At 51.1% G+C, this 126,312-nt stretch overlaps 2 protein-coding genes and 1 long non-coding RNA gene across 14 annotated transcripts; 2 read left to right on the top strand and 1 right to left on the bottom strand.

The window, feature by feature from the left end:
* The first annotated feature begins 10,165 nt into the window (after positions 1–10,165).
* LOC120530082 (OTU domain-containing protein 1) lies at positions 10,166–11,926 on the top strand. The gene has a single exon (XM_039754239.1). The coding sequence runs from the start codon at positions 10,305–10,307 to the stop codon at positions 11,313–11,315; it is 1,011 nt and encodes a 336-aa protein (XP_039610173.1). The 5' UTR covers positions 10,166–10,304; the 3' UTR covers positions 11,316–11,926.
* An 8,230-nt stretch (positions 11,927–20,156) lies between these two features.
* On the bottom strand, positions 20,157–30,979 carry LOC120529949. Its single transcript, XR_005633822.1, has 3 exons — positions 30,054–30,979; positions 21,270–21,397; positions 20,157–20,301 (listed from the first exon to the last, which is right to left on the bottom strand). It is a non-coding gene; the product is annotated as an uncharacterized LOC120529949 (long non-coding RNA).
* An 18,061-nt stretch (positions 30,980–49,040) lies between these two features.
* Positions 49,041–114,719, top strand: nebl (nebulette). Of its 12 annotated transcripts, XM_039754227.1 has the most exons (33): positions 79,440–80,267; positions 81,096–81,159; positions 85,185–85,256; positions 88,183–88,287; positions 88,578–88,688; positions 90,026–90,136; positions 91,653–91,763; positions 92,134–92,244; positions 92,966–93,073; positions 94,157–94,267; positions 95,137–95,238; positions 95,775–95,879; positions 96,315–96,428; positions 97,313–97,417; positions 98,409–98,513; positions 98,599–98,706; positions 99,543–99,653; positions 100,179–100,286; positions 100,816–100,926; positions 101,595–101,705; positions 101,916–102,020; positions 102,095–102,199; positions 102,882–102,986; positions 103,601–103,693; positions 105,357–105,449; positions 106,479–106,571; positions 107,385–107,477; positions 108,291–108,395; positions 108,680–108,851; positions 108,939–109,031; positions 109,401–109,538; positions 109,991–110,109; positions 112,057–114,719. In XM_039754227.1, the coding sequence occupies exons 3-33, from the start codon at positions 85,230–85,232 to the stop codon at positions 112,231–112,233; spliced, it is 3,366 nt and encodes a 1,121-aa protein (XP_039610161.1). In that variant the 5' UTR covers positions 79,440–80,267; positions 81,096–81,159; positions 85,185–85,229; the 3' UTR covers positions 112,234–114,719. The 12 variants fall into 12 exon arrangements, with proteins under 12 accessions (XP_039610172.1, XP_039610169.1, XP_039610171.1 ...); XM_039754226.1 differs by lacking the exons at positions 79,440–80,267; positions 81,096–81,159 and adding an exon at positions 84,992–85,097; XM_039754230.1 differs by lacking the exons at positions 79,440–80,267; positions 81,096–81,159; positions 91,653–91,763 and adding an exon at positions 84,992–85,097.
* Positions 114,720–126,312: the final 11,593 nt, after the last annotated feature.

The raw sequence follows: 126,312 nt of genomic DNA, 5'->3' as shown, positions 1-126,312 counted from the left end.
CTGTCCAGCTCCATGCCTACAATAGAGCCTGCTTTCCTTACACAGTTTGTCCAGGCGTGAGGCGTCCCTCTTCTTTATGCTGCCTCCCAGCACACCACCGTGTAGAAGAGGCTCACCACAACTGTCTGATAGAACATCTGCAGCATCTTATTGCAGATGTTGAAGGACGCCAGTCTTCTGATGAAGTATAGTCGGCTCTGTCCTCTCTTGCAGTATTGGCAGTCCAGTCCAATTTATCATCCAGCTGCACTCCCAGGTATTTATAGGTCTGCACCCTCTGCACAGTCACCTCTGACCTCCTAAAATCCACCACCAGCTCCTTGGTTTTGCTGGTGTTCAGTTGTAGGTGGTTTGAGTCGCACCATTTAACAAAGTCCTTGATTAGGTTCCTATACTCCTCCTCCTGCCCACTCCTGATGCAGCCCACCATAGCAGTGTCATCAGTGAACTTTGCACATGGCAGGACTCTGAGTTTTATTGGAAGTCCGATGTATGTTGGCTGAACAGGACTGGAGAAAGTCCAGTCCCCGCGGCGCCTCCTGTATTGCTGACCACAATGTCAGACCTGCAGTTCCTGAGGTGCACATATTGAGGTCTGTCTGTCAGATAGTCCACGATCCATGGCACCAGGTGTGAATCTACTCTCATTTCAATCAGCTTGTCCCTGAGGAGCAGAGGTTGGATGGTGTTGAAGGCGCTAGAGAAGTCCAGAAACATAATTCTTACAGCACCACTGCCTCTGTCCGAGTGGAGAGGGATCGTGTAACATATAGATCAGGGTCCCCAACTCTGGTCCTGGAGGGCCGCAGTGGCTGCAGGGTTTTCATTCTAATCTTTTTCTTAATTAGTGACCTGTTTTGCTGCTAATTAACTTCTCTTCCTTTCATTTTAATTGACTTGTTTTTAAGATTTGTTCCTCTGATTTGCTTCATTTCTTTCCTTAAAAGGCACCCGAATGTGAAGTGAGGGGACCAACAGAAGACCAACTAAGTCAGGGCCTCAAACTCCAACCAATTTCACTCCAACCAGCTACTTAAACAGGCGCTGATTCTTGTCGTCTATTAAACCCGTTCTTCAATTCCATGGCTTGTTGCTGCTCTCATTGTTTCAATAGCAGACATTTCTGAAATGGTTGATTTTCTCTTTTCTAAGAGCTCCGTTAAAACATTTTGTGGATCTGAGCAGATTGACATTCCAGAGACCTTGACCTTTCTTTATTTTCAGATATTGTATGACGGACATCAGTTGTTTTGGCTCAGTTTGTATCTCATTATTGTTTGGCTGCTAATTTAGGAAAAAGAAACAATTAAGGGGTCAGAGTCTTCAAGAGCAAGTCAAATAAAATTACTTCAAAAGAAGTTAATTAGCAGCAAAACAGGTCACTAATTAAGAAAAGGGTTGGAATGAAAACCCTGCAGCCACTGCGGCCCTCCAGGACCGGAGTTGGAGACCCTGATATAGATGATGGCATCCTCCGCTCACACCTTCTCATGGCATGCGAACTGCAGAGGATCAAGGGCGTGGAGGACCTTTGGCCTCAGGTGGTGAAGCAGTACCTTTTTGTGCTAAACGGTTCACATTTAAATGCCTACTTTAGAGCCATGCAGTGAGTGACCACCTTGTTAAAGTTAAGTAACTAAAAGATCAGGGAAGTAAGGCTGCCCTGTTTGTGTTCATTTGAATCGTCCGTGCAGTCCTGACAAGCCACGAAGAGGCTCATTCATTTTGTCGTTAAGCCTATGAGGAGCGTCTTTAGTAACAAGAGTGGCATCTAGTGGCCAATGTCAGTACTGCACGATGCTGTCTATTCTGCTCAGCGTGTAACTTGAGTGTTGAAAGCAGTTTTACAGTATTTATTGTGACATATGTGGTGATATATTATTAGGTTCGTGGTTTAGTTATAGATCATAACTCTTTAATAAACAGCGCTTGCAGGCATTTCCTTTAATACAAGCTGTTCAAGTCAAACACTCCCGACCTCTAATCAGCATCAGCGTCTGCACAAAACACACCGAGGCATCCCTGATCATATCGTACGTGTTCATTAACAGACCTGACTAATCGACTATCATTATAGGGTTAGACCAGGGGTGTCCAACTCCAGTCCTGGGGTGCCGCAGTGCAGGCTGCAGGCTTTCATTCTTACCATCTCCTTAATCAGTGAGCTGTTTTTGCTGCTGATTCACTTGTTTTGCCGTCGTTTGAATTGACTTGACCAGCTAACCTGAAAAGAGAAAAAGGTGAGGGTCTCGGTCACGTTGGTCTGCTCAGGTCACCCAAACGGTGGTCTTAGAAAAAATGGGAAATTAGTCGCCTGCTGTGTGGCAGAACGAGAGCAGCGACACGTCATGATATTCAATAACGGCTTTAATTAACAGCAAGAACTGGCTTCTCATTAAGAAACTGACTGGAGTTTGAAATCCCAGTTAAGCTGGTCATCTCTTGGCTCATTTCATGACTCATTTCTGTTTGGCTGCCATTTAATGAAGAAACAAATCAGAGGACTGAATCCTTAAAAACGGAGTTATTAAGATGGAGGGAGGCGCTCAGAGTAGAGCCGCTGCTCCTCCGCATCGAGAGGAGTCAGATGAGGTGGCTTGGGCATCTGATCAGGATGCCTCCTGGACGCCTCCCCTGGTGAGGTGTTCCGGCACGTCCAACCGGGAGGAGGCCCCGGGAAGACCCAGGACACGCTGGAGGGACTATGTCTCCCGGCTGGCCTGGGAACGCCTTGGGATTCTCCCGGAAGAGCTGGAAGAAGTGGCCGGGAGAAGGAAGTCTGGGCCTCTCTGCTCAAGCTGCTGCCCACGACCCGACCTTGGATAAGCGGAAAAGGATGGATGGAGGGAAAAAGAAGTTAATTAGCAGTGAAAACTGACTAGGAAAAGGGTTAGGATGAAAAGCTGCAGCCACTGCGGCCCACCAGGACCGGCGCTGGACACCCCCGGTTACTCTTACAACTTCATCTTAAAGTCTTGAACTGAAGTCCACGCTCCACGTCTTCTAATCGATTCGCCGCTGCGAACGCACAGCCCGCCAAGGCCCTTCGGCCGTCCCATCTCAGTCAGCGTCGCTCGGCCCCACCGTCGTTTGTGTTTCTAGGTGTGTGAAGTGTGTGATCTGTAAAGTTTGTGTGACTTGTAAAGTGTGTTTAATGTGAAGCAGCAACAGCAGCTGCTCAGCTCGCACTCGGCGGAGGGCGCCCCACAAAAAAAAATCCCGGCCTGCGCCTGATTTGCTGCATTGGGCTTCTTCCCTCGCGACCCTCAACAGGACTAACGAGGTTCATAAAAGGAACTGATGAGACCCCCGTTCATGTAAAAGTCATTCCCTTATCTCTTTTCTTTTTGATGTTCCCGAACGGCACAGCCAGACCTGAGTCGCGCTAGTGTGGGAGGAGCTCGTGACGTCAACCGGCGTGTGCGTGCGCTGTTGACAACATGCTGGTGCGCGTGCACGCGAATCTCGTAGTCCTCCGTTGAGGCGCGCGCGAGGTGTCGAGCGGAATGTGAAGACTTCGTGGCTGTCATCGCGTTTACAATTCCGATGAGTAGCACATGGTCGGCGTGCCCAGTCACATCCCAAATAAACTGTGAGAACATCGGGTGACGTCACACATGTCAACCGCTTCTGAATAAGTAAACAAGCTGGCACGAGAGCGGTGCCCGTGGGCGAGGCGGCTGAAAGTGAACTGTTAAACTGGCCGGCTGAGTAAACCGCACGAGAACACCAGTAGCCATTTCTTGGAAGTCTTTCTGTGCTTTACCTCCCGCCGGTCATTCTGAATATCTGCGAAGCACTCTGAGTGTGGGAAGGGCGCTGCAGAAGTGAAATATTATTATTATTATTATTATCAACAGGGGGAGCCAACCCTTAAATACCAAACGCAGCCAACGCTGAATGTGTAGGACGGAAACCCTGCAGTTGTCTATCATTTGGAGCAAACCTGCGCTTCAGTCACCCTAATGATTGAGTCCCCCACTATCACTACCCCTCTCTTTCTTTGTAGTCGTTTATTAGGCGGCCCGTTGGGGTCCTCATGCCTGCCTACCACCTTAGAATCATCAGAGACACCGTCCAGCTCTTTGAGGACCTGAAAACAATTTGACACTTCTAGTTCTGGGGACACCTTGTGACCGTGACCCACCTATCTGTACCAGTCTGGTGTGGGAACTCCTCCCATGCCACCTTAGGGGTGCACACTCTCTTCTATGAAGGACATCTGTGGCCGGCCCACCAGTTCTCTACTAGTTCAGTGACCCCGAGCTCGAGGTGCTGATCAGCTGGCATCTCCTGCAGACGGAGCCCTCATAGAAGACTGCAGGCACCTCGCGTTGCGCTGACCTCGTTATTAAGATTGGACTTTCGGTTACTTAAACTGCCTCGAGTTTTATGCTGATGATACGCAGCCGTTCTTCTTGTTCCCTCCAGAGGACCACACAGTATCAGCTGCAATCTCGGTATGTCTCCCTGACATTGCACCCTGGATGAAGTGTCACAAGAATGGACAGGTGACACAAAAAAGGATGGAAAGATAAAAGAAAGAAAAATGCATTGTACTATCAAGAAGGAAACATATTGAACATGAAAGGCGCTATATTAAAGAAGAATCAAAAACAAATTGATTGTAGTGCTGAATAGGATATATTTAACATTAAAGGCGCTATATAAATAAAAGAAAGAAAGAAAGAGGTGAAGCCCAAGTTGAAGATTCCACTTCAGAACTTCGGGGGGCTTCAGCTCACTGACCTCAAGCACTTATTGGACTTCAACAAGTGATGGACCCCCTGAACGAGCTCCGAAGGGCTGTGGCCCCCTCCAGTATCAGACCTGAATGCCTTGACGAGTGCCATGAAAATCCCAAAAAGAAAAAAGAAGGAAAGTGAAAACTCTGGAAAAGTGGGAATGTTCTTCAGAAGGCAAATCTCACAGTCCTGTTCTGCAAAGTAAGACAAGAAAAACAATCAGCAAATGAAGCAATGAGATCAATCAGAGGGGAAACTGGGGGAACAGACCCCTGCCACCACCCCAGGACTGGCACAGGAAAGCGCCGCCACCGCGTTGCCCCCACTTTCACAGCCCAGCCGCAGGACTGTCCTTTCATGAATGACTGGTGGGCGCTCGTCACTGAGTCATTCAGTACACACTCCGCTGAGCGCACAGCCTATAAAAAGCCCCCACAACAAGGCGAGCCCAAATTAGCGCTGATCTCATGGAGGCCGACGGGGACGTCCTGCGCTCAGCCGAGTCCTTGGGCCAAATTAACCCTAACTGCGCCAGCCATGGCTGCCCACATTGCTGGTTTCCTTTCTCCTTCTGATCTCAGCTCCCTTTACAAATGTAACCTGAGTTAGGTGTCACCAGGCACAGCAGCGGTGAGTGTGTCACTGTGCTCTGAGGGTCTCGGGGATCTTAACGGACATACCGATGGACATCAGAAGTCGGACAAGTGAGAGAAGACCATTCTGTCCATCAAGCCCATTTGTAACCTGAGGCAGTGAAATGGCCAATGCTCTCCATTTGTCTTATTGCAAAAAAAGTGGCTGACCTCCATCAGTAACTGGGACAACTAAGGAGGGGCTGAGGGATCTGGACATTGTAGACGGAGAAGAGCTGCTGAAATCAAACTGATCACCAGGACCAGATCAGGTTTAACAAAGAGGACTTGAGGAGTGCAGGGAGAAAACCGGGACTTGAGTCTTCAGAAAGTCCCTGCACATCGTGGGGGAAACGGAAAATAAAAGGCGACCCACAGTCCAGTCTACTTAGATAGATAGATAGATAGATAGATAGATAGATAGATAGATAGATATGAAAGGCACTATATGATAGATAGATAGATAGATAGATAGATGAAAGGCACTATATAATAGATAGATAGATAGATAGATAGATAGATATGAAAGGCACTATATAATAGATAGATAGATAGATAGATGTGAAAGGCACTATATGATAGATAGATAGATAGATATGAAAGGCACTATATAATAGATAGATAGATAGATAGGAAAGGCACTATATGATAGATAGATAGATAGATAGATAGATATGAAAGGCACTATATGATAGATAGATAGATAGATATGAAAGGCACTATATGATAGATAGATAGATAGATAGATGTGAAAGGCACTATATAATAGATAGATAGATAGATAGATAGATAGATAGATAGATAGATAGATATGAAAGGCACTATATGATAGATAGATAGATAGATAGATAGATATGAAAGGCACTATATGATAGATAGATAGATATGAAAGGCACTATATAATAGATAGATAGGAAAGGCACTATATAATAGATAGATAGATAGATAGATAGATAGATAGATGTGAAAGGCACTATATAATAGATAGATAGATAGATAGATAGGCACTATATAATAGATAGATAGATAGATAGATAGATAGATAGATAGGCACTATATAATAGATAGATAGATAGATACTTCATTAATCCCAGGGGAAGTTCCCATATTCCAGCAGCAGCATACTGATAAAGAACAATATTAAATTAATGAGTGAACTTAACGTACATCTCAGAGAAATGAAAGGAAGGAGAAGATCAGGCAGCGCACGTCCAGGGCAGGCGTGGTGAGCCCGGGTCACACCTGGCAAGTCTGCCAGCGATTTTCAGTTGTAGGCAGGTGGCGCTGTGCCACCGTCAAGTCAATCACCTGACGTGACATAATGACACCAACTAGTCTGCCACTGGCTAGGACAGAATTAAACTGGTTTGGGTGTCTCGTTAGTTTGAGGGGTGGGCTGCGTACGCAGGACAGCCGACAACCAAAGGAACCGATGGACGCTCATCCAGAAGTCCAATGCACAGAATGTGGCGATGAGGAAGACGAGCCACTCGTGTGTTGTGAGCTTCACTAGCAGAAGAAAAGCTTGTCTGTCTGAGGCTTTGTGCTAAAACTGAATGGCATAAAAGATAAAAGGGCCGAGACCACCACTGTACAAAGGGGGCAGCACGCTGTTGGCTGTCAGGAAATGGGCGGGCACAATTGCACTGGAAGACTGGCGCACGGTTGGTCAACATGACATGGGCTATTGAGATCTTCAGTTACATACAGATGGCACAGCAACTCAGACTGGCAAATCTGACATACCCCATGACAAAAAGTCACATACTGTGACATTGGCTTCAGTGCACGGTCAGCGTGGGCTCAGACGAGGGGGTCGAGTTTGATTAACATGCTGGAATTGTGGTGCCTACGATATCTCAACTTTCAGAAAGCATTCCGTAAGGTTGGGCACCAAACTTAAAGAGGTGGCACTTTCGGGGTGTAGGTGGGTACGGAGTTGACTGAGACACAGGAGGCAGAGGGTGATGGTGTGAGGAACCTCACCAGAATTGGGTGACATTAAGAGTGGTGACCAGCAGGGGGTAGCGCAGGGCCCTCTGCGATTCTTGATAAATGTATGAACGAGCCGCCAAAGACATGAAGTACAATAAAAGTTTCATATCTGCCACCTCTCGCCCAACGTATGCCCTCGGTGTCTTTCCCGTGTGTCTCAGCCTCTCGTCAAGCCCTCTTCTCAGACTCGGTCACTTCGAGGCCCATTGTTCGCCTCCTGTCCACTTTTGGTAGACGGACCCTCTTTACCTGCTGTGAAAATGTCATTTGTCATTACTGTGAGGAGAGTCTGGTGGCACCTCACTAGTATCTTTTATTCCCTGTTGAAATTCTCCTTTATATCTCTGTTTTTGTTGGCACCCTTAACATATCCTGTCAGCATCCCTACCACTGAGCTGCCAGTGCCAACCTGCCCATTCAGACTGCTTGGTAGGACCGGACACGCACACACACACAGACAGTAGAGTTGTATTATGTGTTACCAGCAGGGGGCAGGCAGGCAGTTGGCTGAGGTCCCCAGGACTGTCACAGTGTCACCCTTTGTCTTTGCTCCTCCACAGTTTGCCAGTAACTGAATGGCTGGTTTCCATTTCTGCTGGTCAGACCCCACTTTGTGTTTTAACACCCCTGCGTCTTCAGGGGTCCTCATTGTGTATTTGGTGTTTCGTGTTTGTTCTCAACTCTCTGCGCCTAAACTCGGTGAAGAGCGCTAGACAGACCTGCTGTACGTGGAGTTGTGCAGCCAGACTGATCATAAAAGAGTCGGCAGATGATACCACGCCAGGTGGGCGGACGGGCACATCATCTCAGTTCTTACAGCAGACACGCTTGGGCAGATTTGTGCCAAATCAAAAGTAACGTAAGTCAATATGCAGGTCACTTGTGAGGGGGGCCAGGGGGCAGTGGACTGGTCATTAGTCACATTCAGGCAGCGGGCAGAAGCAATCAAGATGGCCAACAGAATTTGTCACACGTGTACTGTATATCAGAGGACCACCCTTCAGGCTCATCGGAGATAAGCGACGCCAGCCCAGGGCGAGACGGGGCGCCGTCACTAACAACATCGGACCTCCAGTGGTGAGAAGCCGCCTGACTCCGCCCCTTCTGGTCAGAGCCCTCTAAAAGCTCAGGTGCCCCCAGAGAGAGACTCCTGGTCATGACCCGCTCTACCGAGTTATTAGACCCCAGAAGCAGAGACGGCTGCCTCTCGTTTCCGTTGTGTGCCCGAGTTTTTCTTTTATAATAATTCAGGGGCAGCCCGACACTTCCAGTCGTCCCAAATTGTGAGGTCAAGTGGCAGCCCTGAGGACATCTTGGAGGACATCCTTAGGTTTAATGACACACCACCGTAGTGAGGTGGCACCTGCAGGCCTGTGTGCAGATTTAGTCTCCACATTACAAAGAGACAAAGCAGCACAAGAGGGGGTCCGGAGGAGAGCAGCCCTGCAGATTCAGGGGTTCAGAGGCGACAGGACTGAAGTGAGCTAATATGGCGGATCCCAGCTCAGATGTTAACATTCACTTCAGCTGCCTTTTGTATAGCGCCTTTCACCGAGCGCTGCAGTGATCAAACAGGCATAAAGATCACATGACCTGCACAGAAGACAGGCACTGCACTCCGACTGGGCAAAGCATGGCAGAGGCTGGTGGACCTCAGAAGGCTGTTGGTCATCCCAAGAGAGACCATAACAACCGACCAGATGTCACTACGGGGTCTGCAGTGGGTCCTCGTGATAGAAGAGGGCATGAAAGAAAACATCTCAAGTACCAGAGTGGGCAGCAGAGTGCCAAGACGCTGGCTGGAAGGCCAGGGTGTACCCCATAGAGGTGGGTTTGCTGGGGCTTTGTTAGCAAGGCAGTAGTTGAGCTGCTCGATGGCATCGGCACGATGGGGACAAACCTACAGAGAGCCGTGACGGAGCCGGGAGAGAAGGCACTGAGAGACGTGGCTTTGGAGGATGTGCCCTGTGAGGGCAACTGCAGGTGGGGATGGGGAGGTGACCCCGATACACCACTGCCCCCCAAAGAAGATGTACTGCAGTACCAGGCAAACCATCTGTGAATGACAGCCATCAGCTGATGACCCGGGGCACCAACGGAGGGACGACAGGCAGAAATGCCAAAGCAGGAGCCAACATCTCACTTGCCCAACGGTCTGAAGATAACAGTAATGCCCACTGCCAGCCTGGTATCATTTCAGCTTCTGAGTTTTAATAAAACACCAAACCTCTGTGGTGCCACCTTCTCACTTTGTCAGGATGGGTACTGACTGTTGACTGAAAATGGCACATTTCTCAATTTCAAGTGACTCAATTTCAAGTGACAGTGGGCAGACATTCTGGATTCGCGGCACGTGGCCTTTTTATTAAATAAGCTGCGATCTGCCAGCTGCTGGGGTTCAAATCATAGGAAGGCTTGCTGGTGGGCCTGTGGCAGTTGCCAGCCCGACTGGTTCCCAGTTTCATCAGCGCTTTCTGGCGACTGGAAGGCCTAAGAAATGTGTGAGTTTTGATTTTCTGCTTTGGGGGGCCCGGGCAGATTAAACCCCAGTACGGGTGTTAAACACCTCATAGCCCGCCCGCCCCCTTTCTTTCATTATTGACTGGACTTTCTTTATTATTTCTTTATTTTGCTCGATTGCAGCTAAACGCCGCGCTCCTCCTTCGTAGTTTTCTTTATCGCGCTCCCCATAAGCGACCCTCTCGTTTATCGCGCTCAGCCCTCCGCAGCCTCTGACGATCTCAGATTCCAGAAAGCTCGAGAACACAAACATGACGTCACGCGACGTGCCAGCCGTGCGCGCCATTCCTACGTCGTGACGGCGCGGCCCGCATTTTTGAGCTGCGATGGCCGCCGCTGCTATTTTTGCCGTCTCGGCTCATCGCGCGCTCGTCCCTGGGCTATAAATGGGCCGCGGGTGCCGACGAAGAACATGCAGCTGTATAGCAGCGCACTGACACATTTTCCTGGATCTTACCAGCTGTCCATTCCGATAAGCTCCGCTGGAGAATCGTCGCCTCGGCTCAGCATGCCCGCCTTCTCCGCCTACGACGCCGTGTCGAGCAAGCCCGCCTGCTACACCTCGACGGCGCACATCTTGATCAGCAGGCCGGCGGGACTTCACCCGGCTGAGGAGGCCTGCCGCAGGAGCTCGGCTGTCATCGGCCCGGAGAGCGCGGACACCGGCTGGATCGACACGCTCTTTAACCAGAACAGGGCCGAAGCGGAAAGAGGGCGCGGCGCGGACGGAGCTGCCGAGGCGGAGCCGCGAGGGTCTCGGGGCGAGAGTGACGGCGAGGCCTTTGCCACACGCACCCTGCGCACTTTCAAGGAGGAGGAAGACGAAGTCGGCGTCAGCGACAAGATCGCGCAGTACCTGGCCGAGGTGGAGAGGCAGGACAAGTACCTCCAGGGCCGCGGCCGCTACAGGTTCCACATCATCCCGGACGGCAACTGCCTGTACAGGGCGGTCAGCATGGCGGCGTACGGACATCAGGGTGCTCACGAGGAGCTGCGCGAGCAGACGGTGCACCACATCGCCGACCACCTGGAGCAGTTCAGCCCGGTCCTCGAGGGCGACGTGGGCGAGTTCCTGATCAACGCCGCGCAGGACGGAGCCTGGGCCGGCTACCCCGAGCTGCTCGCCATGAGCCAGATGCTGAACGTCACCGTCCTGCTGAGCACCGGGGGCAGCCTGGACAGCCCCACCGTGTCCACCATGGCGCACTACCTGGGCGAGGAGGACGCCGGCCGGCCCTGCGTCTGGCTCAGCTGGCTCAGTAACGGACACTACGACGCCGTCTTCGACCGGCCGCTGCCCAACCCCGAGTACGAGAACTGGTGCAGGCAGACGCGGCTGCAGAGACAGCGGGACGAGGAGCTGGCACGGAGCATGGCGCAGTCCCTGTCGCGGATGTACATCGAGCAGAACGGCGGCGCCTGAGGACTCCCCTGCCTTCGCCGCCGCTTCACTTTGCACTTTAGGACCCGCGGCCAGCCGGGAGTGTTCGTGTGTGTTTGTGTGTCTGGAGCGTGGACTGCGTGTGCTGCCGGAGAGCCGGATTTTCTACTTGGAGCTCAAGGAAGGTTTCCTTAAACTCGGCGTTTTGTTCTTTTTCTTTGTTTTTTGTACTTTGCTGCATTTATCGGCGTGAATTGGATTTGTTGGAAGGAGCGAATGCTGCCGTTTGGACCCCCCGGCCACGTCTTATAACGCACGCGGTGACTCTCCGGAGCTCTTCAGGCCCCCCACCCCACCCCACTCGGCTCGTTTTCGGGGATCGCAAGTCCTTCACGTTTCGGGCCATTTTCTGTGGCAGCTTTCCAGGTTGGTGTGCGGCGCCTTTTGTACCCACTTGTGTGTCCTTTGTGTTTCTTTTCTTATTTCTGTTTAAAATGCTCTTCTTTGACTTTGACATTTTCTATCTGAGGGAACAATGTTGGTGTGCCAAGGTGGAGGGCATCCGCTTTGTGGGGTTCGCTCGAATGTGACCGACTCGCGTCCTGTAATGTCCTCCAAATAAATGACATGCTGACGAAGTGACGGAGTTCTGGGTTCATGTGTCGTGTCATTTGTCACCTGCCGCAAAGAAAGACGTGGTGCCACCTTGATGGTCACCTCGCCTCCTCTGCCAATTTCTGGGACACGGGGTGAGGTGACGCGATTCTTGGGGACTCGTCATTGACGGAAGCTGCAGCCAGTAAAGCTCACCAGTGGATAAAGCGAATCCCAGTAAGAGAAACTCGGAGTGACGGAGCCGATTGTCCTTCATCCTGCCAGTCGGGGTCCTTTGGAAGACACGAGAACGGAGACCCCTTAAACTGCTGGGACGGTGGGCATGAAGTGGGCTTTACTCAGCAGTGCTCTCACATCTCACCTGAAGGGGCCGGCGTCGCCACGTTGTAATCTCTTTAGTTTGCCACTCAAAGGGGGCATTGGGCTTGGCAGAGCACAAGAAAGTTAAACGCTGGCTTTTTAAAAATCTCCTTAGAAAATCCACGGCTGGCAGCCTTAAAGCCCCCCGTATGGGGTGTTTAAAAGTGAACTGGGACCCCCAAGGGTTTGCTTCTTAAATGCTGCATTGAGTTCCCGTTTGGTGACGTCGCCAGTGGTCCTGCTGGGATTGGCACCAGCTGCCCTGCCATGGACAGGCGGGTGGATGCCATCTGACTTTATTTGAGCAAAGACCCCCATTAAGATTGTGACCCGAGAGCAGGCGTGCGAAGGTCCCTAGAGATACGATGTGTTTAATGTCACCATGAAGTGTCACTTGGAGCCAACCGCTAGGTGCCTTTCTGTCATCGTGAGAACTTCAGATGAGACGCCCAAAGGGGACATTAACGTTGGGGACGTCTGGGTGACAGTGCTGCACCCCCCTAACGTTAATGGTGGCATGTGTAGGTGGGGTTGGCTGGTCTTTGTGTCACCAAAAGCTCTAAAAGCGGAAACCCTTCTACAGTAGACGCTGAGGTGGGCACCCAAACTAAAGAAGGGCATGCTGGGACTGTTGGCATCAGGTGCCAGTAGCACGTCACTGTTAGGGGGTGTCACCCTTCAGAATATGTCACTGGTGGGGCTGTGATGCACTTGGAGGGGGTTGTGGTGGTCCTGCAGGAGTGGCTCGTACAGGGTGTCCCTGTCATGTGACTACAGAGATGGCACCGCTTCAAGCCGCGCCTGGCAGAGGGCACAGGAGTGAAGATGCTGTGAGGTCGCGTCTCTGCAGATGTGCTCGTCTTTACGTCTGTGGTGGGCTCTGCCGGTGCCGTCCGCTGGTGACTTCGCTGGCACTTGTCATTTCGTGCTGGAGTTGCCTTGGTGCTCAAGTTGTGTTGAGACGTTCAGAAAGTGCCAGGTTACCCAGCAGGTGCCCCACAGGCCAAGCGTCCTCTCTGAGTCGGGGTCTCTACTCCTCCAGACTGGAGTGGTGGGTGAAGTTATCAGGTGGACCACAAGAAGAGACCCCTTCAGAGGTCACTGGCGTGAGTTCAAGTGGCACCACAGCAGAACCTAATGCCCCGGTGTGTCAAGTGGGGCATCTCGCCGCCCGCGATTTGCTGCAGTGAGATGGCGGTCGTCGCCAGTCGTGACTGTCAGATGGCGCTGGCCGCTATGGTGACCTCGGCTTGACCTCCTGCTACTGGTGGGCGCTGTGCTCTGAGGGGACGTCTTGAGGTGCGGCAGCTTTACCTGCCAACCCTCGTCGGTTGTTCAGCACGTGCCGGTGAGACCCCTGACTGGGCTGTAGTCACATGACACCCCTAAAGGGGTCTGCTGGGCCTTTTCCTAATCTCGTGAAGTCACGCCAGTGATGCCCCTTTAACTGTGACAGACCCCAGCCTCGAGGAGGAAACGTCGAGAAGAGCGAGACCCCCGTCCAGGTAGGTGGGGGCTCGATGGGCCCCTCAGAAATCCAACCCAACAGGTCAGGTGACTCCTCCTCCTCCTCAGTGACCGCTCTGACGGCCGCCGTATATAGCGCCTTTGTTAGTTTCATGGTCTGGTGGTTCAGTCACAGCACCGGCGAGGGGTCACACGTCATACGCCAAGGACCCCCTGGGCAGACCCTCGGTGCCGCGCCTTTCTCGTCATGCGTTTCCGGTCTCCCAGTCTGCTATATGGCGCCTTTTTAAGCAGTTTGGGCTGGCAGTGCTGAGGTGACGTGGTGGCAGGTGGCCTGTCACATAGAGTGTGAGTCTGACATTTTCACAGCAGGTTATTCATTATGGCAGCCTGGCATCTGTGCCAGCCCTGTGGTTTATTTTCTTGTGTGCTTTGGCACCATTTTGCCCGTTTCTGATTTAAATTCTTCTTTGGAGGCAGAGCCTTTCACAGTGGCATCATCGGCCATGCCAGGGCCTGCGCCCACACACACACACACACCCCTTCACTTAGGTGCCAGTTGGTATGGTGGGCAGTGCTCTTGGACTCACTTGCACTCATGCTTGTTTATCTCCCTGGCATGAATGGGCATCTTGCCTGAGATGGCATGGTAGAGAAATGTCTGCATGTAGTGTTGGTCAAGAATTCTGAGCGAGGCTGGCAAAAGGAAAATGGCGGCAGCAACTCGAGTGACTGTGGGTTGGTGGTGACTCCCAGTGTGTGACTTGTAAAGTTGAGAGGCTTGAATGAATGAGTGACATGATGCCAGTGTGCCAGGGTACAGGTACGGCAGACGTTTGTGATTTTTCTCTCCTTGTGAGGGTCCCAGGTGGCATTGCCAGGCCTTTGGGATGGGAGGAGAGGTGCCAGCTGTAGGGTGACTGGCACAGGACCCTGGGTACCCCTGGGCCAGCTGAGCGTTCAGTTTCTGCCCTGTGGTCTCAAGCAGCACTTTGACAGCCCCGGGGGTCTCATCTCAGGCGGGTCGGCCCCTTATGAGTTTCACACCAAATGAATGCATTGAAACGCTTTGCCAGTGTGCCGCTGCCCCTCCATATGTCGGCCATGGTGGCCTTTGGTGGCCCATTGTCACACTCGATGATGTTTAAGGTCTGCCCGAGTCTGCTGTGCTTCACTTGCTTGTTCTTTTGGTCGAAGGCTGCGGGCAGACGGGTTGGCATTCGGGTGCTCGTCTTATAATGGACGGGAAGTGCGGTGCAGTCTACAGTCTGGTGGGCCGCGGTGGTCTTAATGAAGCTGCCTGACTTTTACATTCAGATTCTGACCAAACGGCGGTGGTCACCTGCAGGCCTCACGGTGTGGCACAAGGCAGCCCTGAAGGGTGTTCAAGACCACCAGTAAGAGGGCATAGACGCCACGCAGTCGGGACCCCCAGCGCGCCCTGTGTGTCGTCATGTCCGTGATCAGCTGCTTATTAAATGTTTCTAAAGTGGTCCAATTCAGCAGGATTGTACCCTGACGCCATGCGGCCCACCCTGCAACGACAGCGGCAGCCCCAGGCCTGAGGAGCCGGAGAGAAGCCCCCATGGTTTTCACGGATGCTTTGGTAAGTCTGAGTGTCATAAACTGTCACAGGTAAGAGTGCCAGTCCTCCACAGTGCCAATGCCCACCATGAAGCGAGGGGAAGTTTAGCAGTGCAGCTCCTTGAGCCGGGGGGGTTTTGGGTGGGGGGGTCCAACTACAAGGGTGGGACGTCAACAGAGAGGAAGCCATCGCCTCTGCGCCTGGGTGAACGGTAAGGTGACCGCACGTTGGGATCTTCAAAGTGGCACCTTTGGGAAAGCGGACCTTCTAGCTCGGGCCAGTCCTAGCTGAAGACCACCACCCTGAGAGCTCCTTGGTGCCCACGTGGACCAAGTGGCATCAGAGCTCGGCACTGGGCCTTCTCCATTCATGGAACTCAATGACAAGTAGCACAGTAAAGGTAAGAAGAGACCACCGCTGCCGCATTTCACGAGAGCAGGACCACCCTCAAGTGTCAGCCTGGGCGCAGGGTGGCAGACGTTTTTGGTGTGCCATGGCTGGAGACCCGGCTGGCTAAAGCTCTGCTCATTTGAGTGGCAGCCAGTGAAGAGACGCCGGCACCGGAGTGATGGGTCTTGCCATCTTTGTGCCAGTCAGAAGCCGAGGGGCTGTGTCTTGGAGCAGCTGGAGCTGGCACAGGGGGGATTGGCAAACACCCAAGTAGACAGAATTGCAGGAGCCAAGACCCCAATAAAAAAAAAAGTACAGACCACCATCTGGATGCCCTCTGGAGCTGAAAGAAGGTGCCTTTGACCACCCAGCAATCCCAAGAGCTGTGCCAAAGACGGCACTGAGGTTTCTGACGTGGGCACCCGTATGCTGGCACAAGTTCTGAAGTGTTTGTTACGCTGCTGATAGACTTTTTGGGGGTGCAGCTGTGCCAACTTCACTTGATGAGGTGGTCTTCATGAGGCTATTGTGACATATAAAGTTGCCTCCATCTGACAGAGTGCCAGTGTGTGGGCACCGGTGCCCTGCAGTGACCCTGAAGTGGATAGCTAATGTGCAGGTTTACAAGGTCCTTATTGTCACGGGCAGAGACCACTGGACTTCTTTGGTGTGCTAATCGTCACTCTGCGGTGACACTCGAGGGCGGGCATCAGAGCTATGTGACCCCCCTCACTGACCTAAACACCTGAGCCGGAGGTGAAGGCCTGGCTGGTGACGTCGCCCCCTGGTGCCCAAGCTCGGTTGTGGGCTCACTGCTCAATCCCACCACAGACTTCCTTGCCTGGCACAGTCATTAATAGGATGTCCCCACTCTGAAAGTGAGGTGCTTGTCGTCATCGTTACCTTAGAATGTCACCGTTTTACGGTCTCTTGAAGTCCCTAATGGGGCATCATGAATACTCGATGAGGTCACACAAATGTGATGAAGGCGTTGGCATCCGAGTTTACAGGACATGTGACATTCAGCCAGGTGAGTGATGACAGCAGTGACACACACACATTAAAGCCACACAAGCACACCAATGACACGAGAAGTGTACCCTGATGGCACCCTGCCCGCTTCACCAGCTTATGTGCCCTGGCACTGGTGTTTGCACATTTGTGCTCCAAACTCCCCTCTTCATGTCTCCCCGAGGCCCAGCATGGCACCATTGTGACTCACGTCACTGTTGTCTCCTGATGCCATTTGAGTGACTGGCGTGGTCCTGTCGCTGCCGCCTGATGTCTCCTGGTCCCTGTGTGCTGTCACCTTTTTTGTGGTTACAGAGCCCACGCTTGGCGTGATGCCCATGGCGGGTGACATGAAGTGGCTTCTCCAGAGGTCTTCCTCTCATCTTCACCCTCGTTTTGCCCCCGTGACCTGGTAATGGACTCCAGGTGGTGACTCGGCCTTTTGTCAGGTGCCATCGGCAGTCTCTCGGCTTCGGGTTTCACTGTCTCTTCAAAATGGCTTCATAAATAATAAAGGAGAGCCGAGCTGCTCAGTCAGCCTGCTGTGCGATGGCCTCCGGCAGCCACCAAGTGCCACCCAGCCTTGGTGACATTGAGTGAGTAGTGTCACTGCCAGCCTCAAGTGACACAGTGGTGTTACAGCTGGCACTTCGACACACACGGGTGGGCATCTGCTGCTCTGTAACTTTAGCGCTCGTCGGCCACTACTGGGGGTACCCTGATGGCTTCTGTCCAAGAGGTGGCACATGAGGTGTCCAAGCTTCGCATTTGGCCATTGCCCTCCGCATGCAATTGTTGGCAGTTGTCTTTCTCTTTAAAGTGAGTGAAGTGACTTGTTTAGTCTTACCCTCTGCCACTTCTACCCGCTACCCATCTGGCACTGGCTCTGCTGGCACACCGTTTTCATTGCCCATTTCCTGGTCTTTTGCACTGTCCAGTAATGGCCTCAGTTGTGCCTCATTGCCAGTGACTGACCCCTTGGCTTGTGATGCATTGGTGAATGCCCACGCTGGGGTGGGTGCTTTCAGACCCTTATGATCCCCTGATATATAAATACAGATTTATGTTTCAATGGTGTTCTGTTTTTATCTGTCTTTGTGTTTACTGCATGCAGGGCCGCTAAGACGAAAGGCGCTATATAAGAACAAACTGGACTGCAGTTAGTCAGACTTTCTTTAACCGTGGACCCTCTCACTCGGGGTGGTGGGGCTCTTCTTGCCATGTCATGCCACCCTGGTCTTCTGCCTCTGATAAATCTGCCAGGGCCTTTCACTACCAGTTTACAAATGAACGTAAAGAGTGGCGCAATGCAATACAAAAGGTGCTATATAGAGATGACATAAAGGCAGCAGACTGAGGGGCTTCACTGTACACATGTGATGAGTGGTGACCACCTCTTAGGACAAGTGTCACCGTCCTTGCAGTTGGCACACTGTGTGGCTGGCAGGATGCAAACACCCCCATCTCTCTGGGCAGGGGGGCAGGTGATGTGACTGGTCGGTGGGAATTCATTTGGCGTCAGCCAGTCGAGCTCAGAGTCTTCATGGACCTTCTAGTGAAATCGCACATGCAGTCTGTGGCCAGCAGAGGGCACACCTGCCCAACACATGCAGTTGGCTTACAAGTTCATTCCTGCCAGTGAAGTTCTTACTGAGGTGTGCCAGTCAGCGTGTAGCACGTCACCCCTCTGTGGTACCACGATTAGTGACTGGTAGACATGAAAGGAGCTATATAATAGGGAGAGAGATGGCTAGATGAGTAAGGCACTATATAATCAAAAAGATAGATGAATAACATGAAAGGCGCTAAATCATGAAAAGAGCAGCAAAACTCTTACTTGTGTGTAATTTGTGACACGTCTCCACACTCCAGTGCCATGATTAGTGACAGACTGACATGAAAGGCGCTATATGATAAAAAGGCAGATACATGTGGAAGGCGCTATATAATTGGAAGACAGATCGATATGACAGGCACTAAAAATTAGATAACTAGATGTGAGTGGTACTATATAATACAAAGACAGATAGATTGGTGTGAAAGGCACTATATGGTAGGTTTACATGTTTCTTATTGCCCCACGTGGAGTTCAGTCGTGTGTGTGCCAATCAACATGTAACACGTCTCCACACTCCAGTGCCATGATTAGTGATGGACTGACATGAAAGGCGCTATATGATAAAGAGGTAGACGATGTGAAAGGCGCTATATGATAGGTCTATAAGGTTCTTAATGCCCTCTGGCCAGAGTCCAGTAAAAGTCTTCCTTCCTGATCAACGCATTGCCAGTCTCGAGTGCTGCCATTGTCAACCTGAAGCTTTTCATTAAAGCTCGCCTGGCACATTTAGGGTATCAGCTTTCAGATTCTTGTTCACTCCCCAAATGCCATGCAGCTCATTTTACAAGCTGCCCAGGCAGCTGACTGGTGAACTTTGTTACTTTCTGGGTGCCAATGTGGTCAAGGCCAGCAGTGCAGTGGGGTCCAGGAGGTCACTTTGACTTCAGAGATCATCATCATGCTGAACAGAGTGACACAAAGCCCCCTACTGTCCATCTGTGAGGACGCCATATCTGTGGACACATAATCCTCCATTTGTTTGACACAAAAGAAGCCTTGGTGGCCTCGCCAAAACTCTACATGATGGGATGGCGTCACCCCTGGCTGACCAGAATTGGGCAGTGTGACGTTTCTGCTTTGGCATTTCACACTCTTCATTTTGGGTGACTGGTGAATTTGAGCGAATGGCTGCTGGTCTGATGAGCCCTCGTCCCCTGTCCAGTTGGTCACTCTGATTGTCACCGTTGGTTGGTTGAGCCCTGACATACGACTGACTTTCAGATTTGCTTTATTGTTGTACAAAGTTGCACCCAGACGGACCGATGGCAGCACAAATATATACAGGCTTATGCCATCAGGGGGCAGCACCACAACCTTTTGGCTTTGGAGAGGAGTTTGACAGGAGGGTCTCATTGAGTTCAATACAAAGGGCACCCTTAGGGGGTCTTCCTACTTAGTTGGACGCTACCTGGCTGGGATGCCCAATTCATGGGCGGATGGTGGAGGACAAACCTTAAAGTTGTTTAACTTTGCAATGCCCACCAGCTGGCAGCAGCAGGACTCTGAAGCTGTATTCTAGGCTGCTGCTAAGGATTCTGGGAAGTGTAGTTTGTGTTTTGGAACAGAGTGGGATGACTGAGGTGGACCCCAACCCCCCTCTCCCCCCTGGACAGCTGGACATCTGTTTGTCCTTCTGGTGTCTTGTGGGTACTGGGCTGCTCAGCATTGACAGCGGTGGCACACTGGGTGCTGTGAGAGAGAAGATGACTTTTAGGCCTCACTGCCATTGGGTGACGTCACGTCAAGGCTGTGACACTGGAGTGTGTGGTGCATTATTGCATTATGGGATTGTTACTAATAAGAGAGCAGGACAGCACAGGACACGCTGGAGTTCTGTCATCTGATTTTAATTCTGCCGTTTAAGTGACATCACAAGGTTTGATGAAGTCACCGGCCTGCCAGCCTTGAGTGGCTCCTTGGCATCTTTAAGGAAGCTGAAGTGCGTCGTCTTCATTGCTTTTTCTGTTTGTTCATCAGATACCCTGAAAAGACAAAGACAACGTCTGCCATTAATGTTTGGTGCACAGGTGGGCTCTCGTCCCCGCGCTTCCTTTTATCGACTCCTAAATGCCATCGGCATATTTTGTCATTGCTGATAACAATGATGTGTCCGTCACTTGTCCTAAGGGGGCGGGGCCTCCTACAAAATAGTTTGGATTTTTCACTTTAAATATCCTGCTCTTAAAAAATGTTTTTTTGTGGTGACCCAGGGTCCTGTTTGGTCTTCACCATTGTGAGACCCTCTGGTGTAACTTTTTACAGGGAGACCCCCAAACTGAACTAGGCCTCACCGTTTAAGGCCTGCTGCATGGAGCCTGACCTGGCTGTGTGTGTCCTTTCTGTCATTTGTGGCAGGCCGAGTCCCCAGGCCTCAGGGAGAACACCGAGGTGTCACTTCATCGAAAGCAGGTGACCGAATCTAACAAAGCGTGAGCGCCAGACGGTGTCGTGTGGCCAACGAGATGTGAGAATCGAGGACAGGAAATGCACCGACAGTCTCAGAGCACACGATTGGCTGAGTTGCACCAATGACGTCACAGTGTTAGCCACGCCCCTAGGCACCATGTGAAGCGTCACGGTAACAAAACTACAAGATGATGTCGGGTACAAAAACTAAAACTGTCACCGTCCTGAATAACATAATGACAAAAAGGACAACGAAATGACCAAAGTGAATGTCAGGGTGAACTCCGGCTCACATTCTACGGCTCGTCTCTCCGGTTTGTTTCAAGCCTCACGAGAATCTTCTTCAGTTTGGAACAATTCAACATTCAGTGCTTCGTGACGGTGGGCATCTCGCGACTCATCCCTCCATTCATCTGCTCACGGGTCACCCGGGGCCATCCCATATGGTCCAGTGTCACGGTCACCAGGGTCACGGGGCACAAAGCAGGAACAGAATGCATACAGCACACCCATCCAAAGTAAAAGTGGAAAACAAAAGACTTACGAGTGACTTGAAAGACCCCATAAGTACCCATTGTAATCATGAGAGCCGTGCCAAATAGAGCAGACGTAGTCATCTTCAGGACTCCAATGGCCACCGCGCCTTTAAAGACATCTATGGCCAGATCCTTCCTGTATTGAACAAAAAAGAGCAAAACATACAGTGTAGGAAATCAGAAACTGCACTTCTAGAAAAGCCCACCCAGTGCCTCCTCACACCCGGGGGTCTCACAACACAAACACAGAAGATTTTTCTGAGAACTCGAAAGAAGCAAATGAAGAGCGGCACGGCCTCAGCCGGGGTCCGTGGCAAAGCCCACTTTGATGTCCTCCTCGCTTGTTTCAGTTGTGTCCCTGCTGTTTATCGATTCCTGATGTTTGTGTGAATTTCCCCTTCACAAGTTTCCAGCTGTGCCCCCCGTGTTCTTGAGGACCTCATCTTAAAGTCACCGTCTCGACCCACTGGACTGATTCACTTCACCATTTTAAACTCTTCAGTCAGGTCTCCTCTTCATCTCCATAAGGCTCAGCTCTTTGAATCTTCACTCATAACTCACCCCCTGTAGCCCCCCATAATCAGCCTGGTTGCTCTTCTCTGGACCTTCTCTTGTGCTGCTATGTCTTTATGGAGACCCAAACTGCACCCAGGACTCCAGATGAGGCCTCACCAGTGTGTTATAAAGCTTGAGCAGAACCTCCTGTGACTTGAACTCCGCACATCAAGGGCTATATAACCTGACAGTCTGTGAGCCTTCTTAATGGCTTCTCAACACAGTCTGGAGATCAATAGCTGAGAGTCCACCACGACTCCTAAATCCTTCTCATAAGGTGGACTTTAAATTTTCAAACCTCCCATTGTGTATTCAAACATCACATTTACTTCTGACATGTAACTCTTTACATTTACTGACATTAAATTTCATCGTCTAAGTCCCTCTGTGATGATTTAATGGATTCCAAATTATCTGCCAATCCACTTATCTTGGTATCATCTGCAAACTTCACCAGCTTGTTCCTTATATTCCTATCTAAATCATTTATAGATATTAAAAATAGCAGCGACCCTAACACTGCCCCTGCTGGTCACCACTCTTAACTTCACCCAATTCTGATGAGGTTTCTCACACCATCACCGTCTGCTTCCTATGTCTGACACCCCACACCCTGACCTGCCACTTCTTTTAGTTTGATGCCCACCCTCTCATGTGGCACCTCATCAAATGCTTTCTGAAAGTCCACATCAATCATCTCATCTGCTCCTCTCTGGTCGTATCCTTTTGTTTCTCCTCATAGAATTCCAGCCTGTTAGTAAAACACGACCTCCCTCTTCTGAGCCCACGCTGACTGTCCTGTCCTTGCCAGGTGTTGCTCCATCTTCTCCTTAATAATTCTTTCCCTTTATTTTCCTGTGATGCCCATTAAGCTTACTGGCCTGTAGTTGATTGGCTCTGCCCGGTCACCCTTTTTATATTACGTGATGATATTTGTCATTTTCCAGTCCTTCAGAGTCTCTCAGTGCTCAGTGACTTCCTATAAATCTGTGTCAGGGTTTCTGTCTTCACTCGCTGGCCTCCTTAACACCTCGGTGGTGAATCTGATCTGCTCCTGGTGATTTGTGTGATGCCAGCCTCTTTCATCTCAGCAGCTCTTCTCTAAATCCCTCGGCACCTCCTTAGTAGTCCCTGTTACTGCTCTGAGGTTATCCACTTGTGAAGACCTCATTAAAATGTGACTTTAGGGGGTCCGCTATCTCACTGTCTGTATCTTTTAATCCCCCTTTACTACTCCTGATGCTCTTCACCTCCTCCTTGACTCTTCTCTTCCTATTTTCAGGGTCTCTTCAGTCGTTTTCTCCTCATCTGCTGTTCCTCTCCAACTGTCTTTTATCCTCCTTGATGTCCTTCTTAATGGTTGCCCTCCTCTTCTCATACGCCCCATGATTCACTTTGCAGTTATTCGTTTTATTCGTCTGTTTTTTCCTTTGCAGCTCTTCTTTTTTAACTCTTTATTTACCCACTAGATGTTTATTTTCACATTTCCTGTTAATTCCAGATGTTTGTCCCTGTCCTGCATGACATGTCAGATATTTTACCATCTGCTCCACTGCTCCTCGATTGTCTCCACGCTCAACAGCTTCTCCCTGTCCATCCTCCTTCGACTTTGTCACATCTGCTCAAAATTTAACTTAATACTTTTATTTTTGTATCCACACTCTTCTAAACGCTGAGAACTGTATTATATTGTAACGACCCGCAGCAAGCTGGTGGAGTGGCGCCTCATGGGTAATTTATGTAAATAGTTTGTGGGGAATTTATGTAAAAGCTTATTGTTGTGTCAAAATTAACCACGTGTAATTGTCTTTCTTGTTGTAAGTGTTGTATGTGTTTGTGCTCAACCGTGGGGTGGGTTGGGTTGTCGCCGTCCGGGGTTGTTGTTATTGTAAATAGTCACCATCAATGAGAAAGATGGCTCTGTAAATGACCTTGACCATGGCTATTCAATGAGTTTTAAGCTTTGTTTTACTGGCTATCTGTTAATAAAAGATACAACAGGACAGAGCTGTATCATTGCTAAGATTCTATCTAAGCAATTATTGCGACACTTTCGGAGTCGCGGCGGTGTATGGGACACGAGTGCTCGTTATCTGAAGAGCTGGGTGCTGCTGCATAACGCTGGCAATCCGCTAGCCGCCATCTTGGGAGAGGTGCACGCAGAGTTCGGCTCTAAAATCTTTAAAGACTCCACCACGGGTCGCTACAATATTCTGGTCACGTGACCCTAGTGGTCCAATCACCTTGACCCCCTCAGTTCCTCCTCATCATGACAGAACACTAAATCCAGAAAGGCGTCACCCGGCGTTGGCTCTTTAACATGCCGAGCTAACAAACAGTCTCTGATCACGTCTACAGACTCCTGCTCTTGTGCTCCTCCACCTGTGAGGTCACCTCAGGTAATATTCAGGTAGTTAACGCCCCCCATGACTATAATGTCCCCCCCCAACCCTCTTTAATATCACTAACAGGGTGTGTCTTGAAGTGACTGTCTGCATTGGGTGGTCTTTAACACACTCCTACAATAAGACCTCTTTCCATAATGCTGTCCAGGTGAAGCCAGACGTCCTCACTAAGACGGGCTCATCATAATTCTGCTCTGCTACCTACGACTCCAACTCACTTGTTTTATTTTTCATATTTCTAGCATTAAGACAAGCTTTGTTTATCGTGTTACTTATTTTATATTTAAATGTTGGGTTAGAATTTACATTACTACACATTTTCATTTCTGCTCTATTGTTTGTTCCACCATGTTCAGATTTAAACCTGGCCTGTCCTAAACTCCCTGCCGCCCAATCCTCAGCCAGCCTACTCATACGCATCCCCGATACATTGGTGCCCATCCAGTTCTGATGTAACCCGTCATGGTGGAACAGGTCCCATCTGTTCCAAAAGGAGTCCCAATGCCCCATAAACCTATACCCTTCTACCCTGCACCAAGATTTGAGCCACGTTAAGCCTTCTCTCCTCAATCTTACCTGGACTGGCGTGTGGCACAGGCAGAACTTCAGAGAAGACTACCTTGTCAGTTCTGCTCCTCAGCTTGGTACCTAACTCTTTGAATTTGGATCGCAGAACTGACAGACTACCCTTATGTATGTCATTTGTTCCAACGTGGACAATGACAACTGGATCCACCCCCGCTCTGGCCAAGAGCCTATCCACCCTTCCAGGGAGGTCTCCCACCTGTGCTCCCGGAAGGCAACACACCGTACGAGACTCTCTCTCTCTGGAGCACACCTGCGCTTCAATCCCCCTAATGATTGAGTCCCCAACTATCACTACCTCTCTCTTTTTGGGAACTGGTTTTGAGGTGGCCCGTTGGGGCTCCTCAACCCTGCCTACCACCTCAGAATTATCAGAGTCACCGTCCAGCTCCGCCAGGACATGATAACGGTTAGACACTTCTAATTCTGGGGTTGATGCCCCCGGACAGTGTGCACCCTTTACCTTACGCCTTGCGACCGTGACCCACCTATTCCTACCTGTCTGGTCTGGAATCTCCTCCCGCCCACCTTAGGGGTGCCCACTATCTCTCTAAAGGACACCTGGGCCAAGTCCGCCAATTCTCTATTACAACGCAGGTCAGTTCAGCGACCCTGAGCTCGAGGTGCTGGATCAGCTGGCATCTCTTGCAGATGTGGCCCTCATAGACAACTGGCTCTTCCAAACCATCATCTAAAAAGTCCAACATCCAGCAGGACTTGCATTGCACTGGCCTCATTATTAAAATTTGACTTGGGATTACTGCGCTGCCTTAACTTTGTTTTCTTATTAAGATTAAATAATTATTTTAAATGGTGACACTAAGATCTGCTCCAGATATTTGACAACTTCTGTCCCCTTCAGCTCCTGTCCTGTTCTCCCTCTCAGCTGCCTGCTGTTTGTCTTTCTGTGACTTTTCTCCGTCTCTTCTCCTAACTTTGCGCTCCTCTTACTTCTTCACTCGCACTCTTTGTATTAATGACCCCTAACGCTGTCGCCCACTTAACTGTCCTCTGGACCCCTAAGGACTGTTTAATCTAAAACTTTACCACCTCGTCTGCTCCTGCAGCCCCTCGTGCCTGATCGGCGTCGTAACGCTGGCCGCCCGCTGAGCCTTCACCTTCACTGCTTTGAAGTCCGCCTTTAAACTGAGGACTCGCTGTTACGACGGACGACGCGGTTATCACCTTACAGACGCCGATATCAGTCACTGCTGCTCTCCACAATAACCCTCCTCGCTGCCAATTCAAGTACAAAGAACTTTTCCAAGCGCACCTCCAGACTCCCAGCTAAACTTTTGCTCTTCTGCGGGTGAAAAAAAAAGCAAACAAAAGTCTTCTAAAGGGAAAAACGCTTCAAAAATTCCCACACGGCTCCTTAGCGTCAACCAAACCCCAAGTTTTTAAGAGCAAAATGCGTTTCTTTTACTTAAATCTCACACCGCAGAAGAGACCAAGAACTCTCAACAGCCTCTCGCGTCAGCGCGTCCACCTCAAGCCTGCTTTCTGTCCCCTCCTCTGTCACCGCCACTCCTCTCCCAGCAGGCTTCGTCACCTCCCACCCAATTCTGGTTAGGAAACTGGAAGGATGGAGAGTCATAATGACGACCCTTATAATATCCTGATATATCAAAATCAATCAATGGGGTCTTTTCTGTTATGTGAGGCAAACATTCAACTCAAGAGCCCCCCATTACCAGTGAAAGCAGTTGGCTGGCATGTAAAGAAGCTGGGCAGAGGGTGACTTGTGGCACAATGAAGATGAGGACAAGTGACAGTGGACTGGAATAAAAAGAGAAGAGCCGAGACGTGAAGAGCAAATATGCTAATGGCGTGAGGGTACAAAAAATCAACAGCCGGGGGTCCAAGCCCACATCACCAGCCAGTTTAGTGCTGCCAGTCGGGGTCTTGTGGGGTCTGCCAGATTGGCTGATGCTGATGTCACTTTACGTGACTGTAAATCGCTGTCCATGTGCCATTTACTGACTGAGTGCCAGTCTTGCAGCACAGGTTGGTGACACCCCTTTTCATCACAGACACGCGGGTCTTCAGTTTGTGTGGTCCAGAGCCCCCTTTCTTCCTCATCGTCATACACATGCAGCGTGGCACTCACTGGCTGTCAGCTCTCACGCACACACAGAGTCCCCCAATGACAAAGTCAGGCTGCTTCAGTTTGATGAGCGCCCAGTGTGACTGCAGACCACCCTCTAGGGCAGTGGTGGCGAACCTATGGCACGCGTGCCAAAGGGGCACTCAGAGCCCTCTCAGTGGGCACGCGCCGCGCCCGAGCACAGAGTTCGTTACTATAAAGCCAGAGGAATGCGGGCGGGCTGCTCCCTCACCGCTCCCCTCTTCACGCGCGGAGGACTTTTCTCACATCACCCGCCCCTCTGCCCAGCAGCCCAATGGGAGCGCTTCCTTCCTCTCCTGTCTGGGGTAAGGCGGCGGCACACATGCTGCTTGAGGGTGCGGCGCGGACTGCAGCCTTTGAGTCTGTGATTCCCGTGGTGGGGTTGGAGGGATGTGGTATAGCGGGTCCACAGCTCAAAATTGAAAAGGCCAGTTTTAACAGATAATTGCCGCACTCGCGCTTAAAGGGGTTATGGTAGAGTGGCGGAGCGGTTTCCGGGAGCTTTGTGATGCGGGCAGTCCTCGCTTAAGCGCACAGGTGAGGAGTCGTCCGCATCTGTAATTATTGCCGGAGTTGCTAATCGCCACACCTGATCCACGACCCGTAATATATAATGGAAGCTTTGGGGCGGAGCTTAATAGGGAAGACCTGCGTGAAACACTTGAGAGGATAGAAGGGATGACAAAGGACAGCACAGTTAGTTATGAAAATGAAATCCTTAAAGTGTGGAATTCTCTGCCAAATAATCTTAAGTCAATGAAGGCACTTGAGATTGCTTTCCTTACTTTGTTTGGAACATCTTATGCTTGTGCAGCTGTTTTCAGCTTTGAATTAAATCAAATCTGACACCAGAAACAGACTAACAGATGACCTGAGTGCTGCATGTGTTGCTCTCAAACTTACAAAGTATGAGCCAAGGTTAGACAAATTATCAGCATGCATACAACAGCAAAAAGCACATTAATTGTTCAAAAGCATACCGAATGCAAACTTTTACCTTTCAACAAAAAGTTGTTTGTATCATTGAAAGCTCCGTTATTATGTTTTTCTTTTAAGACAAAAGATGTTAATGTATGAGTGGCTTTTCTAAACTAAAAGCTCAGTAGATAGACAGACAGACAGAGCATCAGTATTGGCAGTCCAGTCCAATTTATCATCCAGCTGCACTCCCAGGTATTTATAGGTCTGTACCCTCTGCACACACTCACCTCTGATGATCACGGGGTCCATGAGGGGCCTGGGCCTCCTAAAATCCACCACCAGCTCCTTGGTTATGCTGGTGTTCAGTTTTAGGTGGTATTCAGGTTAAATTGCCATGTTGGCACTTTGCGATAAATAAGTGGGTTTTGGATTGCAGTTTGGGCACTTGGTTTCTAAATGGTTCACCATCACTGCTCTAGGGGTCTCTCACGTAAACAGCCCGACATCACGAGGCGACCACCGCAGGCCCTCTTACACCCTGCTTAGGATTAGGGTTGTGGGAGGCTCATCTGACTCACGGGCATATCGTGATGGACAGATGTGGTGCCAGTCTGTACCCGGCCTGTGTCGTGGGCACTGCAGGCTGCACTCAGAGCATCTCTTTTATGGGATGTGTCGGATGTGTCAGACTGTCTGCACCTCGCTGAGGTTACGGGAGTGAAGGCTGCAGTGAAAATCAATGGAAAATCCTCTCAGGACCACCCAAAAAGACATCAATCAGTTACAACGAGTGCAGAATGGAGCTGCTAGAATCCTAACCAGGAAAAGAAAATCCGAGCACATTTCTCCAGTTTTAATGTCACTACACTGGTTACCTGTGTCATTCAGGATTGACTTTAAAATTCTGCTTATGGTTTATAAAGCCTTAAATAATCTCGCTCCATTTTATATATCGGAATGTCTGACACCTTATATTCCAAATCGTAACCTCAGATCCTCAAATGAGTGTCTCCTTAGAATTCCAAGAACAAAACTTAAAAGAAGTGGTGAGGCGGGCAGGCGGCCTTCTGCTGCTATGAACCTCAAATCTGGAATAGCCTGCCAATAGGAATTCACCAGGCTGATACAGTAGAGCACTTTAAAACACGGCTGAAAACACATACTGTAACATGGCCTTTTTATAACTTCACTTTAACTTAATCCTGATACTCTATATGTTCAATTCTTCATAATAACTACTCATGGTGGCTCTAAAATCTGTACTGACTTGACTCGGGCTGACGGACAAATACGGAAAAACAGAACGGGCACCTGACATCACCGCGGGACTCACAAACTCCTCACTGTCTGCAAAGTAAAACAAAATGAATCAAATGACACGCTGGGGTCACGTGTGTGAAGTCATAAGTCCTGCTGTGAATTGTGGCGACCTGCCTGCAATGTCATTAATGGCCGGGAACAACGAGGGAGGCGCCACACCCGTGGAATGCACGCGGCTCGTCTTCGTGTCCGTCTTTTATTTCCTTCACGGCGTTCACCGATACAAGTTGTGTGCTAAAGACAAGAACAGCAACACAAATTGAACGAGAAAAAAAAGAAAAAGAAAAGTCGAAAATACAAAGTGCAAGGAACAACCGGACTGGAAAATCGAGGCTGCGAAACGACTGACAGCGCGGTGCCAACAGGTGGCAGAACTGAGCAGCGTAAAGCGCCTTTGGTACTCCGGAATGGCGGCCTCTGTTACCTCGTGGAGACGACCGCAGAAGAAGAGAAGGACATCCGAGTGTGCGGCGTGACAAACAACCACCTCACGGGGCCCAAATGCCAGTCCATCATCTGCCACACATTAAAACATGCCACCATGCTGAGCGGCGCCCTCCCGTCCAGTGTCCCTCCTCGGTGGTCTGTTTGGACCTTTTCTTTCTTTCCGTTTGTCTATCTATTATATAGCGCCTTTCACTCTATCTATCTATTAGATAGATAGATAGGAAAGGCGCTATATATAGGAAAGCGCTATATAATAGATAGATAGATAGATAGATAGAGTGAAAGCACTATCTATCTATCTATCTATCTATCAGTAACTTTCACGTCTATCCCTTCCTCTTTCTAGCAAACCCGTTTTTATAGAGATGGCCTCATTTCGAATGTCAGAGGCGACTAGACGCTCATCCTAACGGCGGACTGACTTTACTTACATGATCAGCATTTTCGTTTTTATTTTCTGTCCTTTTCTTTGAATGCGCTCAGCTCCTTCAGTGTCTTTATACTGTCGCCAGCACACTTTGATCCCAGGCGGGGGTGTTTGTGTTCAGATGCCTTCATTTTCCACGTCTCAGATTGCTGCGCTCATGCAGAAGGCGGCAAATAAAACCAAAGTTCAAGTTTGCAGTGACCTGTTTGCCCAGTTTGCAGTGTTTCATCCCCATTGATTCGTGCCATCTGACTAGGGGCACCGATACTTCAAAAACAAACACTTGTTGAATGTGATCAGATTCCCTGGTAGGCCTGGCCCGCTGCGCCAGTCCTGGATCATTGAGTATGTTTTGAAGAGCAGCGCCCTTTGGTACTCCGTGATGGCGGCCTCTGTTACCGTCAGAGAGAAGAAGGCCAACTGCACCAGACGAGGGCGGAAAAAGAAGGAGGAGACGACTGCAGAAGAAGAGAAGGACATCCGAGTGTGCGGCGTGACAAACAAACACCTCACAGGGCCCAAATGCCAGCCCGTCATCTGCCACACATAAAGACGAAGCCACAATGCTGAGCGGCGCCCTCCTGTCCAGTGTCCCGCTCTGTGGACCGTTTGAAACTTTTCTTTTTCTTTGTTTTTCAGGATCAGGTGGGACTTTTTAATTAAAACTCTCCGTTCAAGGCCAGCTGCCCAGAGTCATCTTGTCACTGCAGCAGATGACAAAGGGATTGGGTGTGTGTTTAAGAAAGAAGCCACATGGGGACCTGCAAGGTGACAACAACAACACTGCATTTCTTTCTTGAACACAAAGACACACAAACGACGGAGCTGAGAGCGCATCACAAGATGGCCGAGAAGGGGCTACACGGTCATGTGATTAAATGTTTATCTGTCTGTCTAATCCTGCCTACTACAAAAAAATTTAATTATATTATATAGCGCTTTCATATCTATCTATCCATCTGCAGCAGAACTCTTTAAAATTAAATTGCAACAAAACTGAACTCCTGCAAATCTGGGCTAAAGTTCAACTTAATAAAACGAGCTCCTTCCCAGTCCATCTTGGCGGTGATCTTATCAGACCTCCCTCTACTGCAAATAACCTTGGTGTCATTTTGATTCCTCCTCTCTTATTCAACCCACATAAATCACATTAAGAAACTTTCTTACTTTCACCTCCGTAACATATCCCGTGTTCGCTCCTTCCTCTCCTTTTTAATGCTGAGAAACTTGTCCCTGCTTTTATCACATCCCGCATCGATTATTGTAACTCACTGCTGGCAGGTGCCCTTCTAATCTTGTATCACAGCTCCAGCTTATTCAAAACTCAGCTGCAAGAGACCTTACTCACCAGCAGCAGCGAGCACATCACACCATCCTGCTCCGTCTTCACTGGCTCCTGTGTCGCACAGAATCGAATATCAAATCCTACTAATAACCTACAAAGCTTTAAATAACCTCAAGACCAAACTACATCAGTGACCACCTCCATCACTATGTGCCTGCCCGCTCACTAAGGTCCTCTGATTCTGGCCATCTTGTTGTGCCCCACACTAATCTACACTCCATGGTGACAACAGGGCCTTCAGCCGTATAGCGAGTGCCCAGACTCTGGAATGACCTACTGATATTAATCAGGTCAGCTGACTCTAGGAATTCTTTTAAAAACAACTCAAAACTCATCTGTTTAGGAAGGCTTTTAGCTCAACTTGACTTTATTGCCTTCTCTCAGATTACCTCTCTGTCAAGATGCTCATGTAACCTGTATGTGTGTGCGAGACCATCGATTATGTTGTCTCTTAGGCTTTTTCTCTGAATTCACTGTCGTAATCTTCTTTATTTATTTAGTTTGTACAATGCTATGTACTGTATACCCTGCCGTTCTTTCTTATATTCTGTAAGTGCCTTGAGCAAATAAAATATATTATTATTATCTATCTATCTATCTATCTATTGTAAACAAGGCGTTATATAGTGCCCGACCCGCACAGAATACGCAGAGGCACGTGTTCACACTCAACGATCTTTTATTTTGTTTCTTCAGCTGTGTGACACGTCTTCCCATGCCACACAGCCCAAACACAGTCCCAAGCACAAAACCCAAACACAGCCAAACACTTTCCTGCTCCACCACTCCTCCCAGGCAACCTCATCCTCTTCCTCCCGATTCTGGCCTCGATTTCTGGGAGGCAGGCCCTTTATACCCCACCCAGAAGTGAAAGCAGGTGCTTGACCAGCGTTCTTAATTACACCTCCGGGTGGGGCTGATAAACCATCCAGTGTGGTGGCTGGTTCTCTGCAGCACCCCTAGCGGCCACCCCATCTCCCAACCGGGCTGCTGTGGTGGACTCCATGTCCCATGGAGCCATGGGGAGATTGAGGAGGAATCCACTGCCAGGAGACTGCCCCAAGCGCCTGGGAAGGTATTGCAATGTCCATGATGGCTCCCCGGGACATATGTGGCAGAGGCATCCCGGCTGAGCATGTGACCCAGCTGTCCGTCACACTATCTATCTATCTATCTATCTATCTATCTATCTATCTATCATATAGTGCCTTTCAATCTATCTATCTATCTATCTATCTATCTATCTATCTATCTATCTATCGATCTATTATATAGCCTTTCCTATCTATCTATCTATCTATCTATCTATCGATCGATCTATCTATCTATCTATCTATCTATCTATCTATCTATCGATCGATCTATCTATCTATCTATCTATCTATCTATCTATCTATCAGTAACTTTCACGTCTATCCCTTCCTCTTTCTAGCAAACCCGTTTTTATAGAGATGGCCTCATTTCAAATGTCAGAGGCGACTAGACGCTCATCCTAACGGCGGACTGACTTTATTTACACGATCAGCATTTTCGTTTTTATTTTCTTTCGTTTTCTTTTAAATGCGCTCAGCTCCTTCGGTGTCTTTATCGGTCGCCAGCACACTTTGATCCCAGGCTGACGTGTTCGTTTTCAGATGCTTTCACTTTCCAGATATCTCAGATATGCCAAAGTTCAAGTTCGCAGTGGCCTGTTTGCCCTGTTTTAGCGTCTCGTCGCCATTGATTCGTGTCATTTCATTTGGGGCGCCGATACTTCAAAATCAAACACTCGTTGAATGTGATCAGATGCCCTGGTAGGCCTGCCCTGCTGTGCCAGTCCTGGATCATCGTGTCTGTCTAGAATGGCAGGGGCACTCACTCGTGTGCCATCAGCACCCGCACTTGAGGAGCAGATGATCTGTGGCCCGTGAGCTCCTTCATCTCTCTGCTCGAGTTCCTGACTTCTACGCTGATTTCATTTCTCGCTCTTTAAGTTGAACCTAATTGGGCGGGAAAATATGGCGCTGAGTAGCGCATGTTGCCACTTCTTCGGTCTGGCAGTTGTGTGGGTGCGCCGGGCAGGACGGACTCACGAAATGCCCAGTAAATCGCGTCTGTCTGTCTGTCCGTCCACCTGTCTGTCTGATGATCGTGACGTCAGCCTGCTGCTGAGCTTTGTGCCCACAAGACCGCCTTGCATTACAATAGTAAGGGAGACAACGTGTTTGTGAGAAACGTCTGCTGTGTTAATAACTGTAACAAACTGGGGGGCAAGAGGGGGGCCGGAGGAATGCAGTTAGCAATGAAGTCAATGCTGGTGTCAGGTGGTCTTAAAAGGCTGATCAGATCGGATCTGCCCTGCCTGTTCTTGGCGACCCCGCCCGCCACACTTTCTGTTTCTGTGCCCACCCATGGAGGAGCGCCCGCACTGAAGGACTGCGGATGGATGCTTTTCTAGCCCCGCCCACAAGCCACGTCACTCAGGCCTCACCACATACCCCCACCCAAAGTACCCCCAAACCGGCGTGAAGACGTTTAGTAAAGTGAATAAGATCGACGGTTCTGTCCTGTCCTCGTTTAACCGCAATCCCGTTTCTTCAAATCCCAAATCTTCACATCCCACCTTCTGTGACAGGACGTGCGTTGATCTTTTGCTCTTCTTCTCGTTTTTTATAAACGCCACATGACGTTTCATGCTGGACTGTTACGACGTCGGCTCTTAAATAAATAATTGAATGTGAAGACAACAATTGAAGGTGAAGACCGGTAAAGAGTAAGACAGCCGCCACCCGGCCCGACTACTACGATATTCTTATTCTTATTATGCAGTTTATTGGTGTCCATTTTATTTATCAGTTCAATTGTGATTCGAGCTTAATGACAGCCTTTATGAAAAAACACACTCGCTCTGCCCTGTAGTGCAAAGGTGCAGCCAACGGAGCGACAGTGACAAGGGACATAAGAGCCTTCCGAGTCGGGGACACGGGGTGACTGCACAGAGGACCTCGGCGTTAATAAACTGCGACCACCTGCTTGTACTGCCCACTGCCATAGTAGATGAGGTCGCATTGAGCCACTGTCGCTGGTCGCGTCTTTAAACGTAGTATTAAGTGGTGATCCAGCAATTTAATAATACTAATACTACTACTGCAACTAACAATACATTTTATTTATATAGCGCATTGTGGTGGAAGTGTAATTGTGTCGCTCCAATCGGGCTGGAATCATCCTGGAAGGGCTGTTAGCTTGGATTTGCCTGGACACCACGGCTCACCGGCTCCCGACCGTTGTTCGGAAGATGCAGGGACTGAAGAGGACCCCAGGAGAGTATTGCAGCTCAGACCAGTGCTCCCCAGCGGTTTTCCTCACACGACCACCCATCCGCTGAGACGGTTGCGCTGTGGAGGAATTGGGCCATCAAGTGGTGAACATCTGAGCACGCCACAGCAGGAGCAACTCCAGAAAGTATTGAGCGACTTTGTGGACATTTTTGCGGTTTGCACCAGAACCTCGTTAGTCAAACACCACATTGACACTGGCCACGCCCCCCATTGGTTTCCCTTTGCAGAAAGAATCACAAAACTATGCAGTTAAGAGACCAGTTAAATGCGCTTTGAGATACAGCACCGACCGGGACGGCAGCATGCCAACGCTGATGCCCTCTCCAGGCGTCCATGCCTCAGCAATGAATGCCATGTTGGAGTAGGGGAGCCGTTCACTATTGACCAATTGAGGCAGTTACAGGCGACATCAAGCACTAGAAAAGGTAAAGGGCTGGTTGGAGACACAAGAACGTCCCGACTGGCAAACCGTGTCGTCACAGGGGCCTGAACTCAAAATACTCCACTCTCAGTTGGGCAACTTGGAGTTGCGATGGCGTAATCTACAGGCGGTGGCACGCACCGGGAGGAATTGACCGGCTACAACTACTGGTTCCCCAGGCTTTGCGCCGAGGTCCTCCGATGGGTCCACGGAGCGCTGGATCCGGACATTACGGAACGCTAAGACAGTGCGTCGACTACGGCAGCGGTTTTATTGGCCCGGTGTCGGCAAGGCGCAGAGCTACGTCCACTGCTGTGCGTCTGGTAAGAATGGCGATTAATTATTTTAGACGGCTAAAGAGCGCTGGACACCGTTCATCGACTGGCCATGTATGGCCCGAAACATTCACCCCTACTTATTTTCGTCTCGTCTATTATTTAAGAATGGCGATTAACATGTAAAAAACATTCCTCCCTTCGTCTCGTCTATTATTTATACCGTGTGCCGCCGAGAGGACTACACTTCCCATCAGGCATCAGGAGACCGCTGTGGCTGATGGGTAGCGCCTGATCGGCCGGGCTGGAGTGAAGGAGGGGGCGCGCCTGTCGCTCAGAAAGTTGGACTGGGAAGACCGCAGTTGGATTGATTGTTTCCGCAGTTGGATTGATTGTTTATTTATTTATTTGTTTGTTTGTTTTGTGCATCAATTTCATTGCCTCGCATGATTACAGCTTTGATCTTTTTTTGGTTGTCTTTTGCCGTATTCCAATTCCACAGACGCCCCATTTCTTGTCATGTTGAGCCTTTTCGAGTCTAAGAGGGGTGTGAGACATTGCGGTTGCATAAGATATTTGAAATGTTAAAATGTACTCTAAATACTCTTGATTACAATAGAAATGTGTCATTTGTCACCCTCTGAGAGATGTCCATTCTGGGCCAGTAAATGATCGAAAGTCAAAAATCACCTCATATTGGCAATCAGTGACCGAGAAGACGTCAGAAATGACACCCCACATGCTTAGCTTTGACATTTGTCACTTAGTATAATCTGGGGGTGAGTCTTAAAGAGCTTGGACCACCGGTGAAGAATCAGATCTCACAAATGTGAGCATAAATGATGATCAGAACCTTGAAACAACATGAAATGACAGTCCAAATGGCAGCCATGTATGTTTTGTGACGCCCCTTGGGTTGGTCCAGGTGGTCTGCACAGCTTCACGTCCTTCTTGTTGTGTTTCCTGAAGACACCCGCTGACTTACTCTTTATCATGTCGTGTCATTTTCAGACCTGTTTAGTCCTGACTAGGGGCTGTGGGTTGGTCTGCTGGAGCCGATCCCAGCCAGCACAGGGCACAAGGCAGGAACAGACCCTGGACAGGACGCCAGTCCAGCGCGGGTCAAACCCACACACACACTGTGGAGCCAGTTTAGCATCGCCACTTCATTTAACTTGAATGTCTTTGGACTGGGGGAGGAAACCCACGCAGACACGGGGGGAGAAGCCGTCACGCGAGTCCTGGTCTCCTTACTGTCTATCACTGGGCCTCCCACTCTGTACCAAAGGGAGGAATGTCCTGTACAAAAACAGGGGACCCCTAAACAGCTCAGGGTCTCCCATTACCAGACATCGAGTCGAGTCCAGCCGTCCATCATGTGTGGCCGTTCTGTCACAGCAGTGAGTCAGGAGGTGATGGACAAAAAAAAAAAGACTGAAATCATTTCAAAGTGTTCAGAAGAAATTAATAGGAGCACAATCAATCAATCAATCAGCCAATCAATCAATAAATCAATCAACCAATAAATCAAGCAATCAACCAATCAATCATTCAATCAATCAATCAACCAATAAATCCCCCTGTCTTGTCATTAATTTCATGTCAACCGTTAAGTGTGTTTTTGTGATCAGCTGTTTATAAAATATTTCTAAAATAGTAAATTCACGAGAATTGTACCCTGATGGCATGCGGCCCATCCAACAACAGCAGCAGACCCCCAGCACTTAGAGGACTGAGGAGCCGGAGAGAAGCCCCCCATGGTTTTCTTGGATACTTTGCTCATTTGAGATGCAGGTAAGTTGTCATAAACTGTCACAGTTAAGAATGCCAGTCCTCCTCAGTGACAATGCCCACCATGAAGTGAGGGTAAGTTTATCAGTGAAGCTCCTTGAACGGGGTGGGGGGGATCTATAAGGGTGGGAGCTTCAGGCAAGTAGTGGGATATCGAGATTGAGGAAGCCATCACCTCAGCGTTATACCAAACTGGTTGAACTGTAAGGTGACTGGACGATGGCCTCCATTCACTGGCTGTCTTTGGTGCTGAGAAATGAGAACATTTAAAACAATCAAAGTGGCAACTTTGTGAAAGCCGACCCTCTAGTTCAGGCCATTCCTAGCTGAAGAAGACCACCGCGAGAGCAGGAGGTAGCTGACCAGGGCACCTTGGTGCCCACTTGGGCCAAATGGCATCAGAGCTCCATCCATGTTTCATTTCTGAAGCCCATTCAGACCTGTGCCACGCTGTGCCGTGCGTCAACTCAGAACAACACAAAAATCCTCAAGTAAGCAACTTAAAGATCATTGAACTGTCCGATGACGGCGACCAATCAGGATACACATACACCGTAGCACCGCCCCATTTATTTATTGAAAATTCAGTAAACCAATGGGATTTGACATACCACTTGAAACCAAAGGAAAGATAAATTAACAAACACCCAATCAATTACAAAGCTCCATATCCAATGAACTGATTGGCTGTGCCTATGGCCAATCAGGGTGGGCCTGGCTGGAGGAGGTCTGACATTTTATTTGGTGGCAGCCATGATGGGCTTTGATAAAACCTGAAGCTCTGCTCTGATTTAACTGGCAGCCGATGAAGAGACGCCAGCACAGGAGTGATGGGTCCTGCCATCCTTGTGCCAGTCACAAGCCGAGTGGCTGCCTTTGGACCAGCTGGAGCTGGCACAGGGACAACTGGTTGATGCCCAAATAGCATAATAGCATGGACAGCCATCTTCGGGTGTTGACCGTGCTGCACGCAGGGCCGCTAAGAGGAAAGGCGCTTTATAAGAACAGACCGGAGAGGACCGGGTGGTTGGTCTTTTTGTATTGTATGCCCTCTTACTCAGCGTGACACGAGGAGCTGTGGTGCTGTGTTTAGGAGCTTTCATCTGCCATGTCATGTCATTACAGTCATCTTCATGTGACAGACCTGCCTGGGCCTTTCTAAATGAATGTGACAAAGTGAAATCAAAAAGGCGCTATATCCAGTTAGCTTGATTTGGTTAGCTGACTGAGAGGCTTCACTTTACACAAAGTCCACTACCTGCCAAGCCAGTGGTGACCACCTCTTAGGACAAGTGTCACTATTGTCACGTTTGGCTTGCTGTGTGACACAAACACCCTCATCGTTCAAGGCGGGGGAGGGGGGGCAGGTGATGTGACTGGTCGGTGGGAATTCATTTGGCGTCAGCCAGTCGAGCTCAGAGTCTTCATGGACCTTCTAGTGAAATCGCACATGCAGTCTGTGGCCAGCAGAGGGCACACCTGCCCAACACATGCAGTTGGCTTACAAGTTCATTCCTGCCAGTGAAGTTCTTACTGAGGTGTGCCAGTCAGCGTGTAGCACGTCACCCCTCTGTGGTACCACGATTAGTGACTGGTAGACATGAAAGGCGCTATATAATGATAGATAGATAGATAGATAGATAGATAGATAGATAGATAGATAGATAGATAGATAGATAGATACTTTATTAATCCCAAGGGAAATTCACATAATCCAGCAGCAGTATACTGATACAAAGAAACAATATTAAATTAAATAGTAATAAAAATGAAAAGAATTAAAATAAAATTAATGTTCGCATTTACTCCCCCGGGTGGAATTGAAGAGTCGCATAGTGTGGGGGAGGAACGATCTCTTTAGTCTGTCAGTGGAACAGGACAGTGACAAAAGTCTGTCACTGAAGCTACTCCTCTGCCTGGAGATGACACTGTTAAGTGGATGCAGTGGATTCTTCATGATTGACAGGAGTTTGCTTAATGCCCGTCGCTCTGCCACAGATGTTAAACTGTCCAACTTTAATCCTACAATGGAGCCTGCCTTCTTAACAAGTTTGTCTAGGCGTGAGGCGTCTTTCATCTTTATGCTGCCACCCCAGCACACCACCGCGTAGAAGAGGGCACTCGCCACAACCGTGGTAGAACATCTGCAGCATCTTACTGCAGATGTTGAAGGATGCCAACCTTCTCAGAAAGTATATTCTGCTCTGAGCTTTCTTACATAGAGCATCACTATTGGCAGTCCAGTCCAATTTGTCATCCAGCTGCACTCCCAGATATTTAAAGGTCTGCACCCTCTGCACCCTCTTAATAGGAGAGATGTGAAAAGTGAAAAGTGCCGACGAATAGAAAGATGGCTAGGTGAGTAAGGCACTATATAATCAAAAAGATAGATGAATAACATGAAAGGCGCTAAATCATGAAAAGAGCAGCAAAACTCTTACTTGTGTGTAATTTGTGACACGTCTCCACGCTCCAGTGCCATGATTAGTGACAGACTGACATGAAAGGCGCTATATGATAAAGAGGTAGACGATGTGAAAGGCGCTATATGATAAAGAGGTAGACGATGTGAAAGGCGCTATATGATAAGCTTCATACTGTTCCATGTCCAGAGTCCAGTGAAGTTCTTCCTTGTGTGTGCTGATCATCATGTGTCCAGCCTCCAGTCTCCTGTCTTTGTCAATCTGAAGCTTCTCATTAAAGTTCGCCTGGTACACCTGGGGTATCAGCTGCCCAATTCTTGTTGACTTCCCAAATGCCACGCAGCTCATTTTACAAGCCAACCTGGCAGGAGGAAGACTACTACAATCACCAACTAGCCAGTCCACTTCATCACATTCTGGGTGCCAACGTGGACAAGGCCAGTGGTGCAGTGGGGTCCAGAAGGTCACGTTGACTTCAGAGATCGTCATCCACTGACGGCGCTGAGCAGAGTGACACGAAGGTCTGTACTGTCCATCTGTGAGGACACCATAACTCTGGACTCATGACTCAACGTGAATAGCCTGGGGACACACTGGGTCACCGTGGGACTGGAAGGTGAGGGCCTGAGGACAAACCAGATGACAGGCTCACAAGTAAAGAGAGGGGCCATAATGGCTCAAATGACACTCTGCATGCCCAGCAAGTGGCTGCAGCAGGACTCTGAAGTTGTATGCTAGGCTCCTGCAAAGGATTCTGGGAAGGGTAGTTTGGGTTTTGGACCAGAGTGGGATGACCGAAGTGGCACCATCAGTACTGGCAGATCCAGGAGCAGAAGGCATCAAAGGGGTCAGGGCTCAGCAGGCAGAGCAAGAAGACGAGGCCAAAAGGTTGGTAGAGGAAGGATGGGAGACTCATCAGTGTTCTGGGGACCAACCACAGGGGGCATTAGAGGGGCCAAAGGGGGTTTGGATTACTGGGCACTTTCATCTTGAGAGACTCACCCCCTCTGACTGACCACCTTGGACAGCTGGACGTCTGCTTGTCCTTCTGGTGTCTTGTGGGGTACTGGGCTGCTTGGAATTGATGCCGGTGGCACACTGGGTGTTGTGAGAGAGAAGGTGACTTTTAGGCCTCACTGCCATTGGGTGACGTCACGTCAAGGCTGTGACATGGAGTGTGTTGTGCATTATGGGACTGTTACTAATAAAAGAGCAGGACAGCGCTGGACACACTGGAGTTCTGTCATCTGAACTGAATTCTGCTGTTTAAGTGACATCACGAGGTTTGATGAAGTCACCAACATGAAGTGCGTCGTCTTCTTTGGTGTTTGTGTTTGGTGTTCAGATACCCTGAAAAGACGAAGACAACGTCCGCCATTAACATTTGGTCAGCAGGTCAGTCCTCGCCGCCACTCACACGCGTTCTCAGCTCACCTCCTGACTGTATTTTGTCATTGCTGACGCCTGTCATGTCACCGTCAATACTAAGGGGGCGGGGCCTCACATGGGGGTCTTGACTCCATCTCAAGGTGATTTTTCTTCACGTCACCAGGTGTTGGATTTGGTTTTGCTTTGCTTATATTTGAGGTCTTCTTTATTTTGCTGTTCATTTCTGTTTCTTGTTGTCTGCCCTGCCTGCAGTATGTGGAGCACAAGGAGGCGGGTCCTCCTGGTCATGTGACTGAAGTGCTGACCCCGCCCACCAGGCTGCAGGTCCAATTCTCGTTTTGAACCCGTGTTCATGTGAAGGTGCTCTTCGTTTCTTCTCTCGCTTTGGTGCTCTTTGTGTTTCTCTAAGTGAGTCGCTCGTCCATTCCAGGAGATCGCTGACCACCGTCTGTCATTGTGTTTCTTTCATTGTGTCTCGGGTGTGTTTGGCTCTCCTGGGCTGTGAAATTCTTCAGGTACAGAAACACTTGGGCTGTGCGTTTGTGTGTGTGTGTGTGTGCGTGTGTGTGTGTGTGTGTGTGTCTGTGTGTGTGTGTGTGCGTGTGTGTGTGTGTGTGTGTTCTTCTCTTTCCACTATTCACGTTTGCTGTGAGTGGAGCCCCTCCCTAGGGGCGGGGCCACCATGACATCAGTGCTGAAGGCCCGCCCCATTCAGTGCTGTGGATCTCTGGTGTTTGTGGACTTTGTCTTTGTGTCACTGCCAGTGTTTGTCACTCCTGTATTCCGTGTGTGTGTCATTGCGTGTGGCACGTGTGATCTCGTGTGCACAGCTGTTCTCTTTTCATGCCAGACCATGCATTGCGTGTGTGCGTGTGTGTGTGTGTGTGTGTGTCCTGGCAGTTCTGCGTGTGTGTGTGTGTGCGTGCCACCTGTGTGTGTGTGTGCTGCTTTCCACTATTCACGGCTGTCAGTGGGGCACACATGGCCCTGCATTTCCTGTCACAGTGCTATCCGTGGTGGCCATGAGGACTCAAAGTCTGCCATGGGCAGGACATCCAAATCCTGGGTTACAAGACCAAGATCAAGCTTCAGAGGCCAGAGGCGCGTGAGGTGTGACACACACGTGTGCTTTGGTGACAGTTTATGGCCACGAATGCTTGAATGTTCCTTCCAGACTCAGGTTGGCGCTGCCCACTAACTCTTTCTCCTCTTTCCCTTCAGACCAGCCAATGAACTGAGCCTCATCCTTTGGGTTCTCAGAAGTCAACCAACTTCACTTCCTCCTCTGGTCCTCAAGGTCCCACTCCCTCCACCTGATGTCATTTCCGGTTCCCAGAATTCCACCATCAAATTACGTCACTTCCTGTCTACCAGCCATTAATGGAAGCCAACTTTCCTTTCTTCCTCAGTTCTGTTTTGAGCTCACGTCTGTAAAGATCTACCTGCCAACCCAAGTATCCAGGATGGGTCCCCAAACCTTTCACTGTTTTGTGTGTGTGGTGACAGAGAGACAGACAGCTCTTGTCATTTTACATACGTAGAGACAGACGATAACAAAAGAACAATAAAGACGAGTCAGGCCAACCCTCACCTCCTCGTCCTTCTGATTCAAAGGCTTGAGATCCACCTTTGGGCCCATGTAGGCCGGAGGCCTGCCGTTTGAGTTTGAGGCCGGGCTGCCTTTGGTCACGAGGCCCGCTGCATGGAGCCTGAGCTGGCAGTGTGTCGGTCACTCAGTCAGTCCGTCCGTCGGTGAGTTGGTCAGTCGGTCAGTCAGTTGGTCTGTCGGTCAGTCATCGTCCAACCTGCTATATCCTAACTACATTTCTGTCATTTGTGGCGGCAGCTCAGGCGAGTCCCCAGGCCTCAGTAAGCCCCCAAAGCCTCAGAGTGTCACTTCATAGTTGTGTTTGTCAGCAGCAGGAGAAAACATTTTAATGGACGGATCGGAGCAGAATTTGACAGAATTGACCAAAGCGTGAGGACCAGACACAGGCCCAGGAGAAGCAGGAAGAGGGCAGAAAGAACACAGCCAAGGAGTTTGCTCTGAAAACGCTTAAAATCCTCCATCATCCAACCCGCTATATCCTAACTACAGGGTCACGGGGTCTGCTGGAGCCAATCCCAGCCAACACAGGGCACAGGGCAGGAAACAAACCCTGGGCAGACTGCCAGCCCACCCCAGGGCACACACACACACATCAACCACACACACCAGCACCTCACCTGCATGTCTGTGGACTGTGGGGGAAACCCACGCAGACACGGGGAGAACATGCAAACTCCACGCACTACCACTGTGCCACCGTGCCACCCATGCTTTACATCACAGCCAGGAAATGTCAGGAATCAATGGACAGTCTTCAAGTAGAGCCCACCATCTCCCGGTGTTACCCTCGGGACCACCACTAGGGCTTAGCCCAGTCAGTCCCATCTCATCCAGTGTCATTGTCACAGGGTTCAGAGCCTCATGTGACAGCGAGGGGTGCAGAGCAGGAAGGAATGGCCAGCCTACACGGCACACCACCCAATCTAAAAGTGGAAAAGAGGAAGACTTACGAGGGCAGATGTGCTGATGCTCATTAAGCCCACGGTCATCGTGCCTCTGGTGACATTTATGGTCACACTCCTCCTGGCATGGAGAGCAAAACAACTCGGGGACCACTTTGAAACTGCGGGACATTTTATTGAGGAGGCCTTGGCCCTGTCACTGTCACTGGCCCTTGGTGTCACCCAGAGACATGGAGCATTTTCACAAGTCTGACTCGGGTCTCCTGCTGGTTACTGATATTGAATTCACGTCGACTCAACGCCAGTGGATTTGACAGCAGGGACGGTGAACGTGAATGGAAGTCAGGTGACCCACATAATGCCAGGCTGTGATGGGCAAAAAGCCGCTGGCTGTGGAGCTGAGTGCCCATTGGATGCCAGCTTGAAGATCTTCTCTGGGCTGCTGTATCTGCTGGTCACCCTCCTAAGGTCTGTCAGGACGAGGACCACTGGGGGTGACAAGCCAAGGGCAGGACACTAATTTAATGACACCAGTTACAAGAGGCGCAGTAGGCACCATCAGTACAAATGAGCTGTGAAGAGTGAGGGGACACCAGTGACAATGGCATGGCACACACCCACCCACAGGACTCCATGTAGCCACAGTGCCAGTCTCTGCATGCTAGGTGGGCTCACCTCTGACCATATTTACAAGCCAGAGGGTCAGCAATGGCGGGAGTAATCTACCTGCTACACCTGATCTTAAACCTGAAGGGTCTCCTTCATTGGCGTACTCAGAGCCTTCACTCGGCACTGTGAGTGTTCTTGTGGAGGTCTCTACAAGCTTTGCATTCCTGCATTCCCAGACCCCGTTAGATTGGCAGTGAAGCGTCTGTGAACTGCCATCTTCAGGACCCCCAGACACACACGGGCTTTCAGTTGGGGCTCTGGCTGCCCACTTAAGGACACTCAGACTTGTCCAGACGCCACTCCAGCATTGTCATTGGCTGTAAGCTTTAGGTCACTGTAGTGTCACCTCAGGTTTTCTTCAGGGACCTCCCTGTATTGGGCTGCTGTCACCTGATGCAGGTCCCTGGCACGTAAATACGGTGACGTCCTTCAGGTTTTTCTTCTTTTTCTTGTTCTGATGTGTGCTGCATCTGGTCAACTCCTGCCAGTTCATTTATGTTTACTTGTCCAGTTATCTCATTATTTAACATGAACCACCAACAACAGCATCCATCCGTCCATCTGCCAAGCCCACCTTATCCTGAGTAGGGTCACAGGATTCTGGAGCCATCCCAGCCAGCAGAGGGCGCAAGGCAGGAGCAACACCTGGATGGACCACCAGAGCATCACAGAGAGCTGCAGTTCATAGATTGAAGTCACGGTCAGCTGTTAGGATGTTTAGGGTTTGGCCATCTCACCTACCTCTGACCCCGCCCCTTCCCTTTCTTCCTCTTTCATTGGTCGTTTTAACATCCTGTGATGCATGATGCCACCTTCTGTGCGGGAAACCTGGACCCTCACTATGTGTGTGTAGCCTAGGCAGAGAGTAGGCAGGGCTCGGCTGTTTGACATTGGAGCTGGGAAGATGGCAGACATTTTTTGGAGTCTTCTAGAACTTTCTCCTGTGTTCCCTGTGGGCCTAAACAGACAATCACACTCGATGCCAGTCATGCTGCCATGCCCAGCTGGCCCCGCAGGTGAGTGTTTGAGTGTGGGCAGGCCTAGTGATTGGCTGGTCTGCTTGCCAGGGTAGGTTTAGCCCCACCTAAGCCCCCCAAAGGGGTGGGCAGTTTGAGAAACTTTACTTAGGGTTAGGGTACACTACAAGACTTGCCCAGATTTTGCCACGATGAACGCTGAGCCCGCCAACCTCATTGGGACCAGCAGGTACAAACAACGAGCAAATGGATGAGTGACTTTCGATTTGCTTAACCCGTGGGTGGCGGTGAATGACTTGTAGTGCCAGACTGATGTAAAGCGCCCTCTAGAGGATGAAGCCAAAGAGGCAGCTGACTTGTCTTATTTAGTGGCCTTCAATTCACAGACAGCTTTGGCTTTATTGAGGATTTTGTGTCGGACCACCAGGGGGCACCTGTTTGCCATATTTTTTGTGTGTTTTTTTTAAAGACTGGTGCAGCAGAGCAGCCATAAGGACCTCTTAAGGACTTCTTTGTGACCCTCAGATGGAAGAAGTGGGCTTGATGATGATGATGATGATGGATGGCAAGTTGTTCCTGAGGTCCCCGGTTCAAGCCCTTACTCAGTGGGGTTGATTCTCCAGGTTCTCCATTTTCCTTCCATGTGCCTCAGGTCCTCTGATGACTTTAAACTGGCACAACGTGGAGGAGTCAGTCCTGTCGGCTCCTGCTGAGATGGTCAGTAAATGGATGGACTGATGGACAACAGTGAAAGTGGCCTGAGCACGGGTGCCAAAGGCTGGAGTGGTTCACGTTCCTGACCTCGGAGGTGGAGGATTTGCATTTATGCCCATTAAAGTCGGATTTCTTCTTTCTCTTCCTGAAGTCATTAGTGAATTGACCAAAGATAATAAAGGCGCTATAAACTTTCCCTTGGAATTGCCTTTTGCACCCAGTGCTGCCAGGATTGGCTCCATGACCCACCCTGGAAGGACGGATTGATGCCATCGTATAAGTAGCTGAGGAGTGAGCCCCCTTGTCTTCCAAGTTCAATCCCTGAATCGACAAATTGTTATTTTATATGGCGCCTTTGACAGAAGACCACCTAACATCAGAGAGAGGCTGAGCGTCAAAGACAGATGGATGTCCACCTCGTTGAAGATCTTCAAGCCGCAGAGCTGAAGTGGTGGAGTTTGTGACTCCGAGGTGGCCCGTGTCTGATGGTCTCTTCCGTCTTGTATTGGGGGTCATCGGTGGGGACATTTTCTGGAGTCTTCTAGAACTTTCTCCTGTGTTCTCTGTAGGCCTTAACAGACAATCACACTCTTGATGCCAGTCATGCTGCCATGCCCAGCTGACCCCACAGATGAGTGTGAGTACTGGGACAGACAGCAACAGTGACAAAGCCAAGTGGGAGTTATGGGCTCAAGACCTCATCGTGAACCCGTGGCCAGCAGTGGAGAGGACAGCAGCCTTCATCATCTGACCACGAGTGCAGAACGGAGAGCAGCAGAAACACAGAAAGAACGATGGGGTCAAGATGGACGTCTGAGGTACAACGAGAAGATCCTTGAGTGGTCCGTCTGACAACTCGTGACAAGTCATCTGCTTTGGTTTGTGCTTGTGGTCTATACGGTGGCACAGTAGGTGGCATGGTGGCCTCACAGATCCCATGTCATGGTCCTGACTCTGTCCGTGTGTCACTGTGGCACTGGATGTTCAAACTGAAGACTGTGGATTGGCATGAGTGGTGCCAGTGATGGGCTGGCATCCCATCCAGGATTGGTTCCTTCCTCCTTTCCTCCTTCAGTGACTTCAGTCTTTGTGACCCTCGGCTGGAAGAAGGTGGCTTAATGATGATGATGATGATGATGATGAAGGAAGGCAGGTTGTCCCTGAGGTCACCGCTCAGCTTTTAACATAACAGATGTGTCACCCTACTGCGGTGTCCCCCTCAAAGTGAGTCACTTTGCTGGCCTGTTGTCTCACACAGAAGCTTTGATATTCCGACCCTCAAGCACTTTAAGGTGGAGGGTCACTAAGGAAAGGCGCTATATAGAATCACAGGGCCACCAAGGACAATTTGTGTCACCTGTCTGTAGCGGAGCTATGCTGACCCACAGTCACTCAGAGGCCTGAGGTGTCCCTTACTTCATGGTGACACAAATGGAAACTCGTTAATGGAACTCTTATATAGCGCCCTGCACCACAGTCTCACCTACAAATACAAAGCCACATTGGAATATGACAAGAGCCCAAAATGACACACACAGAAGTGCTGCGGCCAGTTGAAGTGACCCAAAGTGGAGGGTCACACTCAACATGTCACCCTGAGTGACCGTCCAGCAGCTACACGGGGCCCACACAGCTGGGTTGTGTTTGGGTGATGGTGGTGGGCAACACTGATGCTGAAGGCCAGGAGGACCCCGAGGTGGAGGAGAGGAGGGACATTCTTAACAAGACGATAGTAGTGGACAAGTGAGCCTGATAGACGTGAAAGGCGCTATATAACAGATTTATGTAGCCCTCATTGGCTCAGGTCAAACGTCCAATGAAATTGTCCCTTTCAGGTGCCAATCCACAGACCACAGGCCGCTGCTTAGTGACCCCGTGATCAGTGTTATAGATGAGAAAGGCGCTATATAATAGATAAATACTGTATATGGATACATGTGTATGAAAGGCACTATATCATGGGTAGCCAGTGCTTTATTTGTCCCACGTGAACTGTAACAAGGCTCACCTTCTGTGGATGTCATTTCTATCCTGGCATCATTTGGCAAGGTGGGTCAAAGCCACTGGAAGTGACAATAAGAGACGAGCTCTAAATGTGGTTACACGTGCCCAGTGGCTCTCAAGAGGGCTGATGACCTGTGGTGTCACCTGCGTGGCACTATAACAGGAAGAATTCAGAAGCCATGGGCCATGAGAGATGTGCTGGCATACTTGGCATCAGCTGCTCTCTGTGTTTCATTGTCTTGATTTCCGAGGGCAGGACATCAAGAAGCAGATGAAGTTCCGGTCCAACTTGTAGACCTGAGCGCTCATCTCAACTGTCTTTTTGGGTCCAAGGGTGGTCGAGATGAGGTCAGGGTGAGAAGTGACATCACCATATCTGAGGTCAGGGTGGTCCGCTCCAGGAAGAGTGAAAAGGGCCAATGCAGCACCCCCTAGTGGAGACATTCAATTATCGCGGGTCTTCTTCACCAGTGAGATGAACGAGCATGCCCAGTTAAGCAAGGTCAAAGGTGCAGACGTTGTACTGGTCAGCCTGCCACCCCATCACCTGGTAAGTGACTGAATGAAGGGCATCAGGGGTCCAAAATGAGGGTCTCGCACAGTGATGCTAAGGGACAACAGAAACAGTCTGTCCAGGTCAAGATGTGCTTTAGATATGTAGTGGGGATGCCCGCTTGGCTCTGGTGCCAGGCACTGACCTGGGTGGGTACATCACTCTTGGGGGGAGTGGTCAGTCCAACTCACCAATCAGTACGAGTGTCCAGAAGCTAAAGGTGAAGCAGTTGGACACGGAGGGCCTACAAGTGAGGCGTTTCCCGAGTCCCTCCTGCTTGACCTCCACGGTGCGGCACTTAAAGCTGACCTGCTGACCGCTCCTGTAAATCGCGACGACACGAGACGCTGTCCTGTCCACCACGGACTTCTTTCTATTTCGAGGCCAGGACGAGGTCCGAGAAGGGGACATTCTGGACGCGCATGCTTATTCGTGCACCTCGTGCCCAGACTGTGCCAGCCGTTCCGCGACTCCGCGCAGAGCGAGTGCGTCAAGTTGAATGACGGCTGGAGCGCGCGCGCCCGACGCTGTTCGACTCGGGGGCAGGGCTATGAGCGGCCGCGCGCCTCGCTCGCGCCCGCCGCAGAGCTTAGTCAGGCAGGAACGCGCCGCGCAGTCAGAGAGAGCGGCCGCTGCGGCACTTCAGTCCCTCGCGTTGCTCTGCTGCTCTGCTGTGCTGCTGTGCTGCGACTCGTAGAGACCCGCGACTGACTGGGGAGCAAAGTATCGGAAGGGAAGCGCGGAGCCGAACCGCGTCCGCTCCTCCGACCCGACGCACGAAGACGACGAAAGAAATCGAGAAAGACGGGAAGCAAAATGAATCCTCAGTGCGCGCGCTGTGGGAAGATCGTGTACCCGACTGAGAAAGTGAACTGCCTGGACAAGGTAAATTGGGACTTTGGTGGCCTCCTCTTGGGGGGGATTGGGCAGGTGGGCAAAGCCTGCAGCCACGACAGCGACATCACCTGGGGTCGCTCGCAGCTCGCCACCTGACACGGGCGCAGCACTGAGAGGTGGAGGTGGACCTGGTCGTGGTGGACCTGATCCCCCCCTTTAGTCCGGAGTGCCCAGGACCACACGCCCCCTTCTCGCGCTCGGTATTAGTCCGTAAGGTGGACACCGTGACGCAGTGCGTACTCGGCTACGCCGGAGGACGTCAAACGGGCCGTGGCCGTGAAAGCTCAGCCGGCGCCGAAACGTCCGCAGTCCTCCGGTGAGTCGCGGGGCTGCTGGAGATGTCAATGCCGGCTTATGTAATGAAAAGATGCATTATTGATGGCACCGAGCGTGCTGCCCGATCGGGTTGAGGAGGGTGGGAGGCGAGGGGGTCCAGCAAGAGAAAGTGCATGAGAGGAGTGCGGGGTCTCTGGGACGGCGGTCTAACTTGGTCTTTCTGTTTTATTTTCTTTAACAGTACTGGCACAAGGGATGTTTCCACTGCGAGGTCTGCAAAATGACGCTCAACATGAACAACTACAAAGGCTACGACAAGAAGCCCTACTGTAATGCGTGAGTAGCGCCGCCCGTCCCTGGCACTCCCATACCTGGCATGCAAATGTCACCGTGCTATGCAAAGCGCTGTCCCTGCTGTGGCAGCGAATTCCACGAACTCCCTTCCGCCTGAATAAACGTGAGCCACGGCCACAAAGGGTTAACTGTACTCGCAGTCTCTCAGTTTATAGCGCCTTGTGCCTCATTATAATACACCTGACATACACACGCGGAGTGGCGGCGCAGGTGGCTGCCGTCGCGCTGTTTGACTGTGCGGGTCAGGTGTCGGAGTCACGCAAAGCAACGCGCTCAAGTGACTTTCGTGTCGCGTGTCAGTGCCGCTTCACAGCTGTCGAACTTGCGTGAATGACGTGGCGGGTGGCCTGACGCGGCCCTGCCCTGACGCTCGAGTGCGACTTCGTTGTGAGCAGACCGACCAGTGATGGCCTGGCCAGGTATGGCACCGTCATGGCACTACATGTCATTTTCACACCCATCATTGTCCCCAGAGTCAGTGACTTCTCACGTTCTAATAATCCTGAGATAAAAGTTGGTGTCACTATAAAAGGCGCTATATGAAGCTACACCAGCCAGTTCCTCACTACCGTCTGCTTTTGTCACCCTGATAGCCGCTGTTAATGTGACTGTTACTTCCCGGACACTTTTGAATATTTTCATCTACAGAAAGGCGCTATATAACGCAGTTTGTTCTGACTGCAAGTGCAGGGACCCTGAGCTACTTGGGTGGCCTAAAAACACGAAAGGAATTTTGGACTCGTTTAGGATGAAGGAGTCCACTGGCCATTCAGACCTTTGAAACCTGATGAGTGGGGGGAGAGTGGACCCCTGGACAATACGGGGTAAGTCTTTAGTGACCGGTGATGGCAGGGGACAGCTTAGCTATTAGCTAAACAAACGAGCCTGATGGACTGAATGGTCTGCTCTCTTTTGTCCAATTTCTTTTGTTCTTGTGGCATAAGAGGACCTCTAGTGGTCAAACATGTTGAGCTCATGAGCTCATTAGGCCTGGAGGACCACTGACTCAGACTTGGAGGAGGTCTGCTCTCCTACGGGGACTTGCAGCTTTGGAATGTTGTGACCACGTGACACCGGGCACAGAGTGAGACTGAGGTCAACAACAGGAGAAGGCCAGCGGGACGGACAATTAGAACAAAGAGTAGGAGATGGAGAGATACGGAAGGGAGAAGAAGCAAAGGGACAGAGTGAAAGAGAGAGAGGAGAAAGGAGGGGTGGAGCCTCAGCTGCAATTTGAATATTGTAAATAAAGAAGAGATAGGGGCGGGGAAGGGGAGGAGCCTTAGTTGCACTTTGAATATTCTTAATGAGGGCGATTGAGTGAGAGGGATAGGAAGGGGAGGAGCCTGTGCTGCCACTCGCATATTTTAAGTGACAGTGACTTAGTGGGAGGGGCTCCTTGTTACCCCTCAGTCACAATGGCTGTCCATTTGGTGGGAGAACCTTCTGCCTATGATTTGGTGACCCGTGTTTGATGTCCACACATCGGCTTTAACACTAGAATTACCAGAGCCTACGAAAAAACTCGTAAATCCGTCCCACCTTAAATCGCTTCTTAACTCATACAGATGGGCACCACCATCTCTGAAGGGTAGCGATCCACAAGTCATTCAGAATCAGCGGGCACAGACCTTGAAGCTAATGCCATCTTTGTCCAACTCCATGACATTCCTTCATTTCTGTTCACTACAACCGTCCATAAAAGGAAAAAGCAACCCAGAAACTGCGAGGGCAACTTTACGTACGTTCTGGCAAACTGGGCAGAAACATTTGGCCTGGTACAAATTTGCCACCCAAAATTGCAGTGCCATGTTGTTTATAAGAACTGGCACAGTTCAGTTTATTCAAATAAGTTTGTTGTTAAGAATTCATTTTGGCTGGGCCTGACTGTGTCAATGCCACCCTGCCAAAGTGCCCCCCCCCACCTGCCCAGTGCCATCCATACCTGTGAATCCTAAATGCATACACAGCCAGCAGTCCCCAGAATGATTGAAGATGGCTATTCTGAGGGACATATTAGCATGCTGGCCTGCGGGTCATCTCCTGTACCCATCAAGTTGAATTTGGTGCCCCTTGATGCCCTCGTGTATTAATTTATCACAAGCAGTTTGGACATTGCTTTACATTTGGCCAGTAACTCATGCCAATCCCACTCCATCATGGCTTTTCAACTGGCACCCCAGTTTTAGTAATGTGGTGCCCGCTGCCCTCCTGGGCACCCCATGCCTGTTTTCTTCTTTCTCTTCTCATCAGAGGAGCCTGTGGCTGTCAGCGATGGATGGGCTCTCCCCAGGGGGCCGATATTCCTGTCGTGGCCGTCAGTGCAGCGCATTGACAAGATGGAGGTGTGATTCACACCGTCTGCTTGGCACTGATTGGTGCTAAGTGGCATGGCGTAATAAGCCTGTCGAGCAGGCGCCGTGGGCACAGTTCAGTCCCGCAGTCCGCTTCATCTGCCACCAGGCCACCCTGCTGCTGTTGGTCGAGATGCCGTCTTCACGTATCATTAATCGATGACAGGCGCTGAGAGGTGGCACTCAGACGAATTCATCGCCAGGTGCAGACAGGCACTGCGTATGATGCCACTCTATTGGTGCTTTCTGGGCCTCCCAAATTGTGCCTGCTGGGCAGGGCGCTATATAAGAATACGTCGAGTGTGCTGGTGATGACCGAGACCCTGGCGGGCTGAATGGTCTTCTACTGTTCTGAAGTGATGTGGGTGTGACATGTGCCACTCATACCCTGGCATCTGTCTGTCTGTCTGGGGAGGCCATCGGCTTGCAGCTTGAGTTTCAGGTGAAGCCCCAAAGGCGTCCACGACCCTTGATGTTTGTATTCTCTTTGTGCATTGTGGCGTGAACAGCTGTCTCCTGTGTCACTGGCGTGTGGCGTCGTCACGCTGCTGTGTTTCAGATGGCGATGGCGATTTGGGATTAAAAGCCAAATCAAATGTGCGGTGTGTGGCGCCGTTGTCAGCGTGGAGTTCTAGTTGGGCTTTCGACCTTCCTGATCTTCTGGTATTCCTGACTGAGGCCTCTGCCTCTCCGCTCCCTCGGCGCTCCTCTCGTTTCCTAAACAATTCCAGAATTAACGATGAAGATGAAGACGTGTAAGCCCATGACCAGGAATAGAAATTCAAAATGGTGACACGTCATGTAAAGGAGATCAACATTACTGCACAGGAAGACACATGCGGAGAATCGGCTTCTGCTTTACAACAACAGCAGGAGGAGGAGCAGGAAGAGGAAGAGGAAGATAGCACCACAGAGCACCTCAACTCGAGTTCCATTGTTTGTGGTCGTTTGATCCAAAGATTGAACACAAACGGCGCCATCTTTGATAGGCACATTAAGATCAGCTGGGTTTGATCACATGATGGTAACCAACATGACACCTGACAACAATAGAAATAAATAAAAGCGAGCAACAATATAACTCAGAAATGTAGGAGAAGAACGGCAGCCACGTGGAGTTCAGCATCGAGTGCGACTGCCACGCAGAGTCCGGCCACACCGAGGCTGCGGACAGAGGAAGATGGCGTAGTCGGCAGGATCTGAGCTGTCGAGGGAGAAGCTGAGGCTTCACGAGGGGCTCAGCTTGGAGGGCTTCAGTCATGAGACGGGTGCTGAGCATCCACAGCCAATCGTTAGCAGCCGAATGTTATTTTCTGGCGATGTCGTCATTTGTTCACGGATTCTATTGGCTCTTTAACGTTTGTTTGTCATTCTGTTATCCTTGTTTTGTTTGTTTGTCTTCTTTGCTAATTCTTATTAACATTATGTTTACGACGCCACCATGTGGTGGCACTTGTCACACCGATGACGTGACAAACGGGGCGGAGTTATCCCCTCGGTGGCTGAGGATCATCCCTGCGTCGGGTGTGGCCTTTGGCTTCATATTCACGTCACCCATGTATCGTCTCCAGGACACCAATGAGCTCCCAGGGGTGGAGTAACTGAGGGACACATCGGTCACAGTAAGTCACCATTACCAGGGTGCACCACTGCCAGGTGCTCTGCTGAGCAAACTGGCGTTTAGATAAAGGGGGGAGAGCAGCTGTGGGCACCAGCAGAGCATCTCAAGGGGGTCTCACTGTGGTTTGACGCTCAGAGCTCCCTCCACTCTCTGGCGCCCCCCCTGTGGCCGTGCCGTGATTGCCCAGGCTGTGCTACGGTCACAATATGATGGGCACTCAATGCCCTCCACCGTCTGCCTGGTCTGCTGTTGGTAACAAAGGGCTAATGGCCGGGCTGAGTGACACTTGGCACAGTCGGCCATTTCTTGTCTCCACTGCTGCTGCACTCCGCCCCTTGGCATTCGGCTTTCTATTTTTATGCTTTGCTTCCTCCTCTTCGTGTTCTGCGGTTCACCTAAATATGGAGGGTCACGAGCCGCCCTCAGACCAAAGGGTCCTTGTTGTGCCCCCCAGATGTGGAGATTGATGAGAAGCTGAAAGTCGGCTCGGTTGTGTGGCAGTGGGCGCGAGTGAGGAGTCCCGAGGGTCCCAAGCTGTTTAATTTTGCTCACATTCTGGACGTGAGGCCCTGACCGCCTGGCATCGTCTGCTGCCCGTGGTTTGGATGGTCAATACGGTTGGGTTTCTGTGCCCTCTTGTGGTGCCTACTGATGGAGCTTGTGTGTTGGAGGTTGCTGTAGAAAGCATTGACTCAGTCTTTGATGAACTTGTGTTTGCAGTTTCCTTCTTCACTCCGATGGCAGGGGCAGCAGCGGGCAGGGAGAGGGAGTGGGCACACATGCTAAGTGATATGGCAGTGGCAGACATTCACTCCCAGAGTGTGTGTGTGTGGGTGGGTGCAGGAGAAGAGGGGGGTACAGATTGGTACAAATGGCATGGGGCACTGGTGGGTCTCCAGAATTAGGCCTTCTTTGGGAATAAAAAGTCCAAGTTCTGTAAACAACGAGACAAACCTGCGGATTCAGAGGTGAACATGCTTAACTTGGGGGTAGCAGCAACAGTGCCAAGAATGGACCCTTTCTGCTGTCCCCTAACCTCTCTGTCCTGTGATGCCCGCTGTAAGCCGGGCACTGTGATGTGTGCTGCCTTCTACCTTGGCTGTAATGGCCTACTTTGTAAATGGCACGATAAAAACTAAAGAGAGCCCACCACACAGAGGTAAGGGCAAACAGGGGCAGGGCAGAGACATGTCACACGGGGGTCCATAAAGAGCCCTGGTGATAATTTAGTGACTGTGGCTGCCCCCCCCAACCCAAACCCCAAGGTCAAGTTGGACTAAAGCTCATTACTCTGTTTTTTATGGGATGGCTGAGGTGCATCACCATGGGGACAAGCGGCAAATCTTGTGGTGTCTCCGGTCATGGGGGTCCAGGATGTGTGTCTGATTGATTGTGTTGTTCACTTGACCGTCGCCACTTTGTGAGTTCACTTCGGCCTTGAAACTCGACAGTCAAGTCAATCGACTCCATACTGGATTTGAGCGCTGCCAGCTTTCGTGGTTTGTAGAGGGGCTTTAGGGGGGATTCTCAACATTCAGGTAGTTTCTGTGCATTCTGCAGATTTTATTTTCATATATGCAAAAATAACAAAACAAAAAAGTCAGGCGTGGACCTCAAGAGTCACACAAACACACACACACAGTGGCTTAGTCATTTACATTCTACGTAGATAGATATGAAAGGCACTATATAATAGATAGATAGATAGATAGATAGATAGATAGATAGATAGATAGATAGATAGATAGATAGATAGATAGATAGATAGATAGATATGAAAGGCACTATATAATAGATAAATAACTAGATAGATAGATATGAAAGGCACTATATTATAGATAGATAGATAGATATGAAAGGCGCTATATAATAGATAAATAACTAGATAGATAGATGTGAAAGGCGCTATATAATATAGATAGATAGATAGATAGAAAGGCACTAGGCACTATATATAATAGATAGATAGATAGATACATGAAAGGCGCTATATAATAGATAAATAAATAGATAGATGGATAGAAAGGCACTATATAATAGATAGATAGATAGATAGATAGATAGATAGATAGATATGAAAGGCACTATATAATAGATAGATAGATAGATAGATGAAAGGCACTATATGATAGATAGATAGATAGATAGATAGATAGATAGATAGATAGATGAAAGGCACTATATGATAGATAGATAGATGTTAGTATTTTGATGGCAGCGCGCCACAAAGCATCCCACGCATGCGCAGTTCACAGCCGTGCCAGTGGCGCTCTTAAGACCTTAATTGTTCAAAATTAATAAAGTCGAATCCATCAGGGAGGCGCGGACTTCGAAACACGACGAGCGTCTTCGAGTTCTTTAAGCTCAGAAGTCTGCAGGTCTGTCATTTCACGGTGCCCGGCGCACCAGTGATGAGAGTGAAATCGTCACGGCCGCCTTGGCCTCTCAGAGGGTCCCGCATGTGAAGGGGGCAGTCGGAAGAAATGCTTTTGTGTTTCACATTTTTGTAAAATGATTCGAATGCATTGTGAAAGAGAAACACATAACACCGTTTTTCAAACATAACAATACATTTTTATATACATTTTGAACTTTGCAGCAGCGTCAGTTTAACTTTATAAATTACATTTGGGTCCTTGCATTAAACAGACTGGCATCACATCATCCCAAATTCAATAAAGTCGACGTGTAATAATTATCTTTTTCATTTACCCATGAGTCTTCCTGGCTAATTTATGCAAATTGCGCACGGTTGTTATCCAATGGATGCACGAGGTCAGCGTTTCTAGCGCTGGAGAACTTTTTAGCGCGGCGGGAACGCATGTGACGAGTGGAGTCGCCGAGACGTTAATGGCGGTGAACGGCAGGGCATGGCTTGTAACGGCAGTCTTAACGGAGGCCCACGTGAGAGACGCTTGTCGGCCTCGAGCGGTGCCTTTGAGCTCTCCGTGTGCAGTGGTGTTCCTTTGGTCCTCGCCATGTCTTTGTCCCCGTTTCACGGTTAGTACTTCCATTCTTCTTTTATTTCTTATTGTATTCTTATGCACGTGCTGCGTATGACAGTTGGCTGCGCATGCGTGCCGCGCTTACTCCACGATGCCATTCTGTAGGATTTTCTTCATTCGTGGACCCTGCTGAGGTGTCCATCACAGCTGACGCCCCTAAGAGACCCCTGAGTCTGCTCGACGGCTCTTCGCTGGCGGGTCGGACTTTGAAACAAACGTAGACACAAAAGCGAGCGGGACGCGTTTCAAGTTCAACATTTCAATTTCAGTTGTGTTTGATGTTTGCTTTGCGTTTTGTTGTTTTAAAGACGAATCTTTTTTTTTTTATGTTTGATGTTTTAAACGTTTTTCTTTGTGCCGCTCGTTCACTGAGTGTCTGTATAGAAATACGCGACATGTGCCAGTTAAGAACATCGCCTCCCGCCTAGTAAAAGAAACCTCGGGGTTTGCGGGGGTCGTGGAGGGTCTGGGGTTAATGGGCGACAAAAAGCAGGTGGCTTCAGGCGGCGTTAATCCGGCGGGTCTTCGAGGTGCCCCTGCTCACCGGCGAACGTGGACGCGCCTTCATTTGTGTCAAGGACGTCCGAGCGCCGCGCCTGGGGGTCTTTCAGAGTTCCGCACTGCTTGGCCTCCCTCTCCCTGAGCCCCCCGTCCCCGTTTAATGATTAGCTCCTGACCCGAGTGACACGCTTTGAAGCTGGCAGCCTGGCACTTTCACACGGTCTCTTTGGCCAGAGAGGGAAACATTAATGCAAACAAATGGCCGTCAGGAGCACGCGCGCCCCCGCAGCCCACCTCGAGTGACTTTCCCGACGCCCCTGACTGCCCACCCGCCGCTTCAGCCTGTGGGTTCGGCTGACCACCGAAGCCCACCCTTTGCTTTATATAGCGCCTCGTTCCTCGCAGCTCAGCCACGCCAAGTAAGTTAAATGCCGGCTGCCTGCCATCTAATTACCCCTCACAACCTGGCATTTTCCTGGGCGGCTTCTGCGGTAGGCTGGCGTGCCCGCCGTCATCACAAAAGGCGCTTTGTCTGGCCGGGCGGCTATTTTTGAAACGGCCCTGGGGCGGAGGGTCGCCTTTGTGGCGCCTGTGGGGGCGCGCCGATCCTTTGGGGGGCTCCCAGCATTCGAGTGCGCAACCCGCGGGGGACAGGCTGAGGGTGGAGGTGTCTTCTGCCCTCCCCTGACATGTCACCTTGTCCCTTCTCACTTGACATGTCACCTTGTGCCATCCTCTAGAGGGTGTCCATTCCTCTGGCCCTGCATTTGAACCCGTGTTCGTCCATGTATGGCACGGAGTCCTCACAGGTCTGGCATGCAGTCACTTAATTTTCACGGGCAGGGTGGTCTCCTTTGTCTTTATGCCCCCCTGTTATTACCTTCTGTTGATGCCCCCTGTGTTCTTGTTTAGTGATTAAAGTGCAAATGAAAGGCACTATATCGAGTGGCACAGTGCCAATCAAGTTGATTGGACCACTGCTTTCTGAGGTGTGAGTGTGTGATTTGATTGGACCAATGTGAACAGGCTGGCAGTGCCCACTGAGTCAACAGGGTGCCAACCTGTCCTGCCCGCCTCCAAACGCTGCTCTGAGATTTGTGCCCCTAGTGGACGGTGTGTGCAAGTAAACAACCCACATTGCTAAAAGTCTACCAGCCAGTGCCAACCCGCATGGAGGCTCTGATGGGCACCCAGATGAGCCACCTACAGACTGAGGGCTCACAATGACGCAGATGGTGCCAGCACCAGCTGTTACAGTTGTATACAAAGCTTGTATGCAAATCCATCATTTGCATATCGTCAGGGCGATGCCCAGCAACAGGCAGGTACAGTTAGTGGGACTCAGAAGAGTTCCGTGTTTTCTCTGCTGCCAGCCCTGTGAGCCTCCTGGGGGTCCGCTGGTGTCACTTTGCTGGGACGTTGGACTGAAACCTGGGATTGATGGGTGTGATTTGCTACGCGGTCCCCTCATTCTGCACCCACCCCTGGTCACACATGTGTACAGCACGCTTATATATAATAGATAGATAGATAGATAGATATGAAAGGCAAGATAGATAGATAGATAGATAGATATGAAAGGCGCTATATAATAGATAGATAAATAGATAGATAGATAGATAGATTGAAAGGCACTATATGATAGATAGATAGATAGATAGATAGATAGATAGATAGATAGATAGATAGATATGAAAGGCGCTATATAATAGATAGATAGATAGATAGATAGATGTTAGTATTTTGATGGCAGCGCGCCACAAAGCATCCCACGCATGCGCAGTTCACAGCCGTGCCAATGGCGCTCTTAAGACCTTAATTGTACAAAATTAATAAAGTCGAATCCATCAGGGAGGCGCGGCCTTCGAAACACGACGAGCGTCTTTAGGTTCTTTAAGCTCAGAAGTCTGCAGGTCGGTCATTTCACGGTGCCCGGCGCACCAGTGATGAGAGTGAAATCGTCACGGCCGCCTTGGCGTCTCAGAGGGTTCCGCATGTGAGGGGGCAGTCGGAAGAAATGCTTTTGTGTTTCACATTTTGTAAAATGATTCGAATGCATTGTGAAAGAGAAACACATAACACCGTTTTTCAAACATAACAATACATTTTTATATACATTTTGAACTTTGCAGCAGCGTCAGTTTAACTTTATAAATTACATTTGGGTCCTTGCATTAAACAGACTGGCATCACATCATCCCAAATTCAATAAAGTCGACGTGTAATAATTATCTTTTTCATTTACCCATGAGTCTTCCTGGCTAATTTATGCAAATTGCGCACGGTTGTTATCCAATGGATGCGCGAGGTCAGCGTTTCTAGCGCTGGAGAACTTTTAGCGCGGCGGGAACGCATGTGACGAGTGGAGTCGCCGAGTCGTTAATGGCGGTGAACGGCAGGGCATGGCTTGTAACGGCAGTCTTAACGGAGGCCCACGTGAGAGACGCTTGTCGGCCTCGAGCGGTGCCTTTGAGCTCTCCGTGTGCAGTGGTGTTCCTTTGGTCCTCGCCATGTCTTTGTCTCCCCGTTTCACGGTTAGTACTTCCATTCTTCTTTTATTTCTTATTGTATTCTTATGCACGTGCTGCGTATGACAGTTGGCTGCGCATGCGTGCCGCGCTTACTCCACGATGCCATTCTGTAGGATTTTCTTCATTCGTGGACCCTGCTGAGGTGTCCATCACAGCTGACGCCCCTAAGAGACCCTGATTCGGCTCGACGGCTCTTCGCTGGCGGGTCGGACTTTGAAACAAACGTAGACACAAAAGCGAGCGGGACGCGTTTCAAGTTCAACATTTCAATTTCAGTTGTGTTTGATGTTTGCTTTGCGTTTTGTTGTTTTAAAGACGAATCTTTTTTTTGTTTGATATTTTAAACGTTTTTCTTTGTGCCTCTCGTTCACTGAGTGTCTGTATAGAAATACGCGACATGTGCCAGTTAAGAACATCGCCTCCTGCCTAGTAAAAGAAACCTCGGGGTTTGCGGGGGTCGTGGAGGGTCTGGGGTTAATGGGCGACAAAAAGCAGGTGGCTTCAGGCGGCGTTAATCCGGCGGGTCTTCGAGGTGCCCCTGCTCACCGGCGAACGTGGACGCGCCTTCATTTGTGCCAAGGACGCCCGAGCGCCGCGCCTGGGGTCTTTCAGAGTTCCGCACTGCTTGGCCTCCCTCTCCCTGAGCCCCCCGTCCCCGTTTAATGATTAGCTCCTGACCCGAGTGACACGCTTTGAAGCTGGCAGCCTGGCACTTTCACACGGTCTCTTTGGCCAGAGAGGGAAACATTAATGCAAACAAATGGCCGTCAGGAGCACGCGCGCCCCGCAGTCCACCTCGAGTGACTTTCCCGACGCCCCTGACTGCCCACCCGCCGCTTCAGCCTGTGGTTTCGGCTGACCACCGAAGCCCACCCTTTGCTTTATATAGCGCCTCGTTCCTCGCAGCTCAGCCACGCCAAGTAAGTTAAATGCCGGCTGCCTGCCATCTAATTACCCCTCACAACCTGGCATTTTCCTGGGCGGCTTCTGCGGTAGCTGGCGTGCCCGCCGTCATCACAAAAGGCGCTTTGTCTGGTCGGGCGGCTATTTTGAAACGGCCCTGGGGCGGAGGGTCGCCTTTGTGGCGCCTGTGGGGGCGCGCCGATCCTTTGGGGGGCTCCCAGCATTCGAGTGCGCAACCCGCGGGGGACAGGCTGAGGGTGGAGGTGTCTTCTGCCCTCCCCTGACATGTCACCTTGTCCCTTCTCACTTGACGTGTCACCTTGTGCCGTCCTCTAGAGGGTGTCCATTCCTCTGGCCCTGCATTTGAACCCGTGTTCATCCATGTATGGCACGGAGTCCTCACAGGTCTGGCATGCAGTCACTTAATTTTCACGGGCAGGGTGGTCTCCTTTGTCTTTATGCCCCCCTGTTATTACCTTCTGTTGATGCCCCCTGTGTTCTTGTTTAGTGATTAAAGTGCAAATGAAAGGCACTATATCGAGTGGCACAGTGCCAATCAAGTTGATTGGACCACTGCTTTCTGAGGTGTGAGTGTGTGATTTGATTGGACCAATGTGAACAGGCTGGCAGTGCCCACTGAGTCAACAGGGTGCCAACCTGTCCTGCCCGCCTCCAAACGCTGCTCTGAGATTTGTGCCCCTAGTGGACGGTGTGTGCAAGTAAACAACCCACATTGCTAAAAGTCTACCAGCCAGTGCCAACCCGCATGGAGGCTCTGATGGGCACCCAGATGAGCCACCTACAGACTGAGGGCTCACAATGACGCAGATGGTGCCAGCACCAGCTGTTACAGTTGTATACAAAGCTTGTATGCAAATCCATCATTTGCATATCGTCAGGGCGATGCCCAGCAACAGGCAGGTACAGTTAGTGGGACTCAGAAGAGTTCCGTGTTTTCTCTGCTGCCAGCCCTGTGAGCCTCCTGGGGGTCCGCTGGTGTCACTTTGCTGGGACGTTGGACTGAAACCTGGGATTGATGGGTGTGATTTGCTACGCGGTCCCCTCATTCTGCACCCACCCCTGGTCACACATGTGTACAGCACGCTTGGTTCAACAACTGGTGCCCAGGTGGGCAAAGCTTCACAAAAGGAATCAGTGGACTGGGATTGAACTCGAAAGGTTATATAGCGCCTTTCCTCCTGTGTTTGGTTTGCTTTTGATGTCTTTAGGTTGTCTGAACCCGGTCAGGTGATGTGATCGACTCGGGGGTCACTGGTGGGCTCTGGACTTTAGGACCATCTGATTTTATATAGCGCCTTTCATGCTGCACACTGTCCCTTAGCCCTGCACTCACTCAAATCCTTAGGGGGCTCTTCTTTGGAGATCCTCACTCAGCTTCTCTAAAGTAATGAGCCAAAGTCGGCTGTGAGCTTATATAGCGCCTTTCATGGAGAGAGTTGAGGGGACTGAGGAAGCCAGCGGTGGGAGCAGACCACCATGCCTCTTGACACCGAGAGGTGTGCCACCCACCTTGTGTCACCCTGGCCTTCCTACGCTTTTGGTGCCCACACAAGGTGCCCCACAGTTTGTGTCAGGTGCTTTCATGAGATGCCCATCTGTTTCTGTGCCATTTCCTGGTCTTCTGTTTGTCCGCTGACAAAGGCCTCAGAGTGATGCTGGCAGAGTTGTGAATTGGCTCTTTGTGCTCGATGCCAGCGTGATACCTATCCTGCAGTGAATGGCGCCGCTGCCACGCATCTCGATGAGCTTGGGAACAACAGACCTTAATGTGGTGGGGCGCGATGAGGGGCTTCGGTGTTTGGAGTGGAAGCTGCTTTGTCCTGCAGGTCCCTCACACACACACACACACTGTGGCACTGAAATGGGCAGCAGGGCTCATCGGACGTAACCCTCCCTTCATTGATTACCTCTGGCAGTCTGTAGGTTTATATAGCGCCTTTCACAATGTCAGGGTGACCAATCAAACCGCTGACTGAGCACCATGTGGCCAGCTTAGGTCCCTGCGTCGATGGCTTAATGGGCAAGGCGCTATAAAGTCTGAATTGTGGGTCTTAAGGACTTCTTAAGTGAATCTGAGTAGTCAGGCCACCATGAGACTTTACAGACAAGCCACTCACTGTCACAGTTGTCACACATGGGTGACGGAGTAGGTGATGTGGCCCTCTAGTGGCTCAGGAGATGACCCACCCAATGACTCTGTGTGACACACCACAGGAGCCCAAAGTGACCGACGTACACTGGTCAGTGATCAGGTGGCCTGTGACTGTCACCAGGTATTCATGAATGAAAAATCAGATGAACCCAAGTCATCCATTTCCTGTCCCCAGTCAGGTGAGCCCCCAGTGAGATATGGGGGGCCTCGTCCAGCCAATGCCAGTCTGCCAAGGGGAGCTCACAGAGAGTGCAGCAGGAACGAGGTGGTCACACTGTGGCCACCGAGGCTTTTCAGGAGGAGAACTTGGCACTGTGCCCTCAACCAGCCTGGCGAGTCACAAACAGCTTCTCTCTTGTGCCATTTCTGTCACGGCCATCCGGCAGGAGAACAACAACGGCCCTGTGGGGGACAATGAACGAAACAAAAACGTGGAAGGCAGTTTGGGGCCAAAGAGAAGTGAGACACTGCGGGGGTCCTGGGCCGGCCGCCCAGCGATGGCCTCCTTCTGGTCACCCTCTCCTCTCACTTGTTGTTCTCGTTCTGTCAGAGACGCCCATCCTGTGCTGGCCAGGCCATCGACCGGCCGCCCAGAGCCACACGCTGCGCGCAGAAGGAAGTCGCCTGGAAACGCGAGCTCCGTGTCCTTCCTGCCTGACGTGTGGCGCGGCTTTAGAGGGCTGTGCTGGCGCCAAACGGGACTTACTGGAGTGAGCAGATTGGCACATATGTGTCTGTGTATAGTGCCTTACACAGTGCCAGCCATCACCACATATATCTGTATATAGTGCCTTACATGGTGCCAGCATTACCACATATGTCCTTATATAGTGCCTTACATGGTGCCAGCCACAGGGACAGGTCATCGATTCGGAATTGAAATGAAGGAAGTAGCAGCTGCAGATTCAGAGTGGGACATCTCTGCAGCCATGCCTTTAGGGACCACTGGGGGCACTAGTCATTCCTTAAACACAGAATGGGGTATGAGACCCCTGATGGTGTCGATGCCATGGTAATAATAGTAAAGGGCTGGCACAGTGACCAGGGCTCAGCCATCACAGAGGGTGACATTATCTTTGATGCTTTCCTTTCTTCATGCCATGCCAGTCTTCGTTTATTTGCTGCGGTACCAAAGTCTCATGTGGCTCCATACCAGGTGGCACTCAAGGTGGAGGTGCTCTGGTTAGCCTAACCTGTTTGTCTTTGTGAGATGGCAGGACAGAATAGCCACCAGGAGGTTAATCTACCTGACTAGGCTGGGATTTGAAGCCGTGCCCACATGCAGTTGCAGAAAAAGCAACCTTCTGTGCCACTCTGACAAAGTCACAATAGTGAAAGATTGCAAGGCCACGTGACAAAGGGGTCAGGCTTGGAGCTCCTCTACAGTCACCTGAATGATGTCTGGCCACCACCAGGGGACACCACACCATGGAGAATCAGTGTGTCGGTGGCAGTAAGCCTTGGTCATTATTGTGGTGGTCTGGTGGCCCTGAAGGTGGAGGAAGTGAAGACCCCTCCATTGTCCCATTCATTCATTCACGCCATGGTGGGGGCCCTCATGAACTTCTGTTGTGACGTGTGGTAAAAGGCGCTATATAAAATAAAGTTTGAGTCGCTGGATGAGCACCTGGCATACAGGGTTACTGGGGCAAGGCGATGGGCACTGGTGAGGACATTTGGTCAGCCAAAGGCATCACATGCCCACTGACTGTTGTAGGCAGCAGTGCCAGTCGAGGTGCCCAACCCTCATGAGTAAAGGGTGGAGCAAGTGAGTGGGGTGGGACGATGCAATTTGGGGCAGAGTTTGTCATAAGCACAAATAAAAATGGAGTCAAGTGCATGGTGAGAGCTGCCCAAGATGATATAGCGCCTTTCACACCTGGGACACACTGTGTGGCTGCACTGTACCACCATTCTTTTTAATTGGTGCCCTGCCCTGTGAAGAGGTCCAGCTCACCGCACTGCCCCGTGGCATTACATAGTCCAGTAGGGGGCGCTCTGTTCACAGCACTACCAGGCTCTTGTGCTGCTCCTCCACGTTTCTGTTTGTCGACTCCTGACTTGTGCCCCCTGGCTGCTCGCACGCTTGGCAGTGCTGAATTTCCTGCTTGCCACCCCTGGGGCTGGCACTAACGACTACATCAGAGGAAGCAGCAGGATGGCAGCAGCTCCTGTGCTTCCGAGAGACTCCCCATTGTCTCAGGCTTCCCGCTGGCACATCCTGTGCCAGCCATGCCACTCTGCTTTACTGCCATCAAAATCCTGCCCTGTTGGAACCAAAAGGCACAAAATGATATAGCGCCCATCTCTGGTGCAGTCCCGAGGGGCAGGTGGCTCCCATGCCCTGTAAGGAGGCCCTAAAGGACCCGTCAGTCAGGCCTGTGTTATATAGCGCCTTTCACAACAAGCAGTTTACAAGGACAGCCATTTGTTAGAGGGGGGAGGCAGTCAGCCGCTTTTTCAGTGTGTGGTGACTTGGCAGCCCATTTGCTGATGCCATCTGATGAAGATCAAGGCCAACACGCCCAGCATTGAGGAGATAACCACATGGGGGCAGCACTTTGATTAAGGGGTCTCATGGGGCCGAGTGGAGTTAGCCGATGTGGAAATGGAAAATGAGCAGAAGAAAAGCTGGCAGTTGTTACGCCATATAGCGCCTTTAGAACTGGCACACCTTTAGACTCATTGACTGACTGCAGCAGTGTGACCACCGGTGAAACACTGGCATCTACGTCACACCTACTGGGCACAAAGCCATCGGCCTGCCACACATTATTAACACCTCCCTCGAGAGTCGCCCTTTAAGGTGAAAGCTTGTGTGGGTGGCATGGTGGGCCATGTTGGCACTTTTCATTGCTTTGATCCTGGGTACATTGTGTTTGTATTCCTGGGACCAGCTTCTTCAGAACTCGCTACTCCAAGCTGGCCTGCAAATGGACGGTGCCCCCTACAGGGTGGGTATTTGGGAGTCATATGCCATTTCCACTTGGCAGCTTTGACTGAATCAAGCAGTGGAATGAAAACTAGTTTGTTGCCATGGTGATGTTCCAATCCAAACTCCTAACCTTCCAGGTGTGTCAGTGAGGTCCCCTTGGGCCCGCCACCCTGTCACCTGTCACAATATTAGAATAAACGAGATGCCTGTCACTTCATTTCAGTTTTTGCCATGCCAAGTGTGGGAAGACAACAATGGGAATGCTACTGGTCAAAGAAGGTGGCACTGCCACCACCATCAGCAAAGAGAAGGAACAACAGGTGTGAAGGGAAACTTCAAAGCCTCCATCTACCAGGGTCCCCCACACAGCAGCAAGTGGGCACCCGGGTAGAATTACCCTGCATTTCACATAAAAGGAAAAACTGCATGGAGGGCATCACCCACAGTGCAATCTCCATGCTGGAAGGGTCAGTGCCATATGCCCACTCACCAAAGGATCAAGTCTAGACCCCGTAGATGGGCATTGAAGAAGAGCTACCAGGGACTGGAAGAGATGCAAACCAGCGGGCAAGTCACCCACAGGCGGAGAAGGGCCAGCCTGCCATTGAGTGAGACCACCTGGCCATTCAGCTCAGCTTTAGGCTTTCATTCATTTGGACTTCGGCTCCACTTCCTGAACCCTCCCACCGGCCAGCAAGATGTTCGAGGTGGAACTGGGCAAATCACACACAGAGTGGCACGCAGAGGGCACACGTGGCACCAGCTACTCAATAACAATGAAACTGACTGGTGCCCCCAAATGCTTGAGATTCTCTTGGCACCGACGTCTGTCTTACTTCTACTGTTGGCAGCGATGAAAGGCGCTATATAACATAAAAGGTGTCGTATCATAGACAGACGTGAATATAAAACAGAAACGTGCCACTTAGAGATGAAGAGTCAATGTAAGACAATAGATGTGAAAGGCGCTATATAGCAGAGATCAGTAGAGAGCTAAGGCACAACACGACACGCAGATGATGACGAGTTGGAATGCCATGTCAAGCAGCGACTCCTCTGCTCTGCTAGGTGAACCTTTGGATTTTTCTCATGCCTTGCTGGCAGACCAGTGCCCGCTGCGCCAGTCAGCCAGCCTTGCTTGTATTTCTCCATGCCATGCCAGTCCTTAAGACTGACAGGATGCATCTTCTCCTGATTCTCTATCACTGCCGTTCAGATCACAAGTGTGTTAAACCCCACATGTCATGGGCAGTGTGGGGGTCCGTGGGCACACAGATGGAGGTGCCAGTGACTGCAGTCACCCACACCGTCAGTCGACTGCTAGTATTCGTTTTATTCTCTTATCCTATAAAATGCAATGGCGATTTGAGTTTCTTCTTGTAATTCAGCTTTGGCTTATAAAGAAAGGCGCTATATAAGGATGTGCAGGAGGGCGTCTTCCAGCCCATTGAGCTCAGGTGTCCTCTTCCGCTTTGGTTTGTTGCAAACAGAGAGACAGGGTCCTGGCGAGAAACCAATCTGTCATTGTTATATAGCGCCCCTCACAGAGCCCCCTGTCACAAGGAGCTTGAGAAAAGGGCAAGAGGAGGGTTGAGACTGGAAAACGAGGGGCACGCGGGAGCAGACGCGGACAGGTCAGTGGCGCTACTGGCACTAGGATATCGTCCTGTGGCCGCCAACTGGGTATACAGCGAGGGCAGCTAAATGACAAAGTAGGGTCAAACTTCATTTTTAATAATTCTTTATTGGGTGGGCAGACTACTCCTCGGGGTCGGGGGGGAGTCATGCCTGTTGAACAAAGGGGATGAGAGAGAAAGAGTCCAGGAAAGCACAAGTGACATCTGCTGGCGCTTGGCACGTGGCCAGGTGGCACAGACGAGCGGAGTCCTAGATTTAACCCACTGCATCTTCAGGGTCCTTCAGCCACTTCCATCTCTGCGGACTGGGCAGTGGAGAACTCAGGAATGGTGGGCAGCGCAGAAGAAACGGCGGCTTTGGAGTTGGAGGGGATAATCGGCATGGAACTGGCCACTCGCCCCAAAGCAGCGAGGAAGTGCCGTTTAAGGGTACCCCGTCTCTAGGGGGCGCTGCTGTTCACTGCTTCATTTTCACTCCGTTGATTGGTGAGGACATTCAGTCCCAGCTGGCACTGCAGGGGTTCTGTTACCGCTGTAGCAGTAATTACTGGCAAGTGTGCCCGGGGAGGACATACACACACTCGGATAAATCTAAGTGTGAAGATAACAAGCGGGAAACACGCAAAGAGACAAATTACGACTTGGAAGTACCGCCTGGGCAAGGCGCTATATAAAATAAAAACTGAGTGAAAGAAGCAGATAGTGACTTGGTGTGTGTGTGTGTGCCCTGCGGTGGCCTGGCGCCCTGCCCGGGGTTTGTTTCCTGCCTTGTGCCCTGTGTTGGCTGGGATTGGCTCTGTAGTTAGGATATAGCGGGTTGGAGAGATAGATAGATAGATAGATGAAAGGCACTATATAATAGATAGATAGATAGATAGATATGAAAGGCACTATATGATAGATAGATAGATGAAAGGCACTATATATTATAATTGATAAGTCCACATTAAAGAGGCCACATTTATAAATCCCACGGCTGAGAGCGTACAGCGCCCCCTGTTGGATTAAAAGTTCAGTTCATCCCGTAAGTACGCAGGTGACGTTTCTCTGGTTGTCATAATGGAGGTCTCTTCAGCTGCAAGACCCAAATGGCTCAGTGGAGCGCAGAGGGTGTCGTGTATGAGGACCTGATTGTCGTCATCTCGCTGCTGTCCCTCATTTTCTGAATGTTAATGACGTTATCTCCGGGTGCTCCTGTGTTAGACTGCCGCCCTGTCCAGGGCTCCTCCCACCTTACAAGCGAAACTGCCGCCCTCGGCTCTTTCTTTTCAGGTGGGCTGGAGAAGATTGGGTTACGGTAAAAAGAAGTGCCCCTGTAAAAGAAATGTAACGGATTACTTTATAGCGAGTTTGCCCCAAAGCGCCTTTCTCAGTTTAATTCGAGGAAAGGTGGCGGTGTGCAGAAAGTCATCGAGTGTTGACAGAAGGCGACAGAGGATGAGTGTCGCAGATCCATGCGGGCCGCCACTTGCCTTCGTGTTCATTTTCTCCTTCGTTGGCTTGATTGGCACGTGAACGCGCTGACAGATGAAGCTAAACACAGACGCGCGCACACACGCGCGCATACCCTGCAGAGCTGCGCGCGCGCGCGCCCACACGCAGTTTTAAGTCGAGCCGTTCGTGGAGTTGGCGCGCACCCCCAGTAAATGGCGAGTCAGCTGCGCTGGAACAACTCGTCACTCGCCTGTGGTCCTTATAGCGCCTTTCAGAACTCGCCTTAAGCGCTTTTGCCCTCCAGCAGTTGCCGCAGAGGAGCCCCGAGGACTTGACGGCGTGTGTGTAACCCAAGGCGGCCAAAACGCTTGCGTACCTGTTGCGGTCCTTTCGATGAGTGCGTTGATATTCCTTGTCAGTATAGGTGACAGTTTTTGATATTCCTTGTCAGTATAGGTGACAGTTTTTGGTCAGTGTCGCATACATAACAATGCCAAGGCTGAGGAGGGGAGACTCTGCTGATTGTAGAGGAGTTGCGCTTGTAAAGAAAAGAAGAAGCTGAGGTGTCCAAACTCGTTGTCCTGTGTGACGAGCAGATGGCACTTCAGATATTCTTGCGTGTGCCTTTTGTGCTTTAATGACCCGCTGCACCCTTTGTTCGCCATTCGGGACCCCAGCTTCTTGAAATCCACCGTTTAGGTTACGTGGGGTCTCATTCGCTCCGCCGCCAAGTCACAAAAATTCCGTGCGCAGGTCGTTTAGTGGGGATGCTTGGGGAGCTGGGCGGGGGTTTGGGTTCCTACTGTCTCCGAATCTGACGTCAGGTATAAACCGGCCTTGAAGCGGCCTTGAACCTTGACGCCGACTCTGCAGATCCCGCCCAGAAGGCCATTGTCTCCAAGTGAATAGACCCCCGGGGGCGCTCAGTTTAGTAACCGCTCATTTGGGTTCAGGGCTTTGTGTGATGTGACGGGTGAGCGCGCGGGGACACAATGAGGCCGCCACTCCCCTTCCGCCGGCGGCACCGACTCGGCTCGCACGTGTCTGGAGAATTCTCCTCGTGCCCACGTAAGCCGCGCCAGAGGGCAGAACGAGACGTTTACACTCAGTGTATTGGTATATAGCGCCCCTCACTGTCTCACCGTGCTGAAGGGCTTAGTGACTGTGCCCGTGTGAGGCGCGGGTTCGCTTTTCTCTTTTTGTATGTTGGCATTCAGGGCACTGTAGTGGCACAAGCTTTGCAATTTGCCTCTTCTTTCCAGTTTTCTCCGCACGGCCCAAACTTTTCCTCTCACACCCGGGAGTGTGGCACAGTGCTTAAGGCTGTGGGTTCAAATCCCACTCCTGACACCACATTGTGACCCTGAGCAGGTCACTTCACTTGTCTGCACCCCACCTGGAAAAAAACAAAAGAAATGTCACAGTGTATCTCAGGTGTGGTCAAAGTGTCATCGAAATGTTCAATAAGAATAATGATGACATCGCGACGGTCCAAATGTGCATCGAAGTGTCATGTTGGCGATGTGCGGGAGCAACAAAAAAGTCAAATAAAAAAACGTTAAATAGAAACTGAGGGACGTCCTGCCCAGACTGGAGCGAGAGCCCCCCTGGAGTATTGTGGGCAGTTTTAGGGTCCACTTTGCGTGGATTTTAGCGTAATGTGTGCACAGCAAAAAACAAAAAATGTGATGTATACCACCTGGTGCCCGCGTGTGTCTGCCCATAAATCCTAACTTGTAAAAGTGCATAGGCTACTGTGCCCACTTGCCACCTGGAAACAGCTATATATGGGCGATGCTAATGAACCTTCAGGGCACTGCAGACCTACATGGGCAGATAGAGCTGCCCCACCTGATACCTCCAGAGCCCACTGACTGCATTTGAGGGGTCCGCTGGTGTGCCCAGTACAGCATTGAGGCACCACTCCTCTGAGTTCTGGGGGATTTAAAGGTGTAAGGTGCCACTGTCTGAGTGGGTAGCTGCTGTCTCCTGGCACATACAATGACGTGACTGCCATTGCAATGACGAGCACAGGCCAAATGACAGAGTTACCAATCAGCCAACTGTCACTTACAGCACCCTCAGCATGTCATTGAAGCAAATGAATCACCGGGTGACCCAGGGCACCATAGCCACAATGTTTGCCAGTCAGTTGTTGGCATCACAGGTGACTTGTGTGTTAATGGAATGTCACCGCTTACAGGTAACAAGAAGCCGCGTCACTTCTTATTACAATATGAGTGCTGTCAGGTGACACGATTAAGTTCGTTGACATGGCGGAGTGAAGCTTGGCAGAGATATTAACGACCTGTCGGCCAGTTCACCGAGAAGTGACAACAAGCAGTCGATAAAAACTGACGAGATGTGACAAAGGCTCAGCGTCACAACGAAAATTGAGTCTGAGCGTCGCCTTCATCACTTTTGAGGTGTCACATGTTTGTCAAATTCTACTAACAGCACGGTGACATGAATTATTACATACGGGAGTCGTCATTTAGCTGCACCCTACCTGACCGTGGGTGTCATCGGCTCCCAGTTCCTCCAACATGCTGGGAACAGAGGGGTCTCTCCCGTTGGGTTTTCATTTAGAAATCCCGATGTTTGCCTGAGAAGTTCCTTTGGCAGATTTTGTGCGTCCATAACTTTCATATTTGAGGCACCTGAAGCTGTACAGAGGAGAGACACCAAGTGCATCCTGGGACTTGAGGACATGTCCTACTGTGACAGGCCTGTTCAGTGTCACGCAGGGGGGGACCTCATAAAGTCGCTCAACACAACTCTTTGCACTTAAGGGTGAATCACGTAGTCGAGGACCCCTGGTGGTTGCTAAGAGGAAGTGTGTATAAGACTGATGCCAAGGAGAGCTGTGGCACTCTGCCAAGGCAAACTGCCAAGTCCTGGAGGTGAAGCCTTTGAGAGGCATCTGGAGGAGGTAAACACCCAAACGTGGTGGCCTGAATGGACCCTCTCACTTGTGAAGCTGCTTGTGTTTTTACTTGTGTGTCCTTTGATGCCTGCCTTACCTGCAGTGCTGCCCTCCTCAGGCGTACCTTGCCAAGGTCATCAAGTCATTGGGGTCAATTAGCTGCTCTGATTAGGCCCGTGGAGCGTGACCCCCATGATGGACTGGTGAAGGACAGCATTGTTAGTTTTAATAAGGGACACTTAGAGGGGATTTTCTAGTCTTGGGGTCTTGAATTAACCAAACATTACCTGGGACCTGACAAAAGCAGAGCACAAGGACAGGAGATGAAGATGAAATCAGCGGTAATGAGGAGAGCATTGGGTGGGTGTGGGGGCACCATTGGGGTATCACAAAGGAGTTCACTCTGAGTTTAGTGAGGACCACGTCATGGAGATGTGACAAAGCCACCATAAGCGTAGAGGAGAAGTGCGGCTGGCAGACACAAAGGCTACAAAAGTGGGCCGACTTACAACAAAAATGGAAGAAGATTTGGGGGGGGGGTCAATAAGAAACGAAAAAGGAAGAGACAGACAGTGAAGACACGGAAAAGACACTCGCTTGACACTCAGCAGTAACAGGGACTACTAAGGACGAACCGAGGGATTTAGAAAGTGTAGAGAGAGAAGAGCTGTGGGGATTAAAATGGCTGAAATCACACAAATGAGCAGAGGGCCTCATCAGACTTACCAGAGAGAGACAAACCCCTGGCACACTGGGCACCAGGGACATTCTGAAGGACTGGAAACTGGCAAATGTGATCCCTTTATATATAAAGGGTGGCGTTCATCACAGGAAAAGGAATGGAAGGAATTACTAAGGAGAAGACTGGGCATCACATGGCGGGTATGGGAGTTTGACTGAGCAGTTGGCATGGGGTCACCAGAGGGAGGTCATGTTTAACTGACAGGCTGGAATTCTATGAGGAAGAACAAAAGGATACGAGGAGAGTGGAGCAGATGATGTTATTGATGTGGACTTTCAGAGAACATTTGAGAAGGTGCCACATGAGGGGGTGGGCATCAAACTAAAAGAAGTGGCGTGTAGATGGGCACAGAATTGGCACACAAAGCAGATGGTGATGTTAAGAGTGGTGTCCAGCAGGGGTCAGGGCTCTGTTTAACATACACAGTCATAGTGGACCGGTCACTATGTCTGCTGGACAACGGTGATCGGGAGAGCTGATTGGATGTTAGGCTATATAGCGCCCTGATGTGTGACGAGGCCTCGTCTGGAGTTCTGGGTGACGTTTTGGTCTCCAGGCCATACAAAAGACATGGCAGCACCAGAGAAGGTCCAGGATGACTTCAGGGCTGAGTGGCCTGAGCTGGGAGGGGACACTGAAGAGTTTGGACATTCAGAGGGGACACAAGTGAAGTGTTCACAACTTTGAGGGGACGGTGGACCCTGGCCGTCACTTCCAAATGACTTCTACGAGAACGGGGAGACAGAGACGGACATCTGAAAGCATCACAGACACGTAGAACTGGTGAGCGTGTATTGTGGTGGACAGCAGGACTTTAGAGCCCTGCAGATGTCACGCTGCGGTCACTTTGGGTGGCCTGTCCTCATCTCGGCTATCCTCGTGTTCTGCCGTGCCTTCTTATAATCCTAAGCTCCACGCGTTCCTGAGTTCCTCTCCGTCCCAGCAGGTCCATCTGCACATTCACTTCTTCCAGGTGGACGAGCCGAGGGACGGAGTCACGCTGGCCGTTTGTCATCTGCCAACCCAAGTGCTGAAAGCGCTCCAGATGGCCACCAGCGTCCCTCGGCCCTCCGCGTCTGGGACTCGAGGGCATTCATATCAGGCGTTTGTGGGTGTGGGCATGTGAAAGGCGCCATATGGACTGCAGCGTGACCCCTTTGTCTTTTCTTTTTCCTCAGACACTACCCAAAGCAGTCCTTCACCACGGTGGCTGACACACCAGAGAATCTGCGACTCAAGCAGCAGAGCGAGTTACAAAGCCAGGTGAGGCAGACGTGGGCAGGTGTGGGCACTGCTGGGGCTGGTAAAGGTGGCACCTGATTGTCACGGCACATGAAAAGCCACCGGGTGCTGTGCTGCCATTGTAGGAGCGCAGGTCAGTTAAGGCGCTATATAAAGGCTGAGCCAGCGCTGTGTGAAGACAAGTGGCACTCTTGGGAGAGTCGTGCCTCGTCCCTCAGTAAGGTCCAATTATCTTGTCACTGCGCTGCTTGCAAGTCACTTGCCATCGGGAGCGCCGCTCTGTCATTATCGTCACAGCAGAGTGTCACAGTCGGCGACGGCCATCTGCAGATGAGGGCCTCAAGTGGACTTCCTCTCACTGCCACTCCTTCCTGATGTTGTTTTAGTGCCTGGCCTGCGGGCATGGAGGGCAACACAGAAGTGAGACGATGGCACAGCCATCGAGGCTCCACCTGCTGGGTATCTGAACCCGTGCCTGCAGGATTAATTGGCACAGATGACGATTTCGTGTTTCCTTCTTAGGGTTTGTAAAGCATTTCCCAGAATCCATTTCAGAGCCTTGACCTTATATAGCGCCTCTCATCTCAGGGCGCTTCACAGCACTAGTCCTGGTGGATAAGTGACGCGTTCAGATGTTGACGCGTTCAGATGTCCAGATTGAGCTGACTAGGCCACTGCCAGCACAGGACTGGCTCCGATATAGCGCCTTTCACTTATGGTGAAGTAGAACACAATGCCAAGGCAGTGCAGACTGACGATTTGAAACTGCTCTCCACGCTGGCAGGAGGCACGGGGTGGGGGCGGGCATGTTGAACCCGGGACAATCCGGTGGGCTGAGCTATCACATGTCTCGTGGTCAATGTGTCGGCCCCAGAGCCAGTGTCCTTGTATTGGAACTGTGACCGGTGACCAGGCTGCTGTGCCCATCCAATCTGCACTTGTGCCAGTGCAGTCATACATGAAAGTCACCATCTGCTTATGGTGGCCACTGCCCAAGAAGAGATTTGAGTTTAGTCCAGCATCCGAGCAAGAGCTGAATTGGCACTTGTCTCTGCCCCTTCCCCTGGCACAAGGGCACTATATGCCAGTTTTGAATATCTACTCAGATGTGGGTTCAAAAGCTGTGTGCCTCCAGGTATCCTTTCACATTTTGAAACAGAAGAAAATCGTTGGGCGCAAGTGAATGGCACTGCCATCTTGGGCTGTGACAGATGTGCTCTATCAGTTTAGCTCACTGGCATCAGAATGAGGTACCACATCCTGCCAGTCACCTGTCCATATATTTCCTGCCCCAGAAGGGTCTCATTTGCCCCTCAGAGCTGTGGTTGAAAAGCGGTGGCAGTTAGCAGCAGCGCCCCCTTTCACCCTGGGATGGAACTGCTTACCTTGAAGGTGTCCCCAAATCAGGTTTGTGTGACACCATCTTGGGACTGGTGAAGCACGGCCTTGGTGGGCCTTCCAGAATGTTCTTGTTGGACTGAGAGGTTACCCAGTTACAGTAGGCACCTCTGCTTTATATAGCGCCTTTGCCAATGATCTTCTGTAATGGGCCCTGCTGGCTTGTGCATTTCAAAGGGCTTCTTCACTTTGTCACCCTGCCATCCATTTGTCATCATCGACCTGGTGACACACTTGGTGCCCTGTGTTTTGTGGCACTTTGTGTCAAACCAATCAAGTTGGAGTCCTATTGTTTGTGAAGGTGACAAGACGTGTCTGCCAATGGCTGGACACAAAGGGCTGTCATGGGCTTCAGTTAGGTGGCGCCAGGTGTCTTCTCTCACTGCCCACTCTGCTGGCCAGCAGGGGTCAGCAGGATGAACAAGGCCCTGCTGGCCACACATGCAGATATGCTGAAGTCGTTGACAAACCACACAGCTCTGGTCACTCGGTTCACTCCTGGCCAGTCCCCTTGATCTCGTTACTCTGTGACGAGAGCCGAGGTGGCCCTCACATGGCACCTTAACCTAACTAGAGGGACGTTTCTGAGGATGTTGTGCCAGCCATTTCTGCGTGCCAGCTGCCCAGGTACCTCATTGTTAAGGTTTGGGGAAAGGCACTATACAAAATATCAGCTGACCATGCAGAGGGAGGGCATGTTGACAAGGCAGCCTATCTCTGTCCTGGCTAATGCTGGTTCATATAATGTCTGTATGGATGGATGACTTGTGTCACTGTGAGGGGCGCTATATATGTCACCAAGGCTGATAGATTTGAGTCAGGATGGCACATCAAACTGAAGAGAAGTCAAGCGTGGAGGAACAGTCAACGTCACATGTCCACTACTATGGCACCTTTCAAAGTGTCATTCTCTCCAGGACATACCAACTGAGGCCAGCAAAGTGACAAGTGACAGTTCTCTCTGCTGGTGGCCCAGACACTGGACAGGCCACTCTGGGTGTCAGTCCGGACACCACTGGGCTCCTGGGCTTATTTCAGCATTCGAATAGAGAATTAGGGGTCCCAGTGGACTGGTCTGTTGTGTCTCATAGGGGGTCCTCACTGGACCCGCTTCAACATCTGGACAGAGGACTGTGGCTTTCAGTAAAGCCCCTTTAGGGTCTTTTGAGCAGAGGGTTCATGGTCTGATCTGACTTCAGAACCAGGACAGAGGACTCTGACTTCCAGGAAGGACCCCTCTGGACCGGACTGTTGTACCCAAACCCGGGTCATTTCAGCATCTAGACAGGGGGTCCAGGGATGGTGCCCATCTGCACTGGCCACAAATCACCATTCTTGACCTCTTCTTGGAGGTTTCCGCTTGGCTGAACTCATTTCTCTAAGTGGGCATCCGCTCCTCACACGCACACACACACACACACGCGCACGTGCGCACCAGTGGCCCCTTCTGCGTGGCAGTCTGCTCGACGAGTCTGCGTGGGTGGCTGGGCACAGCGCAGCAGAACCAACTGAAAAATATTTTCCTTCACACATTTTGCTCGGCCGGCTGGGTTTCTTTCGCTGTTGCTGTCTCCTGCCATTAGTTGGAACAACACTGACTGGCAGTGCCACTCTGTCACACGGATCAGCTGAGTGCCAGCAGCTTAGAAGGAGAACTGCAGGAGAATGCTGGGCAGACATGGGGCCCCTCGTCGCTCTTAGTAACAATGATCCGCTCACTGATTTGAATCCAACTGGCTCAGCGGGTACCGTGGCATTGTAGGGGCACTGGGGGATTGGCACTATTGCTTCTGAGTGACTTCTGCAGTGCCACAGTGGCCCAGAAGTGAATCATCCTGAGAGAAGAATTAATGAAAAGGTCATTATTGACAACGTGTGCCCACCTGCTAAGTTGTGTCCGTGCCTCAGCCTGCCCCTCAGGTGCCCACTGCTAGTGTACTGTGATCACTCAGATGCAGCTTTTATGATTCATGGACCACCCATCTACCCATAAGTGAATCCACTGAATTGAGTTTATGGTCATAAAAGCAGGTGCCAATTCCAAAAACTACTGGATGCCAGGCTGTAACGGGGCACACTTGTGTACACATCCACAGTAACTTGGGCAGAGCTGATAAGTGACATGTGGGTCTTTGGGAGGTGGAAGGAGTGACCATGCCAACTGGAGAGTGAGTAGGCTGTGCCACCTTACTGTAATTCTAACGTGGCACCATTTTCTGCCTGGTAGGATGTGGCACTCCCAGGATAGCATGATGAATGTGGAATCCTCAGGTCACCTGCCAAGACCTTTCGTGGTGACCCATCAAGTGCCCACTATAAATGGCACTATACAAATCTGCAGGACTGGATTGTTCTCTCAGCTCTGGCGTGTGTGTATGTCATGATCTGGTGAAACTGGCACCTCTTCTGGCAGCATAAAGACAAGTGAGCTTGCCAGGTGTTGCTCACATGCCCATGCCAGGTCAAATTGTGTCACCTTGTTTACTTTGCATCACCTTATGAAAGGTGCTATATAAAATAGGAATTGATTGTTTGAACTGAGTTGGCATTATGCCAGGCTTTAGATGGCAGGCAGATCAATAGCAGCCAAGTGGTAAAACAAAGTTAATGGCACTTTACATAAAACAAAAAATTAATAGACACCAAGCAGAATGGCACTTGGCATGACTTTGTACTACTGCCCCCATTCTCCACTCTGCACTTACATCCAAATGTTGGCATTGACTTGACCACCCTCCCTGGGTCATCACCCATGCCCACTTTGCCTCACAGGATGTCAGAAACCTGAAACACTCAATGCTGCCAGAAGGCTGTGGCTTTACTGAGCCACTCTATATAGCGCCTTGTAATTGGGCTTTATATTTTTAGCCACTGCCTCAGTTTTTATTATGAAGCACAAACAAGTAGCATGTGTGCCAATGCCCACCAGAATGGGGCTGGCCGTTCTCCATGTGGGTTCATATCTGCTCCTTGCAATCTTAAGGATGGCCTCCATCCTGGCAGAACCCAGACTGGAGAAAGTGGGTACAGACGTAGAGGGAGATAAATCTGCTGAACTCAAAGGGGCCTGCATCAAGTGGTGCTACCATGGGTATGGTGGGTACTGCCAAAGGTAACTGATGGCTTCTTCCCATTTTAGGTGAAATATAAAAAAGACTTCGAGGAGAGCAAAGGACGAGGCTTCAGCATCGTGACAGACACACCAGAGCTGCAGAGACTGAGGAGGACCCAGGAGCAGATCAGTAATGTATGAAGCCCACCCATCGCCGTCTGCCACCTGTGCTGTGTGCCAGGCGTGTGAAATGACACACCAGGGACAGCAAAAGTGGTGTTTGTGATGAAACCTGAGGCGAGCGAGTTAATGTGTGTGTGTGTGTGTGTGTGTGTGTGAGTGAGTGTGAGTGGTCGGGGTAAGGAGCGCCTCCTGCTGTACTCATGCAGATGTCAGGACACTGGTGCCCATGTGTAATTCCCTTGCTGACTGTGCCTGCCTCCCAGTACAGCCCTGTGTGCCACCTTCAAAACACCCCCCATGACTCAGCAAAATGCCGCTGTGAGGACCACGGCTGTGTGAAGAAGATCATTGAGCAAGGTGAGGAGTGTGGCACATCGGTCACTGCCACACTGAGTGTGCATCAATGGCCTGCCTGGAAGGAGAATGTCCATGTGCCATATATAGTGCCTGTCATATCTATCTATCTATCTATCTATCTATCTATCTATCTATCTATCATCTATCTATATATATAGTGCTATCTATCTATCTATCTATCTATCTATCTATCTATCTATCTATCTATCTATCTATCTATCTATCTATCTATTATATAGTGCCTTTCACTCTATCTATCTATTACTATCTATCTATCTATCTATCTATCTATTATATAGTGCCTTTCACCTTTCATCTCTATCTATCTATCTATCTATCTATCTATCTATCTATCTATCTATCTATTATATAGTGCCTTTCACTCTATCTATCTATCTATCTATCTATCTATCTATCTATCTATCTATTATATAGTGCCTTTCACTCTATCTATCTATTATATAGTGCCTTTCTCGTCTATCTATCTATCTATCTATCTATCTATCTATGTAATATTCTGTATAGCGCCTTTCTCACCTATTTATTGTACTCCTGTCATTGATTGTTGTCTTTCACCTCCCTTTTTTCCCAGAGGACACCTGCACTCTGGTAAGCTTCTTGGGGTGCCAGTCTGAATTTTGGGGGTCCTGCTTTCCTCCGTATATTCCAGCTGATCCCAGAGTACTGACAGAGCTGCATTATTAAAGCTTTGTTTACAGTTTTGCTGAAGGAGGACCCCCTGATTTTTTGGGACCCTTGGGTTTAATCCTGCTCTCCCAAATGAGGGTCTTTGTGCCATTGTGTCATGTACCTTATAAGAAGGACTTTAGGTGGGTGGCTCCTGTGTCCCTAGAGACTTCAACAATGAAATCAGAGCCCCTCAGGTTTGCGCCATAGACAGGCCCACCCCCAGTGCTTGTGCCCATCTGTAGTTTACAGTTGTTGCAATGCCAGGGTCCTGCACCAGGATAATTGAAGGTCTGTGCTTTTCAGGTCTTAGCAGGTGGCACCCTGGGCAGAGATGGCACTGGGGGCACTGGGCACTTGCTGGCTATGACATTGACATTAAGCCCCAGTTTTTCAATATGACCAGAGACCCCCATGGAAGCCAATGGGGCAGAAAGGCAGTGACGTGAAGACCAGGCCTGGCTGTGTGGGGTCTTGGGGGTCTTTGTTTTCTGTGTTGTTTTTCTCTTTTACTCTCTCCTCTTCAAATCCATAAGTGCTTCAGCATCAACACCCTCAAGTGACAACGAAGCCTCAGAGAGGACACAGTGGACGAGATGTGCAGACTGGCATTATGAGGTAAGACACGCACCATCCTGTGGGACCCCTTGCTCTTCAATCTCCAGTCCAAAGGGGGCCGCAGCTCCTGAGACAGTGACAGGCAGACCAGGGTAGAGCGCTAGACTCGAGGGTCACTAGATGGCCACCTGGTGCCTGGTATAAGAAAACCTCCACTAGGGGGCACTTCTGCCATGCTTTACGACTCAATCCAAATTTCCTAACCTCCAAGTGTCAGTAAGGAGGTCCTGGCATCACACTGGCATTTATGGCAAATGGGTCCTTAACTTTGGTCCAGCTGGGGTTGAAGGGGCTGCTGCCTGCCTCTACTGACTTGTCATTTATTTACCTGTTGCCCAACTGGTAAACCCCCCGATATTTTTTATGGTCACAAGCCGGGCATGGTTAAGAAAAGCCAAAGTCAAATTCCAATGTGTCCTTCTTTTACCGAAATGCTGAATCCGACCCGACAGTCCGAGTCCTCCTCTTATGAGGTGGAGTCCTTCCGACTACGCCAATGTCCTCTTTGGTGTTATTTGTGTTTTAAGTCTGTGGACCCTCACGGGGCTCATTGATGCTGCTGTGTCTGAGTGCTGGTTGGCCCTGACAAGTGATGCCCTCGGCCTTTCGCCACTGTTTTCTGTCCTCGATGCCCGTGTTCTGCCAGCTGTTTTCTGGCATGCTCTGTAGTGGTGGGAGGCAGAGCAGAAATGATGACAAAGTCACACCACTGCTAATGAATTCCTCATTTTCTCCAGATGTCCTTGACATACCCTCCTCCTCCTCCTCCTCCTCAGTATGTGTCTTCTTTCTTAACCGTTTGTTGACTGCCACACTTTTCTTTGGCAGCTCATGGATGACGTGAAACCTCCAGTGACATTCAGTGGGAGCTCATCGGAAGCTGGGCGAAGACGTAAGTGGGTCCAGTCCGGCCTGTGTGAATCAATCGGTGGGCTCCGCTGATGGGCAGGGTGTAGGCCATGTGCCACAGTCACAGCTGTTTTGGTGTTAGCATCTGGCCCAGCGAGAATGTCACCTGCTCCTGGACTGTGGTGGCTTTTTGTTAAAGTGGGACTTTTATTGAACTCAGCTCTGATCGCCACTAGGGGGCACTGCTGAGACATTTCCAGGGTTTCCTGTGTGATTGTCGCTGATTTTTTGGAGTGTTTCACGGATGGCAGTAGGCGGGACTTTTCATGAGTTTCATTCTGAGGTGACAGTGGTGTCCCTGAGATTGGCACTGGGAGCTGTGGTACTTGAAGGTGCCCCTTTAGGAACACAAATGTCTAATCTGCCATATAGTGAGAGGCGAGTCGTCTGAAGTGGGGCTTCACACTCATTGAGCCTTCAGACCGAGAGCCTGGTGGCGGGCAGGCATTACCCACTGCACTCATACAGGACTCTGAGGGTCACTCACAGCATTCAGGGTCTGCTCGGCCCCCGTGCCCTCCTTGTATTGCCCTTGTGCCCCATTAGGCTGCCCAGGTTCTTTGCTAGACTGGTGCAGGGGGATCAGCCAAGTGCAGCTGAGCATTGATTGGCATGAAGGGGACCTCTTTTAGTGTAACATGTGGGCACCACTGGTCAGTGTGCCAGATGTGTGAAGGGAGAGTCCATTTTCAAGTGCTTGCCCATGTCCAGCCCGAGGGTGTGGTGCCCTTCAATGGTGATGACCACCTCTGGCCCTCTGAGTCACTCTGTGTCACTGAGTTCACCTGTCCCAGATGCCCCCACATGACCCATCCAAAAGCCACCATGTGCCAAGGGGCAGGCCGTCCATGGAGGCGATACGCGTGTGTAGGCAGGCGCCCTCCCTGCTCTCACCTGCACGCTGCTCAGCTTTGGTGGGCTTCTCACTGGCGTCTCACCGCAGATTCAGGCCAAGGTGCAGGGGATGAGCTTGACGTGTATGTTATGGATGGACTTCTCTGAAAGGCGCTATATGAAGAGCATGCACCCTGTCCGCCGTATGCCACACAGGCTCTCAGGAGTGTTAGGAAAGGCGCTATAAACAGTCACTGGTCAATTAGGATGACGTCTGGACTGACAGGTGAACGTCTAGTGGAAGGCGCTGGGGTCCCTTTTTGTCCTCTCCGCCTGACCCGTGTGGACCTCAGATGACAGCCATGCTGCTCTCTTGTTTCGTCCTGTCGGGTTTGAGCCGAGGGACTGGCACTCCGTCACAAAGGCCCATTGAACTCCTCGGCCAGGCAGCGTGAGAAGCCTCTGGCACAGCCTTAAGGGGGACCTCCTGCTGCATGGAGCCGCCGTGTAACCGGAGCCCACCCAATCTGAGGAGGCTTTGTTCTTGGCATTCCCTGAGTGGCGGGGTGAATTTGAGACGTCAGGTGCTTTCCTATCTTCTTACCTGCTGGCACAACAGATGAAGTACAGACGACCGCCAAGCAAACCCCTGCCAGCCCGGGATGCTGGGCGGCCTTTCAAGAAGCAGCCCCTCGATCTGTTGGTCTCTTTGGGCGATGGGGAGATGGCACCATTTAACCCTCCAGTTAGTGAGAGAAGGAGGAAGCCTGGCATTATTCTAGAATGTTCTGCTGGGCATGGCGGGTATTCTGGCCACTCCCAGGTATTTCTGCCTATCTGTCCAGCTCTCTGTTGTATAGCGCCTTTCACATCCATATCTTTGTCATACAGTCCCCTTTTACGTCTCTGTGTCTCTATTATATAGCGCCTTTCACACCCAGCTGCCTCTCCATGTATCGATCTTTGTATTCTCACTTCTTCAGAATTCTTGCTGTAAGCCATGCTGGCATATTTGCTAAATGGTCATTCAAATCAATCCACCTTTGCGGTATATAGCGCCTTTCACAGTGAGCCCAGGGTCATTTGCAGAGCAGACCCCCAGAGGATAATAAAGACTCTCGCCTGGCTTCTTCAGGGTGGTCCTGAGCTGTCTTCCTGACAACAGTGCCCTCTGCAGGCGTTCTCAGTTGGTTCATTTCATTCCAGCCCACAAATAACAGAAAAAAGGAAAAAAATCACCAAAGAATTCCATGAAAGCAGCCGGACGGCCATCTGACGTCTTCTGTTAGGGGGGCATTGAAGGGGGTCCACATGGTGAACGAGGGTCTCTTCTTTTTGTTTCTTCTCACCCGTCCCTCCATCTGGAATGTCCCTGCAGTACCACTTCGTGTTGTTGAGGGGTCGCCGGTTGCGCAGACAGGCCTGGGCACAAAGCGGAAGTTGACCAAGTATGGTGCCCTATGGCCGGACGGCTCACCCTCACTTGTTTGTCCGTTTCAAGTCCCTTGATGTTTTATGGCGCCTTTCACAGAAGTGAGACCACTAGCCCTGACTTTCCTTCATTTTTTATCTTCAGCCAGCCCCCCAATCTCCGAGCCCCCTGCACCCCCCACGGTTCTGCTTGAAGGACGCGAAGTCGCCGTCAGGCGGACTGTAACTTGTACAAGTGCGCCCTCTGCTGGTCACGCTTACTGCTGCGCTGTCGTTTCCATTGGCGTTGACTCGCTTAGCAAAGCGACTTACATAATCCGTCTGAGGGACTGTTCAGGGACACGTGTGACAGGACAAGGGGACGGCAGCGGCCATCACAAGGGGAACGCTCAGAACAAAGGCAGATGTCACTTCTGTCAATGGACTAAGGTTGTTTGGTTGAAGTCCGCTTTATAGCGCCTCTCAAACTTGTTCTGCATCCAAACTCGGGGCGCTCTGACCAGTCAGGTGGCCCAGTCAGGGTCGCACGGAAGGCGGAGAGCGAGGTGACAGTCTCTAGCCAGTAGGGGGAGCCACTCATAGAGGCCCAGCTCGTACTGCTGAGTGGCTACTCGGTAACCCCGAGTACGTGATGGGATCGGCGGGGTGTCACATCGACGTTGCTCGGTTTGATTTTACAAATGCGACCACCTCTATTGTTTCTTTTTTCTAAGAATTCCATTGTGTAAAACATGAACTGGAAGAAAAACACGAAGCCTCCCCAATGACCTGGCACGGGGGACTTCATCTGATGCCAGCTCGTCATTGCATCCTGACAGGGCAGGGTGTGTGCTGGGGCGTGTGGTCACTTGTCCCCGGGCCAGTAGGCCGCCTGCACAGTAAAGGTGACGCTCTGATTACACGGGTGGCACAGGCGGCATTTGTCAATCGCCATTTGATTGGCATGTGCTGCTTGGGGTGAGAGGCTTGGGCACGGGCGCGCGTGGCGTGGAGATTGAATTGAATTTCAGTCCCAAGGAGGCTGAGGGGCACCTGAAAGCTGCAGGGACCCCACAAAATCAATGAGGTGTTGCAGAGGATGCGTGTCGAAGTTTAAATGGGTCACACGTGTGACATCATTGCTCGTGTGACCAAACGCTTAGGCATTGACTCTGTGCCAGGCAGCGCCCACGGGCACTGCTTTGTCCCGCTTTATGCAAATCTGTCAGGCGGTGCGCTATAAACGACAAGCCTGGCGCTGATCGACGTCGTCTTTTTCTTTCAAACTCACATTTTTTTCTCCCCGTCAAAGCCCACCGGTCTCACCTGAAAGACCTCTGCCCGTCTGAGTGAAGCCCCCAACGTGTCCGATCTCGGTCTGTCCCCGGCATCGTTTCCGTGGCACATGAACTTTGCTGAGGAGCGTGCCGGCCATCCGAGGGTCGCTTCGGACACAGAGAGGGGGCGCCCTGGAGCGAGTGCCACTGCCTGCCAGCGCTAACTGACCAATCAGGCGCCGTCCGCTGAAGGCTGCGGCTATTAATAAAGCGCGCGCTTGTCGCCTCTTATCGCTCTGCGAATTCCAAAGATAAAAGCCGTCGCGGTGACCCGACAGACGACATTCAGAGGGGACAGAAGAGTCTGGAGGAGCGCAGGATGAGCGCCTCACTCGAACAGGTAGAGGACAGCTGGATATGGGGGGCACCGAGGGGCACCGAGCGACCCGTCCCCGTTTAACATCGTGTTTTTTTTTTGTGCCCCCAGACCGCCGCTGACCCCGTCGTCCAAGACCGGAACGTGGAGTTCGCCATGAAGTGCAGCGCCATCGTCAGCGACGTGAGTCACAGTGGCCGTGTGTGTGTGGGGGGGGGGTTGTTGTAAGTCGCTACATACGATCAACACATCATCACGTGACACTAGGCGCCGTGCACGGCCTTTTTCTCCTCTCCTGCGCGCACCCCGTGCGTATAGCGCCTTTCCCTGTTCCCTAAAGTCGTGCATGTCACGTGCCGTTCGCTCGTCCAATCCCCGCCAGTGATGCCCCCTGTGACTACAGACCACCCACTCGCTTTCCATCCCGAGTCAGGTTCGCGGTGAACTGTCTTATAAAAGAGCGGGATTCAGCCGTGCCATCCGGATGCCTTCTTGTGGGCAGAGCCCGAAGAAGGAGGGGCCCAGATGTGCTGGTCAGCCGGGAACTTTGGAGTGAAGTCGGGCCGTCTGTCCATCCAGTAGCAAACCAGCTTAATCTAGTTTAAGAGCTTCTGGGGGGCAATGACTGCACGTCAGTTTCATGAAGTGTGTAACAGTGAGATGGAGACCACCCGACTGCCTATTCGTTCAGTTTAGGGTCACTGCACCCTTAAGTCGGTGGTCCTGCCGGCCATTTACATGTGAACTTTTGATTTTATCACCAGGAGTGGATGTGCTGCGTTGTTTACCTAATATAGCGCCTTGACAGGCTGATGCCTTTCCACAGTAAATAAAGATGAACTGATGGGGGCATCACCCTGACTAACGTGACAGACGATCGTCACTTGTTTATAGCGCCTTTCACGTGGCCCCAAGTGGGCAGCATTTCTTCTTTAAATTGATGCCAGTCACACTCAGACCATCATGAGGTCACCACTCATGCAGGACAATGTGGCTTCAAGCCTGGCAGTTCCCTGTGCATTGTGCCAGACCCTTTTTTTCAAGCCCTTTATCCAGAATGTCCTCCTCTTGGTATCCTGTAATGGGAAGGCTGAGTCCTGAAGCCCCTCCAGAGCAACGTAGTGGCCTTGGTGACAAATGCCAGCTCAGAAAGGGTCCACAGAAATGGTGCTGTAGTTGGCAGGTGGACTGTGTGACCACATGAAGTGATGGCATGTCCCGAGGTTGCAGGGCTGGCACCGCTATGTCATGTAGATGCTGCTCATTTATATAGCGCCTTTCACATTTCAATTCTACTCTTCCTGTCCCGAGGAGCTGCCTGCCTGGGTTTCTGTCTTCTCTGCATTTTCATTTCTTATTTAGATTTTGTGCCTCTGCCAGTCTTGCTTGTTCCCTGCTAGGTAGCACTGGCTGCTGCTGCCACCTTATGAGTGCCATCCCCAGGTGTTCCTAATGTGCCCTTTGCATGTTCTCCTTGTGCCCACATTCCAAAGCCATGCGTGTTAAGTGAATCGGACCTCCTGGATTGAGACCTGTGCTGGACTGGCATCAGAGCCCCTGAATTGGATTTGGCAGGGGTCTTAGGATATGTTCTGGCCTTCAAACTGCTGGTGCAGCCTATGACTGGTGATGCCAAGGCTCGTGATCTGTGTGAGATGTGCCACCTAGACAGTCATGGGCGCAGACTGAGCTTGCAGCCACCTCACAGTCCACTAGGGGGCGCTTCGCCTGTCCATGTTAATGGTTCACAATGGTGGGGTTGTCACTCACTGTTGTTCTTCCACATGTGCCCCTCCCCACATGCCCAGCATGCCCCACATGCCCATCTTCTCTCAAGCACCTCTCCGCCTCAGCTATTTTTGAGTCCACTAATTTATTTTATCACAAAAAGATAAACCAAAAGAGGCCAGGAATGCAGCCGGGTGACATGTCACTAGTGATAAAGAAAAGCACAGGACAGCTGAGGTCATCGAGGGCTGGCAGCACCAGGGTCTCACAAGGCTTCTTCGCCCAAGATTGTCATCAAGGTGGCATCGTAACGAGCACAGACACATTCCAGGCACCGGTGTGCTGGTGGACTGATGGCCTGTCCAGGCTTGGCACCCTCCTGGTGCTGCCCACTGCCATCCTGAGTGATGGCTTTTCATGACATGACAGACATTCTGGGATGGCGTCCTCATTCTCAGCACAAGTGAGTTGGCCCGGGTTCAAGGACTGTAAAGAAGTTTGCATTCTGGTTGGAACTCATCATTACCTCGCCAGCTCTCATAGTCTTTGTCTTTCTATATTGGCATCGTCCAGGTGGGCTCCACCATCGAGTCCATGATGTGCAAAGAAGACACTTTATTACATGAACTGACCAATGACTGCCCAGCTGACCCTTCACCAGCAGGACTGGGCTACTCCCTCCTGCTGGACACTGAGCTCATAACACTCAGAAAAAGCACTTGCCAACCAGGGGACTGGCATCTTGGCCTGAGCTTTAGCACCCAGCTGATGGGGGTGGGGGGGCTTTCCAAGCTGTGCCTCTTGGCTGCCTCTGTAAGATGTGGCAGGTCACCCACCTCATCAGCGGTGCAAGGCGCCGTATTTCAAGTCTACCATTCTAATGGCACATGCCCAAATGCTAAATAAGATAAGGGTGGGCATGGCAGTCATCAGATGGCATGTGGCATTGAGGGCTACTCACTGAGTACATTTTTGATGATTTATTTGTTGGTTTATTGATTACCTGCCTATTGATTGATTGATTGACTGAGTACATGTCAGTTTCCTTATGTATCGATTAATCACCTGTCTGTCCATTGGCTGATTGATTTATTGATTACTTGTCATTGTGATTATTGCCTGCCTGTCTATTGGCTGATTGAATGATTAGCTGCTGTTTCTTTCTTTATTGATTAACCCTCTGCCTGCCCGTTTGCTGATTGTTTGATAGGCCAGGTACACATTCCATTGACCGAGTGATTGTCCACCTGCCTTCTTATGTGCCCGTCTGCCTATTGACTTACTGATTGCCCACCTGTGTCTATTTATCGGCCTTTTGATTGATTGATTGATTGATCGATTGCCAGTCTCTGCACTGATGGCCATCTCCTGCTTGCTTCAGGTCCGATACAAAGAGGACTACGAGAGGTCCAAGGACAAGTTCTCCTTTGTACCCGATGCCCCCTACTTTCAGCACGTCAAGCAGCTTGGCACGCTGCTCTCCGAGGTCAGTTGCTCTCCTGCCACCATTTCTTTGTTCTTTACTGACAGGCGTTTAGTGATGGAGCGTGTTGAGGGGCTGCTGTGCCATATGGGACCCCATGACCCCAGGAGGCAGTGGAGCTGAGCCTGGTGATGGTGTGGAGATAAGGGGCATCACTTCAGGCTGTTATGGTGTCCCCAACATTAATACATTGAAGATACAAACAGCAGAACATCGGGGGGCTTCAGCTCATGGACTCTCCGGGACCCCCACGACTCTAAGATGCTCACCTGCTGCTCTTGTTCTTTTCATAGGCCAAATACAAGGAGTCCTGTAAGAAGGAGCTTGCTGACTGTCTTTATGCCCGCTTGACCGAAACGGCCGAGACCCAACTGGCCAAGGAGCTGTCGCAGATTCAGAGTGAGGTACCATATACCACAATGGGGGGCACAAGGGGGGGGCAAGCCGTTGGGTAGAGATGTGCTCAGTGGGTGAGAGGAAATACATGAGGGTGACTTGAGAGGGAGGTGACAGCAGAGACACGGGTTCAAGGGCAGGGCTTGCTCAGTAGAGGTGGTCCTGGACCAGGCAGTACAAAAGGGCTGACCAGCCACCCTTCATGGGATGGCAAACAAACCACAAATGGACTCTCACTTGTCAGATTTCCTCTGTTCTTGTTACGTAAGGCGCCCCCTGATGTGGAGGTTGGCACTGAGGAGTAACCGCTGAAAAGCTGCCATTTTTGAGTTTGACAGCCACTAGAGGGCAGCATTTATCCTTTAAACTGGAGACCATCTGCAGACCACCTCAATGTAGCAGGTGAACTTGTGGCTTTCTGGGGGTGCTCTGCTGAGATGGTAAACCTCAGGTGCTCCCTGCCAGGACCCCATGGGCTCTGACTTTGGAGTGGAGCTGTGGTTGTGTTGAGGTGGGTAGCCAAGTGGGTCACCTGCCCTACCTGGCAGTGAGGGCACCTGGCTGTGTGGTTAGACTGGTAGTCGTCTGTGTATTGTGGTCGTTAGTCACCCCTTATAGAGTGCCATGCCCTAAGCACAGGAGACACCACATTGGTTTTGAAGTTTAAGCATTGCCCGCCTGCCTGGATGGTGTGCCACTCCCCAGCTTCTTCCTGCTTGAACCTCTGCTTGATGCCCAAATCTGCGGTCCCTGTTGGGAACACCCCGCCTGCATTAGCTCTGTGTGATGCCAGCCCCTGCAGCCTTGGCCATGGGTTTCCACTTCTCTGGGGCCGTTCAGGGGGGCCACAGTGAGCCTGACAGATGTGGCCGGGCTGCCTGGAAAGGCACTATATAAAAGTACAATGTCCTCCCTCACCAAGCCTGTGTGTCCCTCCATTCTGACACCAGTCATTCAGAAAGTGACGTTTGACAACGGCCCCAAGCGACAGCTGAAATTGTAGAAACAGAACAGAAATCCTCGAAATATCAAAAGCAGAAATGACTCTCCAGCGAGGCAGTGGATGGTGCCAGGTAGGTGGTGAGGGCCTGGCACTGTGCCCATCAATGTTAAGCGGGTTGGCACTGTTGCTTCTTTATTGTGACTCTTCAGCTCATTGCCTGTGTCCACCGTGACTGCCCGCTCTCCCTCTGCTGCCTCCTACAGGCCATTGAAACACTCTGTCTGCTCCTGGTTCGCTCGACTGGCACCTCTTGGTAATTTTGCCAGTTTGTATCTTTTTTTTGGTCTTCCTTCTCTCTCCCCTTTGTGCTCCTCCATGCCATCTTTCTGTCTCTTTTTGCAGAAGAAGTACAAGGAGAGTGGCCAGAAGGACTTGTCCACTTGCCTGTATGCCCAGCTGCCTGAAACAAGTGAGACACAACTGGCAAGAGAGCTGTCTGAGGTCCAGAGTGAGGTACTGGGCATTGGGTGGGTGCTGGGGTCAAATGGGTGGCACATTGAAGTCCTTATTCTGAACTTGTGCAGGTTGCATGTTCTCCCCGTGTCCATGTGGCTGCAGTCCCGGGGGGTCCATAAAGGACTGGCACGTGCTACAGAGCGACTTCATTGTGCCACAGTGCCCAAGAGGAATGCAGATTATATGGTTGGGTGGTAGCTGGAACAGCTAGCGCAACACGTGAAGCACTGAGTGGCTCTGAATGGCCACCAACAGGCACACAGTGACCTGGGAGGACAAGCACCGACATGGACACAGGTAGAACATGCAGCGTCCCACCAGGTTTGAACCCAGGGCTGTGGAGCAATAGCACATCACCTCCTGAAACAAGGGCATGTGATTTGATATAGCGCCTTGGCACTCCCATGTAGGCAAGTTTAATGCCTTGTCATAATGCGCCTTCATGGGCATCTTGGGTACAAACCAATGGTGAGGGTTACTGTTACTTAACCCTAATGGCCAGTGAGGAGCTACCTTGGGTGCAACCACAAATTGCTGCGTCTCACCTGCAGAGGGCGCCTTACATGTTTAACCAGCAGATTTCCAAGTGTGACATGGAAGATGAGCTCGAACACTGGTTCAACGCTATGAAGCCTCCTAAGAAAAGGTTAAAGAGAGGAAGAGCATGGAAAAGACCACCTCAAAAATCAATCGTCAGTATGAGTGGTATCCCACCGCTGACACCAAAGCACTGAGTCCATCTCCTGCAGGTGATATTCAGATGAGCTCAGTGCCATCGACACGTCACACATCCCACCATCCTGCCTCCATCACTCATACTGAACATCGTAGGGAAGAGTCCTCCTCTTCTGTTGCCATGGTGACAGATGCCTAAGTTAGAATGGAGAAGCTCCGGTTCTGAGGCAGTGATGGTTTGTTGACCACATCACCTCAATCGTGGGCCACCAGTCGCACTCTCCACCCATGAATGGAGTGATGGCCACCCCATTGCTGATGCCAGTCTAGCAACTCCCTTTAATGCCCTTCAACTCATGTGAGCTGATGGCCATCCCGCTGCTGACACCAATGTGTGTGCCCACTGAGACCTGTAGAAAGCGTAACTCCAAAGCAGGGAGAGTTCAGAATCGGGAAGGACACCCCACTTCAGACACCAGTGATGGCATCGGCCATCGATGACTCTGGGCTCTGCGGCCCACCATTGAGGGTAAAGGCGATGGTCCTCGTGCTGTTTTCCAGGTATGTTCCCTCAGGTCACCAGCAGAGGTTCCCATTTCCTGTGCTGTCACTTTGATGTCCTGCATGTGGAGGTCACATGTTACTGAGTTGTGTGTTAAAACGGCTCTCTCGGGGTCTGAGTGGCACCCTGTGGACCACCCAATGGCTGATACAGTACCTTTCGTGTGGTTGTGCTCCAAGTGATAGAAGTGGAGATGGCTTTCATCTGGGAGGCACCAGTGCCCTATGCCATCTGAATGCCAGCCCTATGCACTCACTGGCATCTCTTCCTCCACAGAAGAAGTACAGACGGGGGGCTGAGGACAGCTATGCCACCTGCCTCTATGCACGGATGCCCAACCCTGGGGACATTATGTTTGCTAAAGAAGTGTCTGAAAGGCAGAGTGAGGTACGATGGCACTCTTTCATTGTTCAGGCTTGGATGCCAATGGGCAATTTAGGGGCAAAGAAATCTCAGGCCTGCCACCTGCTAGTTTAGCACGCCTGGCATGTCCCCTTCATTACCTTGGTCATCTCTATGTCATGGTCGCTGCCTGGCTGTCTTGTGACATTTTGTGAGAGTCACTACCAAGTGAGCCACAACAAGTGGGGTGCCCACCAGCCTGGAGCTGCAGCTCATCTCCTGATCATGATGGATGCCTGTGACCTTGAACAGGACAAGTGGGTTAGAAGGTGGCAGCAACATCATAGCTTGTGTACCCGCTTGGCATGGTAAGCGTTTCATTCTTGATTTCTTCTTTCTTATCTTCCTTTGGCAGACAAAGTATAAAGAAGCAGGCAGGCGGGAGACTTCCAATTGTCTGTATTCACGCCTGGCTGAGACCCCCGAGACCCAACATGCCAAGGAGGTGGCACAGGTTCAAAGTGAGGTGGGCACTGAATGGGAAACTTTTTCTTGTGTGACTGGAATGGCATAGTGTTCTAAAGAAGAAGTGGGAGCAGATGAATGGGGGGAGGGTAGCTTCACCCAGGCCGTGGGCACTGCTCTGCCTTCACCACTTGGCGCATTACATCAAATAAAGTTTCATCGATACGACTTAATCAGGAGTTAAGGTAACTCTGAGGGTCTCGGCTCTGCCCAGCGACAGTCTTTCTGTAATCCAGGACCAGTGCCCTGAAGTGCCAGTAAGTATCATGGTGAGACCCCAGCATTACCAAGCCCCTACCAGGCACTTTATGTGTGGTATTGCCACTATGGGGCACATGGTTCTAATCACCAGGAGAAGCTGTAAGTGTCTTTATTGATACCATCGTAGACTGGCAGGCAGTGCCATACTTGTTAGGTGGACTTTCCTGTGGGCCTTCAGACTGACTTTCCAGAAGCCCACCCATTTGTCCAAATTGACTTTCCCACAAATAATGGAGGACCATCTGCCCCAATATGAAAGGAGGGGGCAGAAACCTGCTGCTGCCAGCTTGTCTTCTTTAGTTGTTGCCTGACACTTTTGTGTTGGTATCTCAGAGGCCTAGTTCATATAATGAGGCTACTTAGCCGGGACTGCCCCCAGCAAGGACCCCAATGTAACTCTTAACTCGTGAAACCCTGGCACACAGTGCCCACTCACATTAGACGTCTTTGTCACTTTTCAGATAAAATACAAAGAGGCCACTCGGGGACTGTCCAACTGCCTTTATGCCCAGATGCCCGAAACCATTGAGACGGTGTTTGCAAAAGAAGTGGCGCAGAATCAAAGCGAGGTAAGCTTTAGTGGCATTGAATGAGGGGGACTGTGCCAGCTGCCTCCAGTGGGCACTGGAAGAAGTGCATAATGCCATCGGGCACCTTTTAACATGAGGCTTGCTGATGTCACAATGAGTCCTTGCACTTAAAGAATGAGCTCAGTGGCCCCATTGTGTCACTTGTCCCAGGATTTAACCTCCTTGTGGATAGGAAGACAAAGCCATATAGCGCCTTTCATCATGAAGAACACACTGACTGCCCCATTAAAGAAGGGGCATAGCAGGTCACCTGTCCCAGGACTGGGTTGCCATCTTCCTTGTAGACATTAAAAGAAAAGCAAGATGTCATATAGCGCCTTTCATCACATGGCACACTGACTGCACAAAGTGCCTTAGCACTTTAAAATACTCAGCTAAGTGGCCCCTTTATGTGCCAGGATGGGACCGGCCACCTACTGGTGATTATACAGGAGTGCTTGAGGGTATATAGCGCCTTTCATCAGAGTAACACACTGGCTGCACCGTCAAAGAAGGAGCCAAGCAGCCATTTCAACGTGACATGCAACCCTTGGCCGCCCCCTTGTGGTTGATCGTAGACACTTGATGATTTATAGCGCCTTTCATCACCTTGAGCATATAAATTGTACCACTGTAATCTACATGATGTACTTTAGCCCACAGTGCCCAATACCAGGGGATCAGAGTGACCAATGTGACTCCACATCCTGACCTCTGGTGGTCAGTCGCTGACAGTCACATGCGCTCATAGTGGTCAGTCAGCCAAACACGCATGTCTTAATGAGGACCACTTGGGCCAAATCCATGTGGACAATGTCCAGCTCTACACACACCCATCTAGCCTGTGAATTACCTGTGCCCCCCAGTCACTGAATGAGTTTTGGTCACCTGGAGCCGTGTGGCCCTCTTTGCTGTGTCCATATCCACTTGGCACGGCTGGCAGTGCCTATCTTTATAAGAAAAGGTCTGAAGAGTGCCACACATTAGGGTGTTAGGTGACCTCCCCTGCTGGTCACTGACTGACGTGTACCCCCTACCCATGCCAGCCCCCTCTGATTAACTCTGTTCTTGTTTTCCCCTCAGAAACGGTACAAGCACAAGTACGAAATCGAGAAGGGCAAGAGCAGCTACTCGAGCTTGAAGGAGCCGCCAGACGTCAGGCACGCCATGGACGTCCACAGGCATCAAAGTGACGTGAGTTATGCCTTGGCGATCAGGTGAATTGTTCTACAGTATAGCGTCTTTCACTGAGGTGGGCACAGTCTGGCTCTGTGGGTCTAAATGTTCTGGTAGAACACCCACTAGAGGCCTAAGGAGCCTGAAATCCATTCACATCAGGTCTCCTCCATTTTGTATAGCGCCTTTCATGGACAATGGCCTCCGTATATTGCTTAAGATGTGTGGTGCGACTCATTCAGGAGTCAGGAGGGTTGAAGTGGCATCTTTGTGGGTGGTCTACACTGCAGAGGACTGTGTGGACATAAGGTGGGCCATCTCTGTGTTGTTTGGGGTTTAGAAACTACCAGGATGTGACCAGGGTCACTTAGATTCAACATGGACCTTGGGTGGGCTCTTGTGACACCAGCAGTGAGGTACCCTGCAGTTTGAAGGTCAAGTGGCTGAATGCCCAGGAGAGAGGAAAGAGTGGAGATGAGGGGTGGGCCGTGGGGGATTCCCATACAGGGCTCAATGGCTTTATAGTGCCTTGCTCCTTTTTTTGATCTTGACCCTCTCAGCGGTGACACACCACCAGGGATGGGCTGCATGTCCAGCTCCACACAAATGGGTCATTGCAGTCTTCATTCATGGAGACCCCCACAATCAGCAGTGTCTTCAGAGGTGGGCACTTGTCCCTGGGCCAATGTCAGATTAGACAGGGGCTTGAGCTGCAGGTGCAGTGGGGTCCCTGTGAATGGGCTCAGGCCATGGTGCTGTCACTTGCTGATTGGGGGTTCAAATCCCACTGTGGTGCTCTCACCCTCCTCCATGGTGCTGTAGGTCCTGTTGGTCAAGGCGCTATATGCAGCAGCTCATCTCACACTGCGTTCATCTCCTCCCCACAGGTGTCCTACAGAAAAGGGCTGCAGGACCTCCATAAGCACAGTGACATCCCCGACAGGCCGGACATCAAGAAGGCAACCGAGGTGGCCAAACTTATCAGTGACGTACGGGTGCCAGCTTCTCAACTTCTTAAGCTGTCTTAAGTGGCGCATGTAGAGCCTCAGAGGGGCAGGCTGATGGCCCCCGAAGGTTCTGGGGAGCCCAGATTTCCCCTAATGGTTCTGTGTGTTGTGGCAGAAGAAACCTGCACAGCTGGTTTGGGTGGTCAGTATGAAAGGCACTATATAGCAGAGAGCTGAGTGAAGTGAGGGGTGGGCGGCACAACAGATATAGTGGCTGGGGGTGCTGCCTCTCAGTTCCAGCCCCAGGTTTGATCCCGGACCCCCTGCTCATATGTGCTTATATAGCGCCTTTTATAATAAGAGTACCCAGCCCCGTTTCTGAGCTGTGCACTCTGAGCACCAGCAGATGACGCCCACACCATAAAGCACACCGGCCGTGTGGACTGCATCTGTGGTCTCAAGCCTTACCCACTGGGTGCCCACCCTGCCAGGCAGGTTCTCAGTGGCCCTTCTGTTTATTTTGATCATCTTTGGCACCGATTCAGAATCCCACTCTGCATTTTCCTTTGTTGTTGCAGGTTACATATAAGAAGACAAGCAAAATGGACACATACAGTGACCAGTCGATCCTCAGAAGACCCGACATCGAGCACGTCAAGGGGGTCTCCAAGCTGACCAGCCAGGTGAGCAGGGTGGCATAGTCAGCAGGATTTCAATGATGCACTGACCGGCTGGCCGCACAAAGGGGTGGGTAAGGTGAGCCGTTAAGTCATCTGCTCAGGGTGACCCAAGCATACAGTCTGGAGATGGGATACAAGGTCACATGGGAGAGTCCCGGGACATAAACAGCCCTGTCCCCATTTGGTGACCTTATTGTTGTGCTGCCTTGTCACCATCTCCTTGGGCAGGGCCTCTCATTGGAAGGCATCCTTTCTGTCCCAGAGGGCATTACTTGACGCCCCACCCCTTGTCCCTGGTGCTTTGTGTGGCCACACCCAAACTGTGAGGATGTGTCGGCGGAAAGGATGCGCATGGGAAAGGCGCTATATAGATCAAATGTATTATTATTATTATTGTTAAGTGGTCCTTGAACCCAGACTGTGACTCTGTTGTGACAGGTGAAGTACAAGGAGAAGTTTGAGAAGGAGCTCAGGGAGCAGAAGCACCGGTTCAACCCCCAGGAGAGCGCCACCTTCAGGCAGGCACAGGCCGCTGCCCTGTGGGCCAGTGATGTGAGTCCCACTTTCAGTGGTTTTAGATTGGCATGAGGTCAAGGCGGGCAGGTGGGTGGACAGACGGCCAGATGGGCGACTCCGATGAGGATCCAGAAATTAATGAAAACAGTTTAGGGGCACCAGTTCACAGTGTGCGCGCGCGCGTGTGTGTGTGTGTGTGTGTGTGTGCGCACGATAACAGACAATGGCGTTCAGCTGAGTGGTGCCATCTAGAAGGTGAGAGAAGGGGGAGGAACTGGCACCTGGCTGACCCACCAAAGTGGATTTTTAGATTAAGTGCCCATTGCCTTTTGTGCCAACCACAGTTGATGCCATCACCAAATGAACAGATGCAGTAAACTGATGAACCCAAGTTTCTGAAGCAGTCAGGTTAACTCCTTGGTCTCTCTGCCACCCTCACTGATGCAATTAGCATGAAAACCTAGAACTAGAACACAGTGGGTGAAGGGGGCACTGTGGTTTCAAAGGTGTATGGGAGACTGGCACACCCGCATGGCATATTGTGTATTCCGGGAGTTTCTATTGCCAGTTCTGCCCACTGCAGGCGATGCCATCATCTGTTGCTGTGGTTGAGTCTCACCCTTATAAGGCCACTTGACATTTGGTCAGTCTCACTCCCAGGCTATGCCAGCCCTGTCCAGCTGGGGGTACTTGTGGGTCATCTGAATGAACCTTTGACATGATAACCCAACATCAAAGACAGCAGTGCCCCCTGCAGGCCGATTTTCTTTTTCAGCTGAAATTATCTCAAAGTGAACAATGGATAATTTTTCCAAAACCAATACGTGACAAGTGGCCCACAGTTGCCCCCCTGCCAGTGCTAAAGGTTGCCAAGTCCACTCCTTCATCTGAGCAATTTGTCTGCTTGTCTTTGCTTTTAGGTCAAGTACAAGCAGGACCACCGACAGCTCCACGAAGCCACCTCAGATCTGCCCAACCTGCTCCACCTGGCACACGCCTTACAAGCCAGCAAGCTGCAAAGCACGGTACAGTGGGCACCCGCCTCTCTTTACTGGGGGGCCCATTCTCAGGTTGGCAATGGGTCGAGGAGTCAGTGGTGGGCACTGAATCTGCAGATGTGAGTTTTACAGTCCAATATTTTCAGGCCACACAGCAGGTGACTGAGCCAGCAGCAGCGGGCACACTTGGGTCCATTAAAGGGCATCATGAACTGTGCTGCTGTGGACTGCTGCTCCTCACATTCACCTGGCAGTGCATTGACTTGATGCCAGGGCAGTGCCATCCTCACATATGTTGTCTAATAATGTTGTATAGCACCTTTCTGAGAGAACACCAGCAGAAAGTGTGGCACTCAATCTACTTTGGAAGCCCAACTTTATTTTGCACATAACCTTTCAAGCTTGTCATACGGGCATAAGTATGCCCTCCAAAGGCGTGCCACATAATGACTGGCACTGCCAATGTGGTGAACCTTGCCTGTATGGCGCCTTTCACCCTCAGCCTTGTAATTATCAGGTGTTGACCACCTTTATGATTTATAGCCTCTGTCACAGTGCCCACTGTGAGATTGGCATTTTCTCCATGTGTCCATGTGGATGTTTCCCAGTTTTCCAGTTTGTGTGTTTTGTTGTCATCTCTTAACTGACCTGGTGTGAGTGAGTGTGCCCAGTGCCCAGTGCCCCTGCCTTGTGCCCGACACTGTGAGTGCAGCTCCTTCCCCCATTAGCTCTTATATAGTGCCTTTCCTTACACAAAGCCCTTGCCATGGCACCTTTAATCTCAGGAAGTGCCCAGCTCCTGAGTTTGTGTGGCAGTCACCACTGTTTGTTTATATAGCGCCTTTCATAATGAGGCTGCACATCATTTCTGGTGTCCTTTTGACCCCATAAAGATTTGTAGTGGGCTGCCCTCTGCCGGGCTCTAGTGCCTCTCACGGCCAGCGGCTCATTTGGCCAATGTGGGGGTCACTTTCACTGAGGCCCACACTGACGGTCGTCCATCTCTCATTTTTTCCAGTACGAGTACAGAAGGCAGTATGAACGCTCCAAAGGACGCTATCACTTCACTCCAGACACGGCAGAGCAGCGGCATCTCAAGGACAACGTGACACTCCAAAGCCAGGTGCGTGGCGCCTCGGCCTGGGCACCAAGCCCACTACCAACAATGGTGCCGCCCACAGACCATTCTGGGTTTCTTTGTCTCTCAGGTGAAATACAAAGAGGATTACGAGAAGTCCAAAGGGAAGTCGATGTTGGAGTTCACAGACACGCAGGGCTACCAGGTGTCCAAGGAGGCCCAGAAGGTCCAAAGCAAGGTGTGGACTCAGGGGGGCAGAGGGGGGGAGGGATTGAATTCTTAAATGAAAAGGAGGGACAGGGGGGACCACCTGATCAGCTTGTTGATCCCACCTGGCTTTATAGCGCCTTTCACAGACAAATTAATAAAGAATGCAATTAAAGCTTCAGGAGACGATGAATGGGTGTGGCCAGCTGCCAAGTGGCATCCAGGGGTCCTCTCTTATGATTCCCCCCACTGCCCCAACCAGTGTCCCTGGGCTTGTACCATTCTGACCCATTCTGGTTTGTTGTTGGTACTCAGAACTCCTTCTAAATAGAGAGACCAGCTAATGTCTGGTGCCCAAGAGGTACCATGCTAGGTAGGGTGGCATTTGTAGGCAGGCTGGCGATTGCCAGCTGACCAAGTGATCCAGTATGTTTATTAGAGTGCCCACATTAGTGAAGTACACAGAGATGATGATATCTGGCTCCCCCTAGTGGCAAGCTCGCTGAATTTGGTAGCTCTTTCATTCTCAGTTACTGGAGTGCCAACGTTGAGTACAGGGACAAAAGACATCTGTCCTCACTAGACATTTGTCCCCTGCCTGCCCCTTTTATGGATTGTACGCTGGCTTGTCATTTTGTTGGTGAGCATCTTTTGACGTGTCGTCCTTCCCATTTGTATTCCGGCCGAAGAGTCCCCTTGAAATGTGATGGTGAAGGCCATGAGTGCATAGCACGGCTCTGAAGGTGACACTTGGTGGCCGTAGCTTGGCAGAATCAGGGCTCCCAAGTGAAATATAAGGGTCGAACACCACATCCCGATGGGCTGCCAGCGCTCCTCGAGGTAACACCGGCTTTCTTCTGGTTGCAGAAGGAATACCAGAAGGAATATGAAGAGGGGATTAAGGGCAAGTCGGCCATGGACTTCGACCTGACGCCAGCCTACCTGCATGCCAAGCATGCTGCCAGCCTTCTCAGTGAGGTACCTTCGTCATTTAACAGCCCAGTTGGTGTTTTATATGTGGCAATCAGGTGACTAGCCTATATAGCGCCTTTCACACCCGAGGGCCTCACGGAGCAGCACAACTCCTACATGTATAACAAGCACTCCTGTATATAGCGCCTTTCACACCTTATTCTGATGTAGTGCCTTTACATTTATTTCAATTTCTTTATAGTGACCCTCTCATCACCCACAGCCTCAGTGTGGCCCTGTCATATAGTGCCTTTCATCGATTAAATGGGTTCCTGCCCATATTTACATTATATAGCGCCTTCTATTATTGTCCCCCTAACAGTAAGCTGTGCCCTTTTCTGTTTATTTAGATTTCTTTATAGTGACCCTCACAGCCGTCACTGTCACAATATGTGTCACCGAGCGGCGTGCCTCTGTCACATAGCGCCTTTCATGTCAGACGCTGACTCAGCAGGCTCATCCTCACTTTGCCGTGGTGTGTCCACGAGGAGGTCCGTCTCACGTGCCGAGACCACTGTGCTTTCCTTTCAGAGAGAATACCGGAAGGACTTGGAGGAGATCAAAGGGAAGGGCCTGATGGCGCTGGAGGAGACCCCAGATTTGATTCGAGTGAGAAACGCGGCCCACATTCTGAACGAGGTAGGGGGCTCGCCGGGAGGCACGGGGGGGTTGAAGGTTTCCTTGAGAGGGTGCCACCCAATGGCCACAATAAAATTCAAGGGTTAGGAGGTGCTGATGTGGGCTGTACAAGACTTGGGACCCCCAAGTGCTGCCCACCCAGCTCCTTCTGCATGTCACCCAAGAGTCCACAAGTGGATTTCACATTTGGCTCAGCTGCTGTGAAATGAGCATATGAGACCCCTGTGGTGGTCTACACGCCATGTGATGAGGATGGATTTTATTGACTAACAGCGTGTCCTGTCCCAGTGTCACATCAGGGTCCTCGGCCTCGGGTTCAACTCCCCTCCTGACTCTGCTTGTGATTGTAACTTTGTCTTGCAGTCCAGAGACTGCGGTCCAGTGGTGGTCAGTGCTGGCCCCTAGAGCTCGGCGGGCTCTCTGCAGTACAGCCTGTGCTGTGCCTGAGTGGACTGAAAAGTCGCGGGGGTCCGCTCATCGTGGTCTTCCTTGGCTTTCGTATGACTGGACGCAGCTCTTTGTCTTGCAGAAGGAATACAAGAAGGACTTCGAGACGGAGATAAAGGGGAGAGGAATGGAGGTGAGCGCCGACATGCCGGACGTCCAGAGGGCCAAGAAGGCATCCCTGATGGCCAGTGAGGTGAGGTGGTGGGCTGTGTTGTCATTGTCACCTCGAGGAGTGTGACTGGGAGGCCACAGGTACACTTGAGACAAAAGCCTCAGCTCATAACGTCACAAAGCCACAGTGGGCTACCAGCAGCGCAGCAATCTCAGGGGTATAAAGCGCCTTTCCCAGTAAGTGACATCACAAACTAAATCCGACTGTCACTTCAAATCAGCCTCAGCATCATAAGGCGCACAGACGGGTCACATCCATTGTCCCTATTTACATGCCCCCTGTCTGGAGTTCATCTCAACAGTGTAGGCCAGCCTTCAGCAGCAGGTATTGGGGTGCCATTGGGGGTCTCACATCGGTGGTCCCGAGGTTCCTTGACAGAGGCTGTCCCTCTGGTCACTCTTCCTTCAGCAGGCTATGCTTAAGGTCACCACCACAGTCAGCACTTTGGGGGGCTGAGCTCTTCCAGGAGGTCCTCTTCTGTGTGCATCCTTAGTCCTGTCCTCTTGGTCATCACTTGCAAAGACAAGTGGACACCTTGGGCCATGGGACACTTGGACACCTCCAGGTCTGATGTCACCATTGACAACCACCAGAGAGTACATTGTCCCCTTCAGCCGAGGGCAACTCACTGCTTCTAGTGACCTCAGGGATCCTAATTGTTGACAAAGAGTCCCTTTGTCACCCGGCAGAAAGAATACAAAAAGGACCTGGAGAAGGAAATCAAAGGAAAAGGAATGGAGCTGAGCGGAGACGTCCTGGAGATGCAGCGGGCGAAGAAAGCCAGCGAGATCAGCAGCCAGGTCAGCAGCGGGGGGGCCGCTCAGTGGGCTACAGTATATAGCGCCTTTCATGGCTATCTATCTATCTATCTATCCGTTATATAGCGCCTTTCATCAGTCAAGTGGGACACAGCTCGATGGACCACTGCCCATTTCTCATCATTTTGGATGGTGGTCACACATTCTGTGCAGGTGCCCCCCAGTCAGTCTTTGCCCCTCTTTGCCCTGCAGGTGACCTACCGGCAGCTGTCCGAGCTGAGGCACACGTCGTATGGCACGGTGACAGACACGCCGGAGATGCTGCACGCTGCCTATGTGAGGGACATGCTCAGCCAGGTAAGGGGACCTTGCGCCGTGCCACCTCATTTTGGGTCCGGTCAGTCCACTGAGGCACTGTGGTCTCATTGCAGAAGAAGTACAAAGACGAGGCGGATACCAGGAAGCGGTCCTACTGTGCGGTGGTGGACACCCCTGAAATCGAGCGGGTCAAGAACAGCCAGAAACTGGTCAGCTCAGTAAGTTACAGGTGACCTCAAACAGAAGGAAGGTGGCGGTGCCAGGCCAGGAGTACCCTCCATTAGTGTCATTGAACTGAGGCTGGCAGTGCCCACTCGGCCAATCAGCTCTACTATCCACTGACCCCTGGTGTCTTCTGCACATTTGTGACCAGCTTCCTAAATCAAAGAGCCGTCATGCCCACCTGTGCGCTGAAGGTCAGGTGACACCTTTGTGGTCACACAGAGAGCTAGTGGGGGACACTTAGCCACACATTTATGTGACATTCATGACGCTCGATTCCAAAAGTGGACTTCAGCTGCTTCCATATCTCGGGCTGACCAGAGTGTGGACGGAGCCTGTGGCTTGGGCTTTGGTGTGGAAAGGCGCTATATACTGTAAACTAAATGTATTATTATTTTTATATAGCGCCTTGTTCAGTGAGTCACGTACACATATATTTAGTGCCTTTGACAATCTGACGACCCAATGGCAAACTGAATGCTGAGGGGGTGGACATGGAGGTGACAAGTGGCTTTAGGCCTTGGCAGAATATGAAAAAGAAACGAGACTTTGGTGTGAGTGTCCGCTCATCAAAGTCAGAGGTCAGCAGGGTGACCGCTGGGCACACCTTAGTACCTGGAGCAGCACCGCAGACTCCCACCAGGGGGCGCTACTGATACCCTGTCCCTGTGTTTGCAGGTGCACTACACGGCTGACTCAAAGCTTCTCAAGGGGGCAGTGTGCTCCGTACCCGAGACCCCCGACATCCTGCTCGCCAAGGAGAATTCCCGCCGGATCAGCAATGTAAGTGGCATTTCAACTTGGTGATGGGTAAGCTCCCAATAATACTTTCAGCTGCTTAATCAGTGGCACAGCTGGCATTGAGCTGCATTAAGTGCCAACATGGCTAGCTGAGGCAAGACTCAAATGGTGCCCACCAACCAGGTTATGAGGTTGACTCACACCATCTTGTATGCTGGCACCCAATTCCAAAGCCAAAGGGGCACTATGGTAGAGTGGCGGATCTGAGGCTGGGGATCTGCACTGGCAATCGGAAGGCTGTCGGTTCGAATCCCATACATGCCAAGGGACTCTGCTCTGTTGGGCCCTTGCCCTGCCATTGCTGCGCGCTTTGAGTAGTGAGAAAGGCGCTATATAAACTCTTACTTAGGCCTTCATGGTTTGAATACCTTGGCAGTAAATGCCCGCTGACACCCATGACCAGAGGGCATTTCCTAGTCAAGGCTTGAGTTGGGGTGTTACGTTGGCCACTCTGGCACTGTGACTCCTGCTATGCCCCTGGGCTGGTTACTTGGCATTCCTCGCCTGGCCAGAGATTGGTACTCATTTGACTTGGCCACTCAGAGTGCCGCACATCAAGTGAAAGGCGCTATATAAAATACACCCTGTCATTGAAGGTGCACTACAAGGAAGGAGTTGGCACTGGCACAGCAGTGACGGAGACCCCTGAGATGGAAAGAGTGAGAAGGAACCAACAGAACTTCAGCAGTGTGAGTAGAGTGGCATGACTGGGGGACAGCTGGTCTGGGGTCTCCAGAGGACCCACAGGAGGGTGGTGACTCAGGTTTAGGCCTGTGCCCCACAGCTCTGTTCATATTTGAAGGTCAGGTGGTACAGCACTAGGGTGCCACTCCAGATGAATTGCTAAGGTGTGCCACAACACAGCACTGTGGAAACTCCTCGGGCACACTAAGGCTGGCAGCTCAGTTGGCGCCTTGATTAGTGACTGCATCCCTTTGTTGCCATCCTGAATAGCCCCAGCACTCCAGGAGTTGCGGTGCTGCTCTGGGTGGGTAGATGATTTACTGTGGGCGATGATGCCATCCCTAACCATGGTGTGGAGGCCACAGGGGGCTGTAGCTATTTTAGTGGTCAGTATGGCGATGTCTGTGTGTCTGTACCCTCCATGTCATGTAGGCCAGTCAGAGATGCTGAACATCAGGGGCACCTTGATAGTAGAAGCCTTAGAGAGGTGGCACAGTGTCCTGGGTTCAAATGCCAGGCCCAGTTGTTGTCTACATGGAGTTTGGACAAGTGGGTTTCCCTCAAGGTATTCTGATTTTACCAAGACGTGTGTTTAGCCAATCACCAGATTAGTGCCCTGCCATGGGCTGGCATGGTTTTCATTGCTGGTTCCTGCCTTCCCCTCTGAGTTGCTGAAGTTGGCTCTGGTAACCCTGAACTGGATTTTGCCGGTTTGAGCACATGATGTCAGTTCTGTCATTTCTGCTGGCTGCTGAGTGTAATAATAAGAAAATACTTTGGGCACAAGCCAGGCACAGTGGGTGCCATGCTGGCACAGGGTCTTCCATCACCTCTACAGTCACATGTGCTGAGGTCTGCCAGTCGTTTCCATGCCCGATTCTCAACTCATCCATCCCATCTTGACTCTGAAGGTGGTCTGTTTGTAGAGCACTTCACTTGGCCAGGCGTCACAGTTTGGCTCAGGTGGCACATCACATCTGGTGGCAGACTGGACATGTGGGTGTGTTTACTGGGCAAGGCGCTATATTTAACCAGTTAGCACCTGGGACTGATTCTGTGACATTAAGGTGGTCTCTCAGTCTGCGTTGAATACACAAAGACCTGTAATTGAAGTGAAATGGGCCTCATTATGAAAGGCGCTATATAAAGTTAGTAGTGGGCAGCATGCTGGGTTTAAGTCCCACTCTTGTTTGACGTCCATGTGGAGTTTGCCTGTTCTTCCCGTGTTCATGTGGATGTTCCTGTCACACAGTGACCTGACCTCGTGTGACTGGCAGCCATTCCAGGGTTGGCTCCTACCTTATGTGGCTGGGATTGGTGTTGGCTCCCCTGCCCTGTTGTAGAATGAATGCCCTGTCATGTGTGTCACTTGCAATGTCTGCTGAGGGCATGATGGCAGGGCAAGTGACAGAACAAGTTGAAAGGCACACATGTTGGGTACAGCAGGCACTACCTGGCACAGTGGCCTCCCATCACATCCATCACCACTTTCACACATCGTGGAAAGCAGCAGCGCTGAGGTCCTACCAGATGTCATCGCCCCCAAGTTTCCTGATGGCATTTGTAAAAGTGAACTCATGCCACCCTTGAATTGTCTCTCTGAGAAGATGCCAAGGGGGTAAGCGGGCCATTCAGTTCACTGGCATTCCATGTCACTTGACATTCCAGGTCAAATACAAAGAAGACCCCGGACATGGAACGGCTATCCCGGACCCCCCTGAGCTGAAGAGAGCCAAGGAGAACCAGAGGATCGTGAGCGACGTGAGTGGGGCTTCTGTGTGAGCGGGTGGGCGATGTAGTGTCACGTGTCACACCAGCCCACCCAATGAACTCACCATTAACACACACTTTATGTTGGGATGAGACCCTCGTTATGAGGCACTGGCCGCTACTGATGGCTGCTGCTGACCAGAAATTACACAAAGGGTGATTTGACTTTGGGGGTCCCACACAAGGCCAGCAGCAGGGGCTGTTAGAAGCCAAATGTGCCACCGCCAGTGGTCCAAGCATAGCACCAGGTGGCTACTTCACTGGCCAGCCCTCAGGGAGTGGCTCAGGTGAGAGTGGGACCTTTTCTGGATGTGTGGGCATGTGCCCTGGGCAAGGCGCTATATTTAGATCCAGTCGGTACCTTTGACGGATTCTGTGAAGTTCTGAATGCCCCCCAGTCCACCTGGGCACAGAGCATAAAAATGTCATTTAGCTGAGATGGGCATTGATATGGAAGGGAAGCACAGTGGCACAGTAGTTAGCAGCATGCTAGGTTCAAATCCTGCTCTAGGTTGGCATCCATGTAGAGTTTGCCTGCTCTCCCCATGTCTGGGTGGCTTTTTCTCCCACATTCTCAAAGATTAATGGGACCCTCTAAACTGACCCAGTGTGAGTGGGCTTAGTGTTGGACCGGCATCCCCTCCAGCCTTGCCCTCTATGGTGTTGGGACTGGCACCAGCTCCCAGACGTTGAACTGAATTAGGCTGGTTTGAGAATGTCACGTCAGGCCTGTCATTTCCGTTATCTGCTGTGCTTCTACATAATAGAAAAAGCTGAAGAGAGAGCTCTGTGGGCACATTTAGGGCACAGCTGGTGCTACCAGGGCACAGTGGCCTCCCATCACCACATGCACACATTGTGGAAAGAAGCAGCACTGAGGTCCCTCCAGACGTCATCGTCCCCAAGTCTCCTGTCCGCTTTTGTAAAAGTGAGCCCATGCCACCCTTAAACTGTCTCTCTGAGAAGATGCCAAGGGGCAAAGCGGGCCCCTCAGCTCACTGTTTACTCTTGACATTCCAGATCAAATATAAAGAAGACCCCGGACACGGAACGGCAATCCCGGACCCTCCTGAGTTGAAGAGAGCCAAGGAGAACCAGAGGATCGTGAGCGACGTGAGTGGGGCTTCTGTGTGAGCGGGTGGGCCGTCGAGATTACCGAGCAAGGCGCTATATACAGCATATGCACTTAGCACCTCTGACTGATTCTGTGAAGGTCTGAATGTCTGCCGGGCACCGATTATAAAAATATGTCAGGAACTGTGAATGAGCTGAGACTGGCATTATTATGAAAGGTGCTATATAAAAATCTTAGGGCAGTGTGATGGCACAATGGTGAGAAGCTCACTACGTTCAAATCCGACTCTTGGGTTGGCATCCATATGGAGCTGGCATGTTCTGCCATGTGGGCTTTCCTCTGGCATTCGTAAAGATTAGTGGGACCCTCTAAACTGACCCTGAGTGAGTGAGTGAGTGGTGGGCTCCTGCCTTGCCCCTAATACCATTGGGACAGGCTGTGGAACCCCATGGCCCTCGATTCGTTATGTTCTATAAAATCACATGATGTCACCCCAAAGTGACCCGTGTGTCATTTTCAGACGCTCTAATCCAATCTTCCACGCATTCCCAGATGGAGCCGACTGGCTTTAATGTCACTTGTGAAGCAGAAAGTGATGTCAGGTTATGAGGTAAGATTAGCGCCACCTGCAGGTCTGACTTGTAATGGCCATCGAGCCTCAACTGCCACAGGGTGAGCAATCAACTGAAGAAATGAGTGCCAGGCAGAGAGCGAGAACGAGAGAGAGATAACTGGCCAAAGTGCAGACACCACCACCAGGGGGCACACTTACCACTCTGGACACAGTCCTGTTGTGGAGGCTGCAGGGGTCTGCTGTCCCCGCTAAACCAAATTGTCTTTTACTCCAACAGGTGAAATATAAGGAGGTGGTGACCCCAGCCACAGCCGTTGGCGTGACCCCTGAAATGGAGCGGGTGCGGCGGAATCAGGACAACGTCAGCCTGGCAAGCCTTCACCCTTCTTCTTTACCCTCAGGTTCAAAGTCATCTCAGCTGTCCATGGCTGCTGCTCCCAGTCTGAGGGCTAAAGCCCCTCAGTGAAAGGTCCTCCTTGGAGACCCCCGGGTGCCCTACAGCACTGGACAATTTGTACTTGTGTCAAATGAGCACTTGGGAGTGGCTGACGTGGCACTCTGGGCAGCTGTCCGGTAGGTAGGGTGGTAAAGTGGTTGAAGATTTAGACCCCAACCCTCAAGAATGTTGGTTTGACTTCCCCTCTGTGCCCAAGTGCCAGGGCTCCAACACTAAAGAAACTGGAATGGCACAGGGCTTGGGTTTGTGTTGGCTAGGGGAAGGCGCTATATAGATAACAGCTGTTGGCTGGGGGTGTGACCCTCACGTCTCAGATTTAATAGGAAATGCCACAGTGCTGGGGGGCTCAATGGCCTCTTCTATGGGGGTCAAAGGAGAACAATCGGTCCCTAAAAACCAATATTGAGAAAAACGAGGGGTGAGTGGCATCAGCTAAATTACACAACTACTTCAGTCTTGGAGACCACCAGGTGGGGGCGCTATTAAACACAGGGTGGGCAGACAGCTGTCTGGGGGACTCTGGGGGACTTAGTGATGCATGACCAAGTCAAGTGAGCTTGGCACAGTGAACGGGTACATTGGTTATGACAGTGGGCACCAATGGGCAGGGAGATGGCTGTTTGTTCCTGCAGCTCTGCCCCCTAGTGTCCCAGTGCCCGCTCACCCCGTCCTCCTGCCGTCACTTGCTGCCATCTGCTCAGCCTGTCCCTCTTTCTCTCCCCGAAGGTGAAGTACAGCAGTGACCTGAAGGCCATGAGAGGGAAGCCGTGTGCCGTCACTGATACGCCAGAACTGAGGCGAGTCCGGAAATCGCAGAACGACATCTCCATGGTAGGAGAGGTGGCAGAGGACCACCCAAGACAGCGGGCACCGAGGGCACAGCCCTGTTGAGCACCGACTAACCCACTGGGCATTGCCCACACAGTGTGAATTACACATGCACCAGCGTGTCCTGAAGAGGGCGCCGTACCCCACAGTCTTAACCTCCTTACCCCTCGGTGAATGTGTGGGCTGCCTGAGTGGTGGACGCGAGTGCGAATGACCAGGCCAGTGACTCTCTCATGCCCCTTCACCCACTAAGGTGCCATCTCCTCCTCCTGTGTCTCTGACTGCAGGTCAAGTACCACGAAGACTTTGAGAAGACGCGGGGCAAAGGCTTCACCCAGGTGCCCAATGATCCCAGCATGGAGATGGCACGCAGGAATGCCCAGGTGGTCAGTGACGCGGCCTACAAGGGAGTGCACCCTCATGTGGTGGAGATGGACAGGAGACCGGGCATCATCGTGGGTAGGTGTGGCCCTGGACTGGCGCGAGTCCCTACTGTCCCTCCTTGGCGCCGCTCACTTGCTCTATTTCTGTTGTTTTTGACCGAAGACCTTAAAGTGTGGCGCACTGACCCCGGCTCCATCTTTGACTTTGACCCCCTTGAAGACCATGTCCAGTCCCGAAGCCTCCATAAGCTGGCCGGTACTGCTCTGCTCTTGCTTCTGCTTGCTCTTTGCTCTTCTTTTGCCTTTTCTGCTGCTTTGTGTTTCTTTTTCTGTTTCTGGCAGGGGCAGCCTGGCACACTGGCATCGATGCCATCCCGAGAGGTGGCACCCACGGCCCAGCTCTGTCCTGTCACCTGTCGGAGCTTGGTGTGGACATGACAGAGTCTACGCATTACCAGGGCATGACTGGTGCCAGGCACTGCCAGCTTTAGAGGGGTTCTCAGAGGACCAAGGTGGTCACTCCCACTGCCGACAGGCCCTGGTGCCCCTTTAACTTTTTGTTTGCTTTCCCTTTTGCTTCTCTGCATTCATTTGCTGTCCCACTCTTTCCTTCGCACCCCTGTAGAGAAGGCCAGGCGCTCGGGTGGGCAGCTGAGCCGCCCTCTGGGTGCCCTTGAGATGTGTGGGCACGATGACCGCTCGGAGGCGTCGGAGAGAAACAACAACAGCGTGTCCTGCTTCAGTGAGAGCACAGCCACCGGAGGTACATGTGGCCGGGCGAGGGCATGGCGTCCAGCACTGTAAAGGCACTATATAGAGCTGAGCCCTCACTATGAAAGGCACTATATCAAATCAAAAGGCATTCACCCAGAGCTAGAGGTGTCCGCTCATGGCATCTCTTGATTTAACACATGCCAGTCCACGGCATGAGGGATGATGAAGCAGTCAAGAGTGAAAGGTGGCATGGTGACCAAACATGTGTCAGCACCTATCCCTCACCCATCTCCAGGGCATCAGTGTGGGCAGAGCACAGGCTCGGCCACATCACTGAAGGGTCTCTGTGCCTTGTACCCTGGCACGTGCTTCATTGAATGAGCTGCTTCGTCAAGGGGGCTGTATTCAAGTGTTTGTAGTGGGCTACCACACTGTTCATGCACTGCCTGCCCATTCCCCGAGACCACCTCCTAAAAGCCCCTCTGTGTTGTTCCCGTGCAGCCCCGGTGCTCCCAGGAGCTTACCAGCAAGGCGGCCAGAGTCCCGGCTACGGCTACATGCACCAGACCAGCATCTCGTCCATGAAGGCCATGCAGTCCCCTCCGCATTCAGCCACTGTGGTGAGTATGGGGGGCTCAGGACAGCGTGTCTTTTGGGGGGTCGACTCCAATGACATCCAGTAGCATAGAAGCAATGAGATGAACCCCAGCTGATGGACGTCCTTACTGACAAATTAGAGGTCCCAGCAAATTTGACCGATGAGACCCACCTGATAAGCCCCCTGTTAATGAGCCCACCGATGTCAACGAGTGGTCAAGTCCCGGATCACTGACGTCCTTACCGTCCACCAATCTGATCAATACACCCTTCATGATGAGTCCACCTCCCGTGTGACCGAGCTGACCAGTCCCTGATAATGTGGGCAGTCATTGGGGTCCAGCCTCGGACAGACCCCTAAAAGATGAACCCTCTAACCATCTGGGCTGCTGCCAGGTCCTGTCTGATATGACCAAGCTGACCAGTCCCTTACCTCTCCTTTCTGTCTGACACGTCCATCCTGCTGACTCCCCTCCACTGGTGACTCCTTCCCTTATCTGGACCACCCGATGAGCTCCTGATTGACAGGTCCTTCCAGACGGCTCACTTATCGGCCAGAGTCCTAAGCCCACCCTGGCAAGTCCATCTACTGCCGAGTCAGACTGAAGGGTCCGTCACTGACTAGTGCCATGTGACGCATCCCACATAATGACAGACCCCGTCCTCACTATTAGAGCCCGTGTTGCGAGACCATCAGTGCAACAACGAACAGATGAGCCCCCTAATGGGGTGCTCATATCATCATATTCACAAATGTCAACAACACTGACCAGGCTGACCACTCACTGGCGAGGCACCCTGAGTCACTCATTAGTTTCTCTCGCCTGTCCCAGCTATGCCTTGAAGGACCCTTTGAACAGTGCCACCCCCCGCCCCACTAGCTGCAACCCCCACCCTGACCTGGCACCCTTGTTTTGACTTTTCTTCATTGTTTAGCAGGCACGATGATCCCACTGCTGACACCATCCACAGAGAAAGTCTGCTATTGTCATTGTGGGCTCACAGGAACTGGGCAATGTGACTTGACCACGCCCCTTTAAACCCCACCCAGCAGGAAGTCACGTCAGCCAGTAGGCTCAGCACCAGCCTAAGCCCATGCCATACTGGTGGTCCTGGTGACTCCAGACCTGCCAAATAATGAGGCACACCTGATAGAAATTCAAATGCTGAGTGACGGCATGTCCCCAATATGGTGACACCTGTCAGTCCAGTGCAGTCCCAGTGACGAGGCCCAAATCACAAGTCCTCTGTCTTCTGTGCTGACGTTGACAGATAAATGACACAAAGCACCATTAAATGTCACCTTTGTGACAAGCATTGAGTAGCAGGGGGCAGCAGTGCTCCTTTGTTGGCCATAAAAGACACAAACATCACACAAACCTGGAGGTCCTTTAAAACCATTTTGGTGACATCAGGTGGGCATGCCAAGCAAACCCGACCTCATGAACAAGACGTCTCCTAAATCCTGTGCCCAGGGGCAGTGGTGCTCTTTTGTCTGTCTGGTCATTTGCGTCACTCAGCTCTCTGTTACCTTTAAAGCAGATGACACAGGTAACTGGACACAGCATGAGGTTGCAGCAGTGGCATGATGAAAGTGTCACCCAGGGATGGGCATTTGGGCATAGAAGAAGCTCAGGCTTAATTTCTTCTGATTTTTCATTGGCTAAGCAGATGACCCATTGGAAAGGCAATGCCCATCACCTGCCCACCCACAGCCATGCTGCTGGCTGTAGTCTGAATGTCCACTCTGTGGGACAATGGGTGTCACACATGATGTCACACAATATCGTGACTTTCACTAAAGTATTGGAACAGAGAGCTCATTTGTGTGGCAGAAGGGTGCCCACCTGACCCCAACAAGCACAGGACTTCCAAAGCTATCTCAGACAGCCCATAGTGCTTGGGGTGCAGGTGGCATTGGGGCATGGGCACAAGTAGGCGATGTGATCACTCATTGTCTGTCTCAACAGAGAGTCTACCGGGCCATCTACGACTACGCCGCTCAAGACCACGACGAAGTGTCCTTCAGAGACGGGGACATCATCATCAACGTACAGGTCATCGATGACGGCTGGATGTATGGCACAGTGCAGAGGACCGGCAAGTCAGGGATGCTTCCTGCCAACTACGTCGAGACGTTCAACTGAGTAGCCGCCGCCACCTTCGAGCAGCTGACCGTAGAGGAGCCTTAATGCGCCAGGCACCCCCTCGCTCGCTCGCTCGCTCGCTGTCCTTTCTGGTCTGTCCCACTCACTGCTCCTCCTCGCTTTGTACACAAGATGGCCAGCAGGGGGCTCCACACACACTCCCCCATCTGTCACCGTCCCACTTAGTGGGTCTTCAGGCTTCACTCTGCAATTCCCAGGAAATTCATTAGGTAGGGGGTGGAGCTCCATAATGCCAATGGGATTGGCCAGCCTGGGTAGACACCACTGACTCCATGACCCCCTCTAGTGCCAGCGGGGCAGATGAACCAGTCTAATGTTTTACTGTTGGCACAATGAAAAGGAAGGACTAAGGCACAGGAAACCTCCATTAGAGCCCTGCGGTGTCCCCCCCCCCCACCTCCCCACTGGCCCGCACCCAGTAACAATGACAATGACCCAGTTAGGCTTGTGAGGCCATTCTTGTTTAGAACACTATGTGACATGAAGGGGGCTGACGAAGATGATGAAGATGAGCCCCATGTGTGTCCATTATCTCGCTTTGATGAAGGCCATCACTCTGGCCACTGGCACTGGGTGATCTTTATGATAAGAATGTCACCTGTCACTATGACCCTGACCCCTCTTAGTGTCACTGAGGGTGACCTTGCTTGATTTTTGTCTCTCAACGATTGGTTAGCTCTTGATGGGAGATGCCAGCTTCCAGCCTGCATGTGATGGCTTGGCTGATGGCTTTGGACAAGACTCAAGAAACTGGCACTGTAAAGTGAAATACCAAGAAAGTGCCACCTGTAACATCATTAAACTACACTGAAGCTAGGTGCCCAACAAATGCCAGGTGCTCACTTGGTGTTGTGTCATGTGATCGATCCCAGCTGATGCCCCCACTGTGTCATGTGCCACTGTCACCCTCCTAATGGTTCACCTCATTCTGACCCCAAAGTCCACAGAGTGCCCAGATGAAATGCGCCAGCCAGTGTAGCCCCTATAAGACTATAAGATGGTGTTGTGTGTGAAAGGCACTAAAATCATTGCCTCTAGCGGGCGCTCTGGTGCCATGATGGCCAGCGGTGACCTCCTGTCATCTTCATTACTTCCTGCCCTCACATATGTCAGACACACTAATGGTCACTAAGGGCCAGTGCCCCGGGCAGTAGGGCACATTGGCAACTCCTGGCACTCTGCTCACTTTTGGTCACCAAGAGCAGCACACAAGTGGACCCCATCATGACGCCTGTGGTCCACGAGCCTCCATTGAGATTCTTGTTGCCCACATGCCAAGTTTATCGAGAGGAAGATGACCAGGGTGGGAGGCTGAGGACCCTGCATGTTGGCCTGCTGAGTTTGGCTTTGCTACCAGCATTGGCCAGGTGAAAATTCAAAGTGATGCCCACTGTTTATAACGCCGTGTTGTAGGTTGGGTGTTGGAGGTTCGACTTTAGAATAGGAAATGAAGGAAGGGGCTTCCCCTGGAGGTTTTGTGAGTTGTTGTGGGAGGGCAGCCTGAGCGAGACTTGTGGAGAAGGTGCCAGGGGGGGTGTCGTGCCACATGAGCCTCCAATGAATTAAAGCCCATGTCACATTTAGGTGCCCGCTGTCTGATGTTTCACAAGGTGCAGAGTAAATGCCAGGCCAGGTGCCGCTCGCTCGCAGTGCAATGCTGGCCAGTGGAAGGGAATGCGCAGCTCTAATGCCTTATGTTATATAGCGCCTTTCACTGTGAGTAACATTATAAGATGCTTTACCTAATAATCAACGCGTGTTTAGTTGGGAGAAACTGTGGCCACCTGAAGTGAAGAGCCCAGGCCTAGAGCGCCATCTACTGGCCACACCTGACAGCTGCAGGGACACACGGTAGTCTTAAGTGACGCCTTGGGGATCGAGGATGTCAACGCCATGTGGCTGAGTAAGTCAAACATCGAGGATGGGGACAGACATGGCTTTCCACAGGAGCCCCCCAAAGAGAACTGGCCCGCATTCCAAGGTCACCTGACAGAGCAGCCCCGTCTTCTGACTGAGCCCATGGATGGGCGCTGAGACCACGTACACCGCCAAAGTGCCAGGACTGTGAGAGGCGGAGCTCAAGCGGCCTTTTATATAGCGCCTTTCATCCCGAGCACCATCACGCAGCTGAAATGAACGACGAGCAACTGGACCAATCATAACACCCGAGCCCTCGGCCGTCTCCTGGACTTTCCTACCACGTCCTTCTCATTCACTGGCACTGAGGCTGAGCGTGTGGGTGGCCTTTGCTTTAACTGGGCACGTCACGTCACCAACCAGGCTTTAGAGGCCCTGCTGTAGAATTAGGAGTGGGCTCTGGGGGGGGAGCAAGGCAATGCCAGGTGGGGGGGGTGAGGGTACAGCAGTGCCCTCATCGCTTCATGGGTGAGTGACTCGTGACTATCTCCACTGTCCTGCATTTCAGAGCCACACCAATGAGAATAAATAAAGATGTTAGCCAATCAGAGCCTGCCTCGTCTTTCACGTCTCAGTCCAGTTCCAAACTGGGACCCCCAGCTCTCGATGCCCACCCCTCCACACAATCGTCTTCAGATGTCACCGATTGGGGTCTGCTTCCTCTTCATCATGTTGCCTCAAGTCCTTGATGGGCACAGACACGGTGGCCACAATACAGCCGTGCCATACGGTGCCATCCAGCCATTCATTTATTCTCCACTTCATCCATCCATCCAGCTCTTCATTCATGACCTGGAAACCCCCCCCCCCCCGGAGTGGACCCTGCCTTGGGTGAACCGGTCAGTTGAATGAGGGTCCCAGGAGCAGCACTGCCTACCCTCTGTGCCTGTTAAATGGGGGGTGACAAAGTACAGAACTTTTGAAGGTAAGTGACTTTATAGCACCTGTCACAGGACCTGCCAGTGACAGCATGTGTGACACTCTCACAGCGGTGGCCCTTCTCCAAGCCAGCTGCCAGGAACATCGTCCACAAGCCAAAGGTCCACCCCAAAGGTAAGGACTAAACCCATCAGGAGTGGCGATGGGCTTCTTATCAGACCTGAAAACCATAAATGTGGTAACATGTCTGAGGTCTTCAGTCACAACAGCCACAAAGAGTGTGCCCAGGCTTGAGAGGTGGGCACCTGCCTGACGGACTGGCACCAGTGTGACCAGCGAGGTCTGTCTGTGTTACACACAAACACAAACACACCTGTCCTGTTTCCTGCCCATCGATCAGTGCTGCCAGGATTGGCACCCATCCCTGCCACCTTACAAAGTGGACAGCTGAATCAGTTGTGCGTATGCACAGCCCCTGCCTCTCTAAGCCCCGCCCACATTGGTGTCATGCCCCTCTGAGACCACACCCAAAGTCCCTCCTCCTACTTCCAGTTTCTTCTTCAAGGCACCGGCCAGATTGGACAGTGTGACCTGATGCCCACTCTGTGACCTCCTCACCTGCAGATGGCGTACACGGCAGAGAAAACAGGGACCACCAATCAGAGCAGCAGAGGGTACTAAGTTGGCTCCTTATTCTTGTCATGATAGACTGACATTTTGTGAAGACGGGACTCGGAAGGGACCAGAAGACAGATGGCCAAGTGCTCTGATGGTGGGCTTGCTTACTTACTCAGTCTGCCTACAAAAAGGGATAAGGGTCCCTTTAAATGACCAGTCAAGTGACCCATGACACCCCAGACCCTCACACATCCCTCATTGCCCACTGAGCTTGACCTTTCATCAAGATGTGGCAGATACACGTTTGTCTGCTCCATGGACACTTTGGACATCTGGCACACTTCACTTCATCTGGGGTCCCAGACCCCCCAAACACAAGAAATCAGGTGGTGGGATTTTAGAATTGAGTCTCTCAGTCTGGGAAAATGGAGCTGAAACCACAAGGGGGCAGCAGCACACCATGTGATGAAAATCTGAAATGAAAAAGAAGGGAAACAAAACAATGGTGGGGGTTAGGGGGCATCCATCCAGACCCTCTGACCAGACACAGGACACAGGAGGGCAGACGCTGGTCAAGTACACCTGAGCCAATCAACCCAAAGTGACACCACCGACTGGACACCCTCAGACCCCCAGCACGTGACACAATGCTGGATTAAATGAGACAATGACAGTCCACTGTAGTAACACATGACAGGGACAAATGGTGGGGACTCACATGATGACAAGTCAGATGGTTTGTGTCTGTCACTCCTGTACATGTAGAAGACACCCCAGGAGGTCCCAATGTTGGTGACAAGAGGCTGACATGTCTGTGCAGTGGACTGGCCGAGTGGGTAAACGGTGACCATGCTGATGTCCACAGAGTCACAGGTCCAGTTTGGGGTGCTCCTTGATTCCAGTTCAATGTGTCACAGAGCCCCGAAGTCAGTTGTCATTCAGTCTCGACACATGAAGGGGACGATGACTCAAAGAACTGTAAAGATCATTAAAGCGAGGGACATGAATTAAGGCATGAAGACCACCTGGACACTGAGAGGATGGTCCAGTCACGGACAGGGACAAGCAAGGGTCCAACACAAGCCCCCACACTGCCCCTTGTCACATTGGGGGGGGTTTCTCTCATGGTGTCATGTGTGCTCCAGACCAAGAGAGGGCGCACTTGCTAACTTTCTCCTTGTCTGCCTGTCAGCCTGGTCAGATGACGACTGATGCCACCTCTTCTTTAAAGACACACTGACACAGAAGGACACAACGTGTGACAAGTCTCCTCTGTGGACCACCCTCACTGTTTATAGCCCACCCCCAACACTTCACGCCATCCATGAGACACAACGATGACAGGAGAGAAAGAAGCAGGGGGGGCCCCAGAAGATGGGGGGATCTGTAGAAATTGATTGGATTGACCCCAACATGAGGAAAGTAGGCAGAGGAGAATCTCAAGAGACAGTCGGAGTCACCCCATGTGCCCCAGGTGGGAATAAAGGCGCTATATAAGACGGGGGCCGAGTCAGCAGCTGCCTTTGAATGGGGTGTCATCTGAAGGCGCTACACAGGTGGACGTGCTTACCTGTGTCACTGGACCGTTAGCGTTCATCTAAAGAGCCTTTCATATAAAGTGTCAGTGCTTCCATCTGTATAGCGCCTTACATAATGCGCTCCACTCCCAGCGATAACTGGCCTGTTCTTCTGTTCCACCCATCTTGACCCGTCACAGCTGGCACCACAGATGGTGAAGTGATCTTACACAGAGATTCAGGGCTGATATTTATGGTTTGTGTATAGCGCCTTACATAGAGAGCCCACCACACACTCTGCTCTCCATTCTTACTGGAGGCGGGTCACCAGTGACCCTTCAATTCAGTGTCTCAGTCACTAGGGGGCTCCATTTTATTTCTGCTCACCTCGTGCCAAACTTCTCATTGGTGTTAACTGTCATGCCAACAAATCCCCTCCACTCATGGATGGCAGTGCCAGCTCCCCCACTGCACCCACTAAGCCAGGGCAGCCACTCAGCTTCACTCCACCAACAAGCAGCGCTTTGATTAAACGGGCACTCGTCTCATCAGCGCTGATTACCCGCTGTGCCGCTTCGAGGGGCTCTTGACTTGCGCTCCTCGTTATGACATCAAGGACACTTGTCACACAATCAAGGGCTCAGGGGAGCGGAACAGTATGACAGATGCGTCCTCGCCAGCCAGGGCAGCCCTCTTGCTGACCGCTCAGCTGCACTGAGGCGGGTTGGGCTGTTGCTGTGTGATGAGTGTGAAAGGCGCTATATTTGAGAACCAAAGACTAAGCTTGGACCTCAAGACCCTGGCACTCTGGCGGGGGATCCTTAAGGGGAGAAGCCTGTCAGGGTCCCAAGGTCAGTCAAGAATGACTTTTCCAACAGGAGGTTCACGTGAAAACAACCCATCAGGCGGCATCACCCATCTACCTGTCGAGTGCCCATTTCTGAAGCGCCTCACTGCTCTGACCCATAATGTCCACCTTCTGCTAAAAGGCCAAAGCAGAAGTAGGACTGTAAGGGACAGGACACAGCTGGCCGTCACAAACCAACCAGAACGTTCCACAAAGCACAGCACGAGTCTCTGGTGAGGTCAGTCCATCAACGAGTTTATGTCACACAAAGTGCCACTCAGAGTGCCAGCATCACTGGAGAGAGAAAAGAAGACGGCACCCCCACCCCAATCTGTGGTACTTGAGTGGAAAAATACCGGGATGGCCAGCTGTGCCATCTTTTGAAATGCCAAAGAGAGGTGCCAGTTTTACCTACATGGCATTGTTAGAGCTCAGAGAAGGGCGCGAAATTAGCAGTAACAGGGTGGAGATGCTGGCACCTTGGGACCTCAGGGAGCCCCCTAGTGGCTGGGGCCTGGCACTCTTACCTTGAGTCTGTGCCACTGACTCCCTGTGTGCCCCCTCCACCAACCTCTTCACGTCTGCACCATGTCTGCAGGAATGGAAAGGCACTATATACAATCAAGGCTCGTTTATTAATGAATTTATTTTTATTTTGTTCACCATTTCTCACTCCTTCTGAATGAGCACACAGACATGCAGGTGATGCCAGTCTACTGATGCCCAGCCTCAGTGCCACAGCTGCTAATGCCAGGGCTTATGGTGCTGACCCGCATGACCTGCATCACTTTACTCTACTTAGCATACAAGAAGAGGCTTTCAGGTTTGGGGTCTGCAGCCAGAGCCCAGCTGGCACAGCAATTGGCTCAGTTTGGTTTGCCAGGGACCCTTTGCCATCCCCAGTCTGCCCATATGAGCACCGGACCATTTTCTTGAAGAAGTGCAGACTTTAGGGGGCGCTAGTGGGTTGTCCTTTACCCTAAATGACGAACAAAATAATAAATGAAAAAAAACTGAACAAATCAACGGGCACCTAACACTCATGCCCTGTCCCCTTGCTGTGGTCAACTCACACTTTCACCCTTGTCCCCTTGTCTCCCTCACCTCCCCAGTGCCCATTGGCCCCCATCACCTCCAAGCTCCCTGTGCATTGGCACTTTGAGGCTTTGATGTCCGGTTCAGGGTCACCTTTTGTAAGTCCCTCAGGGTGACCCAAGTCACCATTCAGGGGCCTGCTGGTGCCCCTGAGATCCTCCCACCGAGTACCCTGCAGACTCCACATTATGCAGAATGTGACTGGCAGTGCCAGGCTGGCTGTTCTGCCCAGTTCTCCTGTGAGCCTAATCCACCACACATTGGCCTGTCCCACCGTTATGCATAAAGGCGCTATATAATAGCCAGGGTCCTAGTGCCCCCCAAATGAGCCCAGTTAAGGACAAAGGACTCAGCTGAACTCCAGCCAGTTTCATGCCCGTCTGTAGTGCCACAGCCCTGCTGCTGCCCAGTCCACCGACTTAGCGTTCTTCTCCTCCTTTCAAGGTGGCACTTCATCAGCTGTCATTCCCGACGCCTCTCGTAAACCGCAGTGGCTCACCGCTGTCACGGCTGTCAAGTGATAATCCTTTGAAGAAGGCCCTCGAGTCCCTGGGCTTAGGATCTGCTGCGTAATTAGCATGGCACACCAATCTGGCAGAGACAGCTATCAACTCTCAAGGCCCTCGCAAATCTCGGCCTGTCGAGTGCCCAGCTTTAATGGCAGGTAAGTGCAGAGCCTCTGGGGAATGGAGAGCCGGGAATGCCACCTCTGGTTCCAGTCCTCCTATCCCAGCGCCCGTCACGTGGTCCGGCCACACCTCCCACACTTTATGATGAGATCTGCTGGATCTGTAGGCCTCCCACCTCCACATCTTCTTGAACTGGAGTCCTGACATTTGCCCATAGGGGACGCCTGCAGTTTGCCTCCATTTACCATCAGCCTGCATGCCAAGCTGAATTTGTGCCCTCTGCTGGCATCTTCTTTGCCCATCCAGGTTCGGGGGATCTCTCATGTCTGTAACACCTACAGGTAAGCACATGTGTCACCTGAGTTTGCTTGTCCTTAAGGGGGCATATGGTCCCCACCCAGCCTTGTGCCCGCCGCTCCATCCTAGTGAGTATCCAAATGATGGCAAACAGAAATTCAGAAAGGTAAAAAAAAAAGAAAAGGAATTGTGGCAAACGTGCTTAGTGGACACGGACCTCCGCAAACCAAGGACAAATCAGAGGAGACAAGTGACATGGCACCGCTACACCCGCTTGTCAGTTCAAACCTCTTCAGCTCATAAGTGGCACCAGCCAAGCTGGGTCAAGAGGTCAAAGTGTGCCAGTCTTTTAGGTCTCTGGGGACACCAGATTTGTGAAAATGTGACTTCTTCAATAAGAACAGGAGGGCATGGCTGTAGGTGGGCTAAGGGCAGAAGCCCTGCAGTGTGGTGGGCAAGCAGGACTTCTGAGACCTTCACACATGAGCCTGATGTCACTCTGGACTCTTCAGGTCGGTGGGCAGATTGGCCCGACCTCATCACGATTGTTCAGAAGAGAAAGTCTACAGGAGAGCAAGCAGGCTGATTGAGGACCACCAAGAGCGAGGGAGGGAGGAGGAGGAGAGACTGAGGAAGAGAAAAATTCCAGAGCTGACCTGACTTATTGAGCCTTTGAGTCTCCGATGAGTTCTTCAACCAGGACAGGTGACAGCAGTGGCCATCACAGCCGCACTTCAGCACAGCACAGATGAAGGGAGACCACTGAGCCCACCGAGTTTGTTTGTCCCACCGTCTCCTCCAGACGCTTCCTTCTTAGGGTCCCCGCTTCACCTCCATGCCTCGGAAGTTCATTTCAGATTCCCACAAGTCTTCATCTAAAGACGTCCTTAGTGCACTTCCCCTCATTCACCACCAGGTGTCCTCGATTCACCATTAAGTTCACAGCCTTCTGCTGATCTCCTTCATCAGCGCCTTGGAGGATTTTGAAGACCTTTGATGAGGACCCCACGCAGTCCCCTCTGCAAGAGACCCAACAGGTCTGTCACAGTAGGACATGTCCCATGATGCCCCTGGCCGCTCAGCTTCAAGTGCTGCTCTGTCTAACCCACCAGAAGCTCAGCATGTTTGGGCCCGACCAGGGAAGCCAGAAGTGGCGGTGAGGCCAGCAGGGGGCGCCTACCCTGAGGTCTATGTGTGGATCCCAGGGACACTGTGATTGGCTGAGCCATAAAACGGCGGTCCTGACTCTCCATGGTCATTAAAGATCCTTTGGTAGGGGGTCCCCCGATGGCCTGACCACTATGTCCTAATCCGTTTTTTAACCCCTAATCATCTGTGACACCCCTTCACACCTTACAGCTAACGTGTAGTGGGCATACTGGCACAAGAATGGCTGCTGCACATTGCTGGTGCTTGAAGTGTCACCTCAGTGTCCATGAAAAGCACTCTCAGGAGGTTTAAAAGGCGCTATATACAAGTCATTCATGAATGAACGGACTTCAGATGGGCCCTTGTCATGTGCAAATGTCACATAAATGTGTGAAAGCCCCTTGGCACTACTGAGCTGACAGTGTGGTGGGCAGCAGGACTTTGGGGTGAGTGGCCAGTCCTTGTCATAAGTGTCACAAGTGGCCGTCACTGTGAGTGTTTTGCACAAATTTGCTCAAAGCAGCAGTAGAGGAAGTCCAGCGGAGAGCAGGTGACCATAGAGGAAAGGCTGGAGAAGCAGGCTGGGTGATGTGGACAGAGTGGCAGCTTATATAGCACCCTGATGGGCAGGCACAGTCTCTCTTCTGCTGCTTTGCTTGCCCGACTTCCTTTTCCTAACTGGCCGGTTTTAGGCATACGTAGCCCACCAGGTACAGCCGGGCTCTACCGGTCCCTTCCCAGTGTGACAGATGGATGCCCCCCAGTGAGCTGTGTGTGACTTGGAGTGGGCGAGCCGTCGGGCTGCCATGGCCACGTCTTCTCATGGCAGACACATGCAGCTCTCTGATTCATGGACTCCATCGGACAGGCCAGCCCCATTGGTGACGCGTCACGTGGCTCACACAGTTGCATTGTGGGTCGAGACCTTTCTATGGAGTTGGCCAATAATGAGCCCCCATGGAGACACAGAGCGGAACAGCAGCTCAGCAGTGCCCTCTTCAGGCAGACGGGCAGAGCCAACATTCTTCTGACTTGCGACATTGGCCAGCAGATAGAAGACAATCTGAGTGGACAGTTGAGAAGCCACCTGAGGTGACGGTGACACTGACCATCAGCAAGGATTCACTTGATAAGGAGGGCAGCAAGCCTGGCATTTGTGACCATTTGGCATGGGAGCTGCCTGGCACAGTCCTGGAGAGCACCTGCCTTGGCAGCCATTACAACACACATACTGTGAGAGGCAGAGCACCCCCTGGTGACCTGGGTTGGCCAAAAGAAGGGCATGGAGACCAAGCTATCAACCACCCTTCTGCTGATACCAGCATAGGTGAGACATCCCCACCCACAATTACAGCAGCCCAGGTGAGCAGAGAGCTGAGGAGACTTCGTGCCAGCAAAACAGCGGGTCCAGATGGAGTAACGCCACAATTGCTGAAAGCCTGTGTGTTGGAGCTCGGAAGTCCTCTACAGCGCATCTTCAACCTGAGCCTGGAACAGGGGAGAGTCCTGAGGCTTTGGAAAACATCTTGTATCACCCCAGTCCTAAAGATATCACATCCTAGTGAGCTGAATGACTTCCGGCCTGTTGCCCTGATGTCACATGTGATGAAGACCATGGAGCGGCTGCTGCTTCACCAGCTGAGGTCACAGGTCCATCACACCTTCGACCCTCTGCAATTTCGCATGCCAGGAGAAGGTGGGAGCGGAGGATGCCATCATCTACATGCTACCCTGATCCCTCTCCACTTGGACAGAGGCAGTGGTGCTGTAAGAATTATGTTTCTGAACTTCTCTAGCACCTTCAACACCATCCAACCTCTGGTCCTTAGAGACAAGCTGACAGAGATGGCAGTAGACTCATACCTGGTGTCATGGATCATGGACTATCTTACAGACAGACCTCAGTATGTGCGTCTTGGGAACTGCAGGCCTGACATTGTGGTCAGCAGCACAGGAGCGCCGCAGTGGACTGGACTTTCACCGGTCCTGTTCAGCCAACATACATCAGACTTCAAATACGACTCAGAGTCCTGCCACGTGCAGAAGTTCACTGACGACGCTGCTATGGTGGGCTGCATCAGGAGTGGGCAGAAGGAGGAGTATCTGAACCTAATCAAGGACTTTGTTAAATGGTGCGACTCAAACCACCTACACCTGAACATCAGCAAGACCAAGGAGCTGGTGGTGGATTTTAGGAGGACCAGGCCCCTCATGGACCTCGTGATCATCAGAGGTGACTGTTTAGAGGGTGCAGACCTATAAATACCTGGGAGTGCAGCTGGATGGTAAACTGGACTGGACTGCCAATACTGATGATCTGTGTAAGAGAGGACAGAGCCGACTATACTTCATTAGAAGACTGGCGTCCTTCAACATCTGCAATAAGATGCTGCAGATGTTCAATCAGACGGTTGTGGCGAGCGCCATCTTCTACGTGGTGGTGTGCTGGGAGGCAGCATAAAGAAGAGGGACAAACTGGTGAGGAAGGCAGGCTCTATTGTAGGCACGGAGCTGGACAGTTTGACATCGTGGCAGAGCGACGGGCGCTGATCAGGCAACTGTCAATCATGGAGAATCCACTGAACAGGATCATCTCCAGATAGAGGAGCAGCTTCAGCGACAGACTGAGGAGACCCCACACTATGAGACTCGGGGGGTAAACGTTAACATTATATTATTAGTTATTGTCTGTTATACCTGCATTGTTATCACTCTTTAATTTAATATTATTTATTATCAGTATGCTGCTGCTGGATTATGGGAATTTATAAAGTATCTATCTACAAACCGGATTCCAAAAAAGTTGGGACACTAAACAAATTGTGAATAAAAACTGAATGCAATGATGTGGAGATGGCAAATGTCAATATTTTATTTGTAATAGAACGTAGATGACAGATCAAACGTTTAATCCGAGTAAATGTATCATTTTAAAGGAAAAATATGTTGATTCAAAATTTCACGGTGTCAACAAATCCCAAAAAAGTTGGGACAAGTAGCAATAAGAGGCTGGAGAAAGTAAATTTGAGCATAACGAAGAGCTGGAAGACCAATAAACACTAATTAGGTCAATTGGCAACATGATTGGGTATAAAAGAGCTTCTCAGAGTGGCAGTGTCTCTCAGAAGCCAAGATGGGTAGAGGATCACCAATTCCCACAATGTTGCGCAGAAAGATAGTGGAGCAATATCAGAAAGGTGTTACCCAGCGAAAAATTGCAAAGACTTTGCATCTATCATCATCAACTGTGCATAACATCATCCGAAGATTCAGAGAATCTGGAACAATCTCTGTGCGTAAGGGTCAAGGCCGTAAAACCATACTGGATGCCCGTGATCTCCGGGCCCTTAAACGACACTGCACCACAAACAGGAATGCTACTGTAAAGGAAATCACAGAATGGGCTCAGGAATACTTCCAGAAACCATTGTCAGTGAACACAATCCACCGTGCCATCCGCCGTTGCCAGCTGAAACTCTACAGTGCAAAGAAGAAGCCATTTCTAAGCAAGATCCACAAGCTCAGGCGTTGTCACTGGGCCAGGGATCATTTAAAATGGAGTGTGGCAAAATGGAAGACTGTTCTGTGGTCAGGCGAGTCACGATTCAAGTTCTTTTTGGAAATCTGGGGCGCCATGTCATCCGGACCAAAGAGGACAAGGACAACCCAAGTTGTTATCAGCGCTCAGTTCAGAAGCCTGCATCTCTGATGGTATGGGGTTGCATGAGTGCGTGTGGCATGGGCAGCTTGCATGTCTGGAAAGGCACCATCAATGCAGAAAAATATATTCAGGTTCTAGAACAACATCTGCTCCCATCCAGACGTCATCTCTTTCAGGGAAGACCCTGCATTTTTCAACAAGATAATGCCAGACCACATTCTGCATCAATCACAACATCATGGCTGCGTAGGAGAAGGATCCGGGTACTGAAATGGCCAGTCTGCAGTCCAGATCTTTCACCTATAGAGAACATTTGGCGCATCATAAAGAGGAAGGTGTGACAAAGAAGGCCCAAGACGATTGAACAGTTAGAGGCCTGTATTAGACAAGAATGGGAGAGCATTCCTATTTCTAAACTGGAGAAACTGGTCTCCTCGGTCCCCAGGCGTCTGTTGAGTGTTGTAAGAAGAAGGGAGATGCCACACAGTGGTGAAAATGGCCTTGTCCCAACTTTTTGGGATTTGTTGACACCATGAAATTCTGAATCAACGTATTTTTCCCTTAAAATGATACATTTTCTCAGTTTAAACTTTTGTTCCGTGATTTATGTTCTATTCTGAATAAAATATTAGAAGTTGGCACCTCCACATCATTGCATTCAGTTTTTATTCACGATTTGTAGAATGTCCCAACTTTTTTGGAATCCGGTTTGTATCTATCTATCTATCTATCTATCTATTATATAGCGCCTTTCATTATCTATCTATCTATCTATTATATAGCGCCTTTCATTATCTATCTATCTATCTATCATATAGTGCCTTTCACTCTATCTATCTATCTATCTATTATATAGTGCCTTTCACTCTATCTATCTATCTATCTATCTATCATATAGTGCCTTTCACTCTATCTATCTATCTATTATATAGTGCCTTTCACTCTATCTATCTATCTATCTATTATATAGTGCCTTTCACTCTATCTATCTATCTATCTATCTAAAAGATTTTCCTTCTCCTCCAAGTCTTCTTGTCTGTCCCACTGGGTGGCCGAGCCACTTGTCCTCCTCCTCAGATGACCACAGCATTCTAAACCTCCCAGATCTCCGAACTCTATCTTGACGTCACTTCTGAGGTCTTTGTCTACAAGAATACCAGACATTGTCTCCCCCTGGTGGTGGCCTTCCATTCACAGACCACCACCCTTGGAGAGGTGGCACAGACCCACAAGTCACCATCTGGAGATCTTTGCTCCCACCTGTTGGACTGGAGGTCTTGAGGTTGTATGCCTACCTGCCTTGTGTCTCTTATGCCATCCTCCTGAGCCTGCTCTTTTATTTGCTTTGAGGTTTAAATTGTTGGGTGGCACTGCCCCCTAGTGGTCCATCCGAGGACTTCTTTGCCCAAACTCTCTCACTCTTTGCCTTCTTAGTGGCAGTTAAGCCCG

This window comes from Polypterus senegalus, chromosome 5 (assembly GCF_016835505.1).
Source record: "Polypterus senegalus isolate Bchr_013 chromosome 5, ASM1683550v1, whole genome shotgun sequence".
In the NCBI taxonomy this organism is placed as follows: domain Eukaryota; kingdom Metazoa; phylum Chordata; class Cladistia; order Polypteriformes; family Polypteridae; genus Polypterus; species Polypterus senegalus.
Note: the sequence above shows the minus strand (reverse complement) of the source record. Positions and strands in the feature narration are given on the sequence as shown.

Excerpts from the sequence above, each read along its gene's own strand:
- LOC120530082 (XM_039754239.1), top strand. The coding sequence starts at position 10,305 with ATGCAGCTGTATAGCAGCGCACTGACACATTTTCCTGGATCTTACCAG.
- nebl (XM_039754226.1), top strand. The coding sequence starts at position 85,077 with ATGAGCGCCTCACTCGAACAG. Across the intron at positions 88,689-90,025 it reads TGTCGCAGATTCAGAGTGAG|AAGAAGTACAAGGAGAGTGG; the intron begins GTACCATATACC and ends CTCTTTTTGCAG. Across the intron at positions 94,268-95,136 it reads TCCACAGGCATCAAAGTGAC|GTGTCCTACAGAAAAGGGCT; the intron begins GTGAGTTATGCC and ends TCCTCCCCACAG.